At 41.7% G+C, this 144,179-nt stretch overlaps 2 long non-coding RNA genes and 1 pseudogene across 2 annotated transcripts; 2 read left to right on the plus strand and 1 right to left on the minus strand.

Annotated features, from left to right (window-relative positions):
* Positions 1–35,159: 35,159 nt before the first annotated feature.
* Positions 35,160–44,663, plus strand: LOC148150535 (uncharacterized). Its single transcript, XR_015751784.1, has 3 exons — positions 35,160–35,409; positions 41,344–41,438; positions 44,569–44,663. It is a non-coding gene; the product is annotated as an uncharacterized LOC148150535 (long non-coding RNA).
* A 1,610-nt stretch (positions 44,664–46,273) lies between these two features.
* LOC148150536 (uncharacterized) lies at positions 46,274–96,271 on the plus strand. Its single transcript, XR_015751783.1, has 5 exons — positions 46,274–46,460; positions 46,957–47,416; positions 49,618–49,686; positions 93,576–93,786; positions 96,056–96,271. It is a non-coding gene; the product is annotated as an uncharacterized LOC148150536 (long non-coding RNA).
* On the minus strand, positions 70,726–70,844 carry LOC122555599 (5S ribosomal RNA; annotated as a pseudogene).
* Positions 96,272–144,179: the final 47,908 nt, after the last annotated feature.

The raw sequence follows: 144,179 nt of genomic DNA on the forward strand, positions 1-144,179 counted from the left end.
GATCTCCTGTCAGCACACAGATAACAGGGTTTTCCAAACCTCAAGGGCTAACTGCCTTTATTCCACCATTTTATTAGGCTATTGCAATTACTCTTGACATTTACACTTTGGTCATTAGTTTTTTTGCCTGCATTCTTTGTCATTTAATTATTCCTGCCCTCCTTCTCATTTGTTGTTTTGCTGCCACCTCCTCCATTCTGTACTTGCTTAAATACTGTTCCTTCCCAGTATCTCTCAGTAATAATTAAACCTCATTGACTCTATTTTCTCTCCCTGCAGAGGTTACCTAACCCGCTGTGTATTTTCAGCATTTTCTATTATTTCAGGTTTCAATTTTCATGGCACTTTACTTTTGCCCAAATTTAATAACACCCTAGATTAAAATTTCATGAGGATTAGACAATCTGCATATGATACAGCACTGAAGGGAGCCTGTGTCATCTCTTTGAAAGACCTGTCCTTGAAAATCCACGTGCCTGCCTATCTCCCACAGCCCTGCATACTTTTCTCCTTTCAAGTCTAATTAATTTTTGAGAATTGCTGCTGAACTTCCTTCTGCCATCCTTCCAGGCATTCATTTCCTTTGTTAATTTGTTTTAAATTAATTCAGATTATACAAAAAATCATTTTTCATAATAAAACGACATACGTAACCAAAAGGGAGTTATTTTCAAAGCTTAATATGTCGGTCTCATGATATGTAAGCAATGTTTAAATTCCTCAAAATTGCCATCAGTATGTATTCACTAGGTTCAGCTATATTCTGGCCACAGAACCAAAGTAAAAGTCTGGTTGCTATTACACACATTATTTGCTGATGAACCTTCAATTTGGTCACCTTTGGTGTTTTGAAACCGTTTTATATAAGGCAGGTTTTGCAGAGCTATTGATGGATGTATTCCCCTTTTGAATTACAATCTACAAACAAGATAATAGTGCATGAATTTGATCACATACATGATAGAAATAGAAGTGCTCAGTGTTTTTATTATTAATAATAAGAGTGAACTCAGATATGGGGAATGTCTATTTCAAACTGTTGTGAACCAAAGCTGTTCTTATGTATAGTGAGTGTAAACCATCTCAGACCACTTACAGGAAGGCCTGACTCCACTCTACATGTGGAGGAAGTGAGGGCTGCAGATGCTGAAGATCAGAGCGAAGAGTGGGGGGTGCTGGAAAATCACAGCAAGTCAGGCAGCAACCTAGGAGCAGGAGAATTGAGAATCATGAAGGGTCTTGCCCGAAACATTGATTCTCCTGCTCCTGGGATGCTGCCTGACCTGCTGTGCTTTTCCAGCACCCCCACTCTCAACTCTGATCTCCAGCATCTGCAGCCCTCACTTTCTCCATGTAGAGTGGAGTCAGGCCTTCCTGTAAGTGGTCTCAGATGGTTTACAATGGCAAAGGGCTGGCTGATGAAATGATTCAAATTAAAGGAAATAAATTTGCACTTCCTCGTTGAATGATCACAGCAAAGAGATTTAATGATGCCAAATGTTCTTGTTGTGATATGATAGGGATTTTTTTTTGTTAGTAGTACTCGACATACTCTTACCATGCAGCACATAAGGAAGCAAGAAAGTTGAACATAATTATTGGGACTGAACAGAAATGAGGTGCGTATCAGGGTAGGGACTGTAGAGTGAAGTGAAATAGGCTTGGCGTTAACATGGTAGGAGAAAAGAGAAGGGTTAAAAGCTCACCTGTATCAATTGGCCAAAGGATGGCATTTAATTCTTTACAGAATAGATGGAAAAAAATGAAAACCTCACCATATGACGCTGAAGCTGATTTAAGATAAGAAGTGGCATGTGTTGTTGGAATCAGTGACCAAATATGGGAATACGTGAAGAAGGCAAGGACACACGAAGTTAAGAAAATTGAATTCAATGAAAATGAATTATTTGTGAATTTAAAGAATCCTTGAATAGAATTGGGAAAAAGATTCATCATGGAAAGGTGAACCTAAATTGTTAAATGAATTTGGAAAATATTGATCAAAAAGTAACCAGAAATGTTCCGTTAATAAACTGAAAGAGCCCTTATACATTACTATCCTAAATGCATAGAAAGGATGCCACAGTGGTTACATTATTACATTAACGTTTCAAATGTTGTAACTGTACTTGCATTCACGACTTTCTCAGGAAGTTCATTCCATACAGGAACCACCCTGTGTAAAAAAAAATTGTCTCTGATGTCTCTTCTAAATTTCTCTCCTCTCACTTTAAAAATGTGCCCCTTCATCTTGAAATCCCCCATCTTAGGGAAAAGACTGGATCTATACCTCTCATTATTTTATAAATTTCTAACAGGTCACCTCTCAAATGCATATGCCCCATTTTAAGAAGTCCCAGCCTTTCTTTATAACTCAAACCTTCCATACCTGGCAACATGCTGGTAAATCTCTTCTGAACTCTCTCCACATTGATAATATCTTTCTTATAACTGGGTGATCAGTATTCCAGAAGAGGTCGCACCAATGTCCTATACAACTTCAACATGAGATCTCAACTCCAATACATAAAGGATTGAGCAATGAAGGAAAACGTGCTAAACACCTTGTTAGCCACCCTGTCTAGGTCTCTGCAGGTTGCATGATAGAGTGACTCTCCTTCCCACTTGGAGCAGGTGAACTCACCAGTATTTAAGCAGGTGGGCTGGCCCGGTGTATCCGTTCTCACAGCCGAAGCAGATGAATGGCCTCTCTGTCTGGCGTGAACACATCGGTGTGTCAGCAGGGTGGAAGATAGTGCGAAGCCCTTCCCGCACTCCGAGCAGGTGAACAGCCTTTCCCCGGGGTCGAACTGCTGGTGTGTCAGCAGGTGGGAGGACTGAGTGAATTCCATCCCACACGCTGAGCAGGTAAATGGCCACTCCCCCGTGTGAACTCACTAGTGGGACTTCAGATGGGATGACTTTGTGAGCTCCTTCTCATACACAATTCTTGTGTGATTACAGCAATGAATCTCCAGTTCTGATGGAATTCCTTCCCACAGTCCCCACATTTCTGATGGCGTTTCAGGGTGGATGAATTGCTGGAGTCCTTCCCTTGATCAGAGCAGATGAAGGGCCTCTCCCTGGTGTGAACCTGCAGGTGGGTCAGCAGGCTGGAAGACCAAGTGAACCCCTTCCCACACCTGGAGCTGATGAACGGTCTTTCCCCTGTGTGGACCCGCTGGTGCCTCAGCAGAGTGGATGACTGAGTGAAGTCCTTCCTGCACTGACAGCAGGAGAATGGCCTCTCTCCCTTGTGAAGCCACTGGTAGGTCAACCAGGTGGACGACGGAGTGATACCCTTCTTGAACTGAGAGCAGGAGAATGGCCTCGCTCCCCTGTGTGTACCCACAGATGGGTCAGCACAGGGATGCCTGAATGAAGCCCTTCCTGCACTGGGAGCAGGCGAACGGCTTCTCCCTGTGTGAACTCGCTCGTGGGACTTCAGATGGGATGACTTTGTGAATCCTTTCTCGTACACAAAGCAGGTGAATGGCCTCACTCCTGTGTGGCTATGTTGATGAATATCCAGTTCAGTTGGAATCCCTTCCCACAGCTGTCACATTTCCACGGCTTCTCCAGGGTGTACAGTTAGTACGATCAGTTGAAGCCGTGTTTGCATTAGCTGTTTGGATATCCATATTAGAAATCCAAAAGGCATGAGTTGGAGTTCCATCATGGCAACTGGGGAATTTAAATTCAATTAAAGAAACCAGCTAAAGCTAGTACCATCAATGCTGATGACTAAATTGTCATAAAAGCACATTTCTTCACTAATGTTCTTGCCACATCTAGCCTGTTTGTGTCTCAGAACCATGGCCGTGTGATTGATTTTTAACTATCCTATCAAATGGTGTAGCAAGCCATTTAATTGTATTCATGATGGTGTGTCATCACCACTTAAAACACAATTAGGGATGAGCAATAAATGCTAGACATTATTACATACATTCCATTGGAAAAAGATAATAATATTTGAAGCTTTATTGGATTTAACAAATTTATGGCTGTCATGAGGCTGACGAGTAAAACTGAAGAGAAATAGTTACAATCGTCTTTTACCTTTAGTTATTTTACAGGTATTAGAGGACAGTACTGGACTGTAGTGCCACAAAGACAGTGCAGAGGACTGGCCAGTCAACCTGCTATGCAGTAAAATGAAGATTGACCCAGTGACTAAAAGAGTCATTTAACAATTGTTGGTGGAAGAGATGCACACAACTATTGAGCTAATAGCAATACAGCTGTTAAACAATAGCAAACCAGCAAAGAAACATGACCCGGGGAAGGGAAATATATAATTTAAATGCCTGTGCAACTGACCTACCTTTACCATGATGTGTATCATTCTCTGGGAAATGTACATCTATGGGATTGCTCTGTGCCAATTGTTAAACTACTGAGATTAGAATAGATATGAAGGCCTTAAATTTCAGTTAACTGAGTCACATAGGGCGGTAAGCTGTAACAAGTGGAGTATCATAGAGATTAGTGTTTGACATTTATAAATGATCTTAATGTCTTAGATGGAATGATCAAACATATGGATTCTAAATTTTAATAATGGCATAAAGATAGGTAGGAAGCTAAGTTGTGAACATGTCATATGAAGTCTACTGAGGACTATGGATTATTTAAGTGAGTGGGTAAAAACCCTGGCAGATGGATTATATGGGAAAATGTGAACTTATCTACTGAAGAATGAAGTACATCATGGTGTTATATTATTTAAATGGAAATAAACTACAGAACTCTGAGGTACTGAGGGATCGAGTTATTTTACATGCATGACAAAGTTATTTTGCAGGTACAACAAGTGATTAGGAAAGCAAATGGAATGCTGTCATTTATAGCAAGGGACATGGAATGTAACAATTAAGATGCTTTATTCCATTTGTACAGCACATTCATGGACTACATTTAGAATATTCTGTCTCTTCATTTAAACAAAGAACAGAATTACACTAAGAGCACTTCAGAGGAAGTTCCAATGAACATATGTCTTACGACCAGAAGTAGACCATTTGGTCACTCAAGCCTGCTCCAACATTTAAAAAAAGATCATGTCTGACCTGATTGTAACCTCAAATCTACATTCCTGCCATGCCAATGTGTTAATTTCTGCATGGTGACCTTTTATTTTTCTCATTACCTTCGATGTGGTACTTTATTGAATGCTTTCTCCTAGTACTGCATGGAAACAGACTCTTCGGTCCAACTCATCCATGCCAACCAGTTATCCTAAGCTAATCTAATCCTATTTGCCAGCATTTGGCCCATATCCCTCCAAACCCTTCCTATCCATATACCCATCCAGAAGCTTTGTAAATGTTGTAGTTGTACCAATCTCCATCACTTCCTCTGGCAGCTCATTCTATACAAGCACCACCCTCTGTGTGAAAATGTTGCCCTTAGGTCCCTTTAAATTTTTCCCCTGTCACACTAAACTAATGCCCTCTAGTTCTGGACTTACCCACCCCAGGGAAAAGACCTTGTTTATTTACCCTATCCCTGCCCCTCATAATTTTATAAACCTCGATAAGGTCACCTCACAGCGTCTGATGCTCCAGGGAAAATAGCCCCAATCTATTCAGCCTCTCCTTACAGCTCAAATCCTCCAACCCTAGCAACATCCTCGTAAATCTTTTCTGAATCCTTTCAAGTTTCACAACATCCTTCTTATTGGAGGGAGACCAGAATTGCACACAATATTCCAAAAGTGGCCTAACCAATGTCCTGTACAGCCACAACATGACCTCCCAACTCCTATACTCAATGCTCTGACCAATAAAGAAAAGCATACCAAACGCCTTCTTCACTATCCTGTCTACCTGCGACTCCACTTTCAAGAAACTGTGTACTTGCACTCCAAGGTCTCTTTGTTCAGCGACACTCTCCAGAACCTTACCATTAAGTATATAAATCCTGCCCTGCCTTGGCTTTCCAAAATGCAGCACCTCACATTTATCTAAATTAAATTCCATCTGCTACTCCTTGGCCTATGAACCATCTGATCAAGATCCCGTTGTACTCTGAAATACAACTGTCTTCACTGTCCACTGCACTTGTAAATTTGGTGTCATCTGCAAACTTACTAATCATATCTCCTATGTTCACATTCAATTCATTTATATGAGTGACAAAAACCAGAGGACCCAGCACCGATCCTTTGGCACACCACTGATCACAGGCCTCCAGTCTGAAAGGCAACCATCCACAACCACCCTCTGTCTCTACCTTCCAGCCAGTTCTGCATCCAGATGGCTAGTTCTCCCTGTATTCCACGTGACCTAACCTTGCTAGCCAGTCTACCATGAGGAACCTTGTCAAATGTCTTACTGAAGTAGATCATGTTCAATGCTTTGGCTGCATCAATCCTCTTCATTACTTCAAAAACTCAGTCAGGTTAGTGAGACATGATTTCCCAAGCACAAAGCTAAGTTGACTATCCCTAATCAGTCCTTGCCTTTCCAAATACATGTAAATCCTGTCCTTCAGGATTCCCTCCAACAACTTGCCCCACCACCAAGGTCAGGCTCACTGGTTTATAGTTTTCTGGCTTTTCCTTATCACCTTTCTTCAATAGTGGCACCAGGTTTGCTAACCTCCAGTCATCTGGCACCTTACCTGTGACTATCGATGATACAAATATTTCAGCAAGGGGCCCAGCAATCACTTTCCTAGCTTCCCACAGAGTTCAAGGGTACACCTGATCAGGTCCTGAGGATTTGTCCATCTTTATGCGTTTTAAGACATCCTGCACCTTCTCCTCTGTAATATGAACATCTTTTCACCATCCATTTCCCCACATTCCATATCGTCCATGTCCTTCTCCAGAGTAAACAATGATGGACAAGGTCTTTTCCCTGGACTGAGGGAGTCCAGAACTTGAGTCCAGAACATAGGGTGAGAGAGGAAAGATATAAAAGAGACCTAAGGAACAACTTTTTCATGCCAATGGTGGTGTATGGAATGAGCTAACAGAGAAAGTAATGGAGGCTCGGACAATTATGACATTTAAAAGGCATCTGGCTGGCTACATGGATAGGAAGGGATAAAGGGATGTGGGCCAAGGGCTGGCAAATGGGACTAGATTAATTTAGGATATCTAGTCGGCATGTACGAGTTGAATCGAAGGGTCTACTTCCGTGCTGTATAACTCTATGACTCTAAAATGCTCATTAAAATTGAAATACAGTACATTCCACTTTATTAACAAATTTCTTCTTCAAAGAACTCTGATAAATAGATTAAACATGATTTCTCTTTAACAAAACCATATTGAACCAGACTGAATTACATTGAAATTCTCTAATAAATACAGAAATTGCTGGAAAGGCACACCAGGTCTGGCAGCATCTATGGAGAACAATCAAAGTAAACGTTTCAGGTCGAGTGACCTTTCCTCAGGATTGATGGTCACTCAGAATAGTGAGGTAGCTAGGGTAGCTAGATAGCAAGAATTTTTGTAAGTTTTTTTAAATCTATAACAGCATTACTCAACTGAATACTGGGGTGAGGGGACTTGTTTTATGAAAAAAGCTTGGATAGGAATCCATTGGAGTTTAGTACATTAATCTTTTCAAAACTTATGAAGTCCTGAGGGGACTTACAGGTGGATGCTGAAGGATGTTTCATCCGATGGGAGAGACATGAACTAGTGTATTCAATTCAAAAGTATGGGTGTCCCAATTAAAAACGGAGATGAGAAGAAATCTTTTCTCTGAGGGTAAATCTTTGGAATTCACTTCCACAGAGAGTGTTGGAGGCAGGAGCATTGAGTATTTGTAAGAAAAGGTGGACAAATTCTTGACGAACAAAGGAATCAATTGTTATTGGGATAAACAGGGAAGTGGAGTTGACACCACAATCAGATCAGCCATGATCTGAATGAATTTCAGAACAGTTTGGGGGGGCTGAATGACCTACTCCAGCTCCTAACATATAAGTTCATGTATAATAAGGCTGGCCAACACACTCAAGGCTCTTTGTACCACTTTCAAGTAGAATTAGATTAGATTACTTACAGTGTGGAAACAGGCCCTTCAGCCCAACAAGTCCACACTAACCCTCCGAAGAGAACCCACCCAGACCCGTTCCCCTACATTTACCCCTTCACCCAACACTACGGGCAATTTAGCAAAGCCAGTTCACCTAACCTGTGCATTTTTGGACTGTGGGAGGAAACCGGAGTACCCGGAGGAAACCCACGCAGACATGGGGAGAATGTGCAAACTCCACACAGAGAGTTGCCTGAGGCGGGAATTCAACCCGGGTCTTTGGCGCTGTGAGGCAGTAGTGCTAACCACTGTGCCACGGTGCAGCCCGAAGAGTTTTGACTAGATTACTTATAGTGTGGAAACAGGCCCTTCAGCCCAACAAGTCCACACTAACCCTCCGAAGAGAACCCACCCAGACCCGTTCCCCTACATTTACCCCTTCACCCAACACTACAGGCAATTTAGCATGGCCAATTCACCTAACTGGCATGTCTTTGGACTGTGGGAGGAAACCAGAGCACCCAGAGGAAACCCACGCAGGCACGGGGAGAATGTGGAAACTCCACACAGACAGTTGCCTGAGGCGGGAATTCAACCCGGGTCTTTGGCGCTGTGAGGCAGTAGTGCTAACCACTGTGCCACGGTGCAGCCCGAAGAGTTTTGACTAGATTACTTATAGTGTGGAAACAGGCCCTTCAGCCCAACAAGTCCACACCGACCCTCCGAAGAGCAACCCACCCAGACCCATTCGACTACATTTACACCTTCAACTAACACTGCAGGCAATTTAGCATGGCCAATTCACCTAACTGGCATGTCTTTGGACTGTGGGAGGAAACCAGAGCACCCAGAGGAAACCCACGCAGGCACGGGGAGAATGTGGAAACTCCACACAGACAGTTGCCTGAGGCGGGAATTGAACCCGGGTCTCTGGTGCTGTGAGGCATCAGTGCTAACCACTGTGCCACCGTGTCGCCTATAATCTGCAATAATTCATAACTTTGAAATTTGTTCGATACTACACACCCTCATATTCATAATAATAGTCAGAAATCAAAGTAACACTATATCATGATAGGTTTCATAAAGGTTGAAAGTGAGAGGTTGGAGAATTAGCAAGAAAGAAATATCCAGAGCACATTGTGCGAGAAACGTAAATGATAACCTATTACTGAATTATTTGTAATGTCAAAGATAAGTATGGTCATGACCAATTCAGATACGAAGTTGCTTCAGTTTCAGGTTTTATCTTGGTAAAATTAGATGTATTCTTCCCTGAAAGAATTTCCACTATGAAAGCATCATTGCTTAAAGGAATCCTCTCATCATGATGAACTAGTTGGACCAAATGCAGAGCATCAATCATTAATCAGCTACATCACAATCTTTATAATACCTAGCGTCCTTATCTTTGGCTCATAGTAACACAGCAACAATGTTACATTTATGCTGGAAATAGGTTGCTTACTGGTTCAGGTTTCTGAGAAACTGGCAGTCCCATTTGGCTAGTGCCTTGGCTGGTACTTTGGTTTGGATCTGTTATGGAAAATTTAGAGAGATACAACAAGATGACAATCTTTACACTATATATTCAGTGGTCTAAGCATTATTTTTACTAAGTAGTTAATCTGACATAGAAGAAACAATTGTGGAAATGATGACAAGGATTAATAATCCAAAGATCTGGACTAATGTACTAAATTTCAACAAGTTGAAAATCCACCAGGACAGCTAGGAATTTGAGATCAGTTAATTAACTACAACTGAAATAAAAAGCTAATATCAATCATGATGATCACAAAACTACCAGATTGGAGAAAAAATCCATTAGTTCTTTGATACTATATAGGAAACAAAATCTGCTTGCCTTGATTAATGTGGATATAATTACAGATCCAGATTCTTAACTTCCATAATTTTTATCCAACAGCTATAGCAAATCTGAATAGGACTAATACAATTTTAAATAATAATGATCCGAGTTTAATGCAGGCACTTGACTCTGCACAGTCCTCCTTATTAATAAATTGAGGGGGCTTTCCTTACACCATGCTTTATTTTGTTATATTAACAGCAGTTACATACTAAAGTTAATCATATCGAAAAGAAATAGTCTCCTAGAAAAAGAATAAAATTAGTGGGACAGTTAGGCTGTTGTAATAACATTATCACAATAGGAAATGTTATATCACAAAGCACAAATTCTTCTGAAAGAGAATTTGACAGTAACTTAAAAAATAAATGCTATCAGTGGCACGGGGAGCAATCAGGTGACTGGAATTCAATTCAGTATATCCTTTATATGAAGCAGCTTGCTAGTACACCTGTAGTGTGCTGAATGACCTGTACTTACGTCATGTCAATGTACAAGTTTTGCGAATGTTATAGAGGAAATGTACAGAAGGTGTGTATAAACGTGTGCACATCCATCGTATCATTTTCCACTCCAAATTATATTTCATATTGTTCGAAAAATGAAAAAACAATATTGTTTTTACTTTAAAAAGTATATAATTAAGTATAATTACGTTGTGTTAAGTTTAAATTTTTTCAAGGTGAATAATTTTTGCTTCCTGAGAAACAGGTACAACATGAATTAGAGCAGCATTATTATACGCGTGCTTGAACCTGTCTCATCCAATAGGATAAAGACCATTCTGTTATTGATAAGGGTTCCTTCATAATGACTGTCACAGAACTCCTCTTTATGACTGAAAGCACAATGTCCTCAGAAATAAAAAGACCATTTTCGGGTTGTCTTCAGCAGCAATATTAATTCATATTTTTGGGGAACTGGGCTTCATGATGGAACTCTATGACTGCAGTAGTGATTGTTTAATTCTCCAGAAATACCATCTTGTGCCTCAAAGACATTGAAAAATATATAAATTTGAAACAAAATGTTGTTTATTCTATAAACTGCTTCACAAAATAATCTTCTTTTAAACAAGCAGAGATAATTATGATGATGTGATTGACAGTGGGATGATGTAATCATAAGTCATGAAAACTGCATCACTGTATCTTACTTAGAAGTTTTACACAAACTTGTACAAAATGTTACATTAAAAATGCACAGCCAAATTATGAATATTTATATTATCTCAATGTTTGAGTTAAGTGGTCCTTCACTGTTACTGTCTCTGAACATTACCGGTGTCTCTGAGTATGCAGGAATAAATTAAATGGCCCCGAACATTGCCTAATTAGAAGATGCTGTCTGTAGGAATTACACATGACAAAAAATGCTTGAGGGATGAAATTATGTTCTTTTATCCTTACATTCCTAATTATGACCCCTCCATTTTTATTCCTACTTTTTCCTCTACCATTTGGGACTACCATCTATTAATATTGGGAAATCAACTCTTGTATAAAACACTTTTCCTGGTTTCACATTTTCGTTAACTGCAGTGACCAGGCCAAACCAACAATAGCATCACCAGTGTTTTAGTTTTTCACATGCAAACAGGCTATGGAAATTTCATTCCATATTATCAGAGTAACAAGTAGATAACTATCATGCAAGAGAGAACAATTGATGCTTTGTGTTATATTTACACATCTCCTTCGAGAGATGATCAAGAATTACATTGAAAGTGGAGTCTGTAGGCAGAACATTGCTCACAAAATCTAAATCAAGGGAGGGAGACAAACAAAAATTAATGGACAAAGATGCGTATCCTTTCCCTTAACAATTAAAGATTATGTGAAGATTTGGCTTTAGTTTGTGTAGGATGTATTCAAATATTGACTCTCTCTCACCTTTCCTGGTGATACATTGTTGACTTGACAACATCATTAATTCACAAAATCTATGTATTGCTCTGCTTCTGTTTTATACAACACCACAAAAAGAGCATTAAGGACATTTATTACAATTCACAGTCAGATTGTACTCATTGCTACATTGAATAAAGGAGGTAGAAAGACGAAAAGTGGAAAATGTTTTAAACTTTCACCACAAGACTATTTATTTTCGTATAGACATATTCATTGATTGAAAGGTTACAATTACAGACATGAGTGTGCAGACAGTGAAATAACATTACCATTGACAGGACCCAGCAAGGCATTGTGGTCTGAAGACAAATCGCCGCGAATTCCAAATGAAAATAATGATCGAACTACCCTTCTGTGTCTATAAACAGGCTTTTGATTGAAATTGGCAAGACCAGAGTAATTGAAAGGTCTCATTGCTGTCTCACCTGGGAATAAAGGTGATCAAAACAGTCAGTGCAGCTGCATACATTGTATTACTAACATACTTTCCATTAAGATTCTGACCTTAAAGTGTTTTGGCAATCATACTACTTTGTTTTGCACACTAACTCCAAGGAGGAAAGCAGTGAGCATTTCTATTCAGCAGGCACATTTATAGGACTGGTCTATATCCTTTGTTAGGACATTTTGTTTTATTTGTTGCTACATTACACTTACACCTCACTAGTTTATCTAGTCAAGTCACTCGGGCGTGACGCATGTAGCTGCTCAATTTTACATGCTAGATGATTATTTAAAAAATTTAGTTCATAAACATTTGCACACACACACGCATGTGTGTGTATAACATACTGTGCAAAGAAACAAGAGCAATGTCATTTCTCCATTTGTTTTCACATCCTTTATTTTTTATTGATTAGATTAGATTACATTACAGTGTGGAAAACAGGCCCTTCGGCCCAACAAGTCCACACCGACCCGCCGAAGCGAAACCCAGCCATACCCCTACCTTTACCCCTTACCTAACACTATGGGCAATTTAGTATGGCCAATTAACCTGGCCCTGCACATCTTTGGACTGTGGGAGGAAACCGGAGCACCCTGAGGAAACCCACGCAGACACAGGGAGAACGTGCAAACTCCACACAGTCAGTCGCCTGAGGCGGGAATTGAACCCGGGTCTCTGGCGTTGTGAGGCAGCAGTGCTAACCACTGTGCGACCGTGCCCCCACATTGTGTCCATGTAGGCTTCTATTTCCATTGTCCATACAGTTATGTACACACTAACATTTTTCTACTTATTTTCCATTTTTGCCAACATTACCTACACATTCTCATAGATAGTTTTCTCTGTCTTATCCTGCAGTCAGACATATTTACCGTAAACATTAAATAGAATTTGCTGTAGCTAATTGAATGAATAGGTCTCATTACAAAAGACAAAATAGAAAATGAGGGAACTCAGTCTCTATAATCAATCATAAAATAGTTGTCACCTTCATTCACGACCACAACAAAGCAATATTTAACTTCCACGTCACTGCAGCTTGATTTTTCAATTATTAAACACAATGCTAATTGTAGCAGGATGCTATTAAAGTCATAGAGTTAAATAGTATGCAAACAGGCCCTTTGGTCCAACTTGTCCATGCTGACCAGATATCCCAACCCAATCTAGTCCCACCTGTCAGCACCCGGCCCATATCCCTCCAAACCCTTCCTATTCATATACCCATCCAAATGCCTCTTAAATGTTGCAATTGTACCAGCCTCCACCACTTCCTTTGGCATCTCATTCCATACCTGAACCACCCTCTGTGGGAAAAAGTTGCCCGTTAGGTCTCTTTTATATCTTTCCCCTCTCACCCTAGTTCTGGACTCCCCGACCCCAGGGAAAAGACTTTGCCTATTTACCCTATCCATGCCCCTCATAATTTTGTAAACCTCTATAAGGACACCCCTCATCCTCTGACGCTCCAGGGAAAACAGCCCCAGCCTGTTCGGCCTCTCCCTATACTCAAATCCTCCAGACCCATATCCCTCTAAATGCTTCCTATACGTATAACAATCCAGATAGTTTTTTAATGTTGTAATTGTACTAGCCTCCATCACTTTCTCTGGCAGCTTGTTCCAAACACACACTACCCTCTGCATGAAAAACTTATCCCTCAGGTCCCTTTAAAATCTTTTCCCTCTCACTTTAAAGCTATGCCCTCTAGTTTTGAACTCACCTACCCTTGGAAAAAAAAACCTTGGCTATTCAACCTATCCATGATCTTATGAACCTCTATAGAATCACCCTCAGTCTGAATGCTGCAGGGAAAATAGCCCCAACCTATTCAACGTCTCCCTACAGCTCAAACTCTCCAATCCTGACACCATCCTTGTAAATCTTTTCTGAAACTTTTTAAGTTTCACCACATCTTTCCTATAGCAAGGAGACCAGAATTGAATGTAGTATTCCAAAATTGGACGAACCGATGTCCTGCATAGCCACCACATGACATCCCAACTCCAATATACAATGCACTGACTAATGAAAGCGAGAGTGCCAAACACCTTCTTCACTACCCTGTCTACCGGTGATTCCACTTTCAAGGGACTATACACCTGCATTCCGAGCTCTATTTGTTCAACAAGAATCCCCAAGGCTCTACCATTATCTGTGTACGTTGTGTCCTGATTTGCCTTACCCGAAAGGACTCCACAGACACCAGGATCCCGTCACCAAGTCACCCTTTATTTATATGTGGAAAGTCCTTGACACTGATCCAGCTCCCTCAGAGCCAGCTCTCAGAGTGAACAGAATCCCTGAGATTCCTGTTTTATTTGTCAGTCAGGGCTCCCTGATTGGACCAGATTAACAGTCTCAATCAGGGAACTCATAATCTATGAGGTCCACTGGTTGATCTCATTACAATCAGTACATTACCAAAATTCAACAACCCCCATTTATCTAAATTAAACTCCGTCTGCCACTCCTTGGTCGACTGGCGAATCTGATCCCTCTTCACTGTCCACTAAACCACCAATTTTGGTGTCATCTGCAAATTTACTAATTATACTTCCTATAAATAGATCCAAGTCATTTATACAAATGACAGAATAGAAATGGAACCAGCACTGAACCTTGCAGCAGACCATTGGTCACAGGCCTCCACTCCGAAAAATAATCACCCATCACCACCCTTTGTTTCTTACCTTTGAGCCAATTTTGTATCCAACTGGCTAACTCCCCCTCGATTCCATTTGATTTAAACTTTCTAACTAATCCACCATACACAACCTTGTCCAATGCCTTACTGAAGTCCAATGTCTACTGTTCTGCTTTCATAAATCGTCATTGTCACTTCTTCAAAAAAGTCAATCAAGTTAGTGAGACACAATTTCCCACGCACAAAGCCATGTTAACTATGCCCAATCAGTCCTTGTCTTTCCAAATGCACGAGAACCCTATCTCTCAGAATCCCCACCAACAAATTACCCACTACTGAAGTCAGGATCACTGGTCTATAGTTCCCTGGCTTTTCCTTATACCTTTCTTAAATAATAGCACCATGATATAAAGTTTTTAAAAACATCCTTGAACTTAATTAAAAATATTGAATTGAAAGAGTACAATGCAACGTAAGGGCATTTCGCAGTCCTACAGTGCATTGACAGAATCTTGAAAACTTAGAATGTGATCATGTTCCCATGTAACTGCTGCCCTTGTCATAAAGTCAGAGAGTTATACAGTACAGAAACAAACCCTTCAGTCCAACTCATCCAGGTCGACCAGATATCCTAAACTGATCAAGTCCCATTCATCAGCATTTGCCCTATATCATTCCTATTCATGTCCGCATCCAGACGTTTTTTAAATGTTGTCATTGTACCCACCTCAACCACCTCCTCTGGCAACTTGTTCCATATACAAACCACCCTCTGCATGAAAAAATTGCATCTGGGGTCACTTTTAAATCTTTGTCCTTCTCGGTGGAAGTGTCAAGGGTTCAGAAGGTGTAGTTGAAGGATCTTTGGCAAATTTCTGCAGTACATCTTGTAGATGATATACATCACTGTCAGTAGCAGAGGATAGGAATGTTCGTAGATGTGGTGCCAGTCAAGTGGGTTTCTTTGTAATGGACAATGTTAAGCCTCTTAGGCCTGGTGAGTGTGTTTAAGTGTGCATTACAAATCCAGGAACTTCGTGGTGAAATTTCTTTTGAGTAGAGGGTGAAGGACCAAGTTTAATCAACCGGAGGTACTGTTTGAAACCTCACCAATGTAAAATCCAGAGCATAATTCAATATCTTTTAGTCTCTATTGGTAAATACAATTTACGACTGATACATATTTTACAGCAGGTTACACCCTATTCTTCACATGTAAAATATAACTAGAGGTGAAGATATTACCTCAAGATCAAGTGCTTGGCATTATTCAATTACGTTCCTTTGAGGCATTTGTCAGCAAATGTTATATAATAAAACATAGTGAAGTTAAACAAGTGATGCTATGCTCAACAGCAACAACTGCTATATTTATATAGTACCTTGTAGAAAGTAAAACATCCACTGGTGCTTCTCAGAAACACTGCAACTCTGAGCCACTTAAAGTGATATTAAGGTAAACGGCTATATGTTTGGCTGAAGTGTCTTAAAGGAGGAAAGCAAGATTGGAAGGTACAAAGAGGAAAGACCTGAGCATAGGGCCTAGATACCTGATGGCATAGCTACTGGTTATGGAGCAGTTACAACTGGGAATGCTCAAGAAGATAGAGTTGAAGAAATATAAATATACCTCAGTAGGATATGGAACTGGAAGAAAATACTAAGACAGGGAGAGATGAGATCATGGAGGGATTTGAAAATCAGGATACAAATTGTAAAATTGACACATTTCTGACCTGGGAACTGTTATAGGTCAGTGAACACAGAATAATGAATGAAGAAGACTTTGTGCAAGTTAGCAGTGCAGCAGAGTTTGGGTTAATGTTTGGTTTACAGGCAGTGGTATGTGGAATGATAGCAGGGTGAGTCCATACAATCCTACTGAGATGGAAATAGCAGACTTAGTGTTGGCATCGATGCGTGGCCTGTCACTCATTTTGGGATCAGGAATGACAATAGGTCTGCACACAGTCAGGTTTGGTCTCTGGGCAGTTTCCAGGGAGAGAGATGGTATCAGCAGCTGGAAAACAGAGCTTGTGGGCGTGCCTGAAAACAGTGGCTTAGGTAATCAGCTGGGAAGAACTCCCCCTTATCGAGTACGAGATCTTCTGCAACTTATTTCACAGAATTTGTGCACCTTGTAGAGAATCATCATAGGGGACATGACGTCAACTCTAGAGACCTAGTTTGGGCATCTTTTTCACGTTTCCCACACACTATAGGTCCATTATGTACTATAACCACATGTTAGTCTTTTATCACAGCAGATAATGTTTTTCCTTGGCTGGCCAGCAAGATGCTTGACTTGTCATTACAGAGAATGGGAAAGAGTTGGCGACTCACAGGCAGCTGGGCGACAAGGACCATCTGAAAGACAGCACCTCTTCAGCTGCATGTACAGTCCCCTAACCATTGATACAAGCTGCAGTCAGGAAATCCTACAACCTATTTCTCACTGCTGGGGGTTTGTGTGTTCATCATCAGAGGATAGTGAGTGTTGGAACTTACAGAAAGGATGTCAAGTCAACAGCTCCCTGCCAGCAGTGATGCCATGTTGGGATGGTGCAGGCATCTCAACCTTTCTCAGTTCACACATCCACTGAAACATTGTGTGACAAGTTCCTGGTTGCCAGCCAAGAAGGCTTGTAATAATAGGATAAGCAATTATTTTGATGTTTCTATAGTGTTTTCTGCATAGCTGCAGTGGTACGACACTGCCAATGCTTTTACAGTGTTTATTCACGACAGTAATCGGTCAGGCTTGTGGGCTTTGGGAGAGGTTTTACTCAACTTTTAAGAAAATTTCACACACAATGTTTCTAAATGGACATTTACAAACCAAAATGGACAATCTCCTTATGCAACAGATTATGGATATTTCCACACAGACTTTCATTCTGAGATAAACTTTACTGAAGACACGGTCGAGAGTGTGGTGCTGGAAAAGCAAAGCAAGTCAGGCAGCATCTGAGGAGCAGAAGAATCGACATTTCAGGCAAAAGCACTTCATCTAGCCCTTTGATGATGGGCTTATGCCCGAAATGCCGATTCTCCTGCTTCTTGGATGTTGCCTGTCCTGCTGTGCTTTTCCAGCACCACACTCTCGAATCTGATATCCAGCATCTGCAGTCCTCACTTCCGATTACTTTATTGAAAACATTCAACATGTATTAATGACTTAAGAATTTACGTTTGCTGTTCTTTAATAAAATACTATTAGTAGATAAATAAGAAGTTAATTTTGCACATACTTACATATACCTAATTCTAATTAAAAACACACCAAGGAATTACAGATGAGGTAGAGCTGAGACTGGTCACAGGTCTGTGTTTCAGATGACTACTAACTGGTGAGAGTAGAAATAACTGTACATTGAAAAGAAAACAATTCCATAAGCTCCCTTTGCTGGTCATAAGATTCTAGATTCTATTTTTGTTCAAATGTGTTGGCAGACATCTGAAATTATCATAAGTTTAAAATCGACAATGTTACATTCAGATCTTCTATTTTTTTCTCTTGTATCATTGGTGCTATATTCTTTCTTATCCTTCTCAGCCTGTCACTCTTTGTACTGTGCCAAAGCTCTCTTTGTGTTCCAGGACTGGCTCATATGGCCCAGGTCTGAATCTTCTATGCAATTGTAGACAAGGAATCTCATGTAATAATTTCTCAACACCTTGCACCATTACATCGAGAGATTGTTTTCTTGATTCCCTGTTTTCCATCTACAATGTGTGCAGGAGGGTTTCCTGACACAATATGTAGATAGGCCAACAAGAGGTGAGGCCATATTGGATTTGGTTCTGGGTAACGAACCAGGCCAGGTGTTAGAATTAGAGGTAGGTGAGCACTTTGGGGACAGTGACCACAATTCGGTGACTTTTACTCTAGTGATGGAGAGGGATAAGTGTGCACTACAGGGCAAGAGTTATAGCTGGGGGCAGGGAAATTATGATGTGGTGAGGCATGACTTAGGATGTGTGGCTTGGAAAAGTAAGCTTCAAGGCAAGGGCGTAATTGATATGTGGAGCTTGTTCAAGGAGCAACTATTGAGTGTCCTTGATAAGTATGTACCTGTCAGGCAGGGAGGAAAGGGTCGTCTGAGGGAGCCGTGGTTTAATAAGGAATTGGAATCCCTTGTTAAATGGAAGAGGGCGGCCTATGTAAAGATGAGGCGTGAAGGTTCAATTGGGGCGATTGAGAGTTATAAGGTAGCCAGGAAGGACCTGAAGAGAGAGCTAAGAGCAGCAAGGAGGGGACATGAAAGGTCCTTAGTTGGTAGGATTAGGGAAAACCCTAAGGCTTTCTATAAGTATGTCAGGAATAAAAGGATGACTAGGGTAGGAATAGGTCCAGTCAAGGATAGTAGTGGGAAGTTGCGTGTGGAGGCTGAAGAGATTGGGGAGACACTGAATGAATACTTTTCGTCAGTATTCACTCAGGAACAGGACATTGTTGTTGATGTGAATATTGAATCAAATTAAGTAGAATTGATGGCTTTGAGGTATGTAGAGAAGAGGTGTTGGAAATTCTGGAAAGGGTGAAAATAGATAAGTCCCCTGGGCCTGATGGCATTTATCCTAGGATTCTCTGGGAAGCAAGGGAGGAGATTGCAGAGCCATTGGCCTTGATTTTTATGTCTTCGTTGTCTACAGGAGTAGTGCCAGAAGATTGGAGGTGAGCAAATGTGGTTCCCTTGTTCAAGAAGGGGAGTAGGGCTAACCTAGTAACTATAGGCCGGTGAGTCTCACTTCTGTTGTGGGCAAAGTCTTAGAGAGAATTTAAGGGATAGGATTTATGAACATCTGGATAGGAATAATGTGATCAAGGATAGTCAGCATGGTTTTGTGAAGGGCAGGTCGTGCCTCACAAACCTTATTGAATTCTTTGAGAAGGTGACTAAAGAGGTGGACGAGGGGAACGCGGTAGATGTGGTGTATATGGATTTTAGTAAGGCGTTTGATAAGGTTCCCCATGGTAGACTACTGCAAAAAATACGGAGGTATGGCATTGAGGGTGTGTTGGAGGAGTTGGCTGGCTGGAAGAAGACAGAGGGTAGTAGTTGATGGCAAAGGTTCATCTTGGAGTGCCGTCACTAGCGGTGTTCCGCAAGGATCTGTTTTGGGACCATTGCTGTTTGTCATTTTTATAAATGACCTGGAGGAGGGGTTAGAAGGTTGGGTGAGCAAGTTTGCGGATGATACGAAAGTCGGAGGAGTTGTAGACAGTGAGGAAGGATGTGGCAGGTTACAGTGGGATATAGATAAGCTGCAGAGCTGGGCAGAAAGGTGGCAAATGGAGTTCAATGTAGCTAAGTGTGAGGTGATTCACTTCGGTAAGAGTAACAAAAAGATGGGGTACTGGGCTAATGGTCGGATACTTGGTAGTGTGGATGAGCAGAGGGATCTTGGTGTCCATGTACACAGATCTTTGAAAGTTGCCACCCAGGTAAATAGTGCGGTGAAGAAGGCATATGGCGTACTGGCTTTTATTGGTAGAGGAATTGAGTACCGGAGTCCTGAGGTCATGTTGCAGTTGTATAAGACTCTGGTGCAGCCACATCTGGAGTATTGTGTGCAGTTTTGGTCGCCATACTATAGGAAGTATGTGGAGGCACTGGAACGGGTGCAGAGGAGGTTTACCAGGATGTTGCCTGGTATGGTAGAAAGATCGTATGAGGAAAGACTGAGGCACTTGGGGTTGTTTTCATTGGAGAAAAGAAGATTTAGGGGTGACTTGATAGAGGTGTACAAGATGATTAAGGGTTTAGATAGAGTTGACCATGAGAACCTTTTTCCACGTATGGAGTCAGCTATTACAAGGGGGCATAGCTTTAAATTAAAGGGTGGTAGGTATAGGACAGATGTTAGGGGTAGGTTCTTTACTCAGCGAGTCGTGAGTTCATGGAATGCCCTGCCAGTAGCAGTGGTGGACTCTCCCTCATTATGGGCATTTAAGCGGGCATTGGATAGGCATATGGAGGATAGTGGGCTAGTGTAGGTTAGGTGGGCTTGGATCGGCGCAACATCGAGGGCCGAAGGGCCTGTACTGCGCTGTATTCTTCTAAAGTTCTAAAGTTCTAAAGTACACGTTTTCTCCACTTTCCCCACATACAGCTTCAGAGAAAGAGCACAAACCATAATTACAAATATATTACTGTGGTATTTTCATGGATCACTAGGTTCAAAACCCTGATCCCGTTATAGTGTTTCTTTTCAATAGTGAATGGCACTGGTTCAGGAGGGTGGGTGGTTGTAGTGGTGGGGTTCCTTCATATTTGCTTAAATTACATCCAAATGTTCTTTCAACATTTAAAAATCAACAGAATAGTTACACACAGATTTTTCAGCTAAGACAGACTATTGCATCTTTCAAAATATTGATTAATGAAGAATTCAATTTTGCTAATCCTTAATAAAATACTGTTAGTATTTATTCATTCATAGGATGAGGATATCACTGGCTAGGCAGTATTTATTGCCCATCCCTAATTGTGCAGAAAGCAATTAAGAGTCAACCCAATCGCTATGGGCCTGAAATCACATTTAGGCCGGGCAAGGTAAGGATGGCAGTTTCCTTCCATAAAGGACATTCGTGTACCAGATGGGGTTTTCATGACAATCAGTTCATGGCTATCATTAGACTTTTAATTAATTTTCAAAATTGAATTCCACCATCTGCAGTGGCAGGATTCAAACCCAGGTCCCAAGAACATTATCTGGGTCTCTAAATTAACAGTCCAGCAATAATACTGGTAGACCATCTCCTTCCCTCGTAATAGTTATATAAAAAGTTAATTTTAACTTGACATGCCAAACAAACTGGTCTAAGATATAGCTGCAACCAATCAATGGTCTTAGTAACTGATATATTCAAAAGAAACATCAAATAGAACATTCCATCATCTCATTTGATTGATCAAGTGATTCTAGAATCTACTTTTGTTCAAATTAGTATTGTAGGTTGGATAAATTAGGGTGAACTCAAATGTAAACACTTCTCTTTGTCATCCAACAGCTTACCTCTGCTCTGTACAATTTGTTGAAGAATCTATAAATTCTCACACAAATCTCTACCTGCCTTACTCCTATTTCTTACCCACATGACTTCCCCATTTCCCCACTGTAAAACATTGGAGAAACAATATAAACAGTTATTATCAGTGTTGGTTTTGGCATGCTTTTGGTACAGATGTAGCAGTATGAAACAGCCAACACATAATGGTGTTTATTTTCAATGGTAAATTGGCTGAAGTGGAGTGGAAGGATTCGGGGGGAGGATTTTATTTATTTCATGAGAAAAGTTCTATCAGAACAGGTCTTGTTCTCAAACCAAAGGAAACTATTTTCTCTTTCATAACGCTATGGGTATTTCCACATAAATCCTCACCTCAAGGCAAACATTATTATAAATATCCAAATGTGTTAATTAATTAAGAATTGAATCTTAATGCTCTAATAATCAAATACAATGGCTGGAATTTAGTAAAGTCTGAGATTGGGGTGTGTGTCTGACCTCCACTGCCTCAACTGGCCACGCTCCTGTTAACTAAATCTCTGGGAACTCTGAAGGACTTAGGTCCCTTGATATCAGCACTTCCAGCTCCTGGAGGAGAGGCTATCTGCAAACCTTCCTCTCCTGGACTTAATCGGGATAAGCAGGAGGTAGTAGGAGGCAGTGAGATACCTGCACTGCCCAATCTAATGTCAACACACCACCCCTGACCTCAAAACTCGCTTCCATTAGCTGCATTAAATTCTGTCTTTTTTATTAACCTGTGGTGTTGCTGGCTGGCCCAATAATCATTCCCTGTCCCTAGTTGCCCTCAAAAAGGTTGTGGTGAGCTTCCTTCTTGAACTGTTGTGGTCCGTGTGCTGCAGGTTGACCCACATTGTCGTGAGGGAGGGAATTCCAGGATTTTGACCCAGTAACAGTGAGAGAATGGTGATATATTTCCAAGTCAAGATGGTGCGTGCCTTGGAGGGGATCTTGCAGGTGGTGGTGTTCCCATCTACCTGCTTCCCTCATCAAAGAACAAAGAACAGTGCAATGAAGCAACAGGTCTTTCAGCCCACCAAGCCTGAGTTGACACATGAGCACTTTCTTGAACTGAAAACATTTTGCCTCTACACAGTCCATATGCCTCTATTCCCCGTTTATTCATGTATTTGTCATTCCTGGTGGAAGTGGTTATGGGTTTGAAGGATGCAGTCTAAGGATCTTTGACAGGTTTCTGCTATGTTTTGGTAAACAAGAAGTTAATTTTAACTGTACATACCAAATAACTGCAGTTGAAGATAGAGCTAGGACCAATCAACGGTCTGTGTTTGAGATGATCAGTAACTGATCTGAATGACACTAACTGTATGTTGAAAAGGAAACAATTCCGTAATCTCATTCTACAGGTCATGTGATTCCAGATTCTAATTTGTTCAAATTCGTTTGACATATTGACAACAGAAGAGTGAACAAACACTTGAAAAGAAAGTAACTTCATAACTTCATATTGGTGTTGCTGTTATTCCTACTCATCCTTGTTGACCTGTTTACAGTCTTTGACCCTGTTGATGGCACAATTTACTTCCAAAGTTATTTTCTGCCTAAAATTCTTGGTGATTCCATAGAGTGTCTTTGCCCTGGCTTCAGTGTGGTTGTGCTGTTTTCTTGGTCAGCAATCTCCTGAAACATTTTCTCTTCCTGTCTTGGGCTACAATTTCTGGAGTCTCTCTGGATCTTTGCTTGTCCCTTTCCTCATTGCCGTCCATGAGCTGTGGAACTTTTCCCATGCCTTCTTAAAATGACATCAGCGTAATGGCATAAATGATCATGCCCTCTTTTGTGTGTTTTCGGCAAGGCTTTAGATGTACAGGAATGTTGACCCCATTTCAACAGTAACTGACCCGTTTGTGATGAGGGTGGAAAATGCATTCCACTGCATTATTGCATTGCATCTTTCAAGTTATAACAAAACAGTCACATTTTCAAATCAAAGGAAATATTTGCATCCATGTTACAGTATTAGAATTTACACATAGATTTACATGCTGTTGTAGCCAGAAAATCTTCAGCATTGGCTTTTCATCTAATCCTGCCCTGTTATCTATAAAATTCCCCACCTCAACCTATTGCTTGCCAGCATTCTGCCAGACTGTCTTCAATTCCTCACCGTGAAATTTGGAGAAACAATGTGATGAATCACCATTGGTGACAGGGTGGCTCAGTGGTTAGCACTGCTGCCTCACAGAACAAAGGACCCATGTTTGATTCCACCCTCAGGTGGCTGTTTGGGTGCACATTCTCGCCGCATCTGTGTGGATTTCCTCTGGGTGCTCAGGTTTCGTCCCATAGTCCAAAGATGTGCAGGTTAGGTGGATTGGCCATGCTAAATTGCCTCTAATGCCCAGGGATTTGTAGGCTAGGTGGGTTAATCATGAGAAATGAGATTCTTTCCTGATGAAGGGCTTTTGCCTGAAATGTCGATTTTCCTGCTTTCCGGAGGCTGCCTGACCTGCTGTGCTTTTACAGCAACACTCTAATCTAGATTCTGATTTCCAGCATCTACAGTCCTCACTTTTGCCTAATCAAGAGAAATGCAGAGTTACAGGAAATAAGATTGGGGAGGAGGTGGGTCTCTGTGGGATGCTCTTTGGAGGGTCGATATAGACTCAAGGTACCAAAAGGCATGCTTCTACATTATAGGGATTCCATGAGCTTCTTCAGTGTGATGCAGGACACAGTTAATTCCATTTTTGTGTTTATTTTCAGTTGTAAATTGGGGAACAAGGGATTTTAACACAATAGGGAGGCGGTGGCAAAGTGATAATGGTACTGGACTAGTAATCCAGGACCCCAGACTGATGTTCAGTTTATGACAATGGTACCAGGGATGAGAAATCTTAGTAATGAGGAAAAATTGAAGAATTTGGACTGTTTTTCTTGGGAAACAGAGGGCTGATCGAGATTTGATAGAAGTTTCAAAATCATGAGCGTCCTGGATGCAGTAGATAGGGAGGAACTATTCCTACTCATAAAAGGATTGAGAAATAGATGACATAGTTTTCAGGCATTTTGAAAAAGAAACAATGAGTGTTTTGGGTCTGAACTACAGATCCTGGAAATGTGGTGTGGGCAGATTCAACTACAGCATTCCAGAAAGCATTGAATGGTGATTTAAATGGAAATGATGCTTAAGGTTATGGGGAATAGGCAGGAGTTTGGCACGAATTCAAAATGCACAGAGAGCATGATAGGCTGAATGGTCTTCTTCTTCTTCTTCACTGAAACAATTCAGTGGCGCTGTGATCTTGCAGAAATTTCACTCGATGTTCTATCAAAGCAGGTCAGACCTTCAAACCAAGGGGAAACATTTCCACACAGACTTTTGTTCCAAGACATACTCTGTTGTAAATACCAAAATATATAGGTTAAGAAGAATGTGTAGATGTTGTGGTTCTTTCAGTATAATACTATGAAAAGACATATAAGAAGTTCATTTTAACCATACATACTGAATATATACAATATAAGACAGTATAGGTTGGAACCAATCACAGGTCTATTTTTGGGGTGATCAATAGCTGATGTGAATAAAACTAACTGAACATTGAAAAGAAAGTAATTCCACAATCTCACTCTACCGGTCAAGTGATTCTAGATTCTATTTTTGTTGAGATTTGCTTAACACATTGGCTAAATAAATTTTTAATCTCATATTTGAAAAGGGCAGAATATTTTCAGATTCTAGGGACTAAAAGTTTGGTTATCTTGATTTTGTCAGCTCAGAGGTTACAATTGGCAATCTGCCCACCTCACCTGTTTTGTTGGGGACGAGCAGTGTTTGAGGGTGGTGCTGCTGCCTCGTTCATTTAATAGTAACATTGGGTGAGGTGATATCTGTCTTCCAGGCAAACGTGAAGACTGCAGCTGCTGGAAACCAGAGTTTAGATCAGAGTGGTGCTGGAAAAGCACAGCAGGTCAGGCAGCATCCAAGGAGCAGAAAAATCCTGATGAAGGGCTTTTGCCCAAAACATTGATTTTCCTTCTCCTCGGATGCTGCCTGACCTGCTGTGCTTTTCCAGCACCGCTCTGATCTAAATTCTGATCTTCAGTCAATTTCCTAGCTTCTGTCTGCAAAAAGTGTGGCGCTGGAAAAACACAGCATGTCAGGCAGCATTCAAGGAGCAGGAGAGTCAGTGTTTTGGGCTAAACCATCTGTCTGCCTCAGAACAATGCCCCTGTGACCGACTACCCACACCTCTGGTCACTATCTGCTCCATGTCCACCCATTCACACAGCACAACTCACACAAGTTCAATTAAACTAAGGAGCCAGGGATTCCAAGTAGCAGAAGTGATGGGCAACTGTGAGGCAGGTAGTGACCCCTGGAGTTTGGGAGGGGTGTGTGAGAGGTACAGGTGGCAGTAACAGGAGGATGAATGAGAGAAGGATTGTGAGTGGCTGCAAAATGTAAGTAAGTGTAGAGAAAACACATTAGGTTTACAGACTGGAAGGTCAGTGAGGTCTCACTCGGAGCTGAGTTTTGCAAATCAGAAAATTAAGGTGAGTATTTATCGGAAGGCTTAGGCAGCACAGTGTATCTTGCTTTGAAAAAGGACACAAAGCGTCCTTGCTTAAGTTATGAGGCAAACAGAAGCAAGGAAATTCTGGATTAGTGGTGCTGGAAGAGCACAGCAGTCCAGGCAGCATCCAAGGAGCTTCGAAATCGACGTTTCGGGCAAAAGCCCTTCATCAGGAATAAAAGCAGTGACCCTGAAGCATGGAGAGATAAGCTAGAGGAGGGTGGGGGTGGGGAGAAAGTAGCATAGAGTACAATGGGTGAATGGGGAAGGGGATGAAGGTGATAGGTCAGGGAGGAGAGGGTGGAGTGGATAGGTGGAAAAGGAGATAGGCGGGTAGGACAAGTCCGGACAAGTCATGGGGACAGTGCTGAGCTGAAAGTTTGGAACTAGGGTGAGGTGGGGAAAGGGGAAATGAGGAAACTGTTGAAGTCCACATTGATGCCCTGGGGTTGAAATGTTCCGAGGCAGAAGATGAGGCGTTCTTCCTCCAGGCATCTGGTGGTGAGGGAGTGGCGGTGAAGGAGGCCCAGGAACTCCATGTCCTCGGCAGAGTAGGAGGTGGAGTTGAAATGTTGGGGCGGTGTGGTTGATTTTGCGGGTGACCCGGAGATGTTCCCTAAAGCGCTCTGCTAGGAGGCGCCCAGTCTCCCCAATGTAGAGGAGACCGCATCGGGAGCAATGGATACAATAAATGATATTAGTGGATGTGCAGGTAAAACTTTGATGGATGTGGTAGGCTCCTTTAGGGCCTTGGATGGAGGTGAGGGAGGAGGTGTGGGCGCAGATTTTACAGTTCCTGCGGTGGCAGGGGAAAGTGCCAGGATGGGAGGGTGGGTTGTAGTAGGGGGCGTAGACCTGACCAGGTAGTCACGGAGGGAACGGTCTTTGCGGAAGGCGGAAAGAGGTGGGGAGGGAAATATATTCCTGGTGGTGGGGTCTGTTTGGAGGTGGCGGAAATGTCGGCGGATGATTTGGTTTATGCAAAGGTTGGTAGGGTGGAAGGTGAACACCAGGGGCGTTCTGTCCTTGTTACGGTTGGAGGGGTGGGGTCTGAGGGCGGAGGTGCGGGATGTGGATGAGATGCGTTGGAGGGCATCTTTAACCACGTGGGAAGGGAAATTGCGGTCTCTAAAGAAGGAGGCCATCTGGTGTGTTCTGTGGTGGAACTGGTCCTCCTGGGAGCAGATACAGTGGAGGAAGAGGTGGGGTGTGGTGCCGGTGTAATTACGGAAGATCAACTGATCTACGTAGTCAACAAAGAGACAGGCATAGCTGGGGCCCATACGTGTGCCACGTGTACCCCTTTGGTCTGGAGGAAGTGGGAGGATTCAAAGGAGAAATTGTTAAGGGTGAGGACCAGTTCGGCCAAACAAATGAGAGTGTCGGTGGAAGGGTACTGTTGGGGACGTCTGGAGAGGCTACGTAGATCAGTTGATCTTCCGTAATTACACCAGCACCACTCCCCACCTCTTCCTCCGCTACATTGATGACTGCATTGGCACCACCTCATGCTCCCGCGAAGAAGTTGAGCAATTCATCAACTTCACCAACACATTCCACCCTGACCTTAAATTTACCTGGACCATCTCTGACACCTCCCTCCCCTTCCTGGACCTCTCCATCTCCATTAATGACGACCAGCTTGACACTGACATTTTTTACAAACCCACCGACTCCCACAACTACCTGGATTACACCTCTTCCCACCCTACCTCTTGCAAAAATGCCATCCCATATTCCCAATTCCTCCACCTCCACCATATCTGCTCCCAGGAGGACCAGTTCCACCACAGAACACACCAGATGGCCTCCTTCTTTAGAGACCGCAATTTCCCTTCCCACGTGGTTAAAGATGCCCTCCAACGCATCTCGTCCACATCCCGCACCTCCGCCCTCAGACCCCACCCCTCCAACCGTAACAAGGACAGAACGCCCCTGGTGCTCACCTTCCACCCTACCAACCTTCGCATAAACCAAATCATCCGCCGACATTTCCGCCATCTCCAAACAGACCCCACCACCAGGAATATATTCCCCTCCCCACCCCTTTCCGCCTTCCGCAAAGACCGTTCCCTCCATGACTACCTGGTCAGGTCCGCGCCCCCCTACAACCCACCCTCCCATCCTGGCACCTTCCCCTCCCGCCACAGGAACTGCAAAACCTGCACCCACACCTCCTCCATCCAAGGCTCTAAAGGAGCCTTCCACATCCATCAAAGTTTTACCTGTACATCCACTAATATCATTTATTGCATCTGTTGCTCCTGATGCGGTCTCCTCTACATTGGGGAGACTGGACGCCTCCTAGCAGAGTGCTTTAGGGAACATCTCCGAGACACCCGCACCAATCAACCACACCGCCCTGTGGCCCCACATTTCAACTCCCCCTCCCACTCTGCCGAGGACATGAAGGTCCTGGGCCACCTTCACCCCGCTCCCTCACCACCAGACGCCTCATCTTCCGCCTCGGAACACTTCAACCCCAGGGCATCAATGTGGACTTCAGTTTCCTCATTTCCCCTTCCCCCACCTCACCCTAGTTCCAAACTTCCAGCTCAGCACTGTCCCCATGACTTGTCCTACCTGCCTATTTTCTTTTCCACCTATCCACTCCACCCTCCTCCCTGATCTATCACCTTCATCCCCTCCCCTACTCACCTATTGTACTCCATGCTACTTTCTCCCCACCCCCACCCTCCTCTAGCTTATCTCTCCATGCTTCAGGCTCACGACCTTTATTCCTGATGAAGGTCTTTTGCCCGAAACGTCAATTTCGAAGCTCTTTGAATGCTGCCTGAACTGCTGTGCTCTTCCAGCACCACCAATCCAGGATCTTCCTTCCCACCTATCCGCTCCACCCTCCACTCCGACCTATCACCATCACCCCCCACTGCAACTATCTATTGCATTCCCAGCTACCTCCCACGCACCCCCACCCCCTCCCATTTATCTCTCAGCCCCCTTGCTCACCCCACCCCCCCAAGGCCTTATACTCGAAACGTTGACTCTCCTGCTCCTCAAATGCTACCTGAACTGCTGTGCTCTTCCAGCACCACTAATCCAGAATCTGGTTTCCAGCATCTGCAGTCATTGTTTTTATCTAGAAGCAAGGAAATTGCCTTGTCCCATGTTGCTATTAAACAAACGAGGTGGCAGCAGCACCACCCTCAAACACTGCTCATCCCCAACAAAGCAGGTGAGGCCAGATTGTCAATTGTAACCTCTGAGCCCACAAAACCAAGATAACCAAGCTTTTAGTCCTGAGAATCTAAAAATACAACATGTTTTCAAATATGAGATAATAAAATTATTTAACCAATCTGTCTAGCAAATCTCAACAAAAATAGAATCTAGAATCATTTGACCTGTAGAATGAGATTATGGAAGTATTTCCTTTTCAATGTTCAGTTAGTTTTTTTCAGATCAGGTATTGATCACCCCAAAAACAGACCTGTGATTGGTTCCAGCCTATACTGTTTTATATTGTATATATTATATTGTCTATATTCAGTATGTATAGTTAAAATGAACTTCTTATATGTCTTTTCATAGTATTATGCTGAAAGATCCACAACATCCACACATTCTTCTTCACTTATATATTTTTTGTCCGTAGAATTTGAAAATATATGCTGACCTTAAGTAGGTGCTAAAAATGATTTAGCCAATCGGTCTAGCAAATCTCAACAAAAGTAGAATCCAGAATCATTTGACCCATAGAATGAGAATGTGGAATTATTTTCTTTTCAATGTACAGTTAGTTTTATTCAGATCAGTTATTGATCACCCCAAAAACAGATTGGTTCCAGCTCTGTCTTATAGCTGTTGTAATCAGCATGAAGCCTACCACAGGGGTGTGGCCCTTTGAATCAGGGGAGTGTTAACTTGCATGTCACCCAGCAGTGGGGCCAACCACTTTGCTGTTCCAATCAAATCTCTGGCTCAATCTCTGAAATGTTTGGTTTATCCTACTGCCTGCACTTCCAGTTTGCTTTCCTCCACCACCCAGGCCTCCTGCTATCTAACAGCTCTGTCTGATAGCTCCGGACCCCATCCCTACTTACGTACCACCATCTTCCTCCCACACTCTCACCTCTGTCTCAGCCTCTTTTTCACCTTTACTCTCAGCTTGGCACTTCCAACATTGACCCTCCATCCTTGATTGCAGCCTTGGCTCACTCCTGTATTCCAGTTTATCCAAAATCACGTCTCTGGCTACATTCATCAGTGACCAGATCACTGGACTCCCTCTCCTGATATTGTTAGAAACAAAATTCAATAAAATTTAGACGAGACCACCAAAGCTGGAAACAAGACAATTTATTCTATGATCTTGCAAGAAAGGACCCCAATTGCAGAAAGCAATTGAAGTGATGATTATTCAAACTACTACACAGTTATACTTTTGAGCTGCGTGAGGTCACCTCTCCCGACTCCTGCATTACCCAATCTCTCTTAGTATTTTGCCTCTGCCCATTTATTTTCCACGCCCATTGCCCCCTTCCCCAGGTTGGCAACCTTCCTCTCTGTAAGTGCTGATACACATTATTTTGTCGACAGTACATCAAGATCTGGTTTAACATTTTGTATCAATTCTGCTGATACATTCCATCCTCGGACATTTCATGAACTTGTATCATTTTGTATAGCCCAAGCATTTCGGTTATCTCAGCTTTTTGCTGAAAACATCATTTTTAAAAATAACTTATGTGCTATAATAATTACACACCAAAGTTAGTATTTAATTAACCACAATTATACACTGAAAAGTAGAGATACTCTTCCCTAAATAACTGAAGAGTTAATAGTTCTCTTGCTGTACCCCTTTTCTGTATGCTTTTTCTATATCTGCAAAAACAACACTTTTCCCCATTTCTAACAACTCCCCCATTTCTTTTCTTTTACCATTTGTTGTTTTTGCAATTTTATTTTCTGCCCTCTTTTCACTCTACAGTGCAGAGGTTCACAATCTTGCCATTTCTGTCCTTCTCAGTCTGTCTTTTTCAAACTCCAGGAGTAATCTGCTACTCTCTCTTTCTTGCGCTTATATTGTTGTCCTCCCAAAGAAATTACCAGCTTAGTCATTATCCATTTTAACACATTGAATCCTATCAGTAAACCTACATGTATGCCTAAATTAGCTACCCATTTTCCCCAACCGGTCAGTCTCCAGTCACCCCATTCCCATCTTTCATCTTTTCGGAGTTCATCCGCAATTTCTCTTATATTGCTTATCTTTTTCTTTACTATTTCTGCCTTATCTTCCACTATGGAAGAGGTGTCTGGGATGAAAGTGCAGCATTCCTTACCAATCAGCGCACAAGTTCCCCCTTTTTCGGCCAAGAGATAGTCTAAAGCCATTCGGTTCTGTAAAGCTGTTAGTCTTGTTGCTATAATTTCAGTGGTTATGGCTGGTGTCTGGGATTGAGTTTCTCCCATTGCGCCGGTGATATCATTAATTACATTTTCAAGGGCAGCTGCCAGTTTCTGTATTTCCACCCCTGCCCTTGTAGTGCTGTAGTTTGGGAGTAGTGTCCACAGCAGACGGTCTCCTCCAGGGACCTCTCGGGTCTTACGTCTTATCCCCCACCTCCTTTCTTAGGTTGGGCTCATGTTTTTCTATTCAGAGGTGAGGGACTATATAAGCAAGGTAACAGCAACCACTCTAGCCTTTCTTGTTTTAAGGCAATGCTTCATCAATTTCATTACATGCATTTATTTCCACACATTCGGTCACACAAATGTATTTTTCCCCGGGAATAAATGAATAGGCCTTCAGACCACATACCCCATATGTCCCGTTCAATACTTGGGGAGTGTTCGTGGCAGTGGCTTGGTTGGTATGGACACAAGATGATTTTCCTAATTGGAAGGGTGTGGCGTCATTCCGATTACAGAAACAGGTGGTATTCACCGCTCCTTTTGGTGGGGAAATTCTAAGGTTATCGATAACACCCTGGGTTTTCAGGGCTGGCCTTGGGAACCATCCCACAAAGTTATATTTGCTCCTTTGAGATTCCCACTTTGTATTATTTAAGCTTGAGTCAAATTGTTGTACATCGTATATTTCTGTTTTGGTGAGCGGTATTATCAAGGTGGGGATCCCAGATTTGCCATGGTGTGGGACCTCTGCACAGACCCAACAGTTGGCAAGTCCCTCTTGTTTGGCATAATTTTGGCATAGTGTAGTGAAGTGATTTTTCCCCCTTCCTTGAACAGTTAGTACTACTAACGTCATTATACTATACCAGTACCCACCCATCTCTGAACCCTGCCTATCACCCTATCTTAATCTTTTAGGCACCAGGGAGAGGTGAGTCCACGCAACCCTTACAATCAATACAATATATATATCATCAAACATTAAAAGAGTCTTTTATCTTAGTTCATTCCCTCTTTCTCAGCTTAACTTTCAGAGGAGAAAGTGAGGTCTGCAGATGCTGGAGATCAAAGTTGAAACTTTATTGCTGGAACAGCACAGCAGGTCAGGCAGCATCCAGGGAACAGGAGATTCGACGTTTCGGGCACAGGCCCTTCTTCAGGAATGAGCAGAGAGTGTTCAGCAGGAGAAGATAAAAGGTAGGGAGGAGGGACTTGGAGGAGGGGCGTTGGAAATGTGATAGGTGGAAAGAGGTCAAGGTGAGGGTGATAGGTCGGAGTAGGATGGAGGCGGAGAGGTCAAGAAGAAGACTGCAGGTCAGGAAGGCGGTGCCGGGCTGGAGGGATTCGGCTGAGACTAACTTTCAGAGGGTTGTCTGTAGGATGAGCGTGCCACTCCGCTAATGGGGCGTTCACAGGACCTTTGACGCGAGTGTGATGACTCCACCCTTTCTCAGCAGTCTCGTTAGCTGTCTCAGTAGTCAGGAGAGTTAGGAATGGTCCCTCCCAGCTCGGGTGGAGTTTGGTATCTTTCCAGGTCTTGATCAGGACCCAATCACCCGGTTGTCGAACTCAAGTGGAGGTATCTGAGTCAAGAAACCCTTCTTCCTAAGGACAGACAAGGAAGAGCCGAGCACCACAATATAGTTCTTTAAAAACTTATCATTGAACTCTACAGTTGGTAATTCCCCTCTTCCACTCAAAAAAGGTAATCCAAAACATCATCTTATAAGGAGAGAGGCCTATATCATGTCTAGGAACAGTCCTAATGCGTAGCAATGCAATAGGTAAACATTTTGTCCATGGTAATCGAGTCTCTAGGACTAGCTTAGATAATTGCTTCTTTAAGATTTGATTCATTCGTTCCACCCGCCCAGAGGAGAGTGGGTGCCAAAGGGGTGTGGAATTCTTGCCATTACTTCTTGTTGAATCTTGGAATTAAAATGGCTACCTTGGTCTGAATCTATACTTTCCACTATTCCATATCGTGGGATGATATGTTCAAGGAGAGTTTTCACCACTCCTTTTGAGGTGGCTATGACATTGGGAAAGCTTCTACCCACCCGGTTAAGTGGTCTACTAAGACCAACAGGTACTTCTGTTTTCCCACTGGGGGTAGTTCGGTGTAATCCACCTGTATACTTTGGAAGGGTCTCACTCCTGGGTTCCTTCCTCCTTTGAGCCCTTCCCTTCTTATTTTATACATACTTAGAATAAGTGTAAATTGTCCCATCCCGATTCTCTAAGTATTTTAAAGCTTGATTTAATGCGTACAATTCATAGGTCTGGGCTGACCATGTGTTAGGCAGCCGGTCTGCCTCCACTGTTTGGTTTTTGTTACCGTCCACTACTGCATATCCATTGTGTCTTTTTCCTTCCACTACACTCGATGATCCATCTATAAACAATCTATCCTCGTCATGTAAAGGTAGATCTCTCAGGTCCTGTCTAATTTTGGTTTGATACTCTATGATATCTAAACAGTCATGTTCTGGATTCTTATTTGTTTAGAGGTTCTCCCTTCCATAAGAAGGTAGCTGGGTTTAGACAGGTGTCTGTTGCTAACACCAGGTCATCTTCTTCCATCAGGATGGCCTCGTCAACCATCTCCCTGCCTGTTGGTTTAACACAGTTCTGACTTGATGGGGGGGTACTAACTACTATAAGGCTGCTCCATCCGCTGTCTTTGCAGCTCCTAAATCTTTTAGTCCCTTTTCCCCCTTTGCAGTAAACAACCGGGCACGCTGAAAATCTGAAATTGTAGGTATTAGGGAATATATCACTGCTCCTTGTGGATTCAGGGTGGCTTCTTTAGCTACCTCATTGACCAGTCTATTTCCTCTTACTTCCGGTTCATTCCCCTTCTGATGTCTGTTTATATGAACTATTGCTATTTCTCTGGGGAGTAATAGGGATTCCAGCACTTGTTTTATCAATTCCTCATGTGTTAGTTCTTTTCCTCTGCTATTTATCTGTCCTCTTTCTTGCCAAAATTTTTTTTTCGAAGGTATGTGCACTCCAAACGCATATTTGAAGTCTGTACATATTGTTCCTTTTTTGTTTTCTAAGGTTCTGAGAGCTCTTTCTAGGGCATAGAGTTCACAAGTTTGGGCTGACCAGCCGTTCGGCAGTCTTTCAGCCTCGATAATGCTTCCCTCTACTACAGCATATCCATTATGCCTTTTACCCTCAATCATCCGGGAGGACCCGTTGATAAACAACCGAGCACCCGCATGCAACGGTACGTCTCTTAAGTTCATTCGCACTTTAGTCTGATATTCAGTAATATCAAGGCAGTCATGTTCTGGATTGCCAGGGGCCACCCCCCTCTCTCCGCCACAGAAATGCAGCTGGATTCAAGCAACTGTCTGTGACTAACACAAGGTCATCCTGTTCTATTAAGATTGTCTCATATTTCAAGATCCGAGAATCTGTGAGCCATTGTCTTGCTTTCTGATTTAGTATGGTCCGTACCTGATGTGGGGTGCTGACTATTAAGGCTCCCCAAAAAGTAAGTTTCCGACTCTCCTCTACCAATAAGACTGTTGCTGCCACTGCCTGCACACACTCTGGTCAGTAATGTATCTTTCCATTCTTTAATTAACAATGAATTAATGCAGTTCATGTTTTAAATTAACCATGAATCAATATGACAGGTCACTGAGAATGTGTGACGGAATCCTGCCAATTAATATTGACTCAGGCTAACACAATTGATTCATTATAAATATTAATTATTAATTATATGTATATTATATAATTCAGGGTGGAAATGCAACAAGTGACTAAAACATTTTAAAAACTGTAATCGTGCAGTTCTGTTTGTTTACCAGTCACTTATGACTTCTCACTCTGTTTCTGTAATTGTATTTGCTCGAGCACATTCATTTTAAGAACCTCAACAGATTCCATAGCACCATTTGCAGTTAATTCAATCCCCAATTTGGTGGCAATATCTCGTCATGAACGCAAAACTGACTCTTCATGCCTCATCACAAAACTGTCGCCATAATCCAATTAACGTTTTCGGTCCCACTCCCTTTGGCTTAAACTTTAAGGATGACCTTGCTGTCCCCGTATCGACTCGGAAAACTACGTCCTCTTTGTAAGGTCCCACCTTTAAATTTATCAAGGGTTCCTGGTGGGTCCCCGGGGGCAGGAACTCCTGACACCCCTATCTTTCATCAAGGTTCATAAACGGCACTGCCTTTACTTCCTTTTTCGGATCAGGACACTCTCTCTTAAAGTGACCTGTCTTTCTAAAGTAATAACATCCCGCCTGTGGGGGTTTCCACTTCGATCCTTGTTCCTGTCTACCAGGTGCCTTAACATCTCCTCCCTTTATTTTCAACATGCTGCCCGCCACCATTCCGGTTTCCTTCTGTTTTTAGTTTGTCCTTTTCTTTATTACCCAATGTTTTGTTTAGACCTTGATTTTTCAAGAAATATTGCAATATTTCTTGCTCCCTGTAATCTCAAATATAATTTATCAATTTATGCTTGTCTAACTTTAAAGCCTGTTCCTAAATATACATTTAGGAATCTTACTTGTATATATATATATATATATATATTATAAATTCATTTATTCAGTATTTAATATTTAAAATGTAATGTGCATACAGTTCCCAACTTTGAAATCCACTATAATTACCCGGTTTTAGTCCCTTGATCCAAAATTAGTTTTCTTAAGTAGTCCTGACCAGTCATTGCTCAATTACAATGCTATAGGTCGTTAAAAAAATTTCTAATGCATGAATAATTGCCAAATCCAAGGTCACCGATTTTAACCATAGGATTTTTTTTTTGATTTATTACAATCTACTGTTGAACTGAGACTTCAACTGTCCTCCACAAATTGCTTTTATGTAAGGATAAAAGAGGTTAGTTAGAAACTAATAGTAAGGTAGTCATGACATGTAAAAAGAGTAGGAGTTAACATTTATTTCATAATCTTGCAAAATCCTTAACCTTAAAAGAAATCATGTTAAAATTTACATAATAGAAATCAGATTCAAAACAGTCCCGGATCTCAAGTTCCAGGGAACATTCTATCACCAACAAACAAATATGCATTCAGACTGAATCACAAAGGGTTAAACTTTCGACTAGCTGTACAGCTCTTTTCTCTCTCTCTCTCTCTCACACACACACACACACACACACACGCAGACACTTTGAGCTTCCCGCAACAACTCCTCTAGGTTTTGAATATTTTTCTGGATTTCTGGCTATAAATCAGTTACAAAGTGTACCCTCAGTAGCCCTTCAGCTACTAGCCCTTCTGACACGAAGCATAATCTGATTCCTCCTGACTGTAAGGCTGTTTCCAATTGACATTTTATCATTTTTTTTATCATTTCCTCGCGTCCGAGGATTGTACTTCCAATCTCTTAATATTTTTCCTAAAGGACTGTCCGTTGGGATGTGGTCCTCGGACGTCCCTCTCATGTCTCCTTCAACTCTTATACAACTAATACTCGGCCGTTTCTTTATGTAACTTAATTAACCTTACTGAGATCTGGTGTCACGTTCTTCCACACCCACTTCAGGGTCCTGACCTTCACGTGGGGGATTTCCCCTCTTAACAACCGGTCTAAGGCTGGGTGGTCGAATCAGGTAGACACCTCACTGATCAGATTAATTTAGCCAATTAAATACCTTAATTTATGTGTTGCCAATTTCCCATACTTCTCGTACGTGCCCGACCACCAAGGCAATACTTCAAGGTCCATTTTCATACCTTGGTCTGTGCACAAGAGTTACCAGGTCAAATGCGCCCAGTCCCGCGGCAATACCTGGCAGCAACCACCCCGTTGCTTGCCCTAGATGACTATCACTACCTATCCCGGCTGCCCGGATACCCAGGTCTTGTATACACAAGAGTTGATCTGACCAAGCCGCCGTGTGTCAGCGTGCCCTGTCCCACGGCAATGGTGGCAGCAACAACCGTTGCTTGCCCCGGTCGCCCAGAGATATACAGATATATCTTACCCGGGTCTTCCGTACACAAAAGTTACCCGACCAAACTCGCCGAACGCCAGCCCATGGCAATGGCAGGAACAACCATTGCTTGCCACAGTTGCCCGGAGATATATATCTTACCCAGGTTTTGTGTATAAAAGAGTTACCTGACCAAACCCGCCGCGTGTCAGCGCGCTCCGCCCCGTGGTGATGGCAGCAAATTCCATTGCCTACCCTGGTCACCCGGATAATACTTATTCAAGACCTTTTTCTTACCCGGGTCCTGGGCACAAGAGTTACCCAACCGAACCTGCCGCGTCTCAATCCATCTTGTTTCCAGGGTCTCTCAGTCCGGATCTCGCTCGCCCGAGCCGCTGCGGCAAAGAGGGAAACTAAAGACCGCCAAAATCAGTGAGGTGCACCTTTTCTGTTTTCCCAACAATTGCCAAGAGACTGGAGCTTGGGATCCCGGACGAGCCCCCAAATCTGTTAGAAACAAAATTCAATAAAATTTAGACGCGACCACCAAAGCTGGAAACAAGACAATTTATTCTACGATCTTGCAAGAAAGGACCCCAATTGCAGAAAGCAATTGAAGTGATGATTATTCAAACTACTACACAATTATACTTTTGAGCTGCGTGAGGTCACCTCTCCCAACTCCTGCATTACCCAATCTCTCTTAGTATTTTGCCTCTGCCCATCTATGTTCCACGCCCATTGCCCCCTCCCCCCAGGTTGGCAACCTTCCACACATTATTTTGTTGACAGTACATCAAGATCTGGTTTAACATTTTGTATGAATTCTGCTGGTACATTCCATCCTCGGACATTTCATTAACTTGTATCATTTTGTATAGCCCAAGCATTTCGGTTATCTCAGCTTTTTGCTGAAAACATCATTTTTAAAAATAACTTATGTGCTATAATAATTACACACCAAAATTAGTATTTAATTAACCACAATTATACACTGAAAAGTAGAGATACTCTTCCCTAAATACCTGAAGAGTTAATAGTTCTCTTGCTGTACCCCTTTTCTGTATGCTTTTTCTATATCTGCAAAAACAACACTTTTCCCCATTTCTAACAATACCAACCACCGCTCCTTCATCCCAGTTCCCACAATCTTAAAATCAATTCCATACCTTCCCAAACATGGACACTTGTCACAACCCTTCTGTCATCCATCCTCCTATCACCTCCACCAGTTTCTCTCACCCATCCCTCCCAGACTCCAGGGGTCACTACCTGTCTCCCAGTTGCCCATCACTTCTGCTGTCTGGAATCCCTGGCTCCTTAGTTTCATTGACATTGAACTTGTGTGAATTGTGGAGGGTGGATGGGTGGGGAGCATGTGTGCTGATGGGTGACAAGGAGCAGGTGTGGGTAGTAGGTCATTGGGAGTTCTGACTGACATTAGGAATGAAGGAATAAAGATATCATGATGGCGAGGAGAGAACCAGAATTAATTACATTATTGTATAAGCCAGTTGGCCCTAAAGGGTTAACTCTTTGTATAGCATCACTTACTGAGATGGATCAGATAGTCTCTGGGAAGAACTTGTTCCAATCCTACTCAAGTCCCTCCCCACATTGATGACATCATCAGTGCTACTTCCCTCTCTTGTCTGGAGCTGGAAATGTTGATCAATTTTGCTTCAATTTCCATCCCTCTCTCACCTTCATTTGGTCTATCTCTGACTCCTCCCAACCCTTCCTCAACATCTGTTTCCATTACTGGGGATAGTCTGGTCATCAAAAACAATACAAACCCACCGATTCCCACATTTACCTGGGGCTATGCAACCTCACACCATACTTCCTGTAGGGACTCCATCCCATTTTCCCACTTCCTCCATCTCCATTGCATCTATTCTGAAGATACCAAATTCCACAATAATGTCTCAGCAATGTCCACCTTTTTCCTCAACTGAGGACACCCCATCACCATGGTTGACAGGGGCCTTAGCTGTGACTGACCTATTTCCTGCACTTCTGCTCTCACTCCTTTCTTTCCCTTACCCAACACCAATAGGGTCACTGTGTTCTCATTCCACCAGCAACCACATCCAAAGGAACATTAGACACCATTTCTGCCACCTTCAGTGGGATGCCAGCATCATACACATATTCCCCTCCCCTCATTTATCAGCATTTTCAGGGGCTGTTCCCATTGGGAAACCCTGGTCCACTCCTCCTCTCCTCCCAACACCCACATGGCACCTTCCCATGCAATCGCAGAAGGTGTAACACCTGCATGTTTATCTCCACATTTCTCACTATCCAAGACTGCAGACACACCTTCTAGATGAGGTAACAATTTACCTGCATTTCACTCAAACTAATCTACTGTACTTGCTGATCACAATGTAGTGTCCTCTACACTGGGGAGATGAAATGGAGATTAGGCGACCGTTTTGCAGGACACTTATGTTCTATCTGCAAAGTAACGCCAAGTTTGCCACTTCAACACATCACTGTGCTCCCCAGCCAACATTTCCATCTCAGGTGTGCTTCAGTGCTGCAGTGAGGTTCAGTACAAACTGAAAGAATAGCACCTCATTTTCCACTTCTAGGACTCAATATTGACTTCAATAATTTTAGAACCTGAACTCCTTTCTTGAAGTTCTTTCCTCACTCGTATAGCCCTGGCTTTGTCATGACATGGACTGAACCAGCTAACCCATTCTCGCCTACTTATAGTCCCCATAAAGTCTTTCACTCTGACTTACCATTAGCCATCCCTTTGATAACCCAACCATCTTTCTCTCTCTGGGCATTGTCTTCATTTATTTGCTTAATTCTCCATACCTTCTCCCCCTCCAGTCACCCCACTCACTCCCATCCCTGTCTTCTACATTTTCCTAGACATGAATAGTTCTGAAAAAGGGTCATTGGATTGAAAACACTAACTTGATTTCATTCTCACAGATGCTGCCTGAACTTCTGAGTTTCCCCAGCAATTTCTGAATGATCATCACGAGTCATCCTTAATTACGCTGAGAAAATAGTGATGAGATGCCTCTTAATGTTATTTATAACAATTTGATAAAATTCATTGGTTTGCAAGGATACTTCAGGGTACAGTTACGTGCCAGATATATTGGTATGGGGCTGGAGTCACATAGGCCAAACCAGGTCAGCACAAGTTGTTAAAATAACTCCACAGAGACCAGTATCCTGTCGCAGAATCACCCTTTATTTACACTTGCATAGTACTTGCCACTAGTCTGACTGTCTCAGAATGAACAGCCCCCCACAGTCCTGTTTATTTTCTTTTTTTTCTCCCAGAGACACCAAACTGGCCTCAGCTCAGTCTCACACTATCCCACTTCCCCTGGGCACAGCCCCCAGTCCCGTGCTTATCCCACGCCCTGAAACGTAATCAGGCTCAGAATTAACTCCCCAAAGGCTGGTGTCCTGTCACCAAGTCCCCTTTTACTTTCATAGGGAGAGTCCCTGACCCTGACCCAGCTCCTTCACAGCTAGCTCTCAGAGTGAATAGAACCCCTGACCTTCCTATTTATTTTTTTGTGCAGGTGTAAGACACAGTGAAAGACACAAGGTGCATGAATCTTTATTCAGTTTCCATCACCAGGAAGAAAAGAAATATCCAAGTGGCAAGTGACAACAGGTCTGTTTATTTTTTTTAACAACAGAAAGAGCTGTGGATGCTGTAAACCAGAAATAGTGAAGAAATAATCAGAGTTAATGTCCGGTCACCCTTCCTCAGACAGGATGTCTGACACACCAATTTTTTTTCTCTTTTATTTACAAAGACACCAACAAAAATCAGTCACCTCTTCTCCTTCCCTTCACTCACTGATGCAGCTCCCTCAGAGCCAGCTCTCAGATGAACAGATCCCCTGATGCACTCATGTTTATTTTTCTTTTTTTCCTTTTTTCTTTTTTTTTTGTTTTCCCCACACTACCGCCTAACTGCAGTAGTGCTTATTTATTTCCCCAGCACCCATGCTGTGCGTGTGCAGGTGTGGGACACAGTGAAAGACACAAGGTGTACAAATCTTTATTCAGTTTTCACCACCAGGAAGAAAAGAAACGCCCAAGTGGCCAGTGACCACAGTCCTGTTTTTTTTTATCATTTTTATGTTTTTTCCTCTTTTTTCTTTCTTTTTTTCCAGCACCCATGTTGCGTGTGTGCAGGTGTGAGACACAGTTAAAGACACAAGGTGTACAAATCTTTATTCAATTTCCACCACCAGGAAGAAAAGAAACGCCCAAGTGACCAGTGGCGACAGTCCTGTTTATTTTTTTTTCTCCCTCAGAGCCAGCTCTCAGAGTGTAAGGATGTTTGACACACCTGTTTATCTTTTTTCTTTTTTTTCTCTTTTTACTCTTTTTTTTCTTTCTTGTGTGTGTGCAGGTGTGAGACATAGTGGAAGACACAAGGTGCATGAATCTTTACTCAGTTTCCACCACCAGGAAGAAAAGAAACACCCGAGTGGCCAGTGACAACAGTCCTGTTTAATTTTTTTTTAACAGGATTTCTGAGACTCCTGTTCTTTTAATTTTTTTTTAATAGAACCTCTGACATTCCTGTTTTCTTTCCCCCACACTACCGCCTAAATGCGGTAGTGTTTATTCCCCCCCCCCACCCGCACCCATGTTGTGTGTGTGCAGGTGTGAGACACAGTGAAGAACATGAGGTGTATGAATCTTTATTCAGTTTCCAACACCAGGAAGAAAAGAAACACCCAAGTGGCCAGTGACAACAGTCCTGTTTAATTTTTTTCTTTTTTTTAACAGAAGCCAGTATCCTGTCACCAAGTCACCCTTTATTTACACAAGAGAATCCTTGGCACTGATTGAGCTCCCTCAGAGGCAGTTCTCAGATTGAGCAGAATGTCTGGCACCCGTTTTTTTTATATATATATTACCCCCACACTACCGCCTAACTGCGGTAGTGCTTATTTTTCCTCCCGTACCCATGTTGTGTGTGTGCAGGTGTGAGACACAGTGAAAGACACAAGGTGCACGAATCTTTATTCCGTTTCCACCACCAGGAAGAAAAGAAACACCCAAGCGGCCAGTGACGACAGTCCTGTTTATATCTGTCAGCCAGGGCTCTCTGTTTGGACCAGATTAACAGCCCTATTTAGGGAACTCATACTCAATGAGATCCACCTGACTGAACTTTTTACCTTACTACAGCTGTGTTTGATGATAATCCAACAGTTTCACAGTCAAACACATCCTGATTTAAAAATATTAAGTTCAAGTTCTCAAACTGCTAGCATGAATTCATGTTCCCTGTATTATTTTATCACAGCTTCTGAATAACTAATACAACAGCATAAACATCATATTACCATATGCACTGGCTGCTTCAATTCAGTGCATACTTGTTATTTCTGCATTTAATCTTTTGCATTTAAGAGACATAATTCACCTTAATCTCTAAACGTCTGAATTATTTTCTAGCAAGAAGAATGACAAATATATTGCTGCTTTTTAATTAATATATGTTAACATTTAATCTATGCTTTACATAGAGATACAAAAAAAAATTGCTTAACTATTTCTAGTTAATCTTCTCTTGCATTGCTCATTCCATACATGCACCATCCTTTGTGTGATAAAAGGTGCCCCTTAGATCCCTTTTAAGTTTTTTCCCTCTTGCATTAAACTTTTAGGAAGCATAAGCTAAACTTGTTTTACAATAAAATTAGGCTGTTTTATGATTCTGATTAATATATATTCTACTGTGCACTATATGCCAAAAAATCCTCTGTAAGACTTGCCAACATAAAATAAAATTGTGTTATAACAGATCATAGAATCCATACAGTGTGGAAACAGGCCCTTCAGCCCAACAAGTCCACATCGACCCTCCGAGGAGTAAACCACTAGACCCTATATTTTTATCCCTAACTAATGCACCTAACCTACACATCACTGAACACTATGGGCAATTTCACATGGCCATTCACCTAACCTGCACATCTTTGGATTGTAGGAAGAAACCCACACAGACACAGGGAGAACATGCAAATGCCACACACACAGTTACCCAAGGCTGGGATCGAACCTGGGTTCCTGGTGCTGTGAGGTGGTGGTACTAAACACTGAGTCACCGTGCCACCGATGATAATCATTTGATCAAATATTGGAATGGTTCTTCTTGCTGTATTTCAGACTATAAGATCATATTTATTTTCTGCTATTTCAAATAAATTGAGTAGAGTCACAGAGTCATAGAGATGTACGGCACAGAAACAGACCCTTTGGTCTAACTCATTCATGCCGATCAGATATCCTAAATTAATCTAGTCCCATGTGCCAGCACTTGGCCATATCCCTCTAAACCCTTTCTAATCATGTACCCATCCAGAAGTCTTTTAAATGTTGTTATTGTACCAGCCTCTGGCAGCTCATTCCATACATGCACCATCCCTAGATCCCTTTTAAGTCTTTTCCCTCTTGCATTAAAGCTATGCCCTCTCATTCTGGACTCCCCCCCCCCCCCACAACCCAGGGAAATGACCTTGTCTATTTACACTATCCATGCCCCTCATGATTTTATAAACCTCCATAAGGTCACCCCGTAGCCTCTGATGCTCCAGGGAAAATAGTCCCAGCCTGTTCAGCCTCTCCCTACAGCTCAAATCTTCCAACCTAGCAACATCCTTGTAAATCTTTTCTGAACCCTGTCAAGTTTTTGAAAGAGATATTTATTGAACTTATATTCTTTTTAATTTGCTCAGCTGAGTACAATTTTACTGACACCATGTATATCCAAATAGATGCTGTTGCCATGGAAACCCCCAGTAGACCCAGATCTGACAAACATTAAAAGCAAATCACTGCAAATGCTGGAAATCCAAAATACAAACAGAAGATGCTGGAAAAACTCAGCAGGTATGGCGAGGGAAACAAAGTTAACATTTTGAGTCCCTCAGGTTGGTTTCTCGATTAGCTGCCAGCCAAAATGGTCAAAAAAACATGTGGAGTAGCAACAACTCCTACAGTTGTTAAAGTGTTAAACTTTGGAAACAGTATCATTATTAGCCAATGAGCTTGTGAGGGATGAAATAAAGAACTGTGGATACTGAAGATTTGAAACAGAAACAGAAATTGCTGGAGAAACTGAGCAGGTCTGGTAGCGTCGGTGGAGAGAAGGCAGAGTGAACATTTTGAGTCCAGTGACATTTCTTCAGCACTTGCAGTTTGTGCAGAAAATGTCATACTGCCCAGATTAACTCTCCATGTGAAATATCAGCAAGTCTCAATCCAATAGAAACTGTAAATTCATAAATTAACTAGGTTACGTGGATACGTAATATCCTCTACAGGAAGGTACCAAGGATTTGTATGAGAGTATTAAAAGAAATAACACAGCAGAGGCCAGTAATATCTACATTGGATGGATGATTGAATGTGTGCTATGGATGTAATGTCTTTTATATATTTGTGTGCTGTCTTCATTTGTAGACATTCAAATAAGAGCAGGAGAGTTCTCCAGTCCAACAGTTTTTTTTTGTTATTTACTCAAAGGATGTGGACATCACTGGTTCAGTCAGCATTTATTGCATATCCCTAATTGCCCTTCAGTAGGTGATGGTGAGCTGCCTTCTTGAATCGCTGTAGTCTACATGCTGCAGGTTGAGCCACAATGCCCCGTTGGGGGTATTTCTAGGATTTTTCCCAATAGCAGTGAAAGAATGATGATATATTTCCAAATCAGGATGGTGAATGGCTTGGAGGGGAACTTTAAAGGGATGGTAGTATTCTTATGTAAATGTTTCCCTGTTCTTCAAGATTGAAATGATCATGGATTTGGAACATGCTATTTAAGTATCTTTGGTGAATTTCTGTAGTGCATCATGTAGTTAGTACACACTACTACTACTCAGTGCCAGTGGTAGAGGGAGTTGATACTTGTGGATGTAATGCCAATCAAGTGGGCTGCTTTGTCCTGTTTGCACATTCTCCCCGTGTCTGCGTGAGTCTCCTCTGAGTGCTTCAGTTTCCTCCCCCAGTCCAAAGATGTGCAGGTTAGGTCAATTGGCCTTGCTAAATTGCTCATAGTGTCAAGGGATGTGTAGGCTAGATACATGAGTCATGTAAAATGTAGAAGAATAGGGTAGGGGGAATGGATCCGGGCCAAATGGCTTGTTTCCACACAGTAGGAGTTCTATGTTATTATTGTAATATTCCTTGCCTCTGACCTGCTCCTGTAGCCACTCTGTTTATTGGGGGGGGGGGGAGGGGGGGTCTAGATGAGTTTCTGGTCAATTATAACCCCCCCAGGATATTGATAGTTGGGGGTTCAGTGATGGCAACATCATTGAATCTCAAGACACAGTGGTTAGATTGTCTCTTATTTGTTATGGTAATTGCTTGGAACTGGTGTGGCGTGAATATTATTTGCACTTGTCAACCCAAGCCTGGATATTATCCAGATTTTGTTGCATTTGAACAGTTGCTTCAGTTTCTGAGGAGTCATGAATGGCGCTGAACATTGAACAATCATTGGCTAACATCTCCACTTTTGACCTTATGATGGAGGACGGTCATTGATGAAGCATCTGAAAATAATTGGGCCTGGTAAATTAGCTTGAGGAACTCCTTCAGAGATGTCCTGGAGCTGAGATGACTGACCTCTAACAACCACAGCCATCTTCCTATATCCCAGGTATGATGCCAAACAGCGGAGAGTTTGCCCCCAATTCTCATTAATTCCAGTTTTGCTGGATGACCCACTCAATTGAATGCAACCTTAATGTCACTCTCAACCAACATCACAATAACAGGTTATTTTATAATTCATCTTTTATTTGAGAGACCTTGTTGTGCCCAATTTGAACTGCTACGTTGCCCTCTTTATAATCGTACTACAGTTACATAAATGTTTTTTGACCTAAAACAATTAATTTTAAGAAGAATCTTGAAGTTCTCAAATGGGCACAATGAACATAAACTTGCAATGATGATGAATGCAGCCTTGGGTTGTGGCCTGTCTTGGAGATGGTGCAATGGTTTTTAAAATAACAGAAAAGTTGTGGAAACTTGCTTTGAGCCATATGTAAATGGCACTTGCAGTTAATTAATCTTTTGCATGGATTTTATTGATTTCAGCTGAGTCATTGTGCTATGGCTCATTTAATGGTGTTCTCTGCTTTTTTTAATAGAATCGCTACAGTGTGGAAACAGGCCCTTCAGCCCAACAAGTCCACACAGACCCTCCAAAGAATAACCCATCCCCCTACCCAAAATTTACCCCTGACTAATGCACCTAACCTACACATCTCTGAAATCTATGGGCAATTTAGCATGACCAAGTCATCTAATTTGCACATTTTTGGATTGTGGAGGAAGCCCACACAGACCTGGGAAGAATGTGCAAACTCCACATAGACAGTCACCTGATGCTAGAATCAAACCCAGGTTGCTAGCGCTGTGAGGCAGCAGTACTAACCACTGAGCCACTGAAGGGTGCATTTGAATCTGAAGGGTATAGATTCAAGCTGCTTGACCTTGAACATAGGATTTGAGCACATAACTCAAAGCTGACTTCCCAGTATCGTTCCAAAAGAGGGCTGACTTCCAGAGGAGCCAACGTTTGGACATCGGCCCAATCTGTTCTTTCAGGTGAATGGAAATGATCCAATGACACTCTTCTCTCTGTTATCCTGTCCAATATTTGACCTTCACTCACATTAATGAAAAAAACTCTGGTATCTCAACATTAGAAACAAAATATGGTTTCACATATCTGTTTGAAAGAGTTTCTCACACATAAATCAGTTGCTATGTTTCCTATAGCAGTGACTATACTCCCAAAATAGCTAATTGGCTATAAAACACTTCAAAATGTCTGTTGTCTTGAAAGTTTATACAAGTGCAAGGTTTTTTTTAAAAAGAGCAGTCCAATTTGGCAGAAACACCTACTCTATAACTATTTATTTAGTCATTATTTGTCAGTAATTTAATAGAACCACTTGAGATCTATAATGACCTGGATTTTGCAGTGACAGTGAATCTTTCACTATTCATTGTCCTCACTGGTAACGAGAAATGAAATCTGCACATGTTCTAAATTCATACTTATCGCTAAACATCTTTACTGGTGCAGAAAAGCTTAGTGTATAGGAATTTCAGGAGTGTGTCGGTTGATCAAATATTCCGGATAATCAAAACGTCCATATAATCAATGTAAAAACACACATTAAGTAATAGAAATATAATACAGGGGATATATGTACACATCACTGTTATACTTTATTTACAGCATAAATCACTTCAATAATAATGCAACTTTGCCTAAATAAAACCTACCAGCAGAGAGCCTTCTCATTCACACTCTCAGCTGACTACTAAGACATAGTAGTAGATCACAGTATTTGAGGAGAAATTGATTTGAAATTGAATCAACTGTTGATAATTCCTGTGGCCATTTTGTTGAACAACACAGATATTTACATTGAGGTAAATGCATTTTAAAAACTATAGTAATTGGACAGAATAATACAAGAAACTTTGCCATATTTAAGGTATATAATTGTCAGTTTATCGAGAGTGCAGGTTCATAAGGTGCTGGTTAAAACATAGCTGGCTGTACTTGATTGCTTATCTCATTGCTGATATTGCTGCAGGTGCCACACACCAAAATCTAAAACTCGATTTAAATCATGTTCAGGAAAGGAGAAGATCACAGCAAAGAGATCACTAGATCTTTGCGGACAGCATTCTCTTCTCTTAACCATGACAATATTGCCACCTTTTGAGATTTTTCCTTGGTCTCCTTTGAAATCTCTCCAACATTCACACATTTTAGTTGCCTCCTTGGACAGCTTTTAACTCTAAACATATGACGTGACAATGTTAATGACATTGTGCAGAAACAATCATGTTTTGAAAATATGTTGCTTGTATGACATTGTTGTCCTGTGCACAATACCATCAAGACACTATCAATACTTACCCTGTTTTGGTTCCTTTACTAAACAGCAAAAAACCTAGTTTGAGAAAGAGGTGTGCAGATGAGCATCTAATTTGTTTTTTATTGAAGAAGTAGTTATTTATCATTACAGGACAACAGGCTTTAATTTCCACATTCATCAAAGTTTTACCTGCACATCCACTAATATCATCTATTGTATCCATTGCTCCCGATGCGGTCTCCTCTACATTGGGGAGACTGGGCGCCTCCTAGCAGAGCGCTTTAGGGAACATCTCCGAGACACCCGCACCAATCAACCAAATCGCCCAGTGGCTCAACATTTCAACTCCCCCTCCCACTCTGCCGAGGATATGGAGGTGCTGGGCCTCCTCCACCGCCGCTCCCTCACCACCAGACGCCTGGAGGAAGAACGCCTCATCTTCCGCCTCGGAACACTTCAACCCCAGGGCATCAATGTGGATTTCAACAGTTTCCTCATTTCCCCTTCCCCCACCTCATCCTAGCTTCTAACCTCCAGCAACTCGATCCCCTGACCTGTCCGGACTTGTCCGACCTGCCCAGCTCCTTTTCCACCTATCCACTCCACCCTCTCCTCCCTGACCTATCACCTTCATCTCCTTCCCCACTGACCTATTGTACTCTATGCCACTCTCTCCCCACCCCCACCCTCCTCTAGCTTATCTCTCCACGCTTCAGGCTCTCTGCCTTTATTCCTGATGAAGGGCTTTTGCCCGAAACGTCGATTTTGCCTGTCTTCGGATGCTGCCTGAATTGCTGTGCTCTTCCAGCACCACTGATCCAGAATCTGGTTTCCAGCATCTGCAGTCATTGTTTTTACCTCATTGAAAAGTATTTGTCCAGTTTTTATCGTTATATTTCTCTTTTTCAGTTTTAGATAACCAAATGACAACAGAAGGATCTTTTCAAAGCCTTACTTGGAGAACGTAACTGTGAAAAGGTATGGCAAATGGGGGTTTATTGTTATCTACAATTGCTAAGTAAGGTATTTAGTGCAAATTACCACATGGAGCATGAAGGTGTTATTTGAAAATCATTGAAAATGTTGATTGAAAGTCAATGATGGAAACAAAGTTTCTGATGGAAGTCACTGATCACTGTACCATAGCACACAAGAATTCATTGAGTTTCTAGCTTCACCTTGTGGCCAAAGCCTAAACAACACCACTGCAACCTTTAAAGTCTCCTGCTGTAACATTGAAAGAAAGTCTAACGTACTTGTGGTACTGAGTAAGTGTGTTATGATGACCCCCAAAAACAAATGGTGGTTTATTGCATACTCATTTAGGGCTAGAATGCTTCCTGAAGAAGGGCTTATGCCCGAAATGTTGATTCTCCTTCTCCTTGGATGCTGCCTGACCTGCTGCGCTTTTCCAGCAACACATTTTTAAGCTCTGATCTCCAGCATCTGCAGTCCTCACTTTCTCCTAGAATGCTATGTTACAACATCACCATATAATTAATAAGTATGTTCTGAAGCTTTTCTTCACAAATTAAGGAATGCTGTTTTGAAGTGACGAAGGAGCAATTCCTAACTGGGGTGACAGGTTTGGATGTTCACTGCCATTTAATGCAGGACTTAGTCCTTGTGGTGAGTTAGATGATCTGAGTCAGACAGGGTTCATGGTTGCTGCATTTTGCTTCCAACACAGAGGGCACGATTAGCCCTGGGTTCACCTAGAGGGAGGTTCATGGTGACTGCAGTAACCTGTGCCAGAAATGCAGTTTTGGGAGAGAACAACATTTGTTTTCACCCTGCAATTCCTACACCTGCACAGCCTGTGTGACATTGGATGTCAAGGTGAATACATGAGAACTAGGGTGAGCCATCAAAAGGTTAACAGCATGGGAATAATTACCCTACCTGCCTGTGTATCAACGTAGTCAGTTTTGCCCTGCATGGGGACATTCTTGGCTTGTTGTAAAACTGAGTATCTGGTGCCAAATCCTTTCCATTACTGAAAAAAACCTACTTCCACTTCTGTAACATTACCTATCTACACAGCTGCTGTTGAAACTCTCATCCTTTCTGGCCAATTGATGGAGTCACTGCTGCTGCCATTAAATTCATCCATCTGCCATGATGAATGCCTCCATGCCCTCTGTTTCTTCCTCTCATGCCGTCCCAACCAATACCCTTCCACTGACACACTCATCAGCCTCTCACTTCCTCCAAACAAAAGCGGTGGCCATAGGCACCCGCATGGGCCTCAGCTATGTCTATCTCTTTGTCAGGTATGTGGAACAGTCCATCTTCCACAGCTACATCGGTACCATCCCCCAAAATCTCCTCCGCTACATTGATGATGGTATCGGCACTACCTAGTGCTCCCTTGAGGAGGTTGAACAGTTCATCAACTTCACTAACATCTTTCACTCCAACCTTAAGTTCACCTGGACCATCTTGGACACCTCCCTCCTCTTCCTGGACCTCTCCATCTCCATCCCCGCCGACTGACTAACCACGGACATCTACTACAAATGCACCGACTCCCATGTTACCTAGACTGCACCTCTTCCCACTCTTCCTCTTGTAAAAATGCTATCCCTTATTCCAATTCCTCCGCCTCCACCACATTTGTCCCCAGGATGACTAATTCCACCTCAGAAAATTCCAGATGGCCTCCTTCTTCCAAAATCGCAATTTCCCTTCCCATGTTGTCAACGATGCCCTCCAGCAGATCTCCTCCATTCCCCGCAACTCTGACTTTGAATCCCACCCCTCCCAACGCAACAAGAACAGAACACCCCAGGTCCTCACCTTCCAGCCCACCAGCCTCGAGATACATCGCCTCATCTCTGCCACTTCTGCCACCTACAAATGGACCCCACCACCAGAGATAAATTTCCCTCCCAATCCCTATTAGCATTCTGGAGAGACAATTCCCTTCATGAGTCCCTTGTCAGCTCCATGCCCTCCCCCACCCCCACCAGCCCACAGCCCACTCCCGGCACCTTCCCTGCCACCAAGGAAGTGCAAAACCTGTGCCCACATCTCCCTCCTCACCTCCATCCAAGGCCCTTCAAAGGATCCAAAGGGTCCTTCTACATCGACAGAGATTTACCTGTACCTCCAACAATGTCATCTGTTGCACCCGATTTGCCTGAGGTGGTCTCCTCTACAATGGAGAGACAAGATGCCTTCTTGCGGATTGTTTCAGAGAACATATCTGGGACACCCGCACCAAACAACCCCTCTGCCCCACAGCTGAACACTTCAACTTCCCCTCCCACTCTGCCAAGAACATGCAGGTCCTGGGCCTCCTCCATCACCAAACCCTTACCACCCGATGCATGGAGGAGGAATGCCTCATATTCCACCTTGGGACCCTGCAACCACATGGAATGAGTGTGGATTTCAACTGCTTCCTCATTTCCCCTCCCCTACATTGTCCAGTCCCAAGCCTTCAACTAGACACCGCCCTCAAGACTGTCCATCACCTTTCCCATTTATCCACTCCACCCTCCTCTCCGACCTATCACCTTCTCCCTCACCTTTATCTGCCCATCCCTTAATGTCATTGATTGGCAGTAAGAGTCCACAGTAAGAGTTTACTTGTCAACCAGTTAGCATCCTGTTTTCATGCAGGATAAATTGCTGCTCCTTTTGAAATTGTGACTCTCTCTTAATGAGTGCAAGAAGGAAAGCTTTGATTTTGGTATCACTTTTCTCAGCAGCATTAAAGCTGAATTTTATTTTCTATTTCTCTGTAATTTGACTATGTATTTGCTCCTCTATCTTCTTATTATTTGCTCTACAATAAACTACGCTTTTCTGTTCCTTAACTTCAGTTTGTCTTGGAGCCTTCTTCTTAATTGTTTTACACTATCTCTGTAATATTATGTTTGCTTAATATCACCACTTGACTAATATTGCTACCATCTTCCCTTTCTTTTGGCTTAGCACATACTTCTTGAATACTTTGGATTAATACTATTTTACCTATCTCCAATGCTGGCATAAATTAGATTCCCTAAGTATGGAAACTTCGGCCCAACAAGTCTACAATGACCCTCGGAAGAGTAACCCACCCAGACTCATTCCCCTCCACTTACCCCTGACTAATGCACCTAACACAATGGGCAATTTAGCATGGCCAATACACTTGACCTGCACATCTTTGGATTGTGGGAGGAAACCAGAGTGCACAGAGGAAACCCATGCAGACACGGGGAGAACGTGCAAACTTCACAGAGACAGGTGCCTGAGGCTGGAATTGAACCCAGGTCCCTCACGCTGTCGGCAGCGCTGCTAACCACTGAGCCATCGTGCTGCCTATGGCACAGCTGCAAATTGTTGTTTCCTGAATGTTTAAAAGTTGATAGTGTCCATTAACCAAAGGAATATCCTTAAGGCATGGGGAATATTGGAATGCATGCAAATTATCTTAAATTAATAAAATTACATGCAATAAAAATTAAATATAGATGTTTAGAGAACCTCATTATGAATAATATTTTACGAAACAGAAAGCAGGGTAGTCAGGAAACACCACAAGTGTTACAACAGCTTGCACTGGCACTTCCTATCATTTGTTTCCTTTACTAGTTCATGTAACATCAGTTAGCCTAGTTACATTAAACATCAATGAGTGTGTGGATAGAGAGTAAAATTCTCCAGCTGTTCCAGTTATTCATCTTGACCTATTCAAACTTACTGTGGCTCATTTTCATGGCTGAGTTTTTTCCTTCTTCCTCCAACTTACCTGATTTTAGCGTTTTCTGCTGAGTCATAGAGTCATACAGTACGGAAGCAGACTCTTTGGTTCAACTCGTCCACACTGACCAGACATCCCAATCTGATCTAATCCCATTTGCCAGCATGTGGCCCATATCCCTCTAAACCTTTCCTAATCATACACCTATCAAGATGCCTTTTAAATGCTGTAATTGTACCGGCTTCCATCACTTCCTCTGGCAGCTCATCCCATACATGAATACCCTCTGTGTTAAAAAGTTACCCCCGAGGTCCTTTTTAAGTCTTCCTCTCTCAACTTAAACCTATTCCTTCTAACTTTGGAATCCCCCACCCCAGGGAAAAGACCTTGGCTATTCACTCGCTTCATGCTGTTTGTGATTTTATAAACCTCTTTAAGGTGGCCTGTTCTGTAATTTCTAAGGCCCCAAACTCCCTTTTCGTTAATGGTTTTTTCTTTGAAGAATGCCACTGTACCCAGTACTGCCAGAACCAGTCATCCTCCTTCTACCCCAAGTACTTTAAGGAACTAATTCCACTCCTATCCTCCCTAGCCTTAGCCCCAAGCTGTCTAGACTTTCACCCACCCTCTTTCTACTTCTATTTATTCCATCTGATAGCTAATGCTAGCTCTGCCATCCTGATGATTTCCCTTGAGCAGGCCTGATAAATGGATATGTCAGGAGGAAATATTTATGGTTCAATGGGCAAAACATTAGCTAGCTCCAGTCAAGGGTTGCTTATGTTATGATGAGAAGATATTACTGGCAATGCCTGAAAGCCTTAACAGTGCAAATCCCTGTTGAATTCTTGCTGGGGAATGCCAAGAACTTTCATTTAGTTAAAAATGTCAAATATCACATTTTATTCTATTGTTTCCACTCAGTCACTTGTAACCTGAACTGCTTAGTGTCAGTGACCTCTTCATTTACTCAAATATGTGAAGTTGATGAAGTAAAAGCTGAATAGGTATTTGGCAACCACACACGTCTGTGCGCAAAACCATCCATCATTATAAATGAGAGGCATTTAAAACTGTTGAGCAATTTTGACTCAAGGTGAACTATCTAGCCAATTTTCTTCTAGGTCTATAATAGAAAGTTGTAATATTTGATGGAATGATAGTTAAAAACAATTTGATGTTGGCAGAGGTTATAACCAGTGGTAATATATCACCAAATATGAGGACTTAAATAAACTCTAGCTTTGACCTCATGTTAGATAATTAACTTAATAATAGGGAATTGATCTTTTTGGATTGATTTGTGGTTGGACTCTGGCCAGTGTTGGACCTTCTATTCAATTGAGCTCCAATGGGCTTGAAATTGGAGGCTGGCGTCTCTGCATTGCATCAATGCAGAGGCCCACTCCATGATTCCTGCTGAAACCCAGAACATAAGTGAATGAGAGTGGGATGGGAGTCCAGATGAGGAGGGGTGAAGGGGTTCATAGGTACTGACATGGTTTCCAGCAGCCACCCCACTTCCTGAAGCGATTGGTTGAGGCCACTGTTGGAGTAATTCTGGTCTCCTTCCTATCGGAAAGATATTGTGAAACTTGAAAGGGTTCAGAAAAGATTTACAAGAATGTTGCCACGGTTGGAGGATTTGAGCTATAGGGAGAGGTTGAATAGGCGAGGGCTATTTTCCCTGGAGCGTCGGAGGCTGAGGGGTGACCTTATAGAGGTTTATAAAACCATGAGGGGCATGGATAGGATAAATAGACAAAGTATTTTCTAGAGTCCAGAACTAGACGGCATATGTTTAGGGTGAGAGGGGAAAAATATAAAAGAGACCTAAGTGACAATTTTTTCACTCAGAGGATGGTACATGTATGGAATGAGCTGCCAGAGGAAGTGGTGGAGGCTGGTACAATTGCAACATTTAAAAGGCATCTGGATAGGTATATGAATAGGAAAGGTTTGGAGGGATATGGGCCAGGTGCTTGCAGATGGGACTAGATTGGGTTGGGTATCTAGTGGGCATGGATGGGTTGGACCAAAGGGTCTGTTTCCGTGCTGTACATCTCTATGACTCTATGACTATTGGTGAAAAGTTGGTTGGCATGGATGAGCTAGACTGAAGGGTCTGTTTCCGTGCTGTATGACTCTATAAAGCCAACAGCATTTATTGAACATAATCAGATCTAAAGAAAGCAAAATCATGAAAATGCTCCAAATTTACATGCACATTTGATGTTCACTTTGACACACTAATATTAAGAGCGATGGAATATATTAAGCAATTTGAAGTCCATTAAAGTTATAGAGCATAGCTCATTACTGAATTCAGGTGATTTTGGAATTAGATTAGATTCCCTACAGTGTGGAAACAGGCCCTTGGGCCCAACCAGCTCATATTGACCCTCCGAAGAGTAACCCACCCAACCCTATTTCCCTCTGACTAATGCAACTAATACTATGGACAATTTAGCACGGCCAATTCACCTGGCCTGCGGGAGGAAACCGAAGCACCCAACGCAGACACGGGGAGAATGTGCAAACTCCACACAGACAGTTACCCAAGGTTGGAATCAAACCTGGGACCCTGCTGCTGTGAGGCAGCAGTGCTAACTGCTGAACCACCATACCGCTTTTGTACTGACTCTCCTGAGTTTGGTGTTGATGTAGCTTAAAAATGAATGATTTATCTATTCTTTCAAGAGTGAAAGAGTGGGTTTGAAACTTACAAGTTGCATGGAGAGAGGCAGGAAAACTCAATCAAAGATCTTCAGCATCTCATTTGCTTGCCCTCTGGCTGCAGTGAAACCAGATGCTTAAATCCACAAACTATGAGCTGTCTTGTGACATGACCATCTCTCTTGAATTGCCCATCTTCCCCAAATATGGTGTGGTGGTGTAGATTTCAGTTGCATGGCTTCCATGATGAGAGGCTTTGCGGACAAGTAGTCTCTATTTCAATGGCATTGGAACGTAAGAGGCTTGTTGATGCAAATCTTCAGCTATCTTTGACCGTGCTTTCAAATCTTTGGAATGTGGTTTCAGTCTTTTTTTTTAATCAGCTGGTGGATTCCAGCCATTAAATTTGTAAAGTCGTTTATTATAAAGTATGATTTCATCATCATGCTTGACTCTTTTACCAAACTCTTGGTCCTTTTCCCAAATATGCCCTTACCTGGCTTGAAGTCAAATGTTGTTGATAATGACTGGAATGAAGGGCCTTTGGACATTTTACTCGGACAAAGGTATTCATATAAACATAAACTGTTGAGGCTCTCCACTATCCACCGTTAAATAAAGCATCTCCTATTTGATTAATCGACTATTGTCTGGCTTTTCCGAACCCACCACACCCCCAACTGCCTCCACCCCTCCTGGCCCAATTATCTAGCTGCCTTGCGGACACGTGTTGTGTTTTGGCCATTTGCTAATTTATTTTCCAATAAGCCTGGTAAGATTCATAGTATCATAGAATCTCTACAGTTTGTGGAAGTAGGCCATTTTGTCCATCAAGTCCGCACTGATCCTCCGAAGGGAACCAGACACACCACACCCCTGTGACCTTACATTTCCCATGGCTAATCCACCTAGCCTTTGCATCCCTGGACACCACGGGCAATTTAGTATGGCCAATCCACCTAACCCACACATCTTTGGACTGATGGAAGGAGATGGAATACTGTGCGTGCCAATTTTTTTATGTGCCCACCTGCTGTCCAATTAATACTAAGTATGAAAGTCAGCCCTGAATCATCTTAGTTTGATCTGTTAAATTTGATTTCTTTGGGGGCATCAGTGAACAGTGATCTGATTGATTCTCCATTCACCTTGTACAGTGCTCAAATGAAAATATAACAAAACTGCGGTACAATATTAAATAACTATTTTCATAGATATTAAAATAAACTTCATTTGAAGGTAAATTAGTTTAAGAATTAAATTTCATTGCAGGGCGATAAATCCTGTGGGAAGATTTGGAATCCTCTAACTATACATTAGTGAATACAAGACATTAAGGTTTCAAGAATAATCATTGTAGAAGATTGTTGGAAGAGAAATTATCAATTAATAATCCGGACATACGGACAAGGAACAAGAATAGGCCACTCAGTCCATTGAGTCTGCTCCATAATTCAATAAAATCATGGCTGATCTAATTTTAACCTTCCTTCATTTCCCTGCTAATCTTTCATCACCTTAAGTAATCAAGAATTTATCTACTTCTGCCTTAAAAAATATTTTAAAATTCTGCATCTACTGCCTTTTGAGGAAGGAAATTTTTAACACATATTTCTGATAGAAAAAATAATTTCTCATCACTGTTTCAGTGGGCATCCCCTTGTTTGTAAAAGTCTCCCTAACTTTGATTAGATTCCCTACAGTGTGGAAACAGACCCTTCTGCCCAACCAGTCCACATCAACTCTCTGAAAAGTAACCCACCCAGACCCATTTCCCCTCTGACTAATGCACCTAACACTATAGGCAAGTTAGCATGGCCAATTCACCTGCCCTGCACATCTTTAGACTGTGGGAAGAAACCAGAGCACCTGGAAGAAACCCATGCAGACATGGGGAGAACATGCAAACTCCACACAGTGACCTGAGGCTGGAATTGAACCTGGGACCTGGTGCTGTGAGGCAGCAGTGCTAACCACTGAGCCACCATGGCACACTTAAACATGTGCTGCATCGGCTGGGAATTGAACCCGGGCCTCCCACATGGTGGGCAAGAATTCTACCACTGCACCACCGATGCATGATTTACGTGACCTCTGCATTTCACATCTTGACAGCGAGTTTGAGGCTTTTGAAAATGTCTGATTGTCTGTGTTAGAAAGTCAGATTTTCTAGCTCCTCTTCTCACTGCATTAACAATTGACAGTAGGGATTTTCTTTCTTGATGGATAGGATACTTACAGAATAAAAGAGTGCTCAAGTATATTGATACATAATCTCGCTGATTGGGGTTAGTGTTTTTTCTCTTGATTTATCACAGCAGTGTAGTACCAAGCATCCATTTGAAATAAACTGTACAAACAACTGTTATTCTGTTACTTTGGAATCTGCTTTTACTACTTCTGCACATTTGAGGATAAGCTTAAAATAATCTAAACTTCAAAGTAATTCTTGTCGTATGTTACAGTAAGGACCACATGAGGCTTCTGGTTAGATAAGTTTGCTGATACTGATTCTCCTTTCCATTCTTTTAAGGTAAACATTAGCAAAATTAGACAGTCCCTGGTGGAACTCTGAAACAAAGAAATCCAAAAGTAAGAGGAAACTTAAAATAGAAACATATCAAAATTAAATCAGCAGTCATTACCAGAGGGGATAAAATACTCCAGTCCTTGTGTAGTTCATTGGTTCTTAAAGATTTCTATTGTGCTAATGGACTCCATGCACTCATCAGTCCTATCTGATTTAAGTGGAAGTGAAATTTGCCATTCTTCCAGAGGGCCATACCTTGACCTCTCAATAGGAGAGAATCAACTGATGTTGAATTTAATCAGAGGGTCACCACATCTCAGCTGAGGGGTGGTGACCCCAGCCAGTTCATGAATTGAAACAAAAACAGAAATTGCTGGAAAAGCTCAGCAGGTCTATTCGCATCTGTTCAGAGAACTCAGGTCGGGTGACCCTTTCTCAGAACTGATGGTAGCTAGGAAAATGTTAGTTTTCATGCAGAAAATAAGGTGGGGGGTACGGGTAAAGATTAAATGATAGGTGGGGATAGAGCCCAAAGAGAGAGAAGAACAGTTGGACAGACGGAGGAGTGGATAATGATCCGGTTAGGCAAGTGAATAGATGATAATGGGCATTGTTAGTAGCTAACAACTGATTGTGTGTAATAGCAGACTGTGTTAACAAGGCCTGGTTTGTAGGGATTGGAGTTGGGACATGGGAGAGCTTAAGCCCTAAAGTTGCTGAACTGGATATTGAGTCCAGAAGGCTGCAGAGTTCCTAAGCAGAAAATGAGGTGCTGTTCCTCTATGAATTGAAATCTTCCTTTCTACTTGACTTAAATGCACAGTAATGGTTTAGAGAGGCCCAAATGGGCACTGCAAAACAGAACTCAAGGGGTCAACGTAAACATACACAGCACATATCAAAGGGTATTATGACAAGAGGTAATGATGCACCCCAATTCTCCTTTCCATGCAGAGTTTATGTGCCTATCTAATTAGTTGTGATGAAGGATAAACTGCTGTTAAGGTTGAATGGAAAGAAGTGCTTGTAGAACAACATTATAGTTTATTGCCTAATAACAATAGGTATAAGTTACAATAAATAGTTAGGCATCTTTATAAAGACAGTCAGGGACCAGAGATGGCACATCAGTCTTCATCAGGATCTTGTACTAGACTGATTCTTTCTCCACCCAAAGACTGTGTGATGACATCATATAGGGTGAGGCTGCAAGCAACTTTGACATTAGTTCTTCCAGAACGCCTTTCGTAACAAGTCTTAGGTTTTTCCTTTCTTAGAGGGAAAATGAATAATGTGGAGAATAAAACATTAAATAAAATCTGTATACTATAAATTCTCTGACAGGGTGGAAGTTTGTACTTCAGTCAGGGGAATCAAGGCAGTTGCAATCGACTGCTGAAAGGGGCAGAGCTTTGTCACAATCGGCAGATCTAAAGTGATCAGACACACATCCCTGTCAAAGGTGAAATTATTGTCAGGCACAACACCAACAAGACTCCAAGGGAAACAACCATATAACCAAATCTACATTTTTCTCCACTATTATTGAATTATATCAGGAATGGTTTTACAACTTTATTGAAGTTACTTGCTGATTTCTTTTCCTGTGGTATTGACCAGATTTTTACATTGCTCATTGTTAGCAAGTGTGATTACATTATTCCAAGAACAATATTGAGCGCAACTCAATTTGAATATCATTACAGTAAGCTGGAATGGGTTTCTCATCGTAGGGAAAACTTATTGATTTATTTAACTACACTACATCTATTCTTCAGCATAACCTCCGCAAAATAGATTATTACCTGAGGTGGTCACATTGCAAGCTTTAGGGTTCCCTGGGCTCAGGCATTGATGAGGGCCCATATTTGATTTGCTTCTGGAGCTCCATAGTGGACAGTCACATCTTTCACCTTCAGTATAACACTTCTAAGTGCTAATATCAGATATCTTTGCCCAAATGGTGATATCTGATCACTCTTGTTTCTCATCTGCTGGTAGAAGCTGGAGATTTTGAATTTAATGGTGAAATGAGGTCATAGTGACCTGAGAAACAGATGTAAGGAAATATTCAAAATAAGTTTTGTACTTAACAGCAGCAGAATACTTTACTGAACAAAACATCTGTTCTTTCAAGTAAATTCAAAGAATCCTGAGATTTCTATTTTTGTTTACTGTTGTTGTGAGGACTAATATTTTGCAATATAGTTTTTATGGCTTATAATTTATATTCTTGATTTTTTGAAAGTCAATTCTCAATCCCTGCGGATTGTGGGAAGAACGCATCTAAGGCATTCTGGTGTGGAGGCTTTTCAACATGCTTTGAATCATAAATAACTTGCAGTACTGTGGATGTAATCTTGTTATAATTCATTTTAATTTTAGAGAGAGGAGAATAAATCAGCCTGGATTTTGGTTCTGAGCTGCTATTCATTGGTCCACAATTAAAAATAGATTTGTGTAGGTATTTGATAGACAAGTTTGGACATAGCAATTGCAGAACATATTAATGCAACCAGCCTAGAGTCACACAACGTGGATGAAGACTTAGACAGGAATCCCAGGAAAGGCATGGAGCCTGTCCCCATTGCTCAGAAGGGAAGGGTGGAGAAGAGCAGAGCAATAGTAATTGGGGACTCGATAGTTCGGGGCACAGATAGACAGTTTTGTGGGGGCGAGAGAGACTCACATTTGGTATGTTGCCTCCCAGGTGCAAGGGTACGTGTGTCTCTGATTGTGTTTTCCGGGTCTTTAAGGGGGAGGGGGAGCAGCCCGAAGTCGTGGTCCACAATGGCACCAATGACATAGGTAGGAGGAGGGCTGAGGATGTTAGGCAGGCTTTCAGGGAGCTAGGTTGGAAGCTCAGAGTTAGAACAAACAGAGTTGTTGTCTCTGGTTTGTTACCCGTGCCACGTGATAGAGAGTCGAGGAATAGGGAGAGAGAACAGCTAAATGCGTGGCTACAGGGATGGTGCAGGAGGGAGGGATTCCGGTATTTGGATAACTGGGGTTCTTTCTGGGGAAGGTGGGACCTCTATAAGCAGGATGGTCTACACCTGAACCTTAGGGGCACCAGTATCCTTAGCGGGAGGTTTGCTAGTGCTCTTGGGGGGGGTGTTTAAACTAACTCTGCAGGGGCATGGGAACCTAGACTGTAGCTTTAGGGTGCAGGACCTGGAGTGTAGGGAGGTTAGGAACATGGCATCAATCTCAAAGGAGGGTGCCTGTAAACAGGAAAGTGGCTTGAAGTGTGTATACTTCAATGCAAGAAATATACGAAATAAGGTAGGTGAACTTGCAGCGTGGGTTGGTACCTGGGACTTCGATGTTGTGGCTATTACGGAGACATGGGTAGAACAGGGACAGGATTGGCTGTTGCAGGTTCCAGGGTTTAAATGTTTTAGTAGGGTCAGAGGTGGGGTAAAAGAGGGGGAGGTGTGGCATTGCTTGTCAAAGATCGTATTACAGCGGTGGAAAGGACGATGGATGAAGACTCGCCATCTGAGGTAGTTTGGGCTGAGGCTAGGAATAGGAAAGGTGAGCTCACCCTGTTAGGAGTTTTTTACAGGCCTCCTAATAGTCCTAGAAATGTAGAAGAAAGGATTGCGAGGATGATACAGGAGAAGAGTGAAAGTAATAGGGTGGTTGTTATGGGGGACTTTAACTTTCCTGATATTGATTGGAAAGCTTTAGCTCTAGTTCGTTAGATGGGTCGGTGTTTGTCCAATGTGTGCAGGACGGTTTCCTGACACAATATATAGTAAGGCCAACAAGAGATGAGGCCATACTGGATTTGGTTCTGGGAAACGAACCAGGCCAGGTGTTAGAATTAGAGATAGGTGAGCACTTTGGGGACAGTGACCACAATTCGGTGACTTTTACTCTAGTGATGGAGAGGGATAAGTGTGCACTGCAGGGCAAGAGTTACAGCTGGGGGCAGGGAAATTATGATGCAGTGAGGCATGACTTAGGATGCGTGGCTTGGAAAAGTAGGCTTCAAGGCAAGGGCGTAATTGATATGTGGAGCTTGTACAAGGAGCAACTACTGAGTGTCCTTGATAAGTATGTACCTGTCAGGCAGGGAGGAAAGGGTCGTGTGAGGGAGCCGTGGTTTAATAAGGAATTGGAATCCCTTGTTAAATGGAAGAGGGCGGCCTATGTAAAGATGAGGCGTGAAGGTTCAATTGGGGCGATTGAGAGTTATAAGGTAGCCAGGAAGGACCTGAAGAGAGAACTAAGAGCAGTAAGGAGGGGACATGAAAGGTCCTTAGTTGGTAGGATTAGGGAAAACCCTAAGGCTTTCTATAGGTATGTCAGGAATAAAAGAATGACTAGGGTAGGAATAGGTCCAGTCAAGGATAGTAGTGGGAAGTTGCATGTGGAGGCTGAAGAGATTGGGGAGACACTGAATGAATACTTTTCGTCAGTATCCACTCAGGAACAGGACATTGTTGCCGATGTGAATACTGAGTCACAATTAAGTAGAATGAATGGCTTTGAGGTATGTAGGGAAGAGGTGTTGGAAATTCTGAAAAGGGTGAAAATAGATAAGTCCCCTGGGCCTGATGGCATTTATCCTAGGATTCTCTGGGAAGCAAGGGAGGAGATTGCAGAGCCATTGGCCTTGATTTTTATGTCCTCGTTGTCTACAGGAGTAGTGCCAGAAGACTGGAGGCTAGCAAATGTGGTTCCCTTGTTCAAGAAGGGGAGTAGGGATAACCCTAGTAACTATAGGCCGGTGAGTCTCACTTCTGTTGTGGGCAAAGTCTTAGAGAGAATTGTAAGGGAGATGAATTTATGAACATCTGGATAGGAATAATGTGATCAAGGATAGTCAGCATGGTTTTGTGAAGGGCAGGTCATGCCTCACAAACCTTATTGAATTCTTTGAGAAGGTGTCTAAGGAGGTGGACGAGGGGAAAGCGGTAGATGTGGTGTATATGGATTTTAGTAAGGCGTTTGATAAGGTTCCCCATGGTAGGCTACTTCAAAAAATACGGAGGTATGGCATTGAGGGTGAGTTGGAGGTTTGGATTAGGAATTGGCTGGCTGGAAGAAGACAGAGGGTAGTAGTTGATGGCAAAGGTTCATCTTGGAGTGCTGTTACTAGCTGTATTCCGCAAGGATCTGTTTTGGGACCATTGCTGTTTGTCATTTTTATAAATGACCTGGAGGAGGGGCTAGAAGGCTGGGTAAGCAAGTTTGCGGATGATACGAAAGTCGGAGGACTTGTTGACAGTGAGGAAGGATGTGGCAGGTTACAGCGGGATATAGATAAGCTGCAGAACTGGGCAGAAAGGTGGCAAATGGAGTTCAATGTAGCTAAGTGTGAGGTGATTCACTTTGGTAAGAGTAACAAAAAGGTGGGGTACTGGGCTAATGGTCGGATACTTGGTAGTGTGGATGAGCAGAGGGATCTTGGTGTCCATGTACACAGATCTTTGAAAGTTGCCACCCAGGTAAATAGTGCGGTGAAGAAGGCATATGGCGTACTGGCTTTTATTGGTAGAGGAATTGAGTTCCGGAGTCCTGAGGTCATGTTGCAGTTGTATAAGACTCTGGTGCGGCCACATCTGGAATATTGTGTGCAGTTTTGGTCGCCATACTATAGGAAGTATGTGGAGGCACTGGAACGGGTGCAGAGGAGGTTTACCAGGATGTTGCCTGGTATGGTAGGAAGATCGTATGAGGAATGGCTGAGGCACTTGGGGCTGTTTTCATTGGAGAAAAGAATGTTTAGGGGTGACTTGATAGAGGTGTACAAGATGATTAGGGGTTTAGATAGGGTTGACCATGAGAACCTTTTTCCACATATGGAGTCAGCTATTACGAGGGGGCATAGCTTTAAATTAAGGGGTGGTAGGTATAGGACAGATGTTAGGGGTAGTTCTTTACTCAGCGAGTTGTGAGTTCATGGAATGCCCTGCCAGTAGCAGTGGTGGACTCTCCCTCTTTATGGGCATTTAAACGGGCATTGGATAGGCATATGGAGGATAGTGGGCTAGTGTAGGTTAGGTGGGCTTGGATCGGCGCAATAGAGTTTGGAGATGAATAGAGAATTCAAAGTTTGTGAGAAGATTAGTAGCTCAGGGGCTCGTTGTTGTGGTTCTGTTCAGATTCACTAGAGAGGAAAAAAAGGACAACCGACTCCCATTCCTAGACGTGATGGTACAGAGAACCACAAAGGTATACAGGAAAGCCACACACACAGACCAAATCCTGAACTATGAAAACAGCCACCCCAACACACACAAAAGAAGTTGCATCAAGACTCTGTTCAAAAGGGCCACAACACACTGCAGCACACAAGAACTGCAAAAAGAGGAAGAAGAACACCTATACAATGTATTCGCCAAAAACGGATACTCCCGCAATTTCATCAACAGATGCCTAAGGGAAAGACAATGGAATGAGGACATGCCACAGCCTAAAGGACTAGCCACGTTACCATACATCAAGAACATTTCTGAACTGACAGCCAGACTACTACGACCATTGGGACTCATAACAGCACACAAACCAACAGCCACTCTCAGACAACAACTCACCAGGACAAAGAACCTGATACGCAGCCTGAGCAAAACCAACGTAGAGTACAAAATCCCATGCAAGGACTGCACAAACACTACATAGGACAAACAGGAAGACAGCTAACGATCTGTATCCATGAACACCAACTAGCCATGAAACGACACGACTTGCTATCCTTAGTAACCACACACGCAGATGACAAGCAACATGAATTCGACTGAGACAACACTACTATTATAGGACAAGCCAAACAAAGAACAGGCAGGGAAGTCCTAGAGGCATGGCACTCATCCACAGATTCTATCAACAAACACATCGACCTGGACCCAATATACCGGCCACTGCAGCGGACAGCTGGAACTGACAACCGGAAGCGGCAGAGACAAACCACTATAAATGCCGGAGGAAACATCACAGAAGCGCTTCACAGGAGGCTCCCAAACTCTGAGGATGTCACCTAGACAGGGGATGAAATGTCTGCAACACAAATTCCCAGCTCGGCGAACAGAATCACAACAATGAATACAGAATGATACCCATCTAAATCATTTTGAAGAAAACTAAATTTGATATAAATATTTTAACTCTAGGGTTGTATAAGTTTTATAAAATACATTATTTTATAAATTGTATAAAACAAATAGTGGAGTGGGAACAGTACTGGACTAGTAACCCAGGAATTCAGCTGTAACGAATTTGATAAAGTGAAGAAGGTCTCATGGTCTCGTGGGTAACATTTTTGCCTTTTGTTCAGAAGTCCAAGTCTCACTGCAGGACTGAATGGTCAGGGGAAAAAAGAAGTCACATTGTGGCCAAAACAACTTGAGCATCAACTTGTAAATCATTTGAAAGTACATCATTGGCAGGCAGTAAAAGTGAGAGAGCCATGAATCACACATCTAAAAGCAAACTCTGACAGCTCATAGAAATCTGAGCACTAAAATAGAGAATGGAAAGAGAAACAGCTGAATGTCTCAGGTCAATAATCATTACTTTTCAATTATTCACTTGCATCATCATGAGGAGTTTGATGTGTAGGTGCAGAGTTCCCAAAATGATTACTTAAATTGGGAACAATAAGCAATAATATAAATCAATAGTCTGGAGTTTGCAGCAGAGGCAAAGCAAGAGATTACATTTGTGTTAAAGCAAATCTTGCTGAGAGATCTACTGGTCTTTCCAGCAATAATTTCACCTCCATCAAAATGCAGTGATACTGTAACTGATTGCTGTGGTCTTCACTGCAGTTTCACAACATGGGGCTTCGGTAATGTCAACAAGATTGTTTGTACATCATGATTACCAGCAAAAAATTGCTTTTCTTAACTTGGAGTCCCCACATTGCTTTCTCTGTTGACTAAAACAATTACTATGATTCTTGATGATGTGCTTGCACTAAACATTTTCAAATGAAAATCTACGAGAGATATAAATAAATTCACCTGCTTTTGGGTTCTAACCTGTCTCTTGGTTATGCATTACATGCAGGAAAATAAACGCTTGTCAAATTTATTTATTTTTATCTGATTTCTGGCTGTATACTGGGCACCATATTGTACCAGATGGCTCCATCAGTTGCACACTTGCATTTAAGGATTGCTGTAAACAGCTATAATCTGCTTAAGATTTGTATAAATACCTTGAGTTCATTTGTTGCCATCTGCCATTTAATACTGGGGAAAAAAAAAGAGATTATAATCACAGAATTATTACAGTGCATAATGAGACAATTGTCTGCACCAGCTCTTTGAACAAATGCCATGACCACATACCATGAAATTCTCCCAATATTTCCCCATAACCCTGTAAATTGTTTCTATTTCAATAATTATCTAATGTCCTCTCTAATACCTTGATTGAACCTGCCCCCACCACACTCCCAAGCAGAAAGTTTTTCCGAACAGTGCATTTATTTCTTTTACAAATCACTTTAGATTTATGTTTCTTGTTCTTGATTTTTTTTCACAAGTGGGAATAGTTTTGCGCTGGCTACTCTGCCCAGGCCTCCAAACTTCCACCAAGATTGCCTCTTTGCTTTCTGCTGTCCAAGGAACATCATGCCAACTTCTCCAATGTGTCTTTACCACTGAGATTTCTCAACACTGGAATCATTCTCATAAACCTTTTCTGCACTCTTCCAATGCATTCACATTCTTCCTGAACTGTGGTGCTGAGACTTGGGCACCCAGAATAGCTAAGGTCTAACCTATGTCTTATATAAGTTCAGCATAATGTTTTTGCTCCTGTATTCTATGACCCTGTTAATACAGCCTGGGATACTGTATAGTTAATTTATTGCTCTCTCCACATCCTGCCACCTTTAATGCACATATATACCTAGCTGTCTGTCCCTGCACACCTTTTAGGGTAGTGCCATATACTCAATATTGTCTATCCATGATGTTTATATCAAAATCTGTCACCTCACACTCCTCTATATTGAATTCAATTGCCATTTATACTATAATTTTACCAACTTGTAAATATCCAGTTGAAAGTTCACATTATTCTTTTCATGATTTACAATAATTCCAAAGAGTGTATCATTCTCAAACTTTGAAAATGTTCCTTGCTCTCCAAGATCCACATCATTAATATAAATCAGAAAAAAACCAAGGGTTCCAATACCAATCCTTGGGAAACTCACTTGTAAACATTCTTAGACTAGGCTGAAGTATTTTTCAGCACTTTTTCATCCCCCAATCAAAGGGTTCCTTACCAGATCTGCCAGTGCTGAAAATGTGTTGCTGGAAAAGCGCAGCAGGTCAGGCAGCATCCAAGGAGCAGGAGAATCGATGTTTCGGGCATGAGCCCTTCTTCAGGCATGAGCCCTTCTCCAGCCCTACTCCTGCTCCTTGGATGCTGCCTGACCTGCTGTGCTTTTCCAGCAACACATTTTCAGCTCTGATCTCCAGGATCTGCAATCCTCACTTTCTCCCAGAATTGCCTGTGCTTTGTTTCTTAAAAATGTGTTGCTGGTAAAGCGCATCAGGTCAGGTAGCATCAAAGGAGAAGGAGAATCGATGTTTCGGGCATAAGCCCTTCTTCAGGATTCCTGAAGAAGGGCTTATGCCCGAAACGTCGATTCTCCTTCTCCTTTGATGCTGCCTGACCTGCTGCGCTTTTCCAGCAATACATTTTTAAGCTCTGATCCCCAGCATCTGCAGTCCTCACTTTCTCCTAGTGCTTTGCTTCTACCAACAATTATATTTTTGTCAAAAAAATTACAACCAAAATAGAAAATAGCATAGCCTCAAACTTCATGTGTGAACTATTGTAACTATTGTATTCTGGGGAGGATTGTCGTGGAAATTTCAAATGTTATTATTCCTTTCCCTCCCTTTTACTTCAATTGTATCTTGGTTTCCTGAGTGCATTGATGGTTTTGTGAAGACGGTTTCAATAAGCTTTGTGTAATCATTTCAAGAATGCTATCACTTTAAGAACCTCAACATGCAGATGAACTAAATACCTAGATGTCATCACTTGACCAGAGGCCGTGTTCACTTTACATGGGTAGCAGCCTAGAAAAGGCAGTGTTTAGAGAATATTTTGTACCATCTGTACTAGTTCTTCTGTAAATAAACCCATCAGAGATCTTCAAATGCATGCAATCTATATACCACATCTGTGTTTCACAGAGATAGCATTAGAACTGCCTATGTAGTGGAGAGTGGTAACTGTCCTATTTAAAAGGTGGCTCAGTGGTTAGCATCACTATCTCTCAGCACCAGGAACCTGGGTTCAATTCTAGCCTCAGGTGACTGTCTGTGTGGGCCTTGCACACTCTCCCTCTGTCTGTGCGTGTTTCCTTCAGGGTGCTCCAGTTTCCTCCCAAAGTCCAAAAATTGGCAGGTTACATGGATTAACCAAGGTAAATGCAGGGTTACAGGAATGGGGTGGGATGCTCTTGAGAGGGTTGGTATGGACTCAATGGGCCAAATTGCCTGCTTCCACACAGTATGAATTCTATGGAGAGGAAAGGAGGCCACGATAGACAAAATGTAGAAGCTGCAAAATAGCAAATGAGAAGTTTCCATAGTTTAGAAAACAGCAAAAATTAACACAGAAGAGAACAAGGCACACTTTGCAAACTGTGAGTATTTAAAGCTGGACAAAGTCAGGCAGGCAGCCTTGTTGAAACCAAAGGCTTTCTAAAACTTTGTGATTCTATTAGATCCATCACCTTTGCACAGTAAAGGCTTTTAATTCATTTTCCCATTCCACTTCAGCTAATTTTTACCTCATGCTTACATAACTTCCCTTATTAAAATTGAGCATCCTTACTTAAGAACGAGGTACCTCAGTTTCAAAGAAATGGGATCACTCATCACTAAAGGTTCTTTTACAACAAGATTTTGACTGGTCCTTTATCATTATACAATACTAGATATAAAATAGTCTTCTAGTCAGTTCCTCAACAAACTGCTCTAGTAAACCAACTCTAAGACACTACAGAAACCCATCATTTACAGCTTTAGTGGTTCATCCAGTTTATAAGACCATAATACTATAAGACCATAATACATAGGAATGGAAGTAAGGCCATTCAGCGCATCGAGTCCACTCTGCCATTTATATGCAGATTGAATTCACCCAAGAGGACTGTGTTGCCCTTGCACTTTGTTTGTGTTACATATAGATAGCACACGTACACATTATAGTTGGAAGCCCATTAAAGTATCTCTTCTTCACTTTTGAACCTGGATAGCAAGTGCCAAAACAATATTAAAAAAAAAGTTCAGAATCTGCTCTTATTTGTGAAGTACATGCATACATTTTTCACCTCATGGCAATGATAAAATCATGAATAACCAGTAGAATTAGCTTTTCTTCTTTTAAGATAGGGGCCAAGGGTCACGACAGAAGCTTTGATGGCTGGAACATACCTATTGGTAAGACAACATTGGGAAAGCCAATGTAAACTGCATCCTCTAACAGACAAAGTATGCTCAGCATGCCTTATTATAACAAACATTTTCTTTCTCTTTATGGTCAAATACAAAGCATCATGGGTGTAGCCTATATCATATCATTGGCACCATCTGGGTTATGCTATTGTTGTGTCAGAGATCTAAGTGGTGTCAGTATTGCTCAGTTCTCCAGTGGACTGATTCCCATTGGATAGTTGACGATTGTTGACAAACATCGACTGAGCAATAGTAAAGCACAAAAGGAAAGGAGACAAATGTTTCTTAAAACAGCCTGAGTTTTAAGAATAATTCAAATATAGTTCAAAGATAGTAACATCAAATAAATGGCAGTAAATGCAAACACCCAGACCATTGGGTTTAGATTAAATTCCCTACAGTGTGGAAACAGGCCCTTTAGCCCAAATCAACCCTCCAAAGAATAACCCAGACCCATTTCCATCTGACTAATGCAGCTAACACTATGGGCAATTCACCTGACCAGCACATCTTTGGACTGTGGGAGGTAAACCGGAGCACCTGGAGAAAACCCATACAGATATGGGGAGCATATGCAAACTCCACACAGATAGTCACCCAAGGCCGGAATCAAACCTGGGACCCTGGTGCTGTGAGGTAGCAATGCTAACCACTGAACAACCGTGCCCCTGAAAAGCCTACTGCACCTGGTATTCCCAGGCAGCCTCCCATCCAAGTACTAACCAGGCCTCAGTCTGCTTAGCTTCCGAGATCAGACGAGATCAGGAGTTTTCAGACTGGAATGGCTGTTTAGGCGTCATTAGCATACGGATTGGTTTTTGAAAATTACACCAAATTATGTGGCCTCATAGAATAAAGGCAATGAGCCTTTATTGTTTAACAGAACAACTCATGGTCACAAGCAAAGAAGGCAGGATTCCAACAAGTCAAAACTGACACTCAAAGAGAAATCTGGAAGATAAAATACAGACAGTGGAAAGGGATAAGCTGAGAGATCCAGCAAGACATGAAACATCTTGACATGCAAACCCATTTTGAAGCCAACAGGACCATCTACAGACCGAGGTCAAATGGACAAAATTCCCTTCACTAAAAGATGGAGTTTCTCACCTAAAAAATGGCAATACCATTAAATAGCATTACATCAAACATATGATAAATAACGAAGCCCTGAAGGTGTTCCAGCTGAAGTCTTCAAAGATGCTGGGTTTTTGCTCACATCAAGACTCCATGCACTCATCCTATGGATTTGGATGAAGCAGAATATCCCCTGGACTTCAGGAATGCAACAATTGTAACGACTTTCAAGAAATAAATTAATTATGTTTTTGAGACTATCAAAGTATTTTATTCTTGTCTGCAACAGTGAAAATCCTGAATCACCTACTTCCTGTGTCTGATAAAATCTTGCCTGAGAAACACTGTGCCTTTCGATAGTCATAGAGTCATAGAGATGTACAGCATGGAAACAGACCCTTCGGTCCAACCCTTCCATGCCGACCAGATATCCCAACCCAATCTAGTCCCACCTGCCAGCACCCAGCCCATATCCCTCTATTCCAGAAAAACCTCTGACATGGTGTGTCTTGCCAGATAAATCCAAGTAAAATGTTTGAAACAACACTGGGAACTCTTCATTGCATTTTTCAACTCGACCTATTGTATATGATTCAGTAATACATGGCTAAGTGGACTTTGCTCCAAAGATTTGGGTGTGTTGAAACACAATCATATTCTTGTAATTGCATCGCAATAATAAAAGGCAGCTGTCTTGGATGGGAGATCTGAGACAGATACTCTACAAATCTGGATCAGGGTTAAACAAGGCTGTGAGTTAGCCCCTATATGGTTTGTTTGATCATGTTTTCATATAGATTCTTCTGGCCAGACTTCTTTTTAACTATCATTGAATGTTAATGTTACCACATATGACGGGAAGGCTAGAGAGCAGAAGGCTCTGTGTGTCGTCATCAAGGACTTCAAACATTAATCTATCTTCATCCATCAGTGCTTCATAACCACATTAGGCAACTGGTTTCAATCAGTAATAAATGAATCGTTAAACTGCTCTGGCTGCTGTGACTACTTGGAATTAAAAGCTAAAGTAAGAATCCAACATGACTAAGATTGACTGAAAGTCTTCACAAGTTCTGTCTATCTCACCTTAAAGTGAGAAACTTCATCCATTAATGAAAAGGATTTTGTCCATTTGACCTTGGTCTGAAGATGGTCAAGTTGGTTTCAAAAAACATTTGTATGTCAAGATGGTCAGGTAAGAACATGATTAGCAATGGGGTCCATTGTGTATAAGGAGGCACTAACCTAGAGCTGCTGCTGTTTCAAATGACAACTGTTCTGTATCTTCCACAGCTCACATTGATATGCCCATATCAGCTCTTCTCCACATCAAAGGGTTGTTAAAGAGTGCTCAGTTAGCAGGAATGGACTGTCATCTCATCCACGTCCCGCATCTCCACCCTTAAACGCCTCCCCTCCAACCGCAAGGACAGAACCCTTCTGGTCCTCACCTTCCACCCCACCAACCTCCGTATAAATCGCATCGTCCGCCACCTACAAATGGACCCCACCACCAGGGATATATTTTCCTCCCCACCTCTATCTGCTTTCCGCAAAGACCATTCCCTCCGTGACTACCTGGACTACCCCTATCAAGCCACCGTCCCGTCCTGGCACCTTCCCCTGCCACTGCAGGAATTGCAAAACCTGCACCCACACTTCCCCTCTTACCTCTGTCCAAGGCCCCAAAGGAGCCTTCCACATTCATCAAAGATTCACCCGCACTTCCACACATGTCACTTATTGTATCCGTTGCTCCCGATGCGGTCTCCTCTACACTGGGGAGACTGGATGCCTTCTTGCAGAGCACTTTAGAGAACATCTCCGGGACTACCCCGTGGCTGAACATTTCAACTCCCCCTCCCACTCTACCGAGGACATGCAGGTCCTGGGTCTCTTCCATCGCCACTCCCTCACCACCTGACGCCTGTAGGTCTCATCCTATACCTCAGGACGCTTCAACCCCAGGGCATCAAAGTGGACTTTACCAATTTCCTCATTTCCCCTCCCCCCACCTTACCCCAGTTCCAACCTTCCATCTCAGCACCGCCCTCATGACCTGCCTACCTGCCAATCTCCCTTCCTACCTATCCGCTCCACCCTCCCCTCTGACCTATCACCTTTACCCCCACCTCCATCTACCAATTTCACTCTCAGCTACCTTCTCCCCAGCCCCATCCCCTCCCATTTATCTCTGCATCCCCCGAAGCTCCCAGTCCCATTCTTGATGAAGGGTTCTGGCCCGAAACGTTGATTTTCCTGCTCCTCAGATGCTGCCTGACCAGCTGTGCTTTTCCAGCAACAAACTCTCAACTCTGATCTCCAGCATCTGCAGACCTCACTGTCTCCCTGTCACTTTGAAGTATTCATTGGCTATGAATGGACCAATGTGCTTCAGAAATTCCTGCCCATAAAATGTGGCATTTTATCCATCTATGAATATGTAATGAGCTGAGAACAAAGTAATCAGTCAGGAAAGCCTGACCCCTCGCCCTGAGTGAAATACCCTCCCATCTTTCTACCTACCTCCAATCTTAGTCACAAGTCAAGAAAATTCTGCCCCATGAGGAGGTCTTACTCCTTCGAGATTCAAATTGTGACCACTGCTTGAGTCCATGAGGCATAAGCATACTGGGTGACCGTGCTCCTCAGCAATAACTTGTTCAAGTTTTTACAGTCTTGTAGGAGTTCCAATGAAGACTGGAAATTCGGGCCATTGTGTTTTGGTACATCAGGGCAAGCTGGCCAGATGCAGACAGACTATGCTTCTGAATGGACGAGAGCTCCTCTCATAGAATTGCCTCAGTGTAGAAGCATGTCATTTGGCCCATCGAGTCCACGCTGGCCCTCCAAAGAGCTTCCCACCCAAATCTTGCCACCTCCCTAACACTGCATTTCCCATGGATAATCCATCTAGCCTGCACATCCCTGGACACAATGAACAATTTAGCATGGCCAATCCACCTAACCTGCATATCTTGGACTGTGGCAGGAAACCGGAGCATCCAAAGGAAACCCACGCAGATGCAGGGAGAATGTGCAAACTCCAACCAGACAGTCATCTGAGGATGGAGTTGAACCCAAGTCGTTGGCCCTGTGAGGCAGCAGTGTTAACCATTGAGCCATCATCCCTGTCCTCACAAAAAACTCAGCCCAACACAATATGAACACAGTGTCTTGATTCCACTTAAACGTTTCATACTGCACATTTATTTATTCACTGTCAAGTTGAAGAATTGTAGGATCATTTGTGCCCTAACCGACACATGACTAAACTCTCGACCATCTCATAGTGGCAAGATGTTCTTGCAACAAAAAATGAACTTGGATTCATTGACAACTTCAGATATTAGGTAAAAACAATGACTGCAGATGCTGGAAACCAGATTCTGGATCAGTGGTGCAGGAAGAGCACAGCAAAAAAGAAAGAAATTCTCTGCCTTCATTCCTGATGAAGGGCTTTTGCCCGAAACGTCAATTTTGCTGCTCGTCGGATGCTGCCTCAATTGCTGTGCTCTTCCAGCACCACTGATCCAGAACTTCAGATATTGTCAATGCATTGACCAAAAAATGGTCAGGCTTTGAATATTCTTTGTAGAATTTGTATTACAACAAGCAAAAACAATTTTGATGACCATACATCAACTATATAATTTAGAAGTCAATTCCACCTCTTCCTTGATCCTGCTGAATTCCGGAGATCAGCCTGCATAATTATTTTATACCATGGTTGCATTTGTAGGTATTGATTGTTTCTTTTTCCCTCACAGCTGCACTTACACAGCAGAAAGTGTTCAAAGGTCAGTAGTACAAAATTTCAAGAAAGCTGCAGTTTTCTTTGTTAGATTGGGGGAATGATCGCATACATACCAACATTCCTTGGACCTCAAAACTGGAACTCTATGCTCTTCTCCCCAGAAATAGAATTTAAATGGCTCTTTAACTTTCAACTTATGCCTTTTATCTTTCTATATTTTACCCAAGATTTTGTACCTTGGTACCTTGTACCTAAGATGGCGCCGTGAATGGTGACATTGATACTTTTCCCTGTCCTTCTCTATCCCTGTACTAAAGTACATGTGACAATAAAACCTAATTCTAAATCTAATAATTCAAGTTCTATTTTACTTTGTTTTAGTTTTGACAACCCTGAGAGATATTGCACTGATGCAGTTTTAACAAGATGAATAGACAGATATGATCAGTTGTCTTTCAGTCTTCCAATCATGTGGTTGCTTTTCTGTGGTATTATCTACATTATCATGATCAAAAATCACAAGACACTAGGTTATCATCTGACCGGTTTCTTTGAAAATGTGAGTTTTCGTAGCTTTGTTTCTTCCTTAGGCGTAGTATGAGAGAGGGAAGGAATACCAACAGCAGAGAGGTAGTCACGCTAAAACTGGCTGTCTCCTGTTGAATCTTTAATCAGTTAGAAAAGGGACACAAATTTCAATTGATTAAAAGTCATTGTCCCGAGATAATTAAAGGTTTTATCAGTGTGTTCAAAGGTGACATCTCAGGTCAAACAATGCATTTTAGGTGTGAGGGCACGCTCAGACTCCATCCGTGTTTTAAATTGGTTTCAGGCTGGTTATTGTTTTGAACAAAATTGAATGTATCTGCAACTTCACACACATCTTGGATGAAATAATTCACCCCATAAATTCATATGTATGTGCGTGTGTATGTGAGAGAGAGAGTGTGTGCGTGAGAGGGAGGGTCTGTGTGAGTGAGAGAGGGTTTGTGTGAGTGTGTGAGCGTGTGTGTTTGAGTTTGCTTGGTGTGAGAGAGAGAGTGTGTGTGTGTGTGAGAGAGAGAGAGAGTGTATGGTGTGATGGGGTCACCTGTACTGCGACATGAACCCAAGATCATGGTTAAGGCTGTCCGCATGGATACGGAACTTGGCTATTAGCTGCAGCTCGGTGATTTTGTGTTGTTGTGAACCGTGAAGTCCACCTTGGAGGATGCTCACCTAAAGATCGGAGGCTGACTGTTCTTGACTCTTGAAGTGTTCTGCCAGTGGGAGGGAACACTTTTACCCAGGGGAAAGCTGCTGTCAATGACTTCTAGACCTCACGTCGTTTGGTAGAACTCTTCAAAAAGTATATTCTGAAAATCTCTGCATCTACTGGTGAGATTCAACATTCTCACTGTTCTCGAGATGCAAGGGAAGCAGAACCTCAGGGTTATGTCCCACCCAACCTACAGTGTGAACGTAGTGACCTGGAACCTTTAGATTCCATTGCCACAAATAATGGCACAAGAAAAGTTTTTATTGCTACATTTCTTGTTCATTTAAGCCAATATTGACTGATCTGCCCCTGTATTGTGGGCTTTTGCAAATTATCTGATAAAGTAATAGTTATGTTAACTTAAAATAAGAACTAGATGTGGGTAATGTAGTTTGAATGATTCAACAGATCTTTATTACAGGTTTTGGTATATACATATACCACAGTCACAGGCACTTCGTATTATTCACATACAAACAGTAGCACAATTCCATCAGCATGTCATGCTTCAAATGACCCTAGTAAAGATGAAGTTCGAGAAGTTTATACCCTCACACGCTATGATATGGTGATGATATCATGACTCTGTCTCTTAAAGGTATACATCATACTCATTGTAAACCATAACACAACAATGAATAGTGCATAAAATAAATTGCTCGAGAAACTCAACTGGTCTGGCAGCATCTATGAAGAGAAAGCAGAGTCATTGTTTCAGGCCAGATGACCTGTCTTCATCACTGATTGAAGGTGGTAATTATGCTGAAGACAGGGGTTGGGAAGGGGGGTTTGAGGTCCTCATGAGCAGATTTTCTTCCTCTTCAGCTCACCATTATTCATCTTTTTGTCGACTCAGCTACTATTGTTTCTCTCTGTGCTCCATCTCCACCTATCATTTACTCATTGTCCAGCCCTCAACCACCCCAAAGCCCAGCTTTCAGTATAGAATGTATACCATATTTTCCTAACTTACAATCAGAGAAGGGACTCTGAACCTGAAACATTGACTCTGCTTTCTCATCACAGATGTTGTCAGACCTGTTGAGTTTCTGTAGCAATTTCTGTTTAATTTCATAATTCCAGCATCCACAGTTCTTTGATTTTTATTTAGTGACTGGTGTATTACATTTTATGAGATGGAGAAAAATGGATTGCATAAAATTGGCATGAATTTTAACTCAGTGGTGTTGGATACAAATTCTGCAAATGAGAACTATAGCAAAATTGTTATTATGGACCAGGTTGATCAACAAGTTAACATCCTAGTTCTATCTTTTTAGCTTTATTAGAGCAATTTGGTCTTTTTTGAGGTAACGACTGCACTCAATTTGAGAAAGCTGTGAAATGAGCAACTTCTTGGTGCTGTCCAGTAAAGGAGGCACAGCACAAGAAGAATGGAAAGCTGTAAGTTTAGACCATAATAACCTCCCAATACCAGTCTCATGTTTAGGTAAGACACAAAAAGAGATATTGTGCACAATGAGCATGTACATTCCAATAGCCCATGTGCAATCTGTAATGTTGGGCTATTGGAATGTACATGTTCATTGTACATTGTACAATGACTAATCTCCTGAGTAAAGTAAATTGCTCCAAGGATACTTTAAGAACTAGGACATCATAGAAAGTTGGACTGACAAGAGCAGGACATCCAAATAGCAAACTTTTTAAACAGGTATTCATGTTACATTTTTGCTTATGATGTTTTGACACAATAATTGGCATTCAAATAGCAGCATTACTATAATAAAAATGTCCTCTTGTAGCTCACATGAGCAAATTTGACAATGCATCACATGAAGAGATATAAGGACTGATTGTCAGTAGCTTGATCAAAATAGTACGTTTTGAGAATTTTCTTAATGGAAAAGAGAGGGGTACAGAGACAAAAATGGAAAGGGAGTAAGTTGGGCTTGGGTGTAAGCAGCTGAAGACACAGTCACCACTATTATTGATCAAAATCAGTCATTCAAGAGGCAGAATTGAATGGTACAGAGATCTTGAAGATTTGTAGGATTTGAGGTTGTTGTAGAGCTATGGAGGGGCAAGACTATGAATGGATTTATAAACAAACATGCAAATTTTGCAATCATACTGTCACAGACTGAGAGCCAATATACATCAGTAAAAATTGTTGTTTTATGAATGTGCCCTGGTATGAGTTAGAACAGCAACAGTTTGCATGAGCTCAAAGTTACATAGGATGGATACTAGCCAAGATTGCATTGGAACAGTCAAATCTAGAGGTAATAAAGACATGGTTCAGGACTTCAACAGACTATGAGCTGGGGTGGGGTGAAGTTGGGCAATATTATAAAAATGAAAATAAACTGTCTGAGCGGTGAGAGAGATTTGTGGTTGGAAGCTCACTTCAGCATCAACAAATTACTCTGTCTATAGGCAATCTGGTTTGATCATAGACAGTTATCAGGAAGAGAGATTGGTAGCCAAGAAACTGAGTTTGCAGACGGAGCTAAAGACAATGGCTTCAGTCTTACCAATTTAGTCGGAGAACATTCCTGCCTGCCCATTACTGGATATTAGAAAAGTAACCTAACTATAAATGGCTTGAAATTCTAAACTTTAATCAGTTACCAAGTTACATTTGAAATGACAAACTTGTGTTTAATATATGCTTGATATATATATATATATATAATATAAACAATGAAAATTAAACAAACAAAATACAGACCTCACAATTATGGAGACTAATGTATTTTTCTGCCAGGATTCAAGATTCATATGCCAAATAATATTCCTACATTCTATATGTGTCAGAAGAATGTTAGTGTAATGTAACCTATGAATCTTGATGTAATAGGTAGGCATAGTGGTATAACTAAGTGGAAATAGTTCATAAAACAAACCGAATGAGAGTTTGGGATTTGAACAGTATTAGGAATGTTCAAGGCAAGAGCAGCAAAAATAAGGTCCATGACATGTACTCAGTCAAGGGATTCCAAAAATAATTCTGTTAAGTGTTTCAACATCAATTTGACAATCACCTTGATTGCCTGAAAATTGTAAAATGTAGTATAACCGTGGGTGTCCATGGCATTCTCCAAGTAGGAATACACAGGGAATTTCATTTATGATTTTCTGCTTGTCTTACACCAATTCTATGCTCTGTTTTAAGCTTCTATATGGGCAGTTGGTTAATAGTTGTAATAGTGGCTTTCATTTTCTTCCTTGATTTTGTTGATGCCTACAAAAAGCTTTGATGATCTGTACCCAATCTGCTCATGGCCAGAAACCATGGGAGCCAACACAACTCTCCATTTGTATTTGCTCCTGTCACAATGCTGTCTCTTGATAGAAACTTGGCAAATTAATCCCTGAGGTGGATTTTCACTCGTCCATCAGCAAGAGTGCCAATTCGCTCCCAGTACAACTGTCATGAGCTCTCACTACTGTGTCTCAAAGTACTAAGATCTGCTTGTGTAAGTGGCCTATTCTGTTGCCTCTGGAGCTGATTTTGCTCCTATACAAATTGGAGTGCTATCTCTCAAGAAATGGGTTGTTAAATACTTGGTCCATTTTGACTTTCTGAGCTGTTCAGAATTCTTGGTTTTGGGGAAGGTCCAGCCCCCAGAAATAAGTCTGGTTAGAACGATTTCTTTCTTGCTGCACTGCAGCAGAGTGGGCAACATGTCAGCTCCGACTCCCATCACAGAATCACTTTACCAGGCAATTCCATAACCAGACTTGTCACCAAGGTGAAATTCAGTTGAAAAATTGAAAAACAAAATGATAGGATTATGACTCTGTACAAAATAATACATACCTGCCTGGGACAAAGGCAATAAAAAAAGGTTTGGAAATAGTCATTACTAAGTCTTTGAAATCAGAGCGAGTACTTTGCCCACTCTTGTTTGAGGAAGTTGTTGGGAATGATGTCAGTTGAAGGAGGAAGTTACATCCAAGACATGAGCTTTAAAACATGGGGTTTTAAATACCATGAGGTTTAATGTGTTGATGTGTATCAGCTTCATTAAATAACTAAATGCATCCAACTTTCCTCTGTTGAATTTTTTCCACTGGCTAAATTCTCATTTCGACAGTTTCAGCATTTTTGCTTCTAGTGGTTAAGTAATGCAGGTAACTCTTTTTAAAATGAAAATATCATTGATTTTTTTTAAAAAATTAAATAATAGTTAATAGAGTCTTATTAATATCTTAAGCAAATCACTGATGTCATTGTTCTAGTTACGTATATACACACTGTCCTGGAGATCACAGGCACTGCATAAGAACGTGAATTGCACTTTTTAAACAACATGTATTTAATTGCCTGCTGTTTTTATTTTGAGTGAAAAACATTATGAAAAAGGTAATAATCCTGTTTTTCTTTGCATTTTAAATTCTAATGGTCAGTGGAGAGACCAAGTTCCTACATTTTACCTATTGAAACAGAAAGTCGTAAAATACCAGAAGATTGGTAAACGATGACAAATGTATAATATTCTTCATTTCACACTTTTCAAGCTGTTAATCTAGCATTTAACATACCTGACTGACAAAAAGTTTATTATTCCACTGGTGAAGTACGCAAAAACTTGACATAATACTTTTTAGAGAATTGTAGCAAATGTAAAGATATCCACAAACCTCAGTCTTTCCAAAAGAAATTCCTACTTGTAAATTTGACTGTGTATTCTTCAAACTGAAAAATATGCGTTTCTTGAGGCAGCTGTCCTCATAGATTCCGCTAATCAATCACACAAAACTCAATAGACATAATATGGCAATTATAATGGTTTAATCATTTGGAATTGACAGCAGTAATTGCCATTGGTTTACCATTAAATGATGAATGACTTCACTTCAGCAACAAGGACAAGCAATACCTTACAGTAATTTTCATGCACTCATAATAATTGCATTTTGAGACATTATAGACAGATGTTAGTGTTGCAGGGTTCAGCGATTTTGTAACTCTTCCCAGAGGACATGTCAGAATGCATACATGAATGTTTAAATAAAATATCAGCGATTTTTACAATGAAAGGAAATGAAAAATTAAGTTATGTCATAAAAAGAAAGCGAGTGTTTGTAAAAGAAAATGCTATTTCCAATTGTCTGGGCTTGATTAAAGAGTGTTTAGTTCAGTTAAACGTATTTGAATTAAAACATATTTTTAAATAATGGACAAATCTGGTGAGGTTCCTGAAATTGTCACAATTCCAGATGGGCGATACCTGATCTTTTTCAGCTCCTGGGTGAAGAGGGATGAACTGACAGTCCGTCTTTATTAATCCACCGTCTTAGTCAATCACACCAAAATTAATTTGTAAAGGATCCCCTCTTTGTGGATGTCTTCCTCCAAGACCAAACTAATTTATGTTTTAAAAGGAACCAATTTAACCAGGATTTCTTGAATTAGCAAACTGAGTTTATTAGTTACTAAATATGCAAAGAAATAATAATGTAATTTACACACACAAATTAGAAATGAGAACTGAGCCCAAAAATATACAATAAAAGTTAAAAGATGTATGGGTCTGTCCCTGGGTTATTTGTAAAGAGTAGCTAATGGATGTTGATAATTAAGCATTCAATTTTGGAATTGTTGGTATTGCAGAGAAATTAAATGCCTTTTGCTCTCATTTCGTCTGAGGGGCTTGCTGGTTACCTGGCTTTTAGCACTCAGCACCAGAGAGAAGAGAGTTCTTGCTTTGCAATCTGGGGCAATGGTGGAGGCTGGTTGTTATTGGAGAGCCCTTTGTGATTTCACAGCACACACACAGACAGGTTCATTCCTCAAGCCAACCCTATCCCCCATGACCCGACATTTCCCATGGCTAACCCACCTAGCATGCGCATCCCTGGATTTAATGGGCAATTTAGTATGGTCAAACCACCTACCCTGCCCATCTTTGGACTGTGGGAGGAAAGCAGATCACCCCTTGTAGACATAACTCAACTTCATGGACAAACAAAAAAAGTTGAAAAATACATTGTCTAACTCAATCTTTCAGACATGGCTCAACTTCATAAACATAACCAATATAAATGGAGTTATAGATTCACAGATGTACAGCATGGAAACAGATTCTTAGGTCCAATTCATCCATGCCAACCAGATTCCTAAATAAATCTAGTCCCATTTACCAGCATTTGGTCCATATCCCTCTGAACCCTTCCTATTCATATACTCATCCAAATGGCTTTTAAATAATGTAACTGTACCAGTCTCCATCACTTCCTCTGGCAGCTCATTCCATACACACACCACTATCTGCATGAAAATGTCGCCCCTTAAGTCCCTTTTATACCTTTCTCCTCTCACCTAAACCTATGCCCTCCATTTCTGGACTTCCCTATCCTGGGGAAAAGACCTTGCCTATTTACCCTATCCATGTCCCTCATGATTTTATAAACCACTATAAGGTCACCCCTTAGCCTCTGATGCTTCAGGGTAAACAGCTCCAGCCGATTCAGACTCTCCCCATAGATCAAACCCTCCAACCCTGGCAACATCCTTTTAAGTCTTTTCTGAGCTCTTTCAAGTTTTACAACATCCTTCCTACAGGAGGGAGACCAGAATTGCATGGGATACTCCAATACTGATCTAACCAGTGTCTTGTACTGCCACATATTGACCTCCCAACTCCTATACTCAATGCATTGATTAATAAGGCAAGCATACCAAACGTCTTCTTCACTATCCTGTGAAACCACTTTCAAGGAACTATGAACCTGCACTCCAAGGTCTCTTTGTTCAGCAATACTCCCCAGGACCTTCCCATGAAGTGTATAAATCCTGCCCTGATTTGCCTTTCCAAAATGCAGCATGTCACATTTATCTAAATTAAACTCCATCTGCCCCTCCTCAACCCATTGGCCCATCTGATCAAGATCCAGTTGTACTCTGAGGTAACCTTTCTCGCAACCTTTCCACTACACCTCTAATTTTGGTGTCATCTGCAAACTTACTAATTGTACCTCCTGTGTTCACATCCAAACCATTTATAAATGATGAAAAACACTGGACCCAGCACTGATTCTGTGACACACCGCCTCCACTTTGAAAAGCAACCCTCCACCACCACCACCCTCTGTCTTCTACCTTTGAGCCTCATACTAAAGTACCTATCATTTTCTGATGAACTGTACAGGAGGCACATCGATTTGCTTTTTAAGATTTTGTGCAGTTGGTGTAATACTTGACAATTATTGAACTTTGCTGAAAATCAGAAAACTGATAAGCCCACCATGATTTAAATGTGCTTGATAATATGAGTGGAACATCTTCCCTCTCATGCCCTTGGGAAAATGCCCCAAATTAGAAACGGTGATGGGATTTCTGGCAGTACAGTCTGGCAGTCGTTTTGTTTGCTGTTCTCTCTCCATTTCAGCACAAGAAAATGCTAGCCCATGACTCCAAGCAAATTTTTGATCAGAGGTGGTTACTTTATATTACTAATCATTTAAAACTCTGCCCTCAAAGAAACAACAGCTTGTTGTACAGTTTGGGGAGCAGCAGATAAACTGACATTTTGGCACATTGATTGATTGTTAGGCAGCTATAATGAATAGCTCATACATGACTTTGTGCCAGTTTTAAAGCATATCTTCAAGTTCAGGACCTACTGACAAAGAGAAGAATTGCAAGCAAGAGGGAAGAAGAGGCCACAATTTCAATGAATGACTTCTCAGACTAAACTGGATGAGATATTCTAAAGAAAGACAGATGCTTTAAAAGTGAGAGAAGCTGAAGTATATTTAAGACTGAGATAGATAGGCTTTTGAGTATTATGCGGATCAAGGGTTACAGAGAGAAAATGGGAGAACGGGACTGAGAAACATCAGCCATGGTTGAATGGCAGATCAGACTCGATGAGCTGAATGGCCCAATTTCAGCTCCTATGTTTTACTGTCTCATGGTCCTGTCTTGCATGCACCACCTGGAGGGAGCTGAAAATGTCTGTCAGTATTGATGTTCACAATCACGGAACAAAAGCCCATTGGTGTTAAAAGGTTCAATAACTTGATGAGAAGACACAAGGTGAGATAATCAATGTTTTCCTCAGGCATCATGGGTAACAGCATGCTGTTCATCTAAAAATAACAGATGTGCAAAAACACATTGCAGTGCATTGTGGTTATTGATTCACTAACTCAAGATCTTAGAATGTGCATTGCCATCTCTCCCAACAATAATTTCTTGTGTGCAATGTTTTATAGTGTCTCCCTCAATTTTAACAACCTATTACATCAACTGATACCATCTAAGAGACATAGCTCAAATACCTTTCCCTCAATCTTGTCACAGGATTAATTCTTCACAGTGCCAATGTAAACAAGGGCAATGGAACGGGCATTCTTATAGACGCATAAAGTAATAGAGTTATGCAGCATGGAAACAGACCTCTCTGTCCAACTCGTCATGCTGGCCATGTTTCCCAAACTGAACCAGTCCCACCTGCCTGCATTTGGCCCAAATCCCTCCAAACCATTCTTATTTATCTACCTATCCAAATGTCTTTTAAATGTTGCAACTGTACCTGCATCTACTACTTCCTTTGGATGTTCATTCCACATGTGAACCACCCTTTGTGTGAAAAAGTTGCCTATCCGATCCATTTTAAATCTTTCTCCACTCATCTGAAAAAAAGGCTCCCTAGCTTTGAACTCCCCTAACCTTTGCTTTCCACTTTATCTATGCCCCTCATTATTTTATAAACCTCTATAAAGTCACTCCTCAACCTCCTACACTCCAGTGAAAGAAGTCCCAGCCTATCCAATCTATCCTTAGAACTCAAACCCTCCAATTCTAGCAACATCCTGGCAAATCTTTTCTGAACCTTGTCCCAACCACCTGATGAAGGAGCAGTGCTCCAAAAGCTTGTGCTTCCAATTAAACCTGTTGGATTATAACCTGATGTTGTATGATTTTTAACTTTGTCCACCCCAGTCCAACACCGACACCTCCAAGGCAATTTAATTATATCCTCCGATAGCAGGGTGATCATAACCATACACAGTACTCCAAAAGTGGCTTTGCAACATCCTGTACTACATCAACATGACATCCCATGTTGCTCCTTATTTTGCTCTTGTTGAAATTGCACATCCCATCCCAAATCATTCCACTTCAAGTATTTCTTCAGTTTCCATTTGACATTCATGAGACATAAAGGAACTGGGCATCTACTGGGAGTTGGTGTGATATTTCTCATTCTTTCTAAGCTCCATTCTAACCTGCTCAGCATTTCTTCATAAGATAACCCTTTCATTACAAGAATCAAACTAGTAAACTTTCTCTGAACTGTTTCCAGTGCAAGTATATCCCTTTTTAAGTAGGAGACCAAGCCTGTACACAGTACTCCTGGTGCTGCCTCACTCGTGTTCTGTGCAATAGCAATGCTTCCTAAAATTTTATTCTATCCCCATTGCAATAAAGGCCAACATTCCATTTCCTTCCCTAATAAATTGCTAAACCTACATGTTAACTTTTTGTGATGCATGTGCGAGAGCGCCCTGATCCATCTGTGTTAGAGCATTCTGCCGTCTTTTTCCATTTAAATAGTATCCTGCTTTCACATTCTCCCTCCCAAAGAGAACAACCTCACACTTACCTACATTATGCTCCACCTGTCAAATTTTAGCTCACTGAATTAACCTATTTAAATCCCTATACAGTTCCTTTTTGCCCTCCTCATGCATGCTTTCCTCTCTATCTTTGTATCAGCTTCAACTTGGGCTATAATAAACATTTATCCAAGCCATTAATAAGGCTTGTAAATAGTTGAGAATTGTACACCGATCCCTATGCAGTTCGTTATTTAGAAATTAGAACCCCTCCAACCGCAACAAGGGCAGAATTCCCTGGTGAGAAAGTGAGGACTGCAGATGCTGGAGATCAGAGCTGAAAGTGTGTTGCTGGAAAAGCGCAGCAGGTGCCGAAACGTCGATTCTCCTGTTCCTTGGATGCTGCCTGACCTGCTGCGCTTTTCCAGCAACACATTTTCAGCTCAGAATTCCCCGGTCCTCACCTTCCACCCCACTAACCTCCAGATACAACGTATCGTCCTCCACCATTTCCACCACCTACAAACAGACCCCACCATCAGTGAGATATTTCCCTCCCCTCCCTTATCTGCGATCCATAAAGACCATCCCCTCCGCGACTCTCGGTTGATCCACACCGCCCCCCCCACCAACCCACACTCAGCACTCCTCCCAGCACCTTCCCCTGCCACCGCAAGAATTGCAAAGTCTGTGCCCACACCTCCCCCCTCACCTCTGTCCAGGACCCCAAAGGAGCCTTCCAAATCTGTCAGAGATTTACCTGCACTTTCACACACGTCATTTACTGTATCCTTTGCTCCCAATGTGGTCTCCTCTATACTGGGGAGACAGGACACCTACTTGCAGAATGCTTCAGAGAACATGTCCGGGAAACACATATGAAGCAACCCCACCGTCCCGTGGCCGAACACTTTAACTGCCCCTCCCCTTCCCCCTCCCCCAAGGACATGCATGTCCTGGGCCTCCTTCATCGCCAAACCCTTACCACCCGCTGCCTGGATGAAGAAAGCCTCATCTTCCACCTCGGAACCCTCCAAACACACAGGATCAATGTGGATTTCACCAGTTCCCTCAATTCCCCTCCCCCCACCTTAATCCAGATCCAACCTTCTAACTCAGCACCACCCTCTTGACCTGTCCTACCTGTCCATCTTCCTTCCCACCTATCTGCTCCACCCTCCTCTCCACCTTCACCCCTGCCTTCATCTACCTAATGCACTTGCAGCTACTTTCCCCTCAGCTCCACCCTCCCCTTCCATTTATCTCTCAGCCCCCTTGCCCTACAAGCCTCATTCCTGATGAACGGCTTATGCCTGAAACATCGATTCTCCTGTTCCTTCAATGCTACCTGACTAGCTGTGCTTTTCCAGCACCACACTCTCGACTCTGATCTCCAGCATCTGCAATCCTCACTTTCTCCTAGTTGTTTAGAAATTGTCCCATATATTTAAAAAATGACCGAAATATTCTCACTCTCTCAGTTTCCTCTACATTCAATCCTGTATGTCTGTATCATTAATATAATTATACAAAATATAAGAGATGGCCATGCTACTCACTGGGTCTCCTCTACCATTCAGAATAACTATGGCTGATCTTGGGATTGAAGTTCACTTTCCCACTGCTCCACCTATCCCTTGTTTCCCTGAGAAATTGAAATGTGCCTTTCCCAGCTGTAAGTATAGTCAATGAAGGATAATTAACAACCACTGGGGCAGATAATTGCATTGATTTTAACCCTTCAAATCAAGCAATTTCTCCTCAGTGGGAACGACAATAAATGCTGACCAAGCCAGCACCCACATCCCATTAATGAATTTAACAAGCCTTAGTACTAAATGATCTGGTCGTTATTCAGACAGCATGTATCATATTCCAGTTTCCCCAGTTAGGGGAAATAACCTGTCAGTGTCTACACTATTAAGCTCCTGCAGAATCTTGCAGGTTTCTGTAAGACAACATGGGCTCAGTTTACTCAATTTCTCAAAACCTTCTCTTCCTAGGGGCCAATCTACCGAAACCTCATTCTCCTACCTCCAGTATAAATATGGGCATCAACATTTCACACAGTACTTCAGATCAGTTAGCAACTAGTTGGCTTCAATTCCTGACACGAAATTCAGAGAGGTAACCTGGTGGCTCCAGCTTGCTGCTTTCTCCTCTTAGACACCAGTCACTAACATTTCAGGACACACTGCATATCCAGTGACAGCAAGCATCCAATCCACATCCACTAATCCAACACAGAGCTGCCGCACTGTGCTCTCAGTGTACATTTCTGACCCACTTACATTTCTGATCTTCAATGCTGTACTTTGGAGAGCACTGGCACCTTTCATTGCAATATTGCTGCCAGGGATGTTGCAGACAGGAGCAAGCATCCATCTCCTGGATTTGACCAGGGTGCAAACAGGAACTCTTGCTTGTAATCTTAGTGCTTCCTCACTTTGTGCTCATTGCATTTCTATCAGGCCTTGCCTTTTTGCGCTTTGCTGCTCAGTGCATTAAAGACTCAGTACTTCTGTCCTGACTTCGTTTTTAAGAGCAGTCACAAAGCAGGGCAGCTGGTTATGGTTGTCCACAGTGATCTGTCAAGGGCCTGGACATGTTACTGTACATCACTGTGCTTCACTGCTCTCACAACTGCACCATGTATGAGTAGTTTATGTGGTAAAACCAATATATGTCCATCAATCAAATGGTCATGTCTCAATTTCTTTTTTCTAACTCATTCACGGGATGAGGGTGTCATTGTTTAGGCCAGCATTTATTGCCAATCCCAGAGGGCAGTTAGAGTCAACCACTTTGCTCTGGTTCTGGAGACACACATAGGCCAGATCAGGTAAGGATGGCAGTTTCCTTCCCTAAAGAACATTAGTGAACCAGATGGGCTTTTCCAACAATTAATAATGGTTATCGTTAGACTCTTAATTCCAGACATTTATTAAATTAAAATTCCACTATCCACCATGGAAGAATTCGAACCCAGGTCCCCAGACATTACCTGGATCTCTGGGTTAACAGTCTTGCAATAATACTACCAGGTCATTTTCACTCCTGTTTTCTCAGGGGATTAGTCCTCTGTCAAATCGAGGAAGACAGCCTTCAGTTAAGTGGTCCCAGCACAGTAAGTCAAGGTGAGATTCCGATGTCAGTTTGGGCACAATCAGTTGGCAGCTCGGTTTAGTCAGGGTCAGGATTTTACCCAAAATCAGCTAAGTATTAACTCTGATGATTACAAGGCTCTCCCTGCCTTGTTTTGGGCTCTTTTCTCCTGAAATGAGGAATTGAAAGAGATGTAAATAATTGGCACAGCTGTTAGTGCTGGTGCAACTGGGGGTAAGGCAATGAGGTGTCCCATGTGAATGAATAGGCAGCACAGAGACGATGCTGGGTTAATGGTGTGCATTGGTTATAAAGAGTGAAGGAAGATTCTGCATGTGATAATGAGAGTGGTTGACTACCTGCCTGAATGGGACGTAGATGCTGTAGTGATAGAGGGAGTATGAGATAACGGAAAGAAGATTGTGGCACTTACCCTTGAGGAGTGGAGAAGCTCATTGACCATCTTCCAGAACTGCTAGGCATTCCTTTGCACTGTGGAAACAGCACTGACCTGTGTTTGACATCTATACCAGGCTTGCAGAGTCCGGTAGTACCGTACCTTCTGCCAATCCTAAGGGAAGAGGATGGTCCTACTCCACAACACCCCATCTATCAGGACCACCAGATTCCAAGTGGGATTTCAATTTCCCTTTGGGGTCCAATATGTTTGGTGCAATTAAATGAAAATGTTTAAGGCAGTTTTGGACTGCCATCACTTGACCTGGTACACAACTGCTTTTAAATATAGTGCAGATGCCAGGAATCCCAGGATATCCCAGCAACAGTGAATACTTTCACCTAAAGCAAGTGGGAAAATACAATGAGCTGGATGCCAAAGTGGTGTGGTACTTAGGTCATGAGGTAAATTAGGGAGAATAGCATGAGAAAATTTGACAAGACTTGGAGAGAGAAACCATCTATGGAAATCATCAGAGTTAATACTTAGCTGATTTTGGGTAAAATTCAGCATTTGGGTGATGTGCCTGCTGCAGGTGAATAGCTGGGTGTGTGTTTAAGCTGTAAGTGGTGCATCTACGGCTTGTGGAAGTTCTGTGTCTGTCAGAGTGAGCTGTAACTATGAATGGAAGATATACATCATGATTGATGGATATGGTTGGTAAGTAAGTGAGGGCATTGTGATGAATGAAGCAATTGAGAGACAAGTTTGATTGATTAATTGATTTATCTTGGCTACTCAATGGAAGCATCCTCAACCTTTTGCTGCAGCCAGAATGCACCTCACCTTTAAGGGTGATGCATAGTGCTTACTCCAGTTTGGCACATAAATTGGATGAGAATATCAACAGTATTTGGATGAAAATGTTGAGCTTTAATTCAACCGCAATGTTGAGCCATATAATAAGTAATATATTATTCAATGAGCGTGGGCTAGATTTAAGTGAACTTCAGGTTCCCTGCTGAGAGGTGCAGTGACTCAACAGTGCACTCAACCCTCAGCTGCACACCATTATCCCCCATTCATATGACTTTCAATAGTTGTGGTCAAGCCAAGCATTGCAATCTCTGCATGCATCTTTACTGGAAATCAAATCCTTAGCGCTACATAGAAATATAAGAACATAAGAGCAGGATGAGACCATAATGGCCCTTTGACCAGATTCCAATATTCAACAAGATCATGGCTGATCTGGTTGTGGTGTCTCAGCCACTTTGTTATTTGCATCACCACATCCCTGCCCCCACCCATAACCCTGGCCCCTTATTGAACAAAAATCTGCATTATTCTGTCTGGAACTTGTTCAATGACACAGCCTCCTTTACTTTCCAGAGAAGAGAATTTCTCAAATGTTCAAAGAGAAAACAATTTCTCCTCATCGCCATCTGAAAAGGGAGAACTCTTAAACTGTGTCAGTGCTGAGGAAGGGTCACCAGACCCGAAACATCAACTCTGATTTTAGATTCGATTCCCTACGGTATGGAAATAGGCCCTTTGGCCTAACCAGTCCACACCAACCCTCCAAAGAGTAACCCACCCAGACCCATTTCCCTCTGACTAATGCACCTAACTCTATGGGCAATTTACCTTGGCCAATTTACCTGTCCTGCACACCTTTGGGCTGTGGGAGGAAACTGGAGCACCCAGAGGAAACCCACACAGACACGGGGAGAATGTGCAAACTCCACACGGACAGTCACCCGAGGCTGGAATTGAACCGGGGACCCTGGTGCTGTGAGGCAGCAGGTCTAACCACCGTGCTGCCCACTTCCCTTCATAGATGCTGCCAGACCTGCTGAGCTTTTCCAGCAACATCTGTTTTAGCTTCTTTACCTCTGCCCCCAATTTCTAGTCTCCTGACAAAAAGGATCATCCTCCCAGTAGCCACGTCACCAAATTGCTCAGATCTTGTACCTTTCAATCAGATCACTTCTTATTCCCTAAGCACCAATGACTCCAGGGCGAGCCTACCTAGTTTATTCATAAGTTAGCCTACTCATCTCAGGAATGTGACAAGTAAATCTTGTCTGAACTGCTTCTAAAGTCAGTTTATCCTTTTCCAATTAACAAGACCAAAACAGTATACAGCATTCCAGTTATGGTCTCACAAATGCCCTACACCGCTGTTGTAAAATTTACCGCTTCTTAACTTCAATTCCATTTACAATAAACAGTGGCATCTCTGTACGGAATTAGCCCTGATTTCCACTTTGACATAGAGCAGGCATACAGCATGGAAACAGACCTTTCCATCCTAAAAGTCCATGGCAAACATAATCCCAAACTAAACTAGTTCCACCTGCCTGTTCCTGGCCCATATCCCTCCAAACCTTTCCTATTCTTGTATTTATCTAAGTGTCTTTTAAATGTTGTAACTGTGCCCACATCCATCACTTCCTCAGGAAGTTCATTCCACATGCGAACCACCCTTTGTATAAAAAATTGCCCCCATGTCTTTTTTAAACTCTCTCCTCTCACCTTAGAAATGTGCCCCCTCCTCATGAAATCCTGCATCTTATAGAAGAGACACCTACAATTTTCCCTATCTTTATCTTTCATAATTTTATAAACCTCTTTAAGGTCCCAGCCTATCCAACCTTTCTTTATAGTTCAAACTTCCCATACCCGGCAACATCTTGGTAAATCTCTTCTGAACCCTCTCCAGCTTAATAACTCTCCAACTTAATTCATATAACTGGGCAACCAGAACTGGACACAATATTCCACAATGTTATAAAATATATTTTAATATATGCTATTGAGCATGAATAAAATCTGTTGAAAACAGGACCTAACTCAAAATCCACTCAAAAATTGAAAATACAGTTCTTTGGTGACATGACGGAAACTCAACATCATGGCAAGTAAATTCAGAGTGATTTAGTGAAGGAAGAAGAGGCTAGCTCAGTTAACTAAAAGACTAGAATGTGGTGCAGAATAAAGCAAACAGTATGAGTTCATGATTTGGAGTCCAATCCTTGTATTGGTGGTGGTAGTTCACAGAGACTGCCTCTTTATCTAACCCCACTCTTGCGAAATGGTTATCTTAAGCTATAGATAACTAATTGTCTCTTTCTTAGCACTGCTGCCTCACAGCGCCAGAGACCGGGTTCGGTTCCACCCTCGGACTATTGTCTGTGTGGAGTTTGCACATTGGCCTGTGTCTGTGAGGGTTTTGTCTGGGTGCTCCAGTTTCCTCCCACAATCCAAAGATGTGCAGGTTGGGTGGATTGGCCATGCTAAGTTTCCCCATGGTGTCCAGTGGTGTGCAGGCAAGGTGGGTTAGCCATGGGAAATGCAGGGTTACAGGGATAAGGTAGGGGGATAGGTCTGGGTGTGATGCACTTCAGAGAGTTGGACTTGATGGGCTGAATGGCCTGTTTCCACTCTGTGGGGGCTCTATGATTCAGTGATAATGGACTGAGATGCCTACGGTCCTTTGAGAGCCATGGCATCGTACAAACATAATGTCTGGTTCAAATTTATTTTCCTTTCCAAAACGTTACCTTCACCTTTCAACAAAAGAAATAAATAGGAACTGTCACGTTCACAAACTTGAGTCTGAAGGTTTTAAAATGTATTATTATCAAGATAATTGTAAAATGTGTACATGCTATTCTTGTTAAAATAATATTTGTCAAAAGAGGGCAGCAAAGTCTGAAAATGTGATCAGACTTGTTACGTGTTATTGCTGACCCTGCTTTGTATAATCCAATACAGTGACATCACCAGATCCATTCATTAATAAGTCATAAAACAAGTTTGGGATAAAGCAGATTACAAGTGCTCAGTGTATTTAAAACACACAAGGAACTGTGTCAGCAGTTTGTACAATTCTGTTAGGCATATACAAGCGGTAATATGGGGTGCTGTCTCTGTAGTGCCAAATGACTGCATCACAAGTGAATGCAACTTAGCAGGAACAGTTTTGTCTAGGCTTGGACAGATTTGTTAAGTAAAACTACAAGTTACGTGCAGTTTGTAGACATTTAACCAGTGCAGGATGTTGGAACCATTATAATGCTATTGGATATTTAGTTTATATTTTTAATTAATTCCACTGCTTACCAATAAAATAAAACCTTTTAGATTACCATTTCCTTCCTGCACTTTATAAGTTGCTTTAAAAAACCATCATATGAAATTGGAACCTATGAGAGACCATAATGTTTTTATATACAGTCTTTTTCAAATACTTTCATGATTCAAGTTTTGATATATTGTAGAAATATTTGATAAGCACAAGGCAAGCTCATCATTTTCTTTTGTTGCTGTTGTGTTTGGACATCAAATATAATGTGTATTTTTTTTATCTTTTGCATGGCTGCTATAGAAAAAAAGGGCTCCAAAAGAACAGATTACTAATTTTCCTGAAATAATATCAGAGAAAACCTTCCCAGCATGTTCTTTGCCTTGGTGACATTGAGTGACAGTGAAAGTTCTCCTTTCCACGCTTCAGGCTTGCTCAGACAAGTAGCACCTGTAAATTAAGGAGACATGCTGGGAACCTGAGGAAGATCAGATGTGTGTACCACGTCTTTCAGGTATCAAAACTAGAAGTTTATTTTTAAAATGCAGTTTTGAAGTTAATTACCTGCATAATAGAAGTCAGTCCATTTCACCATGTATTTATTAGTGGAGTTTGAGATCTTTATCAGAGGTATTAAATAAGTGCTGGCATTGAGATTGTAGTGTTCGCTTATTTATATTTTTCGTGTTCTTTTGTTACTTAAGGTATAAGAAACAATGCTGGAAATAAAACTGTTCTTTTTTAACATACATTGTTGGCAATCGTTAATATTTAGCACCTTTTAATCTTTTAGTGTTCAGGTTTACATGGTCTAAATTTCATTATAACTAATATATCTTTAAACAGTTTCTTTTCCACCTTAATACACAATGTAAGAATCAATCACTTCTAACTTGATCATAATACAGAAGGATACAAAGTGAATCACACTGTATTACGTCGCGTGATTTGTCTTACTCATTTGAAAACAACCTTTCATTGTATCTATTAATATTTCTACTTTCCACATCAGTCACCTTCAAGAAGAATTTTTGATTACTTACATGATCCTGTCACGTGCAATGTGGTGCTATACCCCCATTTCGCTGAGAAAGTGTGTTGTAGTAGCCCATTCATTTCATAGGGGACCTACACACTTTTTAAGAGAAAGGGAACTTTCACCATGCCTGACTGGGTTGGATTTAAACTCACTTTCCAAAGTCAGCCATTTGTTTTCTCTCCTGCCCTCTTTTTGTTCGACTTGCCAAATGAGTCAGAATGCAGGCAGCCAATCTCTCCCCTAATATCTCTGTAACTAGCTCCTATGATATCATCTAGTATTCCTAAATATTTCATTTTTTCTCTATCAAAAGCTGGTTTCCTCTTAATACATTTTTCAGGCAGCATGCATTGAAATTTAGAAATTCAAAGGTATTTCCTAACCCTCCCCCAGCGAGGAATGGGGCAAGCTTGCAACTGAAGTCGATGGTTTGTAAAATTATGTGGTGTATAAAATGTGCATCCTCACGTAAACCTTTACCACTTAGCCTGAGTGGGTTAAATTACAATCACAATCAATGGGTAGTGAATCATGTAAACCCATGCAATATCCCTCTCCGGTATGGTCCACACTGAAATAAATTAAAGCTATACATATTATTATAGCTTTTTCAGTATTAAGAGGTGCAGTGACTTCGGCATTTTTTTAAGCTATGAGGAATAAATCACATCTTTCTTTGGTTGACTGGCTAGGTTTAGCAGTGTTATATCTGGTCAATCTTAAATTCAATTCCTAGGGACTAATCAATTCACAAAACATCTGTTCCTGTTTTAGCTGTGCCAGCATCACAGATGAATGTCTATCTTCTGCCAGCAGTTATCTAGGTAGTGCTAGCAAAACTGGAGATGCTAGTTCTGATAATGAAAATATTTACATGAAAATCATCTAAAGGTGTGTTCTTCAAGTGCTGCAGCAGTGACTACTTCATTTGACAGTTTGTTCAAATGTTGATTGTCTTTAGCAAGAAAGATTGTTGATGCTCCTGTTTTGAAAAAAAAGGTCTTTGGTAGTTTGTGTGTGTGGCTACCACCTATTTTGGCATTGCCAGAGGGTTCCTGCTGCATAGAGTCATAGAGTTGTACAGCATGGAAACAAATCCTTCAGTCCAATTTATCCAGGCTTAAATTAATCTAGTCCCTTTGGCAGCATTTGGCCTATATCTCTAAATCCTTCCTATTCATGTACCCATCCAGATGCCTTTCAAATGTTGTAATTGTAACAGCCTCCACCACTTCCTCTGGCAGCTCATTCCATACATGCTCCACCATCTGCATCAAAAGGTTGCCCTTTAGGTCCCTTTTAAATCTTTGTCCTTTCACCATATACCTATGCCCTCTAGTTCTGGTCTCCCTTACCTTGGGGAAAAGACCTTGCTTATTTATTCTATCCATGTCCCTCATGGTCTTATAAACCTCTAAAAGGTCATCCCTTAGCCTCTGATGCTTCAGGGAAAACAGCCCCAGTCTGTTCAGCATCTCCCTATAGCTCAAATCCTCCAACCCTAGCAATATCCTTGTAAATCTTTTCTGAACACTTTCAAGTTTTACAGCATCCTTCCAATAAGAAGGATTAGATTGGATTAGACTCCCTACAGTGTGGAAACAGGCACTTTGGCCCAACCGGTCCACACCGACCCTCTGAAGAGTAACCACATAGACCCATTTCCCTCTGACTAATGCACCTAACACTATGGGCAATTTAGCATGGCCCATTCACCTGACCTGCACATCTTTTGTGACTGTAGGAGTAAACCGGAGCACTCGGAGGCAACCCACGCAGACACGGGGAGAATGTGCAAACTCCACACAGACAGTCACCCGAGGCTGGAATCAAACCTGGGACCCTATTGCTGTGAGGCAGCAGTGCTAACCACTGAGTCACCGTGCCACCCAAAGGAGACCAGAATTGCACGCAATATTCCAAAAGTGGTCTAACCAATGTCCTGTACAATCGCAACATGACCTCCCAACTCCTGTATTTAATACTCTGATCAATAAAGGAAAGCATACCAAATGCCTTCTTCACTATCCTATCTACCTGCGACTCTACTTTCAAGGAGCTATGAACCTGCATTCCAAGGTCTCTTTGTTCAGCAACTCTCCTAAGGACCTTATCATTAAGTGTATAAGTCCTGCTAAGATTTATTTGCCCAAAATGCAGCCTCACATTTATCTAAATTAAACTCTATCAACCACTTCTCAGCCCATTGGCCCATTTGATCAAGATCCCGTTGTAATCTGAGGTAACCTTCTTCGCTGTCCACTACACCTCCAATTTTATAGTCATCAGTAAACTTACTAACTATACCTCGTATGCTCACATGCAAATCATTTACGTAAATGATGAAAAGTAGTGGACCCAGCACCAATATTTGTGACACTCCACTGGTCACAGATCTCCAGTCTGAAAAACAAACCCTCCACCAGCACCCTCTGTCTTCTACCTTTGAGCAAGTTCTTTATCCAAATGGCTAGTTCTCCCTGTATTCTGTGAGATCTAACCTTGCTAACCAGTCTCCCATGGGGAACCTTATTGAACGCCTTACCAAAGTCCATATAGATCTTGTCTACTGCTCTGCCCTCATCAATCCTCTTTGTTACTTCTTCAAAAAGCTCAATCAAGTTTGTGAGATATGATTTCCCATACACAATGCCGTGTTGACTACCCCTAATCAGTCCTTGCCTTTCCAAATACATGTAAATCCTGTCCCTCAGGATTCCCTTCAACAACGTGCCCACCACCGAGGTCAGGCTCACTGGTCTATAGTTCCCTAGCTTGTCCTTACTACCTTTCTTAAACAGTGGCACCATGTTAGCCAACCTCCGGTCTTCCGGCACCTCACCTGTGACTATCGAGGGTACAAATATCTCAGAAAGGAGCGCAGCAATCACTTTCCTAGCTTCCCACAGAGTTCTAGGGTACACCTTATTAGGTCCTGGGGATTTATCCACTTTCAAGCCATCCAGTACTTCCTCCTCTGTAATATGGACATTTCTCAAGATGTCGCCATCTATTTCCCCATTCTATATCTTCCATGTCCTTCTCCACAGTAAACACTGATGCAAAATACTTGTTTAATATCCCCCCCATCTCCAGCGGCTTCACACAAAGGTCGCATTGCTGATCTTTGAGGGGCCCTATTCTCTCCCTAGTTACTCTTTTTTCCTTAATATATTTGTAAAAACCTTTTGGATTTTCCTTAACTCTATTTGCCAAAGCCATCGCCTGTCCCCTTTTTGCCCTCCTGATTTCCTTCTTAAGTATACTCCTACTGCCTTTCTACTCTTTGTCTTATTGATATCATGTGTAATATAAGGATCCCACAAACAATCTGTATACATGAGATTTAGTGATCAATATTTGGCAAACTATAATTGCTAGCAGAATCTTACCAGAGTTTGAGCAGGCTACAGTAACAAATCAGAGGAGAAATCCAGTGAGGCCCAAATCACTCTGGGAGCAACTTGCTGCATCTTCTCTGCTTTTAACATGTAGCTAGATTCTTGTTAGGCAGCAGCAATATGTCAGTTAAGGGGGGATTATTCTTTCTTAAACAACTTTTGATAGCTTAATGTGCCAGGTTAATAATTAACTTTCTATCCTAACAAACAAGCTCGATGTCAAGAAAATTTAATATGGAAACCAAAGCAGGCACCTGACAAATTCAGTTCATTACTTGTTTTGAATGACTTCCACGTTAGAGACCAGGCACCAATACCTTAAAATACAGTCTTATGTACCCCACATCCACGAACATTGGTGTATGCCAGTCTTGCATTGCCTTGCCTGTTCCTTTTGCGATTTGCCCCCTAAGCTAGAGATACCGGGCTCATGTTACTTCTGTCTTGTATTTCCATTCAGTGTAGGCGTAAAGGCAAGAAATTTGCATGGTTTTCAGCAGGCATCAGTTATGTTATTGGGGATGACGTTCGCTCTAGGAGTCAAGGTTGCACAGTAAGTCAAGGTCAGTCTCCGATACCAGTCAGGGGCTTAGACACAGCCAGTCAAACACATGGGGGGTCAGAATCAGAATGCTCTCCATATAAAGGATGAGCCAGATTTTGATCAATCTACCACCAAGCTTGACTGCTTCCGTACTGGGTGTTACCTCCATGTTGGAATGAAACTGATGTAGTTATTACAGGAGGTGAAAGTGAGTGGGACTGCTTTTACTTTTGTTGCAGGTGGGGAGGTGTTCCAAGCAAATGAGTAGGCAGTGCAGACAGCATGCAGGGTTAGTGATGTCGGGGTTTGGCACGGTGAGAGCAACCGAGGGAAGGTGTTGCAGGAAGTAATGAGATTCGCAGAATATGTCCCATGGTGGGAGGTGGGTACAGCAGCAATGACAAAATGAAAGTGACAGATTAGAGAGAAGAACTTGGCAATTACCCTGGAATAAGATCATTGATCTTCTTCCTACATTGTTGGACATTTCTCCAGATGGCTGAGACCATTCTAATCTGTATAGAAACCTCGGACCATTGTTCAGCATTTCCATAATTCCAATTCCCTTAATGAAAAACAAATCTATCTATCTTCTGCAGCTGGATCACCTTTGGCCATTCTCTGAGTAGGTTAGATGTTGTGAGTTTAGTTTATATGGTCTTAGAATCTTTATAGTATCGTGTTCCTCAATTTATTCTCAGTGATGTTCGCAATATGACCTAAAGCCCTAATTATTTTGCATTTTACAGCTTATGCACATTTAATAAGCAAACAACTACCACTCCCTAAACCAAGTGTTTGTCTCCAGTGTTATCTGTAGTGTTTTTCCAACAAGGTGGTCTGCAATGCAGAAGTTTGTAAGGCTCTGGAGAAATCCAAATTTGTTAGAATGTAATTTGTAGATACTTTGTAGAATCCCTACAGTGTAGAAGCATTCCACTCGGCCCATTGAGACCACAATGATCCTATGAAGAGCATCCCACCCAGATCTACACTATCACCATAGCCTTGCATTTTCCCATTTCTAATCCACCTAGCCTGCTCATCCTTGGACACTATGGGCAATTTAGCACGGGCAATCCACCTAACCTGCACATCTTTGGACTGTGGGACAAAACCAGAGCACCTGGAGGAAACCCATGCAATTATGGGCAGAATGTGCACACTCCAAACACCCAACACCAGACTGTAGTCCAGAAGGTTTATTTGGAAGCAATAGCTTTTGGAGCACTGCTTCTTCATCAGGTAGTACTTCCAAATAAACCTATTGCACTATAAACTGGTGTTGTGGGACCTTTAACCTTGTCCATCCCAGCCCAACACCGACACGTCCACATCAAAACTCCAAACAGACAGTCATCCAAGTGTGGAATCAGACCCGGGTCCCTGGAGCTATGAGGCAGCAGTGCTAACCACTGGGGCACCATACTACCCCTGTTTGAAGTTTCTAACTAATTAAAGAGATGATCAGGTTCAGTTTAGAGGAATTATTTGAAATGGATTAGGTTGGTGGGGCAAGCCTATGAAATCTGCAAGATGCTCTTGTGCTGCGATGGTGGTGTCCCCAACTCTGGGTCAACAAGTCCAGTTCAGGTTCTACCTGCTCCAGAGGTAAGTCATACATGTCTGAACAGGTTGTTTAAAAAAAAAATTAAAATCTGGAATTTATTTTAGCTATAAGGAAGCATTCATTTTTCATACAGAATTAGTACATTTATGAAACGAAACCAAAGACCGCCTTTTAAAAAGATCATTGCTGGTTCCTTAGAGGAGAAAGTCTAGGTCTAGTAACACAGGAATAATTAAACAATAAAAAAGTGCAAGTCCATCTGGATTGCCTTCTCCTCTTGGGGTAGTTACAGGACATAAGAAAAATAAATTTATTGACTAACCATAACAAACAAACTTTATCAACTGGTGGATACAACCTGGACATGGGGTCAGGAAATTGTCAGTCCTGAAAGATTTTGGCAACTGTTGGTGCAAGTCCATCAGTTTGGAACATAGAACATAGAACATAGAACAGTACAGCATGGAACAGGCCCTTCAACCCACGATGTTGCGCCGACCACTGATCCTCATGTATGCACCCTCAAATTTCTGTGACCATATGCATGTCCAGTAGTCTCTTAAATGTCCCCAATGACCTTACTTCCACAACTGCTTCTGGCTACACATTCCATGCTCTCACAACTCTCTGTGTAAAGAATCCGCCTCTGACATCCCCTCTATACTTTCCTCCAACCAGCTTAAAACTATGACCCCTCGTGTTAGTCATTTCTGCCCTGGGAAATAGTCTCTGGCTATCGACTCTATCTATGCCTCTCATTATCTTGTATACTTCAATTAGGTCCCCTCTCCTCCTCCTTTTCTCCAATGAAAAAAGTCCGAGCTCAGTCAACCTCTCCTTATAAGATAAGCCCTCCAGTCCAGGCAGCATCCTGGTAAACCACCTCTGAACCCTCTCCAAAGCATCCACATCTTTCCTATAATAGGGCGACCAGAACTGGATGCAGTATTCCCAGTGCGATCTAACCAAAGTTTTATAGAGCTGCAACAAGATCTCACGACTCTTAAACTCAATCCCCCTGTTAATGAAAGCCAAAACACCATATGCTTTCTTAACAACCCTGTCCACTTAGGTGGCCATTTTAAGGGATCTATGTACCTGCACACCAAGATCCCTCTGTTCCTCTACACTGCCAAGAATCCTATCCTTAATCCTGTACTCAGCTTTCAAATTCGACCTTCCAAAGTGCATCAGCTTGCATTTATCCAGGTTGAACTCCATCTGCCACCTCTCAGCCCATCTCTGCATCCTGTCAATGTCCCGCTGCAGCCTACAACAGCCCTCTATACTGTCAACGACACCTCCAACCTTTGTGTCATCTGCAAACTTGCTGAGCCATCCTTCAATCCCCTCATCCAAGTCATTAATAAAAATTACAAACAGTAGAGGCCCAAGGACAGAGCCCTGTGGAACACCACTCACCACAGACTTCCAGGCAGAATATTTTCCTTCTACTACCACACGCTGTCTTCTGTTGGCCAGCCAATTCTTTATCCAGACAGCTAAGTTCCCCTGTATCCCATTCCTCCTGATCTTCTGAATGAGCCTACCATGGGGAACCTTATCAAATGCCTTGCTGAAGTCCATATACACCACATCCACAGCTCGACCCTCATCAAATTTTCTAGTCATGTCCTCAAAGAACTCGATAAGGTTTGTGAGGCATGACCTGCCCCTCACAAAGCTGTGTTGACTGCATTTAATCAAGCCATGCTCTTCCAGATGGTCATAAATCCTATCCCTCAGAATCCTTTCTAACACCTTGCAGACGACAAACGTGAGACTGACTGGTCTGTAATTGCCAGGGATTTCCCTATTTCCTTTCTTGAAGAGAGGAATTACATTTGCCTCTCTCAGTCCTCAGGTACGACTCCAGTGGAGGGCGAGGATGCAAAGATCTTCGCAAGTTTCTTCCAAACATGTTGTACTTGCCATATAGAATTTCTAAAATGATTTAAAGGCCATATCCCAAGATATTACTTTCTGAAAGAAATCCAGCTAATTTACATTTGAATGTGTCAACACTTCCTGCTGCTACTGTTGTTCAAATCAACTTGTTTTATAGATTTACTGCTGATTCAGTGAAATAAGTTTCACAAACTTGTTTTGAAGTTACTTTCTTCCTGGATGAGACCTCTGTTTCTTCTGGCTAGAAGGAGCAGCTTATCATTCTCTCTGTCCTTCGTCCCTTTAGAATGCTGGAAAAACCAACCTTATTACTTTCCAACTTCCACTTTTCCAGAGACAAAATGTTCATCATTCTTCATGATCCAATTTCATCATCTTGTTTGTGGTCCTGTTTGTCCTGATCTATATCCCTTCAGTATTTGCAATAGCCTTTTCGGTATCGTGGGGAACAGAATTGATCTGCATATTCCAAGTGAGATCATACTGATTGTTTATGAGGAGCACGATTGCCTCATTATTTTGGCTCAGTGGTGACCTTTTCAAAGATCCTGGCACCTGATTTGCTTTACTGCCTCTGATCATTGTTCTGATAGCTTCAAGTTATTACCAATCTGGATTCCCTGTCTATTTAATTTTCAATACATATTTTATTCTATCCATTGTGATCAATTGTTAAATGGTTGATTATGTATTTCTATTAACCATTGACTGTGTGGCATCAGTTAGACCTGGTTGTGATGACTGAGAGAGACAACATAAAGTGAAAGCAGAAAGTTGAAAGTGTGGTTTTTGTGGGTAGAAGGATGCTGTTACCATTCCCCCTTCTTTGTTTGGTCTAAGGGCCTATGTACACTACAGTGGTAATGAAAAACAACTAGTGTCATATCACCATGGAAACAGACTCTTTGGTCTAACCAGTCCACTCCAACCATGTTCCCAAACCAAACTAATCCTACTTGCCTGCATTTGGCCCATATCCTTCCAAACTTTTCTTATTCAAATATTTATCCAAAAATGTTTGAAATGTTGTCACTGTACCTACATCCACCACTTCCACTGGCAATTCATTGCACAAACGAACCACTCCCTATGTAAAAAAGTTGCCCCTCATGTCCTTTTTAAATCTTTCTTCTCCCACCTTAAAAATATGCCCCCTAGTTTTGAAATCTCCCATCTTGCTATTCTCTGGTAGGGGCACCACAATTTCTTCACTAACTCACCAGCATGTCCTTAGTTCAGCAACAGTTCTCCTCAACCATAGATAACTGTGGGGAAATGCCTGGTGCACCAGTACAGGAATCACAGAGGCCAAATTAAAACATCAAGTTTAAAATAATGAGTTGATGTACTTCAGTATAGATGAATCGGATGACTGAAAATAAAGATTTGCTTGCCCAAAATTAAAATGAACTGCACATGACTCTCAAGAAACAAAAACAATGTCCACAGATTCAGAAAAATAAATTATATGCCTCAGAAATTTAGCAAAGACACAAGTACAATTTTCTACTGAGCAGTCATCTTTCATGTGAGAAATTTAAGAAATGAAAGCTCCTTCAAAGAAGGAAATTGATTGACTACAAGGAATAACATCCTCAGGAAAGGACTTTCAAACGTAAGAGGGCTCTCCAGTGGAGAAAGACTTCACAGACCAGCCAGGGTCAAAAAATGGAATGCTGTCACATTTCTCAACCCAAAATCCTACCAACCTTCCAAGCCCTAAGAAAGAGAGCTTAGGACAAACTATGAGACCACAAGGAAACTGAACACATGAAGTCATGGACTTGCAAGGAGATGGGGTAATGATAAATGGAATAATTGTATTTATGAAAATATAAACAAGAACTATGAGGGAGATGCCTGGTGATTAGATGTTGCATAAGCAATCATTATGAAAGGTTTAATATTGGACACTGCATTAAGCTCTACCAAATTTGATGCCATACAGTCTTGAGTGGGCATAAGGCAGAATATCTTGTGAGTATAGAGCTACATCCAATGGGTTCTTCACAGTCATTGTAAAAAGTTATATCTTACCAATGTAATTTGTATCTGATTGATATCATTCAACAAACTACACCTTGTTAACGCAAGAACTTTCATGTTAAGACCCACTTTAATTAAGATTCTTGTGTTGATAAGGTGTAGTTTATTGGATCTCTTGGAAGTAGATCAATATCTTCTGCTACTTCAAGGAAGTTGAGGCCAATGCATGTGTGCAGAGTCAAAAATGAAAAGTCTTGATTGTATGTCTTATATCCATTCTAAACTCTTTCAGTTGCAAAATGAGTTAGCACATACCATTAATCTTGAGAGATATGCCACTTGGACAATATAATTTCATTGTTGTTGGTTGTAATGTCTGTTTCTTCAGCCATGGTATTCAATTTTATAATACAGGAAGAGTTGCTCCTTGTACCAGGCTTAAAATCAATGCAATGTCTATTGATATCAACACATTCTGTCAAACTCATGTAATTTCGATTATCGATTTTCCTTCAGATTTTATTGTGTATCATTTCTAATGTGTATCATTTTCACTAGCTTCCAAATAAACCTGTTGGACTATAACCTGGTGTTGTGTGAATTTTAACTTTGTCCACCCAATCCAACACCAGTACCTCCAAATCTGTTCTATGAACATATTCTATCTTTTGCAAGTTGTCTATGGCTTTACAGATATACATTTCTTTTGTCAGGGCTAGGTATTGCTGATGATCATGAATCTTTTGTTTCACAGCACTGATACCAATTTGTGGTACCTGTTGTTTGGCCATTTCTTGTCATGTGTCTAATTCGAGTGTCTGCACATTACAAAGTGGATAGGTTCTATTCCTCCCCTAAGATAAGGTTTCCATTCATGTCTCAGGATTTGTCTGTTTCCAGAAGAATTTGGAAAACTTTCTTCAGATTTAAATTTCTTTTGTATTGTAATTCATCTGGCAAACTCCCATCAATTATAGCAAAAAACAAGTCTCTTATTAACTCCGATTCCAAACTCCATATTAGTTTTCCATTAATCTGTAAATGTCATGAATTAAATTATCTATGGATTCCCCTAGATGCTGAATTCATCTGCTAAATTATTTTCTTCACAACGTTTACTTGTTGTTAGATTTAAAAAGTCAGCAAAAGCTTGCAGAACTGATTTAAAAGTATTTGTACTCACTTTTATATTTTGACAATTTATAATGTCATCAGCATAGGGAAAAGAGAAATCACCTTTGGCCAACTCAAGAAACAAGGGGAGAAGGGGAGAAACAATGGGCTGAACCATAAGATGAAGATGCTGGTTTATGAGGCCTGTATTCTCAGCATCTTGTTGTGTGGTTGTGAAGTACGAGGAATTAATTATTACTGATATTAGGAAAGGAAATTCCACCATTTTCATCTACAATATTTGTGATATACCTTTTGAGTCTCATGTAAGCTCTTTCAAAGGCAGATTACCTATATGTGCCAGCACAAATGAAGCATTAAGATGACTACTGTCTTGCAGTCGCTTAAATGTCCCCAATGACTCTGTTTCCTTCACCACAGCTGGCAACTCATTCCATGCATTCACAACTCTCTGCGTAAAGAACCTACCTCTGACATCTCCTTTATACCTTCCTCCTCATATCTTCAAACTATGACTTCTCGTACCAGTCAATCCTGCCCTGGAGAAACGTCCCTGGCTATTGACTCTATCTATTCCACTCATTATTTTGTACACCTCGATCAGATCTCCTCTCTTCCTCCTTCTCTCCCGAGAGAAAAGTCCGAAATTATTCAACCTCGCTACATAACGCAAGCCCTCCAGTCCAGGCAGCATCCTGGTAAACCTTCTTTGCACCCTCTCCAAAGCCTCTGTATCTTTCCTATGGCAGTGTGACCAGAACTGGACACAATATTCCAAGTGTGGTCTCACCAGGGACTTATAGAGCTGCAGCAAAACCTCGCGGCTCTTAACTCAGTCCCCCTGTTAATGAAAGCCAAAATTCCATATGCTTTCTTAACAACCCTATCCACTTAGGTGGCAATTTTGAGGGATCTATGTATTTGCACACCTAGATCCCTGTTCCTCCACACTGCCAAGAATCTTGCCTTTAATCCTATATTCAGCATTCGAGTTTGACCTTCCAAAATGCATCACTTCGCATTTATCCAGGTTGAACTCCATCTGCCATTTCTAAGCCCAGCTCTCCATCCTGTCTATGTCACGCTGCAGCCTGCAGTAGCCCTCTATACTATCAATGGCACCTCCAACCTTTGTGTCATCTGCATTTCCTAACCCACCCCTCAACCTCCTCTTCTAAGTCATTTATAAAACTACAAAGAGCAGAGGCCCAAGAACAGAGCCCTGCGGGACCCCACTCAACACTGACCTCCAGGCAGAATACTTTCCATCTACAATTACTCTCTGCCTTCTGTCAGCCAGCCAATTCTGAATCCAGATAGCCAAATCTCTCTGTATCCCATACTTCCTGACTTTATGAATGAGCCTACCATGGGGAACCTTATCAAATGCCTTTTTGAAGTCCATATACACCACATCCACTGCTCGACCATCATTGACCTGTCTTGATACCTCCTCAAAGAACTCAATAAGCTTTGTGAGGCATGACCTGCCCCTCACAAAGCCATGCTGACTGCCTTTAATCACACTATCCCTTGCCAAATAGTCATAAATCCTATCCCTCAGAATTCTTTCCAAAACTTTGCTGACCACAGATGCAAGACTGACTGGTCTGTAATTGCCAGGGGTTTCCCTATTACCCTTCTTGAAAAGAGGAACAACATTCGCCTCCTTCCAATCCTCTGGTACAACTCCTGTGGAGATTGAGGAGGCAAATATCCTCGCCAATGGCTTAGCAACCTCTTTTCTCGCCTCCCAGAGCAGCCTAGGATAAATCTGCTCTGACCCTGTGGACTTATCAATCTTAATGTTTTCCAAACCTTCTAGCACATCAACCTCATCAATCTTGATCTAGTCAAGACTGTATCCCAGCTCCACTAAGTTTTCATTTACAACAAGTTCCCTTTCCTTGGTGAAAACTGAAGCAAAAGACTCATTTAAGGCTTTCCCAATCTGCTCAGACTCCACGCACAAGTTCCCTCCGCTATCCCTGATTGGCCCAACCTTCTCTCTGATCATTCTCTTATTCCTCATGTATGAGTAAAATGCCCTTGGGTTCTCCCTAATACTTCTTGCCAAGCCTTTTTCATGCCCCCTCTTGGCTACCCTCAGTCCATTTTTGAGCTCCTTTCTAGCAAGCCTGTAATCCTCTAAAGCTGTGCTAGATCCTTGCATCCTCCACCTTACGTAAACTACCTTCTCCCTTTTGACCAGAAGTTCCTCTGTTCTCATCATCCAAGGTTCCTTAATCCTACCCCTTCTTACCTGTCTCAGAGGAACAAACTGGTGCATCACTCACAACAACTGCTCCTTAACTAGTCTCCACATGTCTGCTGTGCCCTCTTTGTGGAACAATTGCTCCCAGTCTGTACTTGGTAAAAACAATGACTGCAGATGCTGCAAACCAGATATCTGGATTAGTGGTGCTGGAAGAACACAGCAGTTCAGTCAGCATCCAAGAAGCAGTAAAATCGACGTTTTGGGCAAAAGCCCTTCATCAGGAATAAAGGCAGAGAGCCTGAAGCGTGGAGAGATAAGCTAGAGGAGGGTGGGGGTGGGGAGAAAGTAGCATAGAGTACAATAGGTGAGTGGGGGAGGGGATGAAGGTGATAGGTAGGGGGCAGGGGGAGGGTGGAGTGGATAGGTGGAAAAGAAGATAGGCAGGTAGGACAAGTCATGGGGACAGTGCTGAGCTGGAAGTTTGGAACTAGGGTGAGGTGGGGGAAGGGGAAATGAGGAAACTGTTGAAGTCCACATTGATGCCCTGGGGTTGAAGTGTTCCGAGGCAGAAGATGTGACGTTCTTCCTCCAGGCGTCTGGCGGTGAGGGAGTGGCGGTGAAGGAGGCCCAGGACCTCCTTGTCCTCGGCAGAATGGGAGAGGGAGTTGAAATGTTGGGCCACAGGGCGGTGTGGTTGATTGGTGCGGGTGTCCTGGAGATGTTCCCTAAAGCACTCTGCTAGGAGGTGTCCAGTCTCCCCAATGTCGAGGAGACCGCATCGAGAGCAACGGATACAATAAATGATATTAGTGGATGTGCAGGTAAAATTTTGATGGATGTGGAAGGCTCCTTTAGGGCTTTGGATGGAGGTGAGGGAGGAGGTGTGGGCGCAGGTTTTGCAGTTCCTGCGGTGGCAAGGGAAGGTGCCAGGATGGGAGGGTGGGTTGTAGGGGGGCGTGGACCTGACCAGGTAGTCATTGAGGGAACGATCTTTGCGGAAGGTGGAAAGGGGTGGGGAAGGAAATATATCCCGGGTGGTGGGGTCTTTTTGGAGGTGGCGGAAATGTCAACGGATGATTTGATTTATGCGAAGGTTGGTAGAGTGGAAGGTGAACACCAGGGGCGTTCTGTCCTTGTTACAGTTGGAGGGGTGGGGTCTGAGGGTGGAGGTGCGGGATGTGGACGAGATGCGTTGGAGGGCATCTTTAATCCCTTGGAGGGATGGGAAATTGCGGTCTCTAAAGAAGGAGTCCATCTGGTGTGTTCTGTGGTGGAACTGGTCCTTCTGGGAGCAGATACGGCAGAGGCGGAGGAATTGGGAATATGGGATGGCATTTTTGCAAGAGGTAGGGTGGGAAGAGGTGTAATCCAGGTAGCTGTGGGAGTCGGTGGGTTTGTAAAAAATGTCAGTGTCAAGTCGGTCGTCATTAATGGAGATGGAGGTCCCAACATTTCAACTGCCCCTCCCACTCTGCCGAGGATATGGAGGTCCTGGGCCTCCTTCACCGCCGCTCCCTCACCACCAGACGCCTGGAGGAGGAACGCCTCATCTTCCGCCTCGGAACACTTCAACCCCAGGGCATCAATGTGGACTTCAACAGTTTCCTCATTTCCCCTTCCCCCACCTCACCCTAGTTCCAAACTTCCAACTCAGCACTGTCCCCGTGACTTGTCCTACCTGCCTATCTTCTTTTCCACCTATCCACTCCACCCTCCCCCTGCCCCCAACCTATCACCTTCATCCCCTCCCCCACTCACCTATTGTACTCTATGCTACTTTCTCCCCACCCCCACCCTCCTCTAGCTTATCTCTCCACACTTCAGGCTCTCTGCTTTTATTCCTGATGAAGGGCTTTTGCCCGAAATGTCGATTTTACTGCTCCTTGGATGCTGCCTGAACTGCTGTGCTCTTCCAGTACCACTAATCCAGATACCCAGTCTGTACTTCCCAACTCCTGTCTGATAGCGTCATAATTTCCTTTTCCCCAATTAAATATCTTCCCTCGGTAACTGCTCCTTTCACTCTCCAAGGCTATGCTAAATGTAAGGCAGTTGTGATCACTTTCACCAAAGTGCTCTCCCACCGTGAGATCTGACACCTGTCCTGGCTCATTACCGAGCACCAAATCCAAAAATGGTCTCTCCTCTCGTCAGTCTATCTACATACTGAGTAAGGAAACCCCCTGAACACATCTGACAAAAACGGCTCCAAACCATCTGCACTAAGGAGGCTCCAGTCAATGTTGGGAAAGTTGAAATCACCCATAACAACAACCCTGCTACTTCCTCATTTTTCCAGAATCTGCCCGCCTATGAGATCTTCAATCTCTCTACTGCTATTAGGTGATCTGTAGAAAACTCCCAATGCGGTGACTGTTCGCTTGCTGTTCCTGACTTCCACACATACTGACTCAGTGGATAAACCTTCCTCAACAACCTTCATGTCTGTAGCTGTGATGCACTCTCTGATTAACAATGCTACACCTCCTCCTCTTTTTCCATCCTCCCTGTTCTTTTTAAACATTCTAAACCCTGGAACATCAAGCAACCACTCCTGCCACTGTGAAACCCATGTCTCCGTTATGGCTACAACATCGTAGCCCCAAGTACTGATCCATGCTCTAAGTTCGTCACTCTTATTTCAGACACTCCTTGCATTAAAGCAAACACACTTTGACCGATCCCTTTGTTTCATCGTGTGAGAAACCTTCCTGATAGATTCAATATATCCTGTCACTGCCCCGTCTGCAACTGACCCCCTCTTAGACATGTGACTTTGATTCTCACCCCCCTGCTAAATTAGTTTAAACCCTCCCGAATCACATGAGCAATCTCCCACCCAGGATATTTGTGCCCCTCCAGTTCAGGTGCAACCTGTCCTTCATGTACTGGTCCCACCTTCCTCAGAAGGCATCCCAATGGTCTAGGTATCTGAAGCCCTCACTCCTGCACCAGCCTCGCAGCCACGTGTTAAGCTGCATTCGCTGACTGTTCATCATCTCACTATCACGTGGCACCGGTAACAATCCTGAGATCACTACTCTACTCATCCTGCTCTTCAGCTTCCAACCTAACTCTCTGTAGTCACTTTTCAGATTTCATCCACGTGAAACCTTCCCTGAAGTCCTTTGCTCCTCCCTCGCACCTCTCGGCAAATGGGCTCATACTGGAAAATAAAGGCAGTTGCAGTTTATGGTATTTTAGGTTCAGAGAATGAAACTGAGTCCCAACTGTTAAGTGCTGTCCTGTTTCCACCACAACTATAAAGTTTCAGAACCCTGGAATTCTTAGTGAATCATTGTTGTTCCAAGTAATTTTTCATCAACTAGTTTCTGAACTCAAGTGAGATTGAGAGAGAGAAATAGAGAGGACAGCTTCCATTATCCTTGATGTTCTTAGTCCACGTTGCTTTTCATTTACCCTTGTCTTGATGCTTAAGGCAAACTAGTGAAAATATCGTTGGCATGTATATTCCATGTCTAGCTTTGTTGTGTTTTTTAAACAGAACACCATCTCAGGTAACTATAGTAATTGTAACGTGGTCAGCCAGCTGGACCTCATAGAATATGAATTCCCTGATTCCCTGTTAATCTGGTCCAATCAGGAACCTTGGCTGACATATGAAAAGAGAAATGTCAGAAGTTCTAAGAACTGACTCTGAAGAGGCAGTATTACAGTTAAAGACTCTTCACGTGTAAATAAGGGGTGACTTGGTGACAGGACACCAGCCTCTGTGGTGCTAATTCAGTAACCTTTCATCTCCAGTATGTGAAGTTGTCATACAAGTTTAAGTAAAACAAGAGAAACAAATTTCTTGAGGCAATTACCTTAGAGATGTGGAAATTTCAAGGCAGCTAGTTTTGTATATTCCATGTGGGTAATCTTGGTTTGTCAGGTTATCATCACAACAACTAGTTTAACTCAGCAATGTCCTTTTTAAATACATTCTTAGTCCATTACATTCTCAGGTATTCTCGCATTTAAATTGTGAAAGCTGAATATTTATGGTCCATTTCAATAACAATATCTAAACTAATATATTTAACAATCTCACACACCTGACTTCCTCAAGAGGTCCGACACCATCTGTCGAGAAGGTATCAGTTGAAGTTTCAGATTACTTGCCTTTTGTCAGAACATTCCTTTATTTCTTACCACTTTTCTCCCTCCTTTTTGCTGACTTTCTATTAGCTTAAAATCTTCTCCACTTTCAAAATCTTAAAGTGCTGACAAGAGGTAATCAACCTGAAATGTTAATTCAATTTCTCAATTCAAATTCTCTCGAGATACCACCAGACCTGCTGTGTATTTCCAACATTGTCAATTTCTATTTCAGACTTACAGCATCTGCAGTATTTTACTTGTGAGCATTATTACAATGGGGAAAGAAATATTTATTGTGGCGAATATGGAGAAAGTGTGACAAAAGTAATTTCCTTATTCATATGCTGTATTCAGCCAATTAAAAATCTCATTTAAAAGTTGAACTATTACACATTTATTTTTTCACTATTGTAATCAATAAAATAAAAACTGGCTCCAGGCAACAAAACATGATTTCAATTAATTCAATAGTCATGTTATTAAAAGTGAAAGTTGTGGTTTTCTGGATTTAAATCAATCACTTTCTGTTTGTATCCTGCTGCTCTCCAGTCTGTCAATCATTGTACCATTGTACTGTGCACCAGGACAAGTAGTAAGTTTTGTTTTAATGAAAAAGGATATAATCACAGTGCTATGGCATTTTAGAAACTGGGTAAACTCCAGACATAGTCTGCGCTGAGACCTGCTTTCAAGGTATAAAACGTCATCTGTGGAGTGCAATGTAAGTCTTTGTGATGAGCATTTGTCTTGTATTTAATGGATCAAAGGTAACTCAAAGGACTAGAGTACTCTTGATGCAGGTCTTGGGCCACATCTGTAACATCAGGGGAATTGTGCATTAGTGTGTACTATGCTGAACTTCCGCTGCACCTGGGGTCAAGTTACAGCAGAGAAGCATGAGGAGGGGCAGGTCAGAGGAACATCTAGGCCAGTGTCTTCTCTGTCCACTTATTACAATAAACCTGCATGAAATGTATTTGGAAATCTCCATTCATTTCTATAGCATACGGGCACACTACTCAAAAGCGAATAACACTTATTTCACGTGAAAATGGTCATTTTACTTGAAGTTTATGAATACATACATTATTTGGGGTGTGAATAAGTATCTCACTAATTATGGATAAGATAGAGAAGATGGAGATTTCTTTTGTATCAATTCATGCTATTGTAGTGGAACCTCCAGTAGCAGGTGACTATGGTGAAGGAGGGCTGCTGAAGCAGTCAAATGGACCCTCTCAGGAAGAAAAAAGGATGTCTTTGGGGGAATGGAAGTTTCGTGGGAAGAGAGAACAGCCAGACAAAGCATTTCTCAATGTAATGTAAATCTTCATTCCTTGTAAATACTGTACATACTTCCTCCTTAACCCTTAACTTTCCTTCCGTTTCTAATAGCCTGCTTCCAGTGGAATAAGCAAATCCTTGCCTCATGATCTTTGGGCTGTCAGTGTGTTCAAATCTCATGTATTATTCTTGCTGTAGTCAGCAAAGTTCCACAGCACAGGCATCAACTCATGACAAATAAGTTTGAAAGGAGCCTGGCCAATTTGAGACAGATGGGTAAGATCTGAGCCAGGTTTATCTCGAAAGAGCACTTCAGACAGCTTCAACTGATTGACGCGGGCATCAGTAAACTGCACTATGACTGGAAGGCTCAACATCCACCAGCCCAGAACATCAGCTGGTGAGGGACTCCCAACCAGCATGGAAACTGTTGAAGTGCTGGAAGAGGATCAGGGAGAGAGAATGGAGTCTTCATTGATTGGCTCACAGTGATGACAGTGAGGTGAAACAACTCATACTTCCTCTCAACTTCAAGAGTCAGATGTCGGTAACAGTTCATAATCAAGAAAGACACCAGGTGCCAGAAAAGATGGCTGCCCTGACCAGAGAGCTGACTGGTTTGTCACAGGATGGTTACTGATATTGACGGCTGCTGTCAAAATTGTGATAGGTTTACTTTTGCCAATGCAGCAAAGCAACTTCACCTCAGCATGAGATCACTAGTCCCCATGAAACCTCTAGAGGTTCTTCCAATGGATATCACAGATGTTGGCACAAGTAGTACAGGAGCCACACCACTCCCTGCTATACAGAGGGTAACAGACAGAATGAATAATTCAACTGCATGACTGTCTGCACACCTTGCTTCCTGAGAGCAACTAAAGTGGCCCTTCCAGTGCTGGCTTATCTTTATAATAGCACCCAATAGTTATCCCACGCTGTTTCCCATCTGGATGAGACCCAGTCCTTCCAAAGGACCATCTCCTTGGGCTTACCACACCTTCTGATGGGGTGGGCCAGGTCAATGAGTAGACAGCTGAGCCATTAAGTGAGACCAAACCATGTTTTTGAGATGGACTCCAAGAGGATTCAGAGAGAAACATTCAGAAGAAAGACATTGACTGATCACAAAGTTGCTATGACTGTTCTTCCAAATGGCACAAAGGTATTTCACTGAAATCAGAATATCAGGGGTCAGAAAAACATGCAGGATGTGGCAGATCCTGAACACCACACAGCCATCATGTGACTGAACAGTGATGGCCACGCCTATACTGTTGAAATGATAGCTTAAGGCCAGCCTCAGAAAGCGAGTCACAGAGGGCCATTGCTTGTGGCCAGGAGTCTAATGGATAAAGTGGAGGCAAGCAGCTCACTCAATAGTGTTAGAGAACTTGAGACATTGCTGTGTGATGCCTTGAATGAAATGGAGTCAGATAACAATGAGGATTCCTGGATGACATGTGTGTTCTGAGATTGGGTAGGGGGAGGGGGGGGGGGGGGAGTGCAGTGTATCCAGTGTGTGGAGCTCTGTTCAAGTCCTGAATAATGGCACAGGAAGACCTGCTGAGACACAGAGATGGAAACAACAAGTGCCATCAATTCTACAATTCCTGGTGACCTGACCAAATTCGACCCCAAGATGGGTGGTCTGCCACAGAGACCGGATCCTTCGCAAGGTTCCAGTAAAGGTAAGATGCAGAGTAGTTCTCCTCAAATAGATGCGACACCATGCACAAATACTGGAAAAGGTGAAAACCTATCCAGGTACGTCCTGAAAAAGCAGGACAAGTCCAACCTGCCTGATTACTGCCCCGTACAGTGTCCGCTTGATGGATGTATCATCATCAACTGTGCTGTTAAGCTGCACCTACTTTGCAATAACCTGCTCACTGATGCTCAGTTTGCCAGGACCACTCAGCTCCTGATGTCATGACAGCTTCGGTTCAACACAAAAGCCGAATTCATCATGGCCTTCTCTCCATCATAAGGTCAGAAGTGGGAATGTTTGCCAATGATTGCACAATATTCAGCACCATTCAGAACTTCAAGATACCAAAGCAGTCCATTTGAAATGCAAAACGATGTGGACAATATCCTTATTTAAGCTGACATGTTGCAAATAATATGGGTGCCATTTAGTGTCATGCAATGAATATCTCCATCAAGAAAGAATTTAATCCAACACCCATTGACATTCAAAGGTATTACTAACAGTAAATTCCCAACTATCTACATTATGTTGGGTTACCATTGACCAGAAACTGGAACTGGACTAGCCATATAAATGCAGTGGCTACAACAGCAGGTCAGAGACGAAGAATCCTGTCGTGTGTAACTCAGCTCCTGATTCCCAGAGCCCATCTACAATCAACAAGACACAAGTCACAAATGCAATGGAATACTCCATCCGTGTCTGGCTCAGTGCAGCTGTAAAATGAATCAGAAAGGTTTATACCATCCAGGACAATTCAGTCCACTTGCTTGGCACCACATCCACAAATGTTCACTCCCTCCACCACCGACACTCAGTAGCAGCAGTGTGTACAATCCCACGAGATGCACTGTAGAAATTCACCAAGGTTCGTTAGATATCACCTTCTAAACCCCCAACCACTGCCATCTAGAAGGATGGGCAGCAGATACATGGGAGCACCACCATCTTTAATTTTCTCTTCAAGCCTCTCACCATCTTGACTTGGAAATAAATTACTGTTTTATTGGTGTCGCTGTATCAAAATCCTAGAACTCCATCCCTAACTGCATTGTGGGTATACCTGCATCAAATTGACTGCAGTGGTGCAAGAGATGATTAATAATTGCTGGCCCAACCAGTGATGACCACATTCTTTTAATGGAAAAACAAATAAAACCCAACCCTTACCACTTGCCCAGATTAGCGATGCAAGGAGAGAGTGCTGCCAGTAATGTGGATTTGAACACATTCTGTTCATCATGGTGCAATCAAGTCTGCCAGTTACACAGTTGCTGAGAAAAGAGTCATTAAGTGTGATGTGTAGTTACTGGCGCAGCAGGTTTCGAGCAGGGAAATGTGGAACAGCAAATGCCAGTGATGACAGAGTGCTCCGAGCAAGGGAGCATGAGAAGTTTTACTGGGACCTCCAGCAGCAGGGGGCAACAGTGGGGAAAGTCAACTGGAGCAGTTGAATGGACCCACACCTTGAAGAAATAGTGTCTTTGGGGGAAGAAAGTCTCATGAGGGAAAGGTGCAGACAGGCAAAGAATTCCTCAAAGCAGGAAATACTTCCCTGGTAAATCATATTTAATGATCTGGTGTCAGTGGAATAAAGAATTGCAGCTTCATGATCCTTAGGCCATCCTTGGATTCAAATCTCTTGTTACATTGTGTCTGATTATGAAGTGCTTGGAGTTAACATTATATGGGTTGTTTCCTAGACTTTGGTCCCACAGGGAGGAATCTAACCTATTGGACATGCTCATCAGAGGCGTAAGTACAAAGTGTGGCCATAATAGCACTCGTCACATTTGGTGGAGTTTCTATTGCAGTCCCTGCAGATAAATATTTCCACTGTCATCACAAAATCATCCCATTTTTCCATTAGTCCATTATTGGGGAATTATCAGCAACTTAAAGTATGTGGAACCAACTCCAATCTGCTACTGTTAAAGAAAAACGAGGGTTTCTGTTTTACAGATTCATTCTCATGGATGTTGTTTTCTTCCAGCAGTTCTTACCACTGGATGTTACTGGAGCTATTGGGACAAGAAAGGAGGATTGTTCATTTATGAGGTAGCCATTAAAATGTATATCCATAAGGATCTGAGACAATAAGTAATGTATTATTTAATTTCAGGTTTCTAGTTAGCCGTTAACTTGAGATTTTTTTTTGCATGGAAGCAGCATGTGCAATTTTGTAAGAATTCTTTCTTGGAAGGGTTAGCTAAGTTAATTGGTAGCTCTTTGGATCAACCCCTGAACAAAGGAAAGGTTGAAGGTCAATCCCTTCCACCCTGACTCCCTGTGGACACAGGGAACAAAAAAGAAAAGAACTATGTGTTCGAGGTCAGTTGATGAAGGTCTACTGAGAGACAGTGAAGCATGACCTCAGCAATTAACTTTACCAAAGGAGCTGACCAGATCCAGTAAAAGTCTTGGATCTATTCATTGCTTTGACTGATCAAAAGCAATACATTTAGCTATTAACTGGGAGAAGATGGCATAGTTTTGTTTGCAAAGTAGAACCAAGGTTAAATTAAAGTAAGAGAGATTTGCTGCAATGGTTACTTTGTATGTTCACTTGTTGACCATAAAATAAAACAGCTTAATAATTATCTTCTAGTTTCATCTTGCTAAACTGTAATCAGTGTCTGCTCACTCGAAGATTAGAAAGTGCCATAGTATACATGTGATGGACACAGATTCAGCTGAGATAATAAAGGGTTCCATTATTGCTCTACTGTGTCATACTATTGCATAGCTAGATATTCAGTAGGATGGATGAATTCTTTAAAATCAGAGTCATGCGATCCACTGAAGTGGAATGTGGGAGAAAGGCAGGCTTTGTATTTGTAGCGCAGTCTAAACTAGAAAATGTTCTGGTTGTCAAATTTATGTAGGTGTTTGGGCGTGATCTGTTGCTGCCTTTCCCATTATTTTTCTGGTTGTTGTGTGTCTCCTGCTCAAGTCAAAGCTTAGGGGTTGAAGCAAGACCAGTGCTACCCTTCTCTCAGGGAACCTGCTCCAAGTCATAAGGTCAACCACTCTGGAGGGCTCTTTGAAACTGTGAAAGTGGTCAAAAAGAAATAAGACAGTTATCTTTAAATCTTTTGTTGGACATTTTTTTCTAAAGTCCTGCCAGCTGCTGCTTTTATTTCCTGCGTGTTAAAGAATATTAATGCTGCTTATTTTTCCACATATACTGTGAGACCTGCTGCATATTTCCAGAATTTTCTGTCTTCAGTTCAGATTTCCAGTATTTTGTTCCCATACCAGAATTTCTGGCTTATGTATTCCACTTAAGTGGAAAGATTTAATTGAAATAATATCTGCTATTACTTGCAGTCAGTGTTGATCGTGATTCTAGATTTACTTTTGGCATGTTAAAATACAGTATAAAATAAATTATTATCAGTGAAACATTCTGTGCTATGGACTAAAAAACAGAAATTGCTGGAAAAGCTCAGCAAGTCTGGCAGCATCTGTGGAGAGAAATCAAAGTTAATGTTTCGGATCCAATGACTCTTCCTCAGGACTGTGCTATGGATTATCTGGTTTAATATCCTGGGGGGCTTTCATGTACATAATTCTTTGAAAGCAAAGTCCCATGATTCTCCACAGTAATCATATTTCTCCCTTTGCAATGTTGTGCAAGCTGGTCAATGGCTTTGGCAGCAATTAAGGTTAAGTAAAGTAATCAGTAAACGTAGGCAGCAAGATAACTTGAATACACTCTGAATGGTTTGGTGCTGACATTCACTGGTCAACGCAGTCTTACTTTAGGGAATATGCCATTTAACAAGATAATATTGTCAAGGAGTGGAGCATATTATATTTACATGTCTGAATCTCAGTCTCAGAATGGTTTAGTCAGGTATTGCTAATAATCCTGTAGGAAGATGAACACTAATGGAGTGCTCACCTCCATTGACTCCACTAGTGGAGTGTGCCAATTCCATTGAAGTTTGCAACTTTGGTGTGTTGAAGGGATGTAATTCAGGCTGAGTGAACAAGTTTGGTACCTGTTAAGGTTCTCAATACACACATTTATAAGTCGTGGTTACCGCCTGGGCACCTGACTCATACCTGCATATTTGTGGCTGGTAAGTTGACATGAGACATATTCCTGTTATGAATATGCATGGCTGTCCTCCCTTGATGGCAGAATGTATGCAGTCTATGATATCCTGAACCCTTGGGCCTTCCATTGCAGCAAATCCTTTGGCACTCTCAGATTGGCTGACTCGTTGGAACATTCCATCAGTGAAGACGTGAATGTAATGATGGGTTGCAGGCTGAATGACTCTATTCAGGTCACCCCCTGAAACATGAAAACATCCATTAGGCCATTTTCTCCCTATTCCAGCACTGAATGACTCCTTGCACAGTTGGATGCTTTCTCCCAGCCAACATGTCACTAATGAATACCCTCTGCTATTACTTCACCCTGTGAATTCAGGCTGACACTGACCTTTTCAGATTGATCCTGCACCTGAGCTTCTGCTCTAATTCCCCCATTTCTTGTTGTCCCTTTTCCTTATTGGAGGATGTGTCACCGACAGAAAGATACCCCTATTTCCATAGCACCTTACAGGAAAACATATTGCTGATATTGCACTTACAAAAACATGGCATAAGGTTTAAAGTGTTCCAAGCTCTTATAATTAAGTTTGACACACAACTTTCTAGTGTGCTTGCAGATTTAAAAAATTCAATCATGGGATATGGACATCATTAGCTAGGGCAGCATTTATTGCCCTTCTTAATTGCTGAGAGAGCAGTTAAAAGTCAACCCCCTTACTATGGGTTTTGAGTCACAAGTAGGCCAGACCAGGAAAGGATAACAGATTTCCTTTCCTAAAGGATGTTAATGAACCAGATAGATTTTTCCCAACAATTGACAACGGTTTCATCATCTTCATTAGATTCTTAATTCCTGATTCTTTGTTGAATTTAGATTCCACCATCTGCTGTGGTGGGATTTGAATCCAAGTTCCACAGAACTTAGATGAGTTTCTGGATTGTTGGTCATGTGATAATACCATTCAGCTATTGGTTCCCTATTCCAGCAGACTAAACTGCTGAGTTGTGCCAATGATTCCAGCAGTTGCTGTTCAATCCACCCTGAAGAAAATCTGGCTTCCTGGCTTCCTTCATATCCTGAGGTGCTATTTGGGGAGGCATTGTCTTAATGGTATTATCGCTAGACTAATTAATCCAGAAACCCAGGTCATGTTCTGGAGACCCAAGTTTGTGTCCTGCCATGGCAGATAATTGAACACAAGGCGAATAAACATCGGCATTTAAGAGTTTAATGATGACCATGAAATTGTTGTTGCGTGTTTGAAAAACCGATGTCATGTTTTCGACTGGCATCAATGGGAATCATGGGGCAAACTTTCTGCTGATTGGTGTCATACCTGGCACATCAGAAAATGATTATGGCTGTTAAGAGGTCAGTTATCTCAGCTCTAGGACATCACTGCAGGAGTTCGTTAGGTTTGCGTCCTAGGGCCAACCACCTTCAGTGTTTCATCAATCAGCTTCCCTCTATCATAAGGTCAAAAGTGAGGATATTTTCCAAGATTGCACAATGTTCAGTACCATTCACAACTTCTCAGATACTGAAGCAGGCCAGCCTTGTTCCTGATGAAGGGCTTATGATCCAAACATCAATTCTCTTGCTCCACAGATGCTCCCTGACTGGCTGTGCTTTTCCAGCACCCCACTCTTCAACCATGTTCATGCGCAACAAATCTGGACAATATCCGGGCTTGAACTGACAAGTTGCAAGTAACATTTGTACTACCTCCAATAGAGACACAATTTGATTACTACCCCTTGACATTCAATGGTTATTATTACTAAATCCACCAGCACCAACATTCTAGGGGTGACTGTTAACCATACACTCAACCGGACTTGCCATGCGAATGCATTGGCTATAACAGCAGGTCAGACACTAGGAATACTGTGGCAAGTAACTCACCTCCTGACTCCACGAAGCCTGTCTAAGACAAGGCATAAATCAGGAGTGTGATGGAATACTCCCCACTTGCCTGGATGGGTACAGCTCCAACAACATTCAAGCAGCTTGACACGAGCCAGGACAAAACAATGATTAGCATCACATCCAGAAGCACTCACTCTTTCAATTACTAATGCTCATTAGCAGCAATGTGTACTAGCAACAAGATGCACTGCCGAAATTCAGCAAAGATCTTTAGACCTTCCAAACGCATGACCATTCAATCTGGAAGGACAAGAGCAGCTGGTACATGGCATCGCCAAAATCTGCAAGTTCCCCTGTAAGCCACTCACCATCCTGACATGGAAGTATATCAACGCTCCATTACTTTAAGTGGGTCAGAGTCCTGGTTATTTTTAAATTAGAACACTTGAAAAAGTTAAATGGGACACAAATGAGCTGTAAAATTTCACAGTACTTGGAGTGCTCTTTGTACATGACCTGGTGACATTGTGGCAAAACATTGATTTGAACAGTACCTTTTAGAGAAGCATGCATATTTGGGATAATTTCCTGACTAGTTTCAATCACAGTCTAATTTTAAAACAAAAATAAGTCAACCACATAATCTATTACAATATTAGATTTTGAAGTCAGTGGTGAAGGAACTACATTTGCCATTCACGAAAGTTTAGCAACTGCACAAATCAGACTTCCTCTTTTCCAATGTCTGTGTTAGTTCAGAACCTTCTATAATGGATCCATGTAATAGGACGGTCTGCCAATCAGTTTAAAGAATTCTCACAGATGGCAAAGCAAGAGATATTAAGAAGGATTTATCAATTGCTTTGAAAGTATCGATAATTCTGGGGAAAACTTTTAATTAAATTTTCTTTGGGGAACTGTGCTCAGTTCAGTTCCCACCAAAGACTTTAAAAAAATCTGAGAAGTTATACCTGTCAGGGAATTTAAAACAGCTGGAGTTTTTTCTCTGGAAAGGGGACAAGTTATAGATGACCTAATGGACGTCTTTAAGATTATGAGGGCAGTTGAAAGTGTAAATGTAGAGATGGTGCTTCCAGCTGTGCGAGAAACCAAGTATGAAGCCTATATGTATCAACTGCCTTTCATAAATCCAACTGAAACTTAATGAAATCTCTTTACCCATATTAGAATATGATACTCGGTACTAAAATAATATTTGAATGAATGAATAACATAAATGCCTTTAAGGAGAAATTAGATAAACAAGTGAGTGGGCCATTGCAGTTTATGCAGGTAGACCTACATGAAGAGGAGAGAAGGGAACCTCATATAGATTATGCACACTGATGAAAACCAGTTGGGCTGAATGGCATATCTGTATCATATGTTAGACATAGTCACATTAAGATCATTGTACTGAGAGAAAAATAATGTTCAAGACATACATGTGGGATTAAGATAGAGGTTAAATAATGAAGTGCAAATTTGTAAAAATAAAAGGAATCTGTATTACGTTAATTTACGGCTGAGGGATTAAGCTTTCACACGTAAAATTAATTATTCAGGGCAAATGGTTATAGAGTCATAGAGTCATAGAGATGTACAGCACGGAAACAGACCCTTTGTCTTTCATGCTAATTAAGACTTAATATATTGTCAAATATATTAATATATTGTCAGCTGCTCCCGATGAGACAAAATTGAAATGAGATTTGAAGTTGTATTGCGCTGTAGAGTGAGAAAACTAAATAGCTGGTTCAAGCAGATACCATAAGAAGGAGTTTTGTGCAGATTCCAAGCATTAACACCATTGGCTGTAGATGTGTGCAAGTTGTCTCTGTTACACCTTTTAGATTTAGGTATTTAACTCTGCCAGAAATTGGATTCTTCTTGTTTCAGATATCTTTTTCTTACAATTTGATTTGTCCCATTCAAGGGGTTAACCTGCTTGTATTTTAAAATATATTGAAAGATACAAATGTCATAGAAGCATAGAATGGTTACTGCACAGAAGGAGGCCATTTGGCCTGTTGTGTCTGTGCTGGTTCTCTGAAGGATTGATTCACTTAGGCCACTCCCCTGCTTGCTTCCACTAGCCCTGTACAGTCTTCCTTTCCAGTTAATAATTCAATTTCCTCTTGGATGCCTCAGTTGAACTAGCCTTCACCACTTGACAATGTTTTTGTGCTATATTTATGTAGCAGAAATTAAGTATGTGGATTTCTTACCTGAAAAAGCTATTGTGGGTTTACTTATAGGTAAAACTAACACAGACATGTATGAAGTAATCTTTAACTGAATCTTTTGATTCGGGTACTGCAATGTAGAGTGACCATGGCCTCTGGTCATGTGATGATATCCTGATCCTTTGTCCATCTCTATATAGATCTCTTAAAGCAGCAATGATCTCCAAGTGACAACGTAACATGCTTTTTCTTTCCAAAGACAAATCTTGTACGCTAAAGATACAAGCTTACAAACATTAAGGCATTAGAAAATTAGTTATACAAAGATAAGCATTGTAAAATTTGTGAGTACAGAGATAATCATTGTAAAGTTCACAAGTACAGTAGTCAAAAGACCATGTATCATTCCAGTAGTTTGACAAATGCGTGATCTTAGAGACAAAAAAACTGCAGATGCTGGAGTCCAAGGTAGACAAGCAGGAGGCTGGAAGAACACAGCAAGCCAGGTAGCATCAGGAGGTGGAAAAGTCAACGTAGCTGGACCTGAAGAAGGGTTACACCCAAAATGTCAACCTCTCCACCTCCTGATGCTGCCTGGCTTGCTGAATTCCAAGCCTTGTCATGCTGTAACCTTCTGGAAATATGGTATTACTGTTTTTGATTTGCAGATATGTTGTCAGTGTGTTGATTGTTGGCCTAGTGTTCCATCACACACTTATCATCTGATTGTGCACTTTTTTGTCCAGATTGCAATGTTGTACATTGCTTTTAGCTGGTTTCTGGTCTTCTTCAGCTTTGCTCTGTTGGGCACTGTGACTTCTCAAAACCCCTGGCCACACTGAACACTTTGGATACCAATTTGGGTAATCAGGTCGCCATTGCAGAAAAGGTCACTCTGACCTTTTGTCCTATTTGTAGTTGAGATCATTCCACAAATTTGGATGGGTGATTATTATCACTTGTTTTCTCAATGTGATCTCAGCTGGTAATGGTAACCCATATTCAGATACGTAGCTCTGAGTTGTAACATGGCAACGTGAAATCATGTTTTCTTGTCATTTAGGATAAGTGATTTAATGGTGTGAACCATTTACTTGGCAAGACCATTTGATCTGTGGTGATGTGGTGAGAATGACTCATATTTTATCCTCATTTTACACACATGCACGTTAATGTTTGCTACTACAGGCCATTGCCAGATTGATATCTCCAGAGGTACATCAAATAGATTGTACATCGTACCTAAAGCATTTGCCACAGATAGGCTTGAGGTATTCTTTATCTGTCTGATAATTATAAATAATGAGAAGTAATTGTAAACAAAGGATAAAATCATCTTCATTTATGGTGGGTAGATCAGTGATGATTTCTGACCAAGAGACTGACAGAATCTCATGAGGTTGTACAGTTTCTCAGTGTTGCTGTAGCTGGTGGCCCTGAAATATTCTTCCAATTTCTCACTTATTTTTCAGTACCATTGCTGATCTCTATCCTACATAATATCTCATGTTCTCATTGCCTTTCCCACTCTCTGCCCATATATCGCTGGTGTAATTGTGACAATGTATCTGGTGGGAACAAGTACTTGCTTTCATTTGAAGATTACATAATACAAGCTCATACTGAGCACATCTCTGTAAAATCATAAACACCTGAGAGTATCTGGCACCTTATACAATGTGTCAGATCACCATTCAATGATGGCTTTCCATGATATCTTCATTTGTGGGTCATCAGCTGTTAGTCATACTTATGCTGACCATTTTTGTAATAGATTGACTTTGAACACCTCTTCCATTTCAACGTCCATGCTCTCTACCTGCAGATCAAATGGGACATCCTTGTTTGGATTTGGCAGCTTGCTCTGTGTATCTGAGGTATCCATATAATGATGCATATCATGGGTAGGACCGTTCCATTTCATTTTAACCAGCTCATACTAAAGCTTTTCTTGTATGAAAACATGACCACACTTTATGGGAAGTTTAAATGATGGAATTGTATCTCCTCAAAGACTGAAATTTCCTCTGATGTTGAACTTGTCTGGGTACAATTGCGGTAAATCCTGGACCTACTCGATGTAAGTATTCTTGGTTTTCTCTGCTACCATGCACTCATTGGTAACCTTGTGGACAGTCACAATGTTAAGATCTGTACATACTGGTAGTACTGTCCCTGCTGGCCTGCTCATGTTAACTAGATAAAATGTTTGTGATTGCCATGCCAAATAGCTACAGATGCATTGCATGGTTAAGGGACTAGTGATTCAATGTAGGTGGTTGGTTTTGCTGTTAGCAATTGTGTTATTGAGTCCCAACAGTTCAAGGTGTGTCTTTCAGAATTCTGACTGCTGGAATATTTGCACTAGCTCCCATGGTTATCTTGGTTTTGAGTGCATGTTTGCGAGGTTCTTTGGGCATGTAACATTGATTGTATTAAACGTTTCTAGTTACTTGATGTTGTGCACAATATATGTTACATTCACAAAGTGGAAAGCCTGATTGACATTTGTTTGGAACTTATTCCACTGTGGGCCTTGTCTCCAGTCTCACCTGCTGCAAACTTCATGTATCAGCTGGTGTTTACACATGTCTCTGGTACTCTCCTTACTGCTGTTGCTATGCTTCCCTTCTGTTTGGTTGTGTCCTTTTGTAGCCTTTTGTGTTTGTCAGCCCAGCATCTTTTTTCCCAGGAGAGTGTGTTAGAGTGTACTTACCATAAAGCTTGTTTGTTCTTTGTATGTCCTGGCTACAATGCCAAAACTGTTAGTTGAACCCTGTGCTTGTAGGTAGTGTTGTCTGGCTTTGCATTTTCTGCCATTTGCTTGCAGTTAACAAATGCTGTGAGCTTTCCTTTTTTTCTGAGAACTCTATTTGGATTTCTGTGGTAGATTCTGTGGAAATCAGCAACTCCATTATTCACTCCAACATTTCAGTCTGAAACATCATACTAATTTTCCTTGCTATAGCATTTACTGACAGAGATTATTGTGTTGATTTTATTTGGCTGTTGACTGGGGGACATCATTTCTAGGTGATAAACATTAACGTTTTCTTTTACATGAATGTGACCTTCCAATTTCCATACATTTGCAGGATCTTTCTGTCCTCTGAAGATAACTCATAAATTTTTATACTTTATATCCTCAAATTTCCAACAGCTTTCTGTATTTTCATAGCTTGCTTGTCTAATTCTGCAATTGATGTTATTCTTTGTTTAAGATATTTGAACTCGGATAGGACGCCTGTGGCCTTCCAGTTCACGATAGGGTAACTGCTATCCATTCTTCTGCTTTTCCTTGGTTTTTTCAGTCTCTATCCATTTTCAAGGATTTTTGTTAATTCTAATATTATGTGGATATTCTGTCAGAGACTTCATCAGTGTTTCTACTGTGCTCTTTGATTTCTCCAAATTATATTTTAATTTGTGCAATTTTATGTGTGCTCATCAGCACGATTTAGTGTGATATTTCTGTTTTTCATTTTAAAACTGGCTTTATTGACTCTGTGCTGTTCTGATCTGCCACTGCTTTCTTTTTCCCCTTTGTTTGAATTCAGTCATGCTTTTTCTTTGTTGTGCATGGGGATGGCTTCTGATTTGCACTTTACATAGCATAGTCCTGAATCAGTTGGCTGCCTGTTCAGCTTAAAGATATTCACTGTTTGTGAACAAAGTGTACCCTGTTTTCTGCATTTATTTTCTTCTCATTTATGTACTGAAGGAAACTTTGATTTTTGGTGTGTTTTAAATCTTGACTGCTATTTCTCCCTGTGGTCTTCAAGTTGTATCATTACTTTCTTTGTTTTGGTATTTTTAAGGAACAGTCACAACTGCGCACCATGTCGTGATTGTTTATGTGCTCCTGTATATAGCACAAATGGTAAACTAATGGGGCTAAAGGCCAGTAGATCCCCTGGATCTGGTTTGAGTTGCATCTTAGGATTTTAAGATGTCACTACAGAGATAATGAATGCACTGCAGGAATTCTTGGATTTTGCAAAAGGTCTCAGTAGTTGGAAGATTTCTGATATAGCATCCTTTTTAAAAAGAGAGAGAGTCTAAAGAACTGGTAACTGTTGACCAATTAGCTTAACATTAGTGTTTGGGAAAAGGAATGTATTGCAAATGGTATAATAGCAGAATGTTTAGAAATACACAATATGATTATGCAAACTTCATAAGAACATAAAAACTAGGAGCAGGAGTGCCTGCTCCACCATCCAATAAAATCATGGCTGACTGTTTTGAGCACTCAGCTCCACTTATCTTCCGAGATGAAAGTGATTACTGCAGATTAGAGTTAAGAGTGTGGTGTTAGAAAAGTACACCAGGTCAGGCAGCATGTGAGGAGCAGGAAAATTGATGTTTTGGGCATAAGCCCTTCATCAAGAATGAGTCTCATTCCTGATGAAGGGCTTCTGTCCAAAACGTTGATTTTCCTGCTCCTCGGATGCTGCCTGACCTGCTGTGCTTTTCCAGCACCACACTCTTGACTCCACTTATCCTCCTGCTCACCATAATCCTTAATTCCTTTACTGTTCAAAAATCTATCTATCTTTGCCTTAAAAATATTCAATGAGGTAGCCTCAACTGCTTCACTGGGTAGGGAATTTCTCAGATTCACAACTGTTTGGATGAAGAAGTTCCTCCTCAACTCAATCCCTAAGTCTACTCCCCCTTATTTTGAGGCTATGCCTCATGAAGGGGAAATCATGTTGAACAAACCTACCAGAATTCTTTGAAGAAGTAATAAGCAGAATAGATAAAGGGGAACCAGTAGTTAGATCACATTTGGATTTCCAAAGGCATTTCATGAACTACTCCATGTAAAGCTACTGGATAAGTCAAGAACCCATAGCATTTGGGGTCATATATTAGCATGGGCAAAGAATTAGCAAACTAAAAGAAAACAGTTGAGGTAAAGGGGCATTTTTAGAATGGCAACCTGTGATTAATGGTGAATCACAGGTATCAGCACTGGGGCCACAATCATTTGCAACATACATGAGTGAATTGGATGATGAAAATGAATGTACTATTCCAAATTTGCAAATGACACAAAAATTGAGGATGACACAAAGAATCTATAGTGTGATATAGACAGGTTAAGTGGGCAAATGTGTCGCAGTAGGGAAAAATTGATGTTATCCACTTTCTTGGAAGAATAGAGGGACTGATTAGTATTTAAGTTTAGAAAGACTGAGAAAAGCTGCAACACTGAGGAATTAGGTAGTCTTTATGCATGAATCACAGAAAGCTGATATCCAAGTTCACTGAGTCTAGAAGTTTGTATATTGCCTCATGGAGAAATAAGATGTTACTTTTCAAACTTGAGCTTCATTATAATGCTGCAGAAGACTGAGGACAGAGATGTAAGAATGATAATGAACAGATAATCATAAGCTTAGGGTCATGCTTGCAGAACCTGAAGACATGTTCCACAACACACCACCTTGATGAAGGGCTTTTGCTTGAAACGTAAATTTTCCTGTCCTCGGAGGCTGCCTGACCTGCTGTGCTTTTGCAGACTACTGTAATCTTGAGTCTAATCTCCAGAATCTGCAATATCCACTTTCGTCCACAACACAACACCCAATCTACACTTTTCTCCACACTCTGGAGATCACACTGTACATGGAAAAGTGTACACTAAATTGAAAGAGGTCTCAGTTAATTGCTGCTTCACTTAGGAGTAGATTTTGTAATGGTAGAATGTGAGGTATACTGGACTTTGAGGTTACAAATAGTCGTGGAGGCCAGTTCTACTGTAGGTAATGGCAATGTCTCAAGGTTAACCTTTTTTTGTGCTTCTTAATGTCTTTTGAATCTATTCTACTCATCAAACTGACAACACTACACAACATGATGGATAGCATTCATTGTGGGTAAATGTAAGCCTTTGATCTTCTTAAGGATCATGTAATGGTTAATCCTACCAATATTAAAATGGATTGATGCATTGAGGGAGGTAGATTGGTGATGATGAAGTCAAGTAGATTTTGCCCTGTTCTTGATTTTCTCAGAAATTAGTGAATGCCCTGTCTGGCAGCAACGTTCAAAACGCATCCTGCTCAATTAATATCAGTCCTACTTGGTGATGGATGTTGAAATGTCCACCTGGAGTATATGCTATGCTCTTTCTAGGCTCACTCCTATTTAGAAGAGGTATTTAACATGGAAAGTTGATTCATCAACTGAAGGAGGAGGATAGGTGGCTATCTAGTTTAACTTTTGCAGGAATCCAGAAACAATATTGAGGATTCCCAGAATCACTACTTCCCAACTGTTTGTTATTGTTCCAGTATCTCCAGTGACTCTAGCCTGCCAGTCAGACAGGACATACACAGGGGTGGTGTTGAAAGGGAAGTTATGATTTGGTGAGTATGACTTGAATTCTTGACAAGCCTGGAGGCCGCTCTTCCAATTTTAATATAAGTCCCAAGATACTTGCGATAAACACTTTACAGTGTGGATTTTACAGGATTTGCCTCTTCTGTGTCCTGTGTCTAAGTTGATGCCAGGGGTTGCCTGTTTTTATTTTATTCTAAAACGTTCACAGCAATTTGATGTAACAGGATGGCTTGCTGAGCCATTTCGGAGACCAGTTAAGAGTCAACTATATTACCATTGATGAGGACTCATATGTGATCCAGACGTGGTAAGAACAACAGATTTTCTTCCCTAAAGGACATTAGTGAACTGATTTGATAGTTAGAGTCATCACTAATGATACCAATTCTTTCTTTAGATTTTACTGATTTATTAATCAAAGAACTCAAACAAGGGATTCAAAAATAATTTGCATTGAACACAAACAATGCTTGAATTATTAGCTCAACATTTTCCAAATGCCTATTAATTTTTTTCTATGTTATATATTTAATCCAACCACACTCAGCAGTTTCCTTCCTGACGACACCTTATTTCTTTTGATGATACGTGTTTTTTGTATACATTCACAACAGTGATAATTATTCTGTTTCCATCTAAACTCAATTCCACACTTAATCAAAGTACAACAGTCAAGTACATTTTTTCTTCAATGGCTGACTCAACTTGCAGTTGAATTGTCTCAGGTGGTCTAGCTGCATTCTTGTATGCTACTTTTAGAATAGTGCAAACAATTTTGATCAGCCCAGATATAGGAAGGATGTTGTTAAACTACAAAGGGTTTGAAAAAATTTACAATGATGTTGCTGGCACTGGAGGGTTTGAGTTATAAAAAAAGGCTGGGACTTTCTTCTCTGGAGTGCAGAGGCTGAGGTTTATGAAATCATTAGGGGCATGGATAAGGTGAATAGCCAAGGTCTTTTCTCCACAATAGGGGAGTCCAGATATAGAGGACATAGGTTTAAGATGAGAGAGGAAAGATTTAAAAGGAACCTGAGGGGCAACGTTTTCACATAGAAGGTAATGTGTGTATGGAATGAGTTGCCAAAGGAACTGGTATAGATAGGTACAATTACACCATTTAAAAAACATTTGGACAGGTGGATGGATAGGAAAGCTTAGGAGGAATAGGGGCCAAATGCAGGCAAATGGAACTAGTTCTGTTTAGGATATCTGGTTGGCGTGGACAAGTTGGATCAAAGGGTCTGTTTCCATGCTATAGGTCTCTACGGCCCAATCAATTAATGCTCCACTGGAATTAGTTTTGTGAATTATGGAGCCAAGGTTCAAGTATCTTTGCCTTTAAATCTGCAGGCTGCTTCTCATTACTTTATTAGAATTTCTTTCCAACATTCTGAAAGTCTGATTGTGGAATACAAAGGGCAGACACAAATCAAAGGGATATGACTTCTCCTATTGCGAACCAAGACCAAGATTTTACACATTTTGTGGGAGTGACGGTATCTATTCCTTTAAAAAAGAATGGCAGAAACAGAAGCTGCAGACTAATATTACAATGTTTACCACTGTACAGGAGAAAACTCTTTGAACTTGCTTTCAACAGCTTTTCATCATCTTTAGCTTGCGCCCGAGAAATGAAATATACCTGTGTGTTTAATTCTCTACATTTTCATAAAGGGAAATTCAGGACTCTTCTTTTTCCCAACCTGCTTGCATTTAGAATATATCACCACACACAATATGCTGAAACCTATCACTTGAGTCTGACATGATTATGATAGCAATGATGCACAGCTCTTCTGAATCTTCTCCCTCTCAATTGGAATAGTTTTACCAAACTGTCCCTCCAGAATGTAGTGCCCCTTTGAATGGCTTGGAGCCTGTAAACCAGTGAATGCTTGTTCAAGTATAGGCTGTTAATACATTCAGCAGTTTTTATTACAGGATTATAGGTTTTCAATGGGTTAGGCAAAGTGACAAAAGAGGACAATAATGACTTGTTCTAAAAGTTTACATTTAGCAACAAGTTAGTTCCACAGGGGGAAAAAAGCCTTAGAAAATTTTTAAACTGTTTTAAACTGGTATGTTTTGCATGGAATTTAAATAATGTGAGATCTCACAAGCAATCTGAAGATTATTGCCATATATATTTTTTGTATACACCTATGTAGTCTATTCAGAGGTATAATCAAATTTTATATGAATGAATCTATAATATGTTGTGTAATTGACAAAGACCCTTCCACATCAATACTTAGATTTCAGTTCAAATTGCTGCTGATAGATTTGTTGTTCAAGGTTTGTGTAAAGACAGAAACCATTGAAATAGAAATGTTAACTTGGAGTCTATATGGAGACATGGTCAGATATTTAAAAGGAGTGTGGCTCAAAGTGGATGTTTGGTCATTTTAGACCATTGTGTTGTAACGCCTGGCAGTTGTAAATATTATTGCATCATGCATTAGACCTTTAAAAACTTACTTACCAATCATGAATGCAAAGGTATGAAAAGCTCAATGCTTGGCATACTCCACGAAATTATATATTGTGGCAGTTTCCTTTATTTTTCTGTAAGATCAGATTTATTTTCCTATCATAACATGAATATTTCCATATATATTGACAGTGTTAGAATTCTCCTGCTGTAGTTGATTTGACACTGTTTTGAAGAGTTGTCTGTTACACTGGGAGCATTATCATATAAATATTGAATTTGAATAAATAGAAAATGTTCACATTTCCTCTGTTTGGCTGCATCACTAACATTATGATGGTAATAAGACTTTGTGGACGGATGAAAAGTAAATGTAATTATTTGGTGTTATAGAAATTGTGCTATTCTCATCACAAAGATGACAATTTTATTTTACATTGTCTCAGACCGGACACCAGAAATCATTATAAAAGACAGTTGGTATTTTCAAGAAAATCTGTCTCTGTTCATCATTTCATGAGTGCTGCTATTGCTCCTTCTTGCATTTCAAATAAGTGAGTTTTAACTATTCTCTTATCCTTCAGATGGACGCTTCATGTTATAGTAATCTTAAGCAACAAGACTAACATTTGTCAAAGTGATACCCTGCTATCTAGAGATAAAACAGCCCTGCTTGCAGAAGTCAGTTGTTATAACCTCTTACTTGGCCATTCACTCTTGTTTCCCCTGGTTCCCTGAATAAATGAATAAGCTCGACAATGACCTTATGTGGGTGGCCAGTGCTCATACATACAACAACTGCACTGTTGTAAATGGATCCTTGTTTCCCCATTGAGCAACACACTTGAGGCAATAACAATAGAACGAAAAGTGCAATGACTTTGCAGTCTAGAGATGGCACAAAGTAAGGGATGTGCTTCCATTTCGTCTATGAGAGATCGGCAAGGTTGCCCAGAGCGAAAGTTCACTGACATGTTGGAAGTTCGCAAACGAAACAGCTCTCAAGCTATCGTTTTTTTAAATAAATCTGAATTGCAAAACTATATCTTGATGTTCAACTGTCCTAATGCATTGGCAATGTTAGGTATGAAACCCGGGAGGAGTCCTCCCAGGTCTTTTTCATTCTTTTACAGGTCTTTAGAAAGTGCGGCAAAGTATGATTTCCCATCAATTATTTCTTCCTTTGCTGGTCTTGATGTGTTGCTTCAAGTAGCTGCAAAGTGGAGGTCTAACTCTGTCTTATTCTTCAGAGGTTTGGAGCACAGAGAAACTATACCTTGTGAATGTCCATAAATTCTGCAAACTTGTCCCTCTGTTCAACTGCAATCTCTTCACAATTCTCAGCTCTGATCACAGATTAGGTTACCTACAGTGTGGAAACAGGTCCTTCGGCCCAACCAGTCCACACCGACCCTCCGAAGAGTAACCCACCCACACCCATTTCCCTCTGACTAATGCACCTAACACTATGGGCAATTTAGCATGACCAATTCACCTGACCTGCACTTCTTTTGGACTGTGGGAGGAAACCGGAGCACCTGGAGGAAACCCACGCAGACACGGGGAGAATGTGCAAACTCCACACAGACAGTCTGTCCAAAGCTGGAATCGAAACTGGGACCCTGGTGCTGTGAGGCAGCAGTGCTAACAACTGAGCCACCATGCAGAGTTGTCTTTGGATGACCTCATGAATAACTGAGCTACGTTTATCCTGGCCTGTCTAAATTAGCAGAGCCTCACCTTCATTCCCCTACGCTCTCGGATTAATGAGTTCAACACGCGGCGTGACATCGAACAATTCTTCCGCCGCCTTCGCCTCCGTGCCTACTTCTTTAACCAAGACTCTCGCCCACCCTCTGACGACCCCTTCTCCCGCCTCCAACACACCCCATCCACCTGGACACCCCGTGCTGGCCTCCTACCTGCCCTCGACCTCTTCATAGCCAACTGCCGCCGGGATATTAACCGCCACCTGACCTCCCCCACCCCTCTCACCCACTCCAACCTCTCACCCTCAGAACGCGCAGCCCTCCACTCCCTCCGTTGCAACCCCAACCTCACTATCAAACCAGCAGACAAGGGAGGCGCGGTAGTAGTTTGGCGCACCGACCTCTACACCGCTGAGGCCAAACGCCAGCTCGCAGATACCTCCTCCTACTGCCCCCTTGACCATGACCCCACCCCCCCCACCACCAAACCATCATCTCCCAGACCGTCCATAACCTCATCACCTCAGGGGATCTCCCATCCACCGCCTCCAACCTCATAATCCCACAACCCCGCACCGCCCGCTTCTACCTCCTGCCCAAAATCCACAAATCCGACTGCCCCGGCCGACCCATTGTCTCCGCCTGCTCCTGCTCCACCGAACTCATCTCCGCATACCTTGACACCGTCCTGTCCCCCTTAGTCCAAGAACTCCCCACCTACGTTCGGGACACCACCCATGCCCTCCACCTGCTCCATGATTTTGGCTTCCCCGGTCCCCAACGCCTTATTTTCACCATGGACATCCAGTCCCTGTACACCTCCATCCCCCATCACGAAGGACTCAAAGCCCTCCGCTTCTTTCTTTCCCACCGTACCGACCAGTACCCTTCCACTGACACCCTCCTTCGACTGACTGAACTGGTCCTCACCCTGAACAACTTCTCTTTCCAATCCTCCCAATTCCTTCGACTCCGCCGCATCTGCTCCCAGGAGGACCAGTTCCAAAAACGCACAACCCAGATGGCCTCCTTCTTCAAGGACCATAATTTCCCCCCCGACGTGGTCGACGATGCCCTCCACCGCATCTCTTCCACTTCCCGCTCCTCCGCCCTTGAGCCCCGCCCCTCCAACCGCCACCAGGACAGAACCCCACTGGTCCTCACCTACCACCCCACAAATCTCCATGTACAGCGCATCATCCGCCGTCATTTCCGCCACCTCCAAACGGACCCCACCACCAAGGATATATTTCCCTCCCCTCCCCTATCAGCATTCCGTAAAGACCACTCCCTCCGTGACTCCCTCGTCAGATCCACACCCCCCACCAACCCAATCTCCACTCCCGGCACCTTCCCCTGCAACCGCAGGAGGTGCAAGACTTGCGCCCACACCTCCCCCTCACCTCCCTCCAAGGCCCCAAAGGAAACTTCCATATCCGCCACAGATTCACCTGCACCTCCACACACATCATCTATTGCATCCTCTGCACCCGATGTGGCCTCCTCTATATTGGGGAGACAGGCCGGCTACTTGCGGAGCGTTTCAGAGAACACCTCTGGGACACCCGGACCAACCAACCCAACCACCCTGTGTCTCAACATTTCAATTCCCCCTCCCACTCCACCAAGGATATGCAGGTCTTTGGACTCCTCCATTGCCAGACCACAACAAAACGACGGTTGGAGGAAGAGCACCTCATCTTCCGCCTAGGAACCCTCCAACCACAAGGGATGAACTCGGATTTCACCAGTTTCCTCATTTCCCCTCCTCCCACCTTGTCTCAGTCAAATCCATCGAATTCAGCACCGCCTTCCTAACCTGCAATCTTCTTCCCGACCTCTCCGCCCCCACCCCAGTCTGACCTATCACCCTCACCTTGACCTCTTTCCACCTATCATATTTCCAACGCCCCTCCCCCAAGTCCCTCCTCCCTACCTTTTATCTTAGCCTGCTGGACAAACTTTCCTCATTCCTGAAGAAGGGCTTATGCCCGAAACGTCGATTCTCCTGTTCCCTGGATGCTGCCTGACCTGCTGCGCTTTTCCAGCAACACATTTTCAGCTCTGATCTCCAGCATCTGCAGACCTCACTTTCTCCTGTCTAAATTACTGTTTGACAGCTCATTCTTGTCATGGGTCAAGTGTAACTGTTGTCGTATTAAAACTATCTCTCCTTTAGCATCCCTAATGTGTTCCCAAAAAAGGATGAACCAAACAAAAATGAGAAATGAAAATTGCTTTGCTATTAAGAAGCATATAATAAGCTAGGTTATGTCCCTGACCTGTAATTTTCTGATTAAAAGTTGTTTAATGTATTTTGACAAGGCTAAATATGTTTGTAGCTTTGTCCATCCAATAAAACGATCTTGTGTACGGCTGGATTCTTGAAAATGAAGAAGAGGAAGGACCCTGTAAAATCATGGCTGCCTAATTGGCCCAAAATTCCTCCTTCTACTTGTCCTGTCATTGACAGTTTAATGATTGAAAACCCCCAACTGCTTAAATAAAACCTCCCTTTGCCCAGATTTCAAAATACTTTGAAATCTTAAAAACATAAATCTGCATGTGCTAGGCATGATAGATTCTTTAAATGTTTTTTTCATTATATAGACTTTCTTCCTTGATTTGTACGACTGGTTAACAATTGAGAACCTTGGAGCCTGCAAGATGATTCCGGTTAGAGTACTGACTTCAAGTATTTTATTCCATTACCATTTATATTCTCAGCAAACTGCAGTGAAGCTTCATATCTTCAAGTTCAGGTGAAGCACAGCCAATGTTGAAAAGAAAAGCATGGAATTATAAACTCATGTGGCTCCAATGTGTTCCGTAGACTGTGACTGAACATACATAATTACTAAAAACAGTCCTTGACCTGAGCACAGTACCCTTGTTAGAATGAAAATGGATATGGTGTTATTCCAGTAAGTTTTCAAACCGGACTGAAACAGAATGCATTATTACAGCTTACTTTAATGGGGATTATCTGTAAAATCAAAAGGACTTAGTTGACTGGGGCAATTGGTAGTGGCATTTACTATTAGCTACAGCTTTCAAGTCAGGAAGAAGAAATATTGTTACAATGTGGAGAACCAACTCAGCCTCTCTACCTCTGTTTTCACAATGCAGTAAAATTAAGACCTTCAAAGACCCTTAAAATATTAACCCCAATGGTTCCTAGCGAGACTTTTTGGCTAACTAATCCCAGACTTTGCAAAAAATCAATTCCTGGAACTGGTCTCTGGCTTTAACAAAAGACTTAGCTATTTATTAACAATAGTAACTTGAGTAGAACAAACTTAAACAAGGAAGTAATCTAATGTGTCCATGCTACAAACCCAAAAACCTTTGTTTTGAGCCCCATTCACACAAAAGATAGACAGACAAACAAACTTCCTTCCAACAAGCTCGTAGAAGGGTGGGCAGGGAGTTTTCAAGTTTTCATGCTGTAGCATCAATAGCCAGGTTGATTCTCCCAAAAAACACATAGTGCAAAACCAAATTCAAGCTCTTTACCACTCCTTGACAGGCAGACCATCTATTCCATGAGGTCACAGTTACCATTCAACATCTGCCATCTGCTTGATTATAAGATCTTTTTCCGATTTGCTGGAACCAATTTCCAGGTACTGACCTTATTAATAACCAATGTCTCCATAATTCTTTTCAGAGATATCACTACTTCAGACTAACCATTGAAGACATTTTTCTGCAACTTGCCATGGCAAAGTTCTTTACCACCCTAGAAGTGTAGGATGTATAAAGACAAGAAATTAGATGAAAGTAGCAGTTTCCCAATTACATTTTGTACTCCACAGCGAGGTACAGAAGGTCGTGCATGCCTTTTGACATTTCAACTGTTCCAGAAGAGTGTCAACACATATAACATGATATATTTAGTGGTCTTCCCAGAGTGCAAGTGACCATAGATGATCTGCTTGTCTATGAGTAAGGGGATGACATGGAAAAAGTCATTATAGGTTACGCTCAGGATCTGGAGTGCATGCTAGAGAGGCCTTGTCCAATGAACGTGAAGGTCAGAGAAGGAAAGACATCGCAAGAACAAACATGTAGCAATCAAGTAGCGAATGATGACTTGCATGTGTACCATTAGAAAACCTGAATTATTTAAAGATTATGTTTGTAATTCATGTGCAGAGACTGACAAAAGTGGGTCAGAATGTAATGAAGGCTCTGTGTTTGTTTGTGAATAATAATTTTCTTTATTGACTACATACATTGAATAACTTGCAGTTGCAAGTAATAAACATGTTTTTGTATCAAGGAGTTTGTTTGGAGAGTGTATTTGTGAGGACACTGGACACTTTGACTTGCCATAATCATGAGATCTTTGTTGAAGTGCTTGCAAATCTGAAAGAGAGTACATTAGATTGTTTGTGTTGTCTGCTATAATCCCATTGTGCTTATTGGAAATGTTCTGCCCTGCTCCTTTAAGTCACGCTTAGATTCTCCTTCATACAGCTCCTAATCTTTACCCTTCTCTGTCTCTCTTTTCCACTTTCAATTATGTGCACGTAACTCTACGCTCCAAATGTCTGAATTCCACTTTGAATTTTTGACTATGTAAAATTTGTCACTTGTAGTATTCAGAGGAGTTTAATCTCTTTAAAACAGCCACAAGGAACTATTTTGCTTGAACAATACTGAGTAGTAGGACTCTGGGTTTTGTCATTCGCTTACACATGTGGAAAAGCTAAAACTGATCCAAAACATTAAACTTGCCCTAGCAAAGTATAGTTCGTAAGGTTTTCAGTTATAACTACAATTTTCAACATTCAGCTGTCTAAATCTGACAGAGCAATAAAGCATTGCATTGGGAAGGATCATTTATTTTGCGCACGTCCAATTATATCATTGACAAGCTGTGTACTGCATCCAAACATATCACTATGCTACTTCATAATAGTTCTGACTGTTAGCTGCTCAGCAAATCTTTAACAGATGTTGTGATTAAGTATCCTTGTAGCTGAATAACCTAAGGTAACATAAAATAATCTTTTTTTGTATGCCAATGGTTCTTAAATACAGCACCATATATTCATTCCTCTGTGAAAAAAAGTTAGCTATATAATGATTAACTCACTGAAACAATCGCTTCGGCAGCTTAACAAACAGGGAGATTGACAGCCAGCACAATGTGTGAAAGATGTATTGCTCAGCATTTCATTTGGAACTCAAAGTGACTGGAACTTCAGTTACTCTCTCGACTCACTGAAGTGAAACTACTCTGATTCAAAATAATGCTTGCCTTGGGAAAATGTTGAAGACATCTGCACTATTTGACAAAATGTAACATCATGGACTGAGGAGATGTACACCAGCCAACATATGCTGACCATTGTAATTAGTTTGTGGTTTGATACTTAAAACTGAGTGATTAACTAATCTTGATTTCCACTAATTACAGCAACATCTCTTCATTAAAGATCTTGCATAATCACCTTGAACATTAAATTCACAAACTACTCTCAAAGTCAGTCAGTAACATTGCTGACTGGCATGTATCTGCACTCAAGATAGCTGAATCTACAGGTACGTATACATATATCTGTTTCATGGTGTTAAATGTAGTTGAAAATGGACCTGGAGAAGGGGTTTGGTTTTAAAATCGTTCGCTGTCTAGCCTGGTGGTGTTACTTATTAATAAAACAGGCCAGTTTCTGCTTTATCATGCTACCCCTGTGCTGTTTCAGTTGTAACTCTACAGCAAATGCTGTATAAGTGCATGCATTATTAATCTGATTATTTAATATTATTTAATCTGAGAGAAGTCTCCATAAGGGAAACAGTCCTGTTAAAATTAACCTTGTTACAACCAATCAATGGAGCAGGGCACTTCATCCCTGTTGGGTACAGTGGTAGAGGAAAACAAAGAGTGCACCTTAACAGGAATGACATTTATTGCATGATAGTAATCAACTCACGTAGGAGTTGGACAATCATGGCAACCCATTTGGAACTGTAACAAATTGGGGAACTTTGCCTGGAGACTGGTAACAAAGCTTAATTTTGGAGACTGCATTAAGTTACACCCAATCTCATGATACCTTTGAGGAGCTGGGTGAGGAAAAGGCAGGACCTCTTAGACATGTTATGCAAGGTCTCTTCATTCTAATCTAACTTGTACTTAATTACTATCATGCAATAAATGCTATCCATGTTAAGATGCACTCATTAGTTTCCTCTATCACTGTATCCTAACCAAGTAGGCCCTTAGACACAGTCAAGGAAAGAGGTTGGTGGCAGAAATCTATACAAGCTACGCGCTGCTTGACATCATAGCACATAGCACATTTATAATTTTAAATATCTAATTGGATTGACCTCAGTCTTCCTGAACATGTGAGAATGTAAGCCATTATGAAGCTTGCAAACTGTCTTCAAAATTGAACCTTTAAAGCCCTTGGTCATTCCTCTAAATATTATCTTAACCTTCAAAAGCTATCTTTCCTGAGATTCATTACCCTAAACCGAATGTTAATAATTTTGATGAGTTCTGACCAAAACTTTGTGCGATTTAAGTATCATGTTTTTGAATTCCTGCTCCAGTAAATTAAATCTCAAAATTCCACAAAACCTTTCGAATATTTTTGTACCTGTGTACCAGCTTTCAGTGATTTACATTTCTGATGCCTGAATCCCATTACATCTCCAAAGTATCTTATCTGTTATCATCAAAATTCCAATTTGTCTTTCTCAGAGTCAAAAAGACTTATGGAGTAGCATATTAGGAATTGGATGATATTGTACAATCTTGTGATTTATCAGTGCCACCAGGTTGAAGGACACTAAGTTCACTGTGTTCAGTACTATTGGAACGTGCAGATGAAAAACATAGCAGGGATCTGCTTCTAATGACTTCTGGCTCACTCCATCACACACTGTAATGCGAAGGAAGGCAACCATGCAAGCGCCGTGTGTTCTGAGTGAACAGATCATGACTTCATTGCTTGATGATGTTAATTTGGCATGTGACCTGTGTTATGATCGGTCCTGGGCCAGAGTCCCAAATGTGTTCTGATTCTGGTGGGAAACCCCAGGTATTTATTCTTCTTCCTTATTTAACAACGCCATTCCCCCACCAAACCTTTGGTTAGTCATGACAACATGAATTTAAAAAGAAAAGATTACCTTGCAGAGATTTTTCCTTGTTCAAAATGCATTTAAGTTTTAAAAGGAGACAAATCTATGACTATGAACCAGGCATTCTTGAGTTAAAGAAATAAATGAGTCCACTAGCTATTAAAACAAGAGAAGAGACAATAAAAACCACACACACACACACATACACACTTTCTCCCTTTCTCTCTCTCTGTCATTTGGACCTTCTTTGCTCTGTAGATAGTTGAAAGGAGTTTATCCACTTTCCTTTAATAGTGACTTTGCTGATGTTTGCTTTGATTTTGTCTTCAGGAATCAAAGAAAGAGAGACTTTATTCATTTTTACCTGCACATGTTGGGGTGTCTAGTGGAAATTTTCTAGCACAGTGGAACCCCAACCTTAAGTTGGAAAAAGGGCATGCCAATACTCTAGTGAACAGAACCCAGGAGTTGCAGTTGTTTCTTAACCCCATTCCTTGTGTATTCCCAGAAGGGTAAAACGGAGTTTTCCACTCAGGACTGATTTTCTTTCAACTCATACCATGCCCACAGTCTGGGACACAGCACAAAGGAGACAATTTGCTGCTGAGAGGGGCTGATCTGAAATGCTTCCTCCAAGCTGCTTGCACGCATATGGACACTACATTTTCACATGGCACGATGATCATCATCAGCATTGCCAATTGCAGCAATGACTTCTGGTTTTGGAGGTCACAGCCACATATGGACCTCAGAGGCCCACATAGCCAGTAAGAAATTTAGATGGAATGCTGATATCCAGTCCCTCATGTCTCTGTCTCCGCAAGAAATCAGAGTTGAGATTTTGCAATAGCATCTCCCCCTTTTATGTGTTGCTGTTAAAGCTACACTGACACCCTTTTGGGTGTCATGATCTCTGTTTCCTCTCAGGATTTAGAATAATCTGCACAAGATATTCCTGACAGTTACTGAATTTACATTCTCAGCCATCTTTTGTTTTGTATGTTCTTTGCTTAAAAAAAAGTTTTACTTGAAAGTACAACATAACTGTAAATAATTTGGGATTATAAACCATTAGCGTGATTCTTTCCACCTTGAGACCTTAAAGACCTTTAATGTCTTCTCCTAAACATACAGCACTAAGCATGTGTTCAGCTATATAAAAAGTCAACTTTTGAGCCTGAAGAATTGATTTTAATAGAGCTCTTTAATATTTAAATTGGATGTTCATCTCTACTTGATGAGAACCTTCTCTTTTTTGGATCCTCTTACTGGAAAATGAGTGATAGAGACTTATCAGGGAGCTCCACAGATGTGGCTGACCATGAAGTTCCTGACCAACCCCACATCTGGTACACTGTAGCCGCTCCAATAAGCAGGATTTTACAAAGTGCTCTGAAGTCAGTTTGATTAATGGACTGAAATAACAATACAGGTGATGAAGGACTTTTACCCGAAATGTCGATTTTCCTGCTCCTCGGATGCTGCCTGAACTGCTGTGCTTTTCCAGCACCACTCTAATCCTGAAATAATGATACACACAGGCATGTAATAAATCTTGAACATGTGAGTAACTTTAAAAATGAATAGACTGTCAGGTGAAGTAATCCAGAATGCCTCTCACTATGTTAACAGTTGGGCATTTGTATGTAGGTCATAATTAGTAGGTAAATATAATTTGCTGGTATGATTCTAAACTTTACCCTGACGAGCTGGGTGGGAAACCCAAGTGCTGGAATGGAATTCTTGTTTTACAACCATCCCATTGTTATATGGAGAGCGAAATGTGAGTGAGGTGTAGAAATCAGCGTGGCACTTCATCTCAGGAATTTTGTGACTAGAGGATGAGCCTAATATTGAGCTTCTCGGTTTCAGGTTCTGTGATGGATCATTCTGAGGACCTGCACCAGCACAAGTTGCAAGTATATTGTCACCTTTAGGGGAGAAAAAACTGGTTATGTAGCACAATTATTTACTTTCTAGCCTTAAAGAAATAAATCCAAGAGACACATCACAAAACAAATACATTTTGAAGGACAGAGACTGTGAAGCTGTATTTATCCTGATTATTGTTGTCACCTCATTTTCAATCACCACCTGTGCACATGACATTGAGGTCACTCTGAAGTACACTGTTGAACTAAACACACGGATTGATAGATTTGCAATTCTTCTCTTGGTATTTCATGGCCTCAGCCCATTGAAGACCTCGTGTGTTGAAGGTTGGGTTTTCAGAATGCATTTATCATTATCCCAGATTTATTTATCAGGCAAAAGGAGGGCTGGAGCTCAGTCCAAATATTGTCATCTTGTGCAGGTCTCTGCTCGCTTAATTGCCGATGTGTTGCTACTACGTGTCATGTCATGCAAGCAGGATAAATGTTCTTCTGAGAATACAGGAGAAGATATTGCTTCCATGCTCTGATTGAAAAATTTGACTAATGCTTTCTGCAGTGGCACTAATACTGTCAGGTTTGTTGAAGGTTTAAACTGTTATGTCATCCAGACCCCGCAGAAATTTTTTAGCACAACCTTATGAAGTTAAACAAATCACACAACACGAGGTTATAGTCCAACAGGTTTATTTGGAAGCACTAGCTTTCGGACCACTACTCCTTCATCCTTGACTTGATGAAGGAGTACTGCTCTGAAAGCGAGTGCTTCCAAATAAACCTGTTGGACTATAACCTCGTGTTGTGTGATTTTTAACTTTATACACTTTAGTCCAACACCGGCGCCTCCAGAACTTTATGAAGGATTCAGTGCTTTACACTGTAAATTCTAAGCTGATTGAATCAAAAGATATAGATTTTTACATTTTCTTTCTCTATAGGCATCAATTGGTTGGAACAAAATACAAATTAGCATTATATTCTGCTAATATAAAAAGAACCAATCAAAAGATATTGAAGTCCTGATGTGAAACACTGTTGTAAATTCTAAATGTGGGGGTCTGAAACAGATGATGACCCAATCAGCGTCTTGTCAGTGTGAGGCCTGAGTGATTGTAACAACAACTGGCCTCTTTTTAATGTTCCCACACAAAGTCCTGCTCCAAGATGGCTGAAAGGTTGGCAGGCAGAGGGTGCAGGTAACTAGGCCACTGTGGGCCATTACTAGGGCCTGGGTAAGAGAATCGCCGCAGGCTAAGTGAGGGAGCTGAGAAAATTCTGGACAATTGCAGTCTCGAGAAGAGGCAAGAAGCAACAGATTGAGGAGGCCAAGGATTTCCTGGTTGGGTCTGCGGAGTCACTACTGCTATAAACAGCCCACATGGAACCATAGAAAACTTAGAAGAATTAAAATTTACATTGGTGTCTTCAGTGCTGCTGGCCACCAGCGACTATAAACAGCTCCAGACTGTGTGGACTACTGTACACATTAGGGGCTAACTGTTCCTGTGGGCATTGGGATAATATCCACTATTTTTCATGAGGCAGGCTCCTTTAGTTGGTGTGGATTTCTGGTGGCTTTTATTTACGGTTGTGACTCAGCAAAGACTGAACTGGTCCAGAACAGAAGGATGGGTAACGTGTTTTTTTAAGACTTTATTGTAATGTGTACTCAAGTACAAAGGTACAGGAGCACAGTGAAGTTTTCAATGTCTCCACAAATGACTCCATCTTAGGCACAAATACACAAGTAGAAAAACTTATGAACAAGGTAGAATGAAATAAGGAGAAAAATGAAAACTTAAACATTACAGTCCTTCTTAGTATTAAGTGAGAAAATAAAGAAATAAAGCTAAAAGCTCAACCACTGCAGTCTTTCTTAATTGCTTAGCCATGCTGGGACTGCTCTTCCTACAAAAGCTCAATCTCCTCTGCTTGTGGGACTGTGTGGACACTTAGAACTTGGGCATCGAGAGTTGCATTTATAGGAACTGAAGATTGGATGTCCAGAACATGGATGCTTTACCCCGATTCTATCTTCCTGCTGCTGTCCTGCTTCTCCTCCCCATTTTCAACATCCTCTTGGCTACTTAGCTGACAGACATTAGCTGGAACACTGAAGGACTGGTAATAGTGAATAGACTAACATGGTCAGGCTGAGAGGAGAGAAAGTTTAGGTCCGCAATTGAACCGTTGCTGTCCTCTTTCACCCTTGCGGTGCCTGCTGCAGGTTAATTACATATCACCTTCAAGAAGTCCAGGTTGATTTGAAGTAGCCCAGGCTAATTTTAAGTGAAGCTTACATGAACAAAGGATTCCAGTTGAGATGTGTAACAGTTCAACAGCAGGTTTAATACTGGGCTGCACACCCCAACCATTTAAATTACTGGGCAG

The sequence above is a fragment of the Chiloscyllium plagiosum genome, unplaced genomic scaffold (assembly GCF_037043375.1).
Source record: "Chiloscyllium plagiosum isolate Xiang-an unplaced genomic scaffold, Cpla_swu_hap1 HiC_scaffold_3, whole genome shotgun sequence".
NCBI lineage: Eukaryota > Metazoa > Chordata > Chondrichthyes > Orectolobiformes > Hemiscylliidae > Chiloscyllium > Chiloscyllium plagiosum.